This window comes from Ammospiza caudacuta, chromosome 5 (genome assembly GCF_027887145.1).
Source record: "Ammospiza caudacuta isolate bAmmCau1 chromosome 5, bAmmCau1.pri, whole genome shotgun sequence".
Taxonomy (NCBI): domain Eukaryota; kingdom Metazoa; phylum Chordata; class Aves; order Passeriformes; family Passerellidae; genus Ammospiza; species Ammospiza caudacuta.
Window position 1 is genome coordinate 54,013,485 of NC_080597.1, and position 144,179 is coordinate 54,157,663.

The following is a 144,179-nucleotide window of genomic DNA, read 5'->3' on the forward strand; positions in this document are numbered from 1 at the left end:
CCAGCTTAAGAGGTAAGAGGACCTCTACCTGACCCATATGCTAAGGTCATTCTTTTAAATTGATTTGAAGTAAGGCTTCCCACCATTGTTGAAATTACTTGGAATGATGAAGGGAACCCAGGTCCAACTGACTGCACAGGAAAGCTTGAGATAAAGACCAGTGTTAGAATTGTGGATAGAGTTCTATGCTTTTATTAAAAAAAAAAAAAAAAGAAGAAAATAAATCAGAATTCTTTGGGGTTGAATGAGACATTGAAAAACAAAATTAATTACAAAAAAAGTAGTTTCCAGTTAATTAAAATATTCAGAAAAAATTTGCGGGTTTGATTAGAAAATGTGATTGATAGGTCAGTGCAGAACTTTTTCTTTCAGAAGATCAGAATTGAGAGACTGAAAAAAGAACTGTTTCATTTTAAGCAACAACAGAAAAACAGTGACTTAAAGTGTTAGTTTTGACAGCTCTTTAGCTTCATTTTCTGAGGAGATTGTATTTAATATGATCATATGATCATGCTTTCTACTAAAAATTTCCACCCCTTTGTCCAGTGATATTAATCAAAAATCTAAATATAATTATTTTTTTAGAATCATAGAATCATTATGGTTGCAAAAGACCATCAAGATCTATAAAGTTGAATCTTTGAACAATCACCACCAATCAACTAAATCATCTTCTTCTCCTCTTCTTGAAAACCAGCAGTTGGGTTAAAAAACAAGCAAGCCCCAGCAGACCCCCAATGTATTGCTGTACCAAGGGAAGGGAAGGGAAGGGAAGGGAAGGGAAGGGAAGGGAAGGGAAGGGAAGGGAAGGGAAGGGAAGGGAAGGGAAGGGAAGGGAAGGGAAGGGAAGGGAAGGGAAGGGAAGGGAAGGGAAGGGAAGGGAAGGGAAGGGAAGGGAAGGGAAGGGAAGGGAAGGGAAGGGAAGGGAAGGGAAGGGAAGGGAAGGGAAGGGAAGGGAAGGGAAGGGAAGGGAAGGGAAGGGAAGGGAAGGGAAGGGAAGGGAAGGGAAGGGAAGGGAAGGGAAGGGAAGGCTCCTTTGGTGACTTCATGGCATGTAAAGCAAATCCATGCCCTACCTTTCTCTGCCTTGTTCCTTGCCATGGGTTTGTACCCTTACTCACCATGGCAAAGTGCTAAGTGAATTTTCCTCCTCCTAAGTTCATATCCCAGTGAAAATGCACCACTCTGGTGGAGCTTTCAGCTAGGTCAGAAGTCCTACACAGCTTTATGTGCAGTCTGGTGGCTTTGAAGCAGAATGGGAACATGTACCCAAAGGCAGGAGAGAGGTCAAGGTACAGCTCCCAGGGTAGAAATCACTTTAAGTTGCCATAAACATGGAAGCACCTTAACCAGCCAGTCTGTTCCCCATGTGTGACTTCAGACTGCTGGTTCTCACCTGGTTGAGTTACTCCTGCACAAGTGTGGAGGCCAGGGAACCAGCTCTGCTCTCATACTCATGCCTGGGATGGCACAGGGAGCCAGCTCTACTCACTATTCATCCCTGGGATGGCACAGGGAGCCAGCTCTACTCACTATTCATCCCTGGGATGGCACAGGGAGCCAGCTCTACTCACATACTCATCTCTGGGATGGCACAGGGAGCCAGCTCTACTCACTATTCATCCCTGGGATGGCACAGGGAGCCAGCTCTACTCACTATTCATCCCTGGGATGGCACAGGGAGCCAGCTCTACTCATCTTCCTGTTCTCATGCCTGGCCAACTCAGCCTCACTGTGCTTTCTTCAAAGTAAAGTCCAATAGATGTTGGATGTGGATACACCTAAAGGAAAGTGTTGTATCAAGTTTGCATTTCTGTAAAAGTGAAAGAAGTTCATTTAAATTAAATGCATAGATAATACTTAAGTTGGAGGTATTTCAGTCCCTAGAGAAGAACAGAAATATTACAGTTTATTCCTACTTACAGTAATGCTAATGACAAGTTTTACTTTCGTGTCAGCTGACTATGTTAAAGATTCCCTGGGAAGTTTAGGACTCTGAAATAAGCAAGGAAATATACCAGTGGAAATGTTGTGGATACATGAGAGGAAAATGACAATAAATATGTAAAACAAAACCAAGAGTTCAGGAGTTTTTGACTGAGGGATGTGTGAATGTGAAAGCATCTGATTTATTTGCAAAATTATTGGATCCCAGAGCAGAGTGGGGAAGTCATCACTCCATGGATTTTGATGAACTATAGCTGGTACTTAAGAAAGTAGGCAAAGAAATATTCTAAGTTTAGAGAAGAAGTGTTCAAAATTAGGGAAAGTTCGTGGAATTTTTCATGTAAGAAAAATTACATAATCAGTGATGATTGATGGGATGTCTTTATTAGTCCCAAATTCGCTACCTGTGTGCAAATCAGCTCTTATGGTAATAGCCACAGGGAGATACTGTTATGAAGAATACTTCATTACCAATTGACATTTTAACTAGTTTGGACTTGATCCACTAATGGTTTCAAATTACTAACATACCTCACTTTCTAATGTTAATTAAAAAAAAAAAAAGTCTAATCCTCTGCTCAGTTTCTGCTTTATTCACTTGTGCCAGAGATCCAAAGGCTAGAAAGGGGAAGAGCCTGTGGCAGGCTAGTGTGTACTGTTTAGAAGAATGGGTTTCCAGTCTGACTCGTTGGTCTCAAAGGTCTTCTCCAACAAAGTTGATTCTCTGATTCTGTCTTTAAATTAACATTTCACCATTTTTTAGTGAAGTGAAAAAATTTGGTAGATCTAGGTGATCTGCATGTCAGGGCCTACCCAAAGAACTTCTCTCAGAGGCCAATGGAGCATGTGGGATCCCAGCCTTGCCCCGGCTGGCGCAGAGGGGGAATCTGAATCCTGGTTCGTGTTCCTACTTAAGCTCCCTGAACTCTGGAGGGGCTGGGGGCTGGCGGGAGGTGCCTGTCAGGTGCGCAGCACCGAACACCCGCAGAAGCTGATCCCGCCTTCCCCCGGCTGCCGCGGTGCGGGTGCGGTGTGGGCGCGGTGCGGGTGCAGTGCAAGGTGCATTGGGGTGCGCAGTTCAGTGCAGGGTGAATCGGGGTGCGCGGTGCCGTGCGGGGTGCGGTGCAGTGCCCAGTTCAGTGTAGTGTGCATTGCCGTGCGGGATGCGGTGCGCGGTGCAGTAGGGGGTGCGGTGCAGTAGGGAGTGCGGTGCAGTAGGGGGTGCGGTGCGGTGCAGTAGGGGGTGCAGTGCGGTGCGGGATGCGATGCAGTGCTCATTTCAGTGTAGCGTGCATTGCGGTGCGGGATGCGGTGCGCGGTGCAGTAGGGGGTGCGGGGTTCGGTGCAGTAGGGGGTGCGGTGCAGCAGGGGGTGCATTGCGGTGCGGGATGCGGTGCAGCAGGGGGTGCATTGCGGTGCGGGATGCGGCGCGGGATGCGGTGCGCGGTGCAGTAGGGGCTGCACTGGGGTGCGCGGTGCGGTGCGGGATGCGCTGGCGCCCCGGGCCCGGCTCCACTAGGTGGCAGGATGCCGAAGGGCTCCGCGCTGTTGTCCTGGAGCCTGGGCGGATTTAGCCCTGCCTCTACGTATTGTCTGAGGACATGATAAAATGCGGACAGTTTCCTGGAGTCCTGCCTGCCCGCGTTTCTTACTGGTTTTGTCATTAATAAAGCAGAATCGGGAAGGATTCGAGGGAGGTCTGAGACTCAAAGGAGCCCGGTGCGGTGACAGGGTAAGAGGGCACTTATTGGCTCGGCGATCTACGAGGAAGAAATGTCAAGGCAAAGCGAAATTCTTTAGAAGAGCGCAGCGGCGTGTAGCGAGAAACTTTGAAATAAAAAGTGTCTGCAAGTTTGCAAAGAGTAACAGCTGGTTAAATTGTAGCGCAAGCTATAAGTCCGGGGAAAAGTACGTTCGCTTCTTTAAAGAGCCAGTTTAGAGGGCAGCGTCTGCATTATTAAGAAAGCATGGTCTTTTCCATTAGTATTTTTTTAAGTTACAGAAATGAAAGGACACTGGAGTGTGTAAATATCAAAACAAAGCAGCAAATAAAATAAAATCCTGTACAGAATTAAATCACATATTCTTTTTTCTTGCTTCTTGTCATCTTTGTCTCTCTCAAGTATGCTTTCTGTTGTGAGCCATTAAAGCAGTGATTTTGCTTGTATGTCACACATATAAAGCTTCAGAAACAGCCTTAGTTTAGATCTGGGCGTTTGATTACTTACTTACTAAAGATATAACTTAATAAAGATATAACACTACAGATGTAACTTTAGTTCCAATCGTCTCGGTTCAGGTACGGGCCTGACAGAGAACTTGAAAAACTGAAGCAAGTGTACTTTAAAGCGTGCATGATCGCGCTTACCCCGCACCCTTCCCCGTGCCGACCGCCCTCCCTCTGCCTTCAGCCCGTGTGCCGCCACGCTCGCCCTCGGGGCCACACAGGCGTGGGGCGGCGGACGGGGGCTCCTGGCCACGGGTGCCCACCGAGGCCAACGCCGCTTCGGCCCCCCGGGTCTCGGTGGGCTGCAAAAGGCGCCCGGTGTACCGGGACGGGCTCCGCGGCGAGGAGCTGCGCGCTCGGCAGGGCGAGGGGGTGTCCACGCCCCGCCGGGGCTGTCCTCGCTGCGCTGTCCCCGCTGCCCCGGACAGAGGGCAGAAGGCCCATCGGGAGGGGTGCTTTCCCCACCTCGGCACTTGGTCAGAAGAGGGGATTCTTGCTTGAGAGAGGCTGGGGACCGGGGTGGGGTGGCTCGGGAAGCTGAGTCGGCAGGTGGAGGTAACGGGCTGGGCGGGAGCCCTCGGGGAGCCGGGGAGGAGAGGGTGCGGGGGGAGAGCGGGGCGCGCCCGGTGCGCGGTGCCGGGCGCGGCGGGGAGGCGGGGGAGGAGCGGCGGCGGCAGAGCACGGGCTGGGGCCCCAGCCCGCCCGCCTTTGAACCGGGGCAAAGCAGAGGCGGGGAGAGGGGCCGGGGCAGGAGGCGGACGGTGACATCAGAGCGGCCGGGCGGATAAGGTGGGAGAGCCGCAGGAGCGGAGTGGGCGAGCGAGGCGTCAGCGATTAGCGGCTGCCTCCGGTTCCCCGCTCACCGCATCTCACCGCGCCTCACCTCACCATGCAGAGGTCTCCCCTGGAGAAGGCGAACATCTTCTCCAAACTTTTCTTCAGGTGGGAGCCCCGGTGCGGCGGGACGCGTGCGGGCGCGGGCAGCGGGCCGGGCTGGGCAGCGGCTGGCGGGGAGCTCAGGGGGCTCCGCGCCCCCCGCCCAGCCCTGCCCAGCCCAGCCCAGAGGGGAACCGGGCACCGGGAGCCCGTGAGCTCTGGAATGGTCTGCGGGGAAAGCGGTGGGAGTCTCGCCGGTTGATGAGATCACTCTTTTTTGTTGTTGTTGCTGGGGTTTTAGCACCGGGAATGGGCTCCGTCAGGTGTCATAAACCTGTGCTGGACTCGAACAGATGAATTTATGACATAATTTGAGCAACCTTTGGTAGTTGCTCAACTAGTTAATCTGTTATTTCATGTAAACTTTGAGAACACGGTGGGGTAGTAGGGAGCAGAGGGGAAATTCTCTCAGAACAAGGATTCCTTCTGTTTGGCTCTTTGATTGTTTAGCATTTGCTCAACGTGCAAGTGCAATATATGATCTTACTGGAAACAATTCCTTGCAAGCCTTGAAAATGTTCTCTTACAAACTAACTCCCTAGTGCCTTTTCTTTCTAAAAACTTCAAATAAAAGGAGAAGGAGCCAATACCGGTGCCTGGGCAGAATGTACTTTGTAAGACAATATGGAAGCTGAATACGTCTTATGTGACATCGCTAGAAATGACACTGTGAACTGGAAAGAACAAATAATCTTTTTGGCATTGGCCCACACAGCTCTGGTTTTGCCAGAGTACTGGTTCCCCCTTTTGTTACTGGAGGGTCTCTTGCATGGCAAGGAAGGGTGGGAGGAAATCATGTGTAAGATGTGAACATGATGACTAAAGTGAGAGCACATGGTGTAAAACTATAACATTGTCATGAGGTCTCTGCCTGAAAAACTGAGGGCTTTTAGCTCACTTTTAAATGCTTTTGGGATAGCTTTCAGCAGGTTGGTCTGTATGTTTTTAAAAGTTTCTTAATGGGACTCTGTATGAGTCACTGTTTGCCTGTCTCTCCCCCTTTGGCTCATTTTAGCCAGATATGATAGAGAGGAATAATCCCAAATATAATCTGTTCCTAAAGTTTTACAAACATCCAGGTAAACGTAGTGATCCTACACATTTTCTCTAAAGGTGCTGCAGTGGGAAAGAAGCCTTGCTTGCTGCCAAATACTGTTAGAACCAGAGATATGCATGGCCGGGATGTAAGCCATTATCAATTCTCCATAAATGATGCTTCAGTCAGTGCTGCTGTGAAGTGTAAGACAGAAATCTGTAGAAAATAAGTATGTATCTTAATTTAGTAGCTTGAGGGGGCCATTTGCTGTATTTATTTTTTTTTTTTATTTATAAACTTCTATAACTTTATCACCCTAGAATCTAGGTTGTTAAAGGTGTGAAGGAAAAAACTCAATAAGATAAAGCGAAAGACATGTCTAATTTCTACCATAGTGAAAGTTTCCATGTTTGAAACCAGTTGCAGTTCATGCTTATTAAGTACATAATTAACCATGCTGAGGCCTGAACTCATCGTTTAAATAACAGTCTTTAAGTCAATTGAATGTTGGTTTAATCATGTTTAGGATGCATGATGCATTATACTGTACCAGCTTTTGGTCAGGTGACTGTAACCAAAGTGATAATAATAAAATATGTGAAGTTAAGGAGTAAATGATGAATATAAACTAGAGCAAAGAAATGGAAAAAAGATGTATGGAGAGAGAGTGCTTTTTTCAATGATAATGAGATAGATGCTGTCAAGTACAACACAGTACATGTTTCAGTGAAGTAACTTTTAGCAGAGTCTACAATGCATGTATGTGTGAAGTACCAATCTGAATATAATGTGATAAGTTGAAGATCATGTTAGCACATGTGATGTTAAAATATTAGCTATGATTATTCAGGGAATCTTGCTGATAAATATATTACTATTTAATATTGTACAAGCTGTTATCAGCTATAGGCGTGTAAACATATTGGCAAGGTTTTATTGCTTCATAATCTATCCTGTTTGGGTAGGAGGGACAGGTTTAACATGTGTTAAGTCAGAATAAATTCAGCTCATAACTGAATAGTTTATACATATTTTAGTATTGATTGGACCTTTTTTCTTGATTCTTAATGCAAAAAAGTGAGAAGAAAATGTCTTGCTATACAAAGAGTAGTATCTTAAAGAAAGTGTTATCTTTTTGTTGTATTAGTGATAGTGATACTACTGGGGCAAAAAAAATTTGCTAGAAGGGGTCATGATAGTAAGTATTTAAAATCAGAAATTGACTTTCACCCTAAATTTTAAATAGTTTTGGTTTAAAAACTGAGCTCTAGTGATTAAGAAACAAATGTGAAAACAAGTGGTTTGAGATCTTCCATTAGGGGGACACTTAGAAAACAGAGAACACTAGATACTGAGAGTTTGGGGTTTCAGGGATTCTTTTGTGTTTTGTTGCATTTTCCTTATGATGTTTTCAGAGCTGATCTCTTTTGTTCCCTACCTCATGCAAAACATTCTTTTTGTTTGTTTGCAACTTTTGACCTTGCTTAAAGAAAACAGAGTTTTATGCAGAAGTAGCCAGATCATCATATGCTTAGCTTCAAATTCACTGTGAAGGCTCACTTTTGTCTTTATAGCCATTACTTATTTTCTTCTGGAGTTTTGGGGTTATTCAGGGTCAAGGCCATACCTTTTGTCACAAATAATATCAGACTACTTTACAATCACCTAGTTTTTATTGAAAATTAACTGAGATCAGGAAGTCTTGTTAATTAATCAATTTTTATCTGAGAACTGGCGCACAGAGTTATTGCTGGAGTTTCAGAAATGGCTGCAACTGTGAGACAACTCTGATTTTATTACTGTTCTTTTACAAACAACTTTAGACGTAAAAATACAAGTTCTCAAAAAGTAATCCTTGTGCTTGTATCCAACTCTTTAAACACATACTTTTGCTTTGGTACCTATCAAACATGACAACACTTGGCAAGACCTAGTACTTTAGTACCTGATTCATTATTAAATCCAAATGAGAAATACAGACTAACCCAGCTTTTGTGTCAAGTCTTCTCATGGATTCAGTCAATAAGATCTGCTCTGGTTGCTTTTTGCATCTGTACATTTACACAGCTGTCCAGGGATTCCTAGAACAATTTAGCCAGTATGGGATAAACGTTGGATTCATTCTTCTGCCCTGTGTGTGTTGTGAGGGCTAGGAAAAGGAATTCAATTCCCTACCTCACCTCTTCTAGGAGGCGTTAGCATTGTTTGGCAGTGAAGATGTTTTAGTTATCTATCTCTGGCTCAGCTACTTTTTAGAGCATAAATCAAGAATTGCTGTGTACTCTTCTGAATATAAAACTTCTTTTCAGGTCCTAATTCCTGGTGTGAGCTTCTTATAAAGTCTGCTAATAATCTTTAGGGTGGATACGAAAATTCAGGACTCAAGTTTTGGAAGTACTTAGCCTGTATGCTACAGTAATGTTATTCTGTCAGTCTTGTAGCTTAATTCAGTCATAATTTCAAGTTTAAGTGTGCCTTGTACAAGATAGTTTCTGGCATTTTCATGAGGATTAAATTGATTCCCTTCAGAAAAAGGAGCGAAAGCAGCCCTTTCTTGGGCAGTCCCTGCTCTATCCTTGAACAGTATATCTTAGAATACAGTGACAAGTTACTAATGATTTTCATTTTGAATTGAAAAATCTTGTGTTTTCCTTGCAAAGTTTGGCATTTAGTGTGTAAATTTTAAGTCAAAATTTGTCCTGACACTGTTTTGAATTCCCAAATGTTCCAGATTTGTATAGGAAATTTAAATGTATAGGAAGCTTAAATACCAAACTCATGTCTATAAATTTCACTCTGGAGGGCAGGTGTTTGCAAATTGTCATAACCAATATATATTTGGACTCTCCCTTATCAATACCTGGCTATAGCACTTTGGTCATCTTTCCTCTTTGAATAAGGAGCCTCTGTGTGCAGTAGCAGGTGAAGGGCACAGTGTCATGCCTCAGTTTCTGGGGCAGCCAGCTGAGACACTGATACAGGGCAATGTTTCTGTAGTGTGTCCTTGGGGCCCTGTGTGTCACCAGCCCTGGTGAGCTGCCTTGCACTGACCCCAGGCATTGTAAATCCTGGCTGTTTGTGGTAACCAAGCACAGATGCAGCTGCAGCCCAGGTTATGGCCCTGTGAGGCTGCCTGATCATTTGTCTGCTGCCACAAGTGGTCCTTGGAGACCTGCTGGTCTGCCAGTCCTTCAGAGCTGTCTAAAACAGGAGAGTGTCAGCTTCTGCAAGTCAGGTGGCTCAAAGAAGTGCATGCAAGTTTTGGACTCCTTCTGAAAATCTGACTTCTATTGCTGCTTCCCAAGTAAAATATGAAACTTGAAGTGAACTGGAGAAAGGATGCAGAGTATCCTACACTTCAAGTAATTTCAGTCAGAGGAATACCTTTAACAATAAGGCCAAATTGTGTCCTTGGCTCAGCCTGGTACTGTGTCCTTGGTCTAATGACCAAAAAGGCAAACCTTGTGTAGCACGGGGATCTTCTCTGGCTGCTTTGTAACTCTACAGCACAGATGCCAAGATCAAGTTGCATCTGACTTCTGAAATGTGTTTAAAGTCTGTTTTCTTCCTGCAGGAAGAAGACTTACTATCTTGATACTCCAAATAAATTAGCAAGCATTTGAAATATTTGCTGACCTGTCTGTACCTTGTTATTTTCTATATTTTGATTTTATTTTGGTGAGATAGAAATAATCCATCCAAACCCTTGATTTTTGTTTTAATACTGTAGGCAATTACATGGTTAGTAGATTTATTATCTGTATTATAGAGGCTTCTAAATGCACTGACAGAAATTTGAAGTCCTCTGTACTAAGCAAAATATTTGATAAGGAAGTATGTTTTGAAGATCTTGAAGTCTAAGCAGACAGCACAAAGGATGTTAAAAAGAAGTTTCCTTACTAATACTTTAGAGAAAAAATGGGATATACAAGGATGATGGTTTGTCCTAGAAGCATGTGGTGGAGTGAGTGCAATCTGCCTGAAATCTCCTGTCCAGAATTTGATTGCACAAGGGTATTTCTGGTGTGACAAAGTTATTTCAGAATATTTCCGCAGTGAACAATTATCACCTCTTTCATCCTGAAGAATCTGAGTCTCTCAGTGTCTACATTTTTGAATATTCTAAATTGCAAAGTGGTGAGAATAGTGTGATTTATTGGAAGAGGTTTCTACCTGTTGCTGTTGTCTCGGTTTATGTTTCTTCTCTTCACCTGCCCCCCAGCTGTGCAGCATACATGTGTAGGTATACTTGTGGAGGCAGGATGGTGCCAACTTGACATCCAGGTAATAACCTGTCCTCTGAAAACATTATGTCCTCTGAAATAAGTAAATTGAAGGTGAAAATTAACTAGTATACAAGGAGACATTGAAACACTGCCAAATTTTGCCATGTGAATTTGTAGATGCAGTTCAACTGCCTTCCACAAGAGTGGGGATGTGCCTGGGTGAGACAAGCAGGAACTCAGAGGCTGTTTATGCATCAGCCCCTCTCTCAGAAGCACAAGGATCTGCATGAGCTCTTTCAGTCAGCAAGTAGCTAATCCAAGGCTGTACTGTCATGAAATTCCCCAAATTAGAAGAGAATAAGTAGGCGTTTGAGACATATTTTGAAACAGCATTGTTTTTCAAAAGCCTAAACCAGAAGCTTTTCAGTTTAAACCGGGAAGAGAAAATCCAAAGTGACAGCTGGTAAAGGTACTTGGTTTTAGGTACATTCCCATATTTTAATGTTGATATTTATCCTCTATTTTTGCCCCCAACTTTTAAAATAAGGTTATGAACCTTTGTTGTATTGGAGTCATTCAAATATCTCACTTTAACTTTCACCTTAACCAATTTTAAAGTTAGCCTGTTAGTTCTGGAATGCTTTTATTTCTCTATAGGTAATAAATACAAAAAACCAAAACCACAAAGGTCCCCCAGGGTTGCTTTGCTCAAAGCCCAAGACTGTTTTGGAAATCAAAGGATAAGAGGCATTTTCCCATTAATTTGCCAGGATCATGCTAAGGAGTAGCATCAACAAATACCAGGATACAGAGAAAATGGCAAAGAGCAAGTAGTAAGAGAAGCAGCACCTAATTCAGGGTTGATTCCATATTACTGTAATGGTAATTTACATTTTGACTCTTGGTATTAAAATTAAATAAAATGTGACCCTGTTCACTTGTTTGTTTATACCTGACCACATATCAGTCATTGGGGTGGGAACAAATCATAGTTTTGGAAAGGGCCATGGCACCTGATGCGCAACTCTGTTATTTTTTTAGGAAACGTATCTTTAAAATCTGTGGCTAACACGGTGAAGTGCTAAATTGGGTGAAATATGTTGCTGTCACTTGACACATCTGGAAGATGTTAAAATTCAATTAAATCATGAATAGCACTGCTCTTCAACAGTTTTGGTGCAAACTTTCTGTTATGTTCCTTGTTCTTACAAAGGACTAGGAGAAAAGAAATATTTCTTTTATTCTTGCTGAGGGATATATAATTGAGAAAAAGAGTGAAGATGGATGAATATCTTCACCCAGTCAGTCTAACTGTAGGTGTAGGCTGAAAGAGCCTTGCAAACCTTGTTCATAACACATCATCACCACTGCTTTTTTGTTTGCTTTCTTAAAGAAATATTTGAAGCATATCTTACACTTGACTTTGGTACCTAAACAATTGACAGATTGCAATACAATTAATGTATTCTGTCCTTCCATCTTGCACAACCTATCTCCTGATGTGCTTTGTTTTCTCTCAAATATCTCCCAGTACTTCTGTAAACTGAAATATTTTGACTACCTTACTAATTGTAAATATTTAAATATTAAATATTAAAAAGTATTTCATTTCTGTTTAAGAAAGCATTTAGCTATTAGATAATAGTTTGAATAAGTGTCACTTCACAAAAACTGGGCATAAAAGACAAGACTTCCCCAAGAATTGCTGTGGTATAATCCTAATTAAGATTTGCTATTGAAATCCTGGGGTTTCAGCAGAGCATTGATTATTCTTAAAATGGTGCTGCTCACAGCTAGTGGCAGAGTCAATAATATTGCAGCTAAATACTTTCCACAACAAATAACCCCTCATGGGGAAGAATTGTTTATTAGTGAAGAAACTAAAATCTTAATTTTTGTGATCTGGGGGAAAACAACTGCAACAAAAATCCAGAAATCAGTAGGGTCTGCATTTACCTTTGTTGTTGAGACCCTGCAATAATTATATTTAAATATTAAACTATATTGCATTTTTTGCTGTTGTTTACAAAGGCGGACATGCTAAAGTTAATATAATTGTCAGAATACATAACATGCTATTTCAGTAGGTTACTATTCAAACAAAATATCTGCAACCCTACTCTATTGAGGGTAATCAAGGGGCAGGAATAAGGCTGTTGTGCTCCATGGGCATGCTGGCTTGTCCCATCTGTTAGCAAGGATCACAAAAAGCTGGGGTCACCTTTTGCAGCTGCACTACAGGATGCTCAGAGAGGAGAGCTGGAGGTGCAGACACTACTGGAGAAGCAGTACTGGGTGTAGTGGAGCCACTTCCAGTATAAAATAAGCAACAACTTACAATTTGCTGCTGCTGGAGTGATGGGTATCTTTTGTGGGAGGATGGGAGTGCAGAGCCTCTGACATAATCTGGGCAGAGGGACTCTTTGGGAATGTCTGAGATCTACATGGTACCTCAGCCTTTTCTTGCAGTTGGTAAGAATTCATGGCTCTACAAATATCTCATAAAACTTGGGCTCTAAAGCATCATAATTATAGCTTGATGATGTTCCTTCTTCTCTGGCCTCTCCTCACCTCACCCTTAATTGTTAGGAAGAAGGATAAGTTAAAACCAGAGGCATTCTTCTTGCTCTCTCCATGGAATTTTAGGTGCAGTTCCCTAGAAGTTGCAGTCACTATGCTTAACTATATTTTGCACAGGTATTAATGCTCTGTAGAGGGGAGTGAAACCCTGGTGACCTCTGCACTGCTCAGTAGATGTTGCTGTGTTGTGCGCAGAGCACCTGTTGAAATGGCACCAGTCTGATCAGTGACCCTTGTAGGAAAGCTGCTCTCTTTTGCTGCTCTTGGGTAACCCAGCACCAAGACCACTGTTCCGTTAGTGTCTCAGCAAACTGTGCTTCTTGGTCTGAGGAGCCCAATGGAGCTAGGGTATTCCTGTGCTCAGGAAGAAGATCTGGGCACTTGGCTTAGCAACACAGATGCTCCTGTCTTCAGTGACATGTAAAGCAGCCTTAAGAGAGAGTCAAATCCTATTGACAAATTGTCTGTGTTAATACTCTCTGGAAAGCCAGACATCTGTCCTATTGATACAATTTGAGTGGGATGGGTCTGAACATGCAGTAGAAAGCAATAGCTGTAATAAGAAATCTGTTGCATATTGCTTAAGTAAATGACAAAGAAATGGTCATTAAAAATCTACCAAACAGTATGTTCTATACATGATACTTACATATCAATTTGATCATGTATGTTTTACTACAGGCAGTAGATAATAGAACTGGAACTTGCCTTCTTTTCTTCTTTCCTACTGTACATCCTTGAAACTTGTTCCCTGCTGGATTTCACACGTGTGTACCCATAATAACATTCCTAGTTAGTGGCAAAGCTCCCCCAGCACTACAGGTTTCTCTGTGAAAGGGTTCATTAAATGCCAGCAAGTAATCCGATGGCATTTGCTAACATAATGCTGTAAAGCCAATCTGTTTCCTTCCTTCTTGCTCTCTTCCTTTCAGAATAAATTTCTCAACAACCTCAGGAAAAACCTCAGCATTAACGCTGACAAATATTTTCCAATAAGCCAAAAAAATAGAAGAGCCATATTCATTGACAAACTCTGAGCTATGTCACCTAGTGTTATGGAAACATGGATAACTACAGATTATATTGCCAGTTAAAGAAATTCATAGTCATTTTGCATTTCAAATCTTTGCAAAGAATCTAGAACATAATGGCTATAGGAGTCTGGCAAAAAAATTGATTTTCATGAGATATTTTTCTATTTTAGGTCTTATATACTCCTTTCAATAAAACACAAACTATCTCCCACAGTTCTTGACTGCACAACTCAGAGAGCTGTTGAAAATCCACCTTGAAACAAACATCACACTCAGGCCAACTCCTCCCGTGATTACCACTCCAACCTGAAGCCGCTTGGCACAGCGCACAATTTGGCCAGATCTAGTTAGGGTGGGATTTCCAAGCAAGGCCAGGGCAGTTGGGAGATGAACCTCTCTGTGCAAGCCCTGGCAGCAGCTTGCAGAGGGAACCTGGCTGCAGACCAGGAGGGACCCAGGGCAGGAGTCAGCACTGCTCCTTTAGCTGGCTGGAGGAGTTTGTCTAGCACAGTTGCAGCTACTGTGATGAGCAATGAGATGAAGATGAGGACTGCATAAGGGTGTATCAAACTCTGAGTTTGGAGGGGAGGGTACTTTAGGGGCCATATAATTTTGATGACAGTGATAAATGCATCTGGTTAACACAGAGTTAAGCACAGAGTAAAACAAGAGACATTTCTAGAGATACAGCAGATCTGCTAAGTGTGCTACCTTCCCCAAATGATAATACAGCCACTTAGCTCTCTTTCTAACTGCAGTCACAGTTTGTTAGTTCAGGCTGTGGCAAAATGCCAGGGTAGGTGCTAACCAAAACTATAAATAAAATCAAATATGTGGAGGGAAACAGTGCAATAAAAAATGTTTTCTCAAAACATACAAAGTGAAACTGTAAAGCACTTATCTTTTGTCAGGTTGGGAATTGTTTATTGCAGTCTCAAAGCATTATTAAGGGGCTTAGGAAGGTTATTACTTAGCTACAGTGTTGTGAATTAAAGAAGTTGCCTAGGAAGTACTGTTACTTCCTTGCATTAGCTGCAGTAGTGGGTTTGTGTCCCATAACTTGTATTCATTCTGTCATTACTGAAATATCTACGTACATGGGACATCAGAGAAGCTGAGAACAGAAGTTAATGAGAGCTTCTGTTCCTCAATGACAAGGATTAGCCAGCTCTCCACAAGATGTGCACAAAGCTAATAGCAACTGGTCCTTTCTCTCTTCAGGAGCTGGTAAAATAAAAATCAATACCTTATATACCACTTGGAGTAATCATGAAGGACTTTCATGTAAGTGTTTCATGAAACTCAAAGGTTTTCTTCTCATCCATTTTATCTCTGAAAAATATTGGCTCCGGTTTCCAGTAGTTGTAAAGTTTATGGATGTTTTATCATCTCCAAATGGTAAAAGAAGAGTCCAATGCCTCTCCAAAGCAGACTCTCCTAACTCCCTTCCTATAATGTACCATCAATCACTTGTTATTTATCAGCCACAGTGGTGTGAAAGACTGAGCTAGAAGTCATATGATTAATCTGAAATCATACTATAATTAAAAAAATGAAGGATACTCCTTCAATTTCTTGGAGCACATTCTCTTTGCCGTGGGTGTGATATAGCCATGCACTTGGGAAATACCTTGGTACTTTACTGAATTATGGGGATTATAGACTGGTTTCTCATGTAATTCATAACTTCACTAAAGTAAATATCAGTGTGCATGTGTGTGCACACAGTTGCACACAAATAATTTTCATCCATTGTGTTAAAGCCCTTTTGCGCTTTTGTAGTGTTCAATGATGTTCTTTTACCTTTGTATCATCTTCTTTGCACCTTCAGAGGCTGTAATTGAGGATGTGAATTACTTTGTGTGTATGACATATGTTCTTATAGGCATACAGGTCAGCATGTCCAATAGGATGTTTGCATTCTCTGAGGGACTGTGGAAAATGTTATTGCAAATATTTTGTGGTTTTTTAGGTGTTGTATACAAAAACAGTTTAAAACAAAAATTTTGAAATGATTGAGGATTTGCTGAATTTTGTCATAATCATGAACCATGTTGGGTTTTTTACAAACATTGGTTTACATATGGAAGTATGATAGCAATCAACCACAAGCTACTTAACTTGCAAGCACTTCATTTTTTTAAAGGAAATATTTTTTATTGATGACAGTAAAGCAGAAATTCAAGTAGTTTCAAAAGACACCATTAGTATTAGTATACACCACTAGTTCAAAACAGTTTTAATGTTTTAATCTAGTCCTTTGCTTTCAAAAAGATTTCTGAACAGAATCTGGTGAAAAATTTTGTATAAGTTGGTCCTTGGGGATTCATAGGCCTTTTTGGGGTGGAATTGTTTGATAAAATTAGTCATTACTTATAAAGGTTTTCTCTACAGAGTAGCCATTTGGAGTAGCCTTTTCCTGCTTTGTTTTGTCTCAGCATGCCCCATAAATTGGTATTAAAATTTTAAACATGACATTTGAAAAAACAAATGCAAAATATGCGTATATAATGGACACAATGAAGATCTTAAGAGGAGTTCTGTGCAAGATTTGTATTGCAGTGCACATTGCAGTGTAAGATGTCATAGTATCAAGGAATGACTTGTGTTGGAAGGGACCTTAAAGATTGCCAGGTTCTAAGCCCCCTACCATGGGCAGGGACATTTTCCAATAGACCAGGTTTCTCCAAGCCTCATCCAGCCTGGCTTTGATCACTGCCAGGGATGGGGCATTCCCAGCTTCTCTAGGCAACCTGTTCCAGTGTCTGGCTACCCTCCCAGTAAGAAATTTCTTCCTAATACCTGATCTAAACTTGCTCTCTTTCAGTTTAAAGCCATTCCCCCTTGTTCTGTCATTACACGGCCTTGTAAAAAGTTCCTCTCCAGCTCTCCTGGAGGCCCGCTTTGGGTACTGGAAGGCTGCTCTAAGACTTCCCTGGAGCCATCTCTTCTCCAGGTTGACCAATTTCAGTTCTCCAAACCTTTCTTCATAGGGAGAGGTGCTCCATCCTTCTAATCCTCTTCGTGGCCTCCTCTGGACTGGTTCCAGCAGGTTCCTGTCCTTCTTGTGCTGAGTACTCCAGGAGGGGTCTCCCCAGAGCAGAGCAGATAGCAATGAAACTTACATGTCCACTTTACTGTAGTTCTGATTTATTATTCATCTATATGGACATAGCACATAGCATATTTGGAAATACAGTACAGAGGTTTCAATCTTCTGTTCATTTGTCTCTTGCTGACTCAGTAGGAAGTCTGGAGCATGATCTGACCCCAAAACTTACAAAATGCAGGTGTTTCAAAATTATTCTTTTTATCTTATATTTATCAATATAATTTTGTAAATGTAAGGCAGGGCTGCACTACATTGTGTCTTATATGTGTGTGTATGTGAATGCATGTGCACTTAAACATATTTGGATGCTGTGGAGAAAATATTCAGGGTGAGACAAAGCAACTCCAGAATTAATGCTAGAGTATTTTTAATTCTTTTTTTTTTTTTTCAATATTTGCTTAGATGGACAAACCCAATTTTGAAAAAGGGTTACAGACGACGGTTGGAGCTCTCAGATATTTATCAAATCCCTTCTGCAGACTCTGCTGATAATCTTTCTGAAAAACTGGAAAGGTAAGAAAGGTTAATTAAATAAATTTGTTTCAGGAATAACAATGCAATTTTCATTACAAAGCTTTTGGATGAAATGTTTAAATAGTGTCGGGTACAAGCTGATTGCATACAGTTGTACTTTGGACATGACTGTGATCTCTGGTCCAGATGTACAACCTAGATGGTCTAAATGTACAGGTACCTGTGATATCTGCCATTGATCACAGAATCACAGAATATGCTGAGTTAGAATCTTGTGCTGTGACCACTTCTCTGGGGAACCTGTTCCATTGACCAACCATCCTCTGGGTGAAGAACCTTTTCCTAATATCCAACCTAAATCTCCCCTGACAGAACTTCAGGCCATTCCCTCTGGTCCTGTCACTGGTCACCACAGGGAAGAGATCAGTGCCTGCCCCTCCTCTTCCCCTCATGAGGAAGCTGTAACTGCAATGAGGTCTCCCCTAAGTCTCCTCCAGGCTGAACAGACCAAGGGACCTCAGCCTCTCCTCACACGGCTTCCCCTCAAGGCCCTTCACCATCTTCATTGCCCTCCTTTATATCTTTCTTATATTGTAGCACCCCAAACTGCCCACAATATTCCAAGTGAGGCTGCAGGAGTGCAGAGCAGGACAATCCCCTCCTTTGCCCAGTTGATGATGCTGTGCCTGATGCACCCCAGGACAGAGTTGGCCCTCCTGGCTGGATAGGCCAGGGCACTGCTGACTCAGTTAAACTTGCCATTGACCAGGACCCCCAGGCCCCTTTCTGTGGTGTTGTTTTCCAGTATCCCATTCCCCAGTCTGTCTGTACATCCAGAGCTGCCCCATCCCAGGTGCAGAATCTGGCACTTTCCAGTGTTGAACTTCATATGGTTGTTGATTGCCCTGCTCTCTGTGTTGTCAGGGCCTCTCTGCAGGGCCTCCCTACCCTTGAAGGAGTCAACAGCTCCTCCCAGTTTTGTATTGTCTGTGAGCTTGCTCAGTACCCTCTCCTGTACAATGTCCAAGTCATGTGAGGATGTTGAAGGGCACAGGGCCAACCAAGGATGGAGCCCTGTGGAGCCCCACTAGTGACAGGTCACCAGTCTGATGTCACCCCATCATTCACTGTAACCCTTTGTGCTGACTCATGAGCCAGTTGCTCACCCATCACATAAAGTGTTTATCCAGCTGAGTGCTGGACATTTTGAACAGAAGGATCCTGTGACAGACAGTATCAAATCTGTGCTGAAATCCAAAGGGATTACATCAATTGGCTTCCCTTGGTCAGCTGGGTGGGGTTACCTTGTCATGAAAGGAAATCAGGTTTCCACTCCTGAAGCTATGCTAGCTGTAACCAGTCTTTCAGGTGTTTTTCAATACTTCCCAGAATAATCTTCTCCATAACTTTGTTGGGCACTGAAGTGAGACTGACAGGCCTGTATTTTCTGGGGTCCTCCTTCTTGCTTTTCTTGAAAACAGGGCCAGTGTTTTCTGGTCAGCTAGGACTGCTCCAGATTCCAAGACTGCTAAAAAATTGAGAGAGATTTTGCTGACATCAGCCAGGTCTTTGAGGATTCTTGAATGAATCCCATTAGGCACCATAGATTTGTAGGGATCCAGCAGGAGCAACAGATCCTGCACAATTTCAGCAAGGCTAGACTCAGAGTATCAATGTTGGTTCACTGAAAAAGGAGACAGCAGAAATACTGTTCTTTCTTCCCAAAATAGCCTTGTAAAACCTTGGTTTATTTTTTCTTCAATGAAATAACATTCTTAATTTCCTTTGATACCACTCTTGACAGACTAATTGTTTCTGCAGAAATCATACTCTGACTTACCTCATTTAGGTTTCCATTCTTGTTTACCCAATTTCAGTGGGTCCTAATTTAGAAATTGTGCTGCACTTGTGACTAACTCTTACAACAGAGGTGCTTAAGCCCATTCCTTCTTGTCCAACTGACGTTGTAGCTTTCACTATGTTCCAGGGCAGCTTACATCTGCACTGTTGTCCCAATCCAATCAATTTTAATTGCAGTGTGGTGTAAGTATTCCAACCTATGGGAGATAAAATAGAGGGTAAAATGGAACTGATAAAGCAGCCTGATATCTTAGGCCTGATCAAGCAGAAACCATGGGAGAGACAGACAGAGATAACTGCTCCCTGGGGTAGAAGTGACCAAGAGACATGTTATGAAACTTTGTCATGATTACCAGGTAACTGATGTCCTGAAGAGTATGTAACCAATGGGAAATTGTTACCAAAAATAGAATCCTATATAAGTACCCTACTATAAAACCATTTATAAATGCTTTGTATTCTCAACAAAAATCAGCTTCTGATCCAGTTCAGTTGTCCCTGTCTCTCCATGACCAATATCAACCAGTGGAATTTATAGAGAATGTTGGTATGCTAAATGTGTTCTGATAGTTTATAAATGAAATATTCTGTTTATCAAATATTCTGTTGAAAATTTGATAATATAATTAGTTGAGGATATTCTCTGGAGTGTTTTAATCTGTGAATTGAATTTTGACAAAACAAATGTTCTCTGCATACAGCATTGCTTCTGGTCTACAATTTATTATTGAAAAGAAAGCTACTGTCCCAGCAGCAAGGTTTAAAATAGTGCTGTGCAATAGAAAAGTCACATTTTTGATGCTTTGTTGGTGTGTTTTTGCAGATTGGAAAAGCTCCAAAATGTTTATTTGCCTATTATTGTACTCTGGTTTTAAGTACAGCAGGTTTCTTTAAAACATACAATGCGACCTTTTCATGAAGTAATTCCCTGCAGGGTGATGTATGACCGAGTATTTAAAACTACCAAATATGTGGCTGAACTGGGTTTGAACTTGTATTGATTTATCAAGTCCATGAAGGCCATATTCTTGGAGTTTCTGCAAAGCTTTCTTTGCTTAGCCACCTTAGCTAAATCTCCTTGGATATATTTGAATGAATTGAAGTATGTCACAGCCATAGACTCAGGTATTTGCTCATGCAACTTAATAGTTCTGGTTTTGGTTTCTTTTCAGAGAATGGGACAGAGAGTTAGCAACTTCAGAGAAGAAACCCAAACTCCTCAATGCTCTGCGACGATGCTTTTTCTGGAAATTTACGTTCTATGGAATAATTTTATATTTAGCGGTAAGAATTGTTCTCCACTTCAGTAAGCTTTTAGTGTTCCTTACATAGATCCAAGTTTTAGGGACTGCTAAATTAATAGAGTATTGTGAATAGCTACATAGTTTTCTTCTGTGAATTGCTTACAAAGGTGATAAATACAGAGATGTATTTTCATTTAAAAAGGAATTTTCTGATAATATCTTAATATAATAAAAAGATACATAATAGTTTTAAAATGTCTCTAGTGTTTCTAGTGCTGTTAGTGCTCCCAAGTGTGTGATCAGGAGCTTGATGTGAAAGCCTGAACTGATTATGTTTATCACCTTTCCAACATGTTAGGTAGGATTACCTTGACTTACCAAATGCCACCTCTTTGTTTGACAATCCTATCACTGGGGTTAAGAACTGTGAAAATAATTTATTACTAATGGTATTTCACTAGGTATGTGTAGCCAGACTGTAAATCTGAAAATTGCTGTTAAGCAATATGCAGGTTAAATATGCGTTGCGGACAAATTTCTGTGACTTAGTAGTAAAAAAGAGAGTGTATCACCTCTGTAAGGAGGGGCAAGCAATCTGTGACTAAAAGGATTTTTGAATCATATTCTTTGGTTCATATTTTTAAAATTTCTTTAAGAAATCACAGATATGTGCAATTAAACATGTCATAAATGAACCTGCACCTTCCACAATGAACATGGAAAGATTAAATCTTAGTTTAAATTCTTGATTGCATTACCATTAGTGTTCATTTTATTTAAAGCAACTTCATTTTATTGAAAGAGGAATTGTAAAAAAACCAAATTGCTCCTAAAGCTGCTGGTGTTCTTTGCAGGCCTTGCTCAAGGAAATTAATGGGAGCTTTGCCATAAATTTGAAAGGGGACAGGATGTTGTGCCGTACTGGCATAGGTGTAACCAAGTTGTGTGTTCTTTTGAACTTCATTTTCCTTTCAGCTCTTTGCTTGTCTAATCTCTGAGCCACTTTCATGGCATCTTTCTTGGACTGAAGTTTAAAGTGTGCTGACATCCCTGCTGTTTGTGGAGTTGTCCTTTCAGCTGGCATCACAGCTTTGCTCTCATTAAGTCTAGCCTTTTTTCCAGATCTCCCTTGTCCCTGATGCACTGTAGGTAATGATGTTATTGCAGGGTGGACACTTGTGCTCTGGCCCCCTAGAGTAATACATCTCCCCCTCATAAATAGTGTTATGTTAGGCATGTTGGGTTACTTCACTTAATGTATCTGCTCTCCTGCTGTTTGAGATGGTTTCCGTCCTTCACCCTGTTCAGAATATGAGTCTTACAATATAAAGAAAAGGTGTTATGGTGGTGAAACAAAAATCTTGCTTTTTAGCTTGATAGCAATTAGCCAACTAGGTACTTTGCTGTGAGGATCAATTTGATTCTGTTTGTATTTTGGTCTTATATATATTGTAATGAAATTTATATTTCTACTCAGGCACAACAGCTGCTAACATTAACTTAGAAGTGGTTTTAGTATCATATCCCAAGGGACCTTAATGAGGATTTCCTGAAGTTCTTGCATATGGGTCACGGGTGTGAGTGAGGAGGCAGGGAGGGAAGTGCTTCTTGGCCATGTGCCAAAGAAGAGATGGGCATTATTGTCTTCAAATGCAGAGTGTTTCAACATATGGGGGATACACCTAACATAAAACTTGCTGTTGCATAAGAATAATCATACCAGGTCAGATTAGCACAATGTGCTGTGTCATAATCTCATTTCTCTTCATAATCTTTACTCTTTTAGTTAAGATTATTGTGAGGGGGACACTTACGGGTTTCTTGGTGGCCTATGATGAATGCAGAGAGGAGAATAAGGACAGGCAAAGGCAAAATATGAATCTTGAAAATGGAATTTTCTCTTAGGTGTACAAATTCCATTCTTTTTTTTAGGCAGGTTGTTTTAATCAGTTTCATATTTATATCAGTGGGTAATTTTGAATTTACAAAAGGAGAAATGAAAACCAGGCAGTTGTGCTTTGATTTGTATGTAGACTAGATAATTGGTAAGCAAGCTGATAAATCTCTGTTGTAAACCAGTGGACTTTTATACCCCATGAAATAGTGTATGACTTGGCTTGTTGCCAGCCACTATTCTAGTCTGTAAATCTTCTTTTTTCCCAGCAAGCTTGAAATGTATGCAATACATTTATAGTCACAACAAACACAGCAGCAGAACATGTAATTTTCACTGGAATAAAAGTAAACACACAAAAAAAAAATGTCACTATTTTAAGCTGATATAGAAAAGCTTATCTTGGAATCTCCAAGAATATGAAAACACTATATTGTCCTTGAGAGGTGACTGTTTTGTATTTTATGAGTTTTGGGGAGTCTTGGTTCAATGCTTTGGGATGCATATGGTCTAAGCACAGCTGTCTTGGGTCATGTGTTTTTTAATAAACACTCCTCCCTTTGCCCACTAATAACACTGAAGTCTTTGTCAAAGCTGGCTCCAGATACACAGCAGGGTGGGTAATTTGGGTAATGTAGCACATGGTACAGGTATGCTGTTAAAGATGTAAAATTCTGCCTCTTCTGTGGAAAAAGTGAGTAATGAAATCAGCTCCACCAATAGTAACATTCAAAAGGGATTACAGTCCTGGTTATAGAAGTACCTGTGATTGCTTTTGTATAAGAGAACCCAAAGGAGAAGGGAAAAAAACCCAAAAACTAAAGGTGTTTTCCCCAATCTATTTATCACAGTAGAGCTTCAATTACAGCTGAACTTCACCAGTTCCCTTCTGAATCTCTATGGTGGTCTGTGTGGTTTTCATCTGGAAGGCAGTACTGGCAACTTTTGGGCAGAATTTAACACAGCTCTGTACAGAAGAATTTAGTAATTTCTTGTTACTTTGGAAGTATCAGGTGCTGTCTGCTGCAACACTACAGAAAGAAGAATAAGGAGTTCATAGCACTATGTATTTTTAAACTGAGCATAACAGTGAAGCCAGGGGGCACATACTTCTTCATGTCCCTCTGAAGCTCATGCAGTAGATGAAGCAAAAGGTTAACCACAGCACACAGGTGATATTTGCAGTTCTTGGAGAAAGACTGGGTAAGGAAAGGCAAGAGGCAGAGATGGAAAAAATGAGGTTAGAGGAGTGAAAGTATGAGAATGATGAGGCAGGGAGGGAAATGGAAGGCAAAGGTGAGGTAACACTGATGGGGTTTATTACAATTGAAAAGGAGTCTGAGGACAAATGTAATAGCAGACTAAAGTAAAGTCAGGGCTTTAGAAAGTCATTTGGATACCTTGCAGTTTAGTGGTTTGACCTTATCTCTTTCTCCTCTCCTACCCTGGTTTTCTATCCTGTTGCTCATCCCTGGATGGGAAGTACTGGGGCCTCCAATGCTTTCTCTCTGGGACCTTTATTAAACTTGCTTCCCCTACCATTTACTTCTTCTCCTCCTGCTTTTGTTACAAAACTGGATACAGTGTCTAGAACTGTTTAGTAGATGATCCAATTATTTATACTTTTATTCTGTTCCAATTTCCATTTATTTTTGGTTTTAGCTATATTCTCACTGTCTTGTGAGAATGGTAGGGTTAATTTTGGTAGTTCTGAGGCTTCCCTTGTCCTGTAAGTCCAGTAAAGTGCAGTGACAATTGCTCCCTAGGGCCAAAACAGAGCTCCAGCCTGATAAACTAGATTCAGTCATATGATATGGCTAATCCATTACAACTCTGTAAAGTAAATGTGGAAGCTAATCTCAGTTGTCACTTTTGTAGAAAATGATTAAACAAAATTTACAAGCCAGATTTGCTTTGGTGCAATTGCAGAAGCATCACAGACTTAGATAGCAGTGAGTTGTCTGTTCTCCTGTGCAGCTACTGCAACTTTCTGTGGTTTGCAGAGCAAACAGGCCTGACTTCCTCATTTAAGACATAAGACTTCAAATCTTGTTTGGTGGGACTTTGAATTGAAATGTTAACCATTTTGGAAAAAATGAACCAACTGCTGACCAAAATTACTTTTCTTGTTTTTCTCTACAGGAAGTCACCAAAGCTGTGCAGCCCCTTCTGCTGGGGAGAATAATAGCTTCCTATGACCCAGACAACTCTGACGAAAGATCCATAGCCTACTACCTGGGCATTGGCTTGTGCCTCCTCTTTGTTGTGAGGACACTGCTTATCCACCCTGCTATATTCGGTCTTCATCACATTGGAATGCAAATGAGGATAGCTATGTTTAGCTTGATTTATAAGAAGGTAATTGTTTCATGTACACCCAAAGCCAAGCCTCTGTCTGTATTCTATGTAACTTTTAGACTAGTTGGTTGAAAGATTGATAGTTTTGTTAAGGTACACAAAGTACACGGAAGGATAATGTGGCTAACAGTTTCTGACAGCTCTCAGTTTCCCAGTCCAAAGAATTAAATACCTGTCTACAGCTGGTTGGACTGAAATCAGCCTCTGTGAGTTCAGACATGCTGCATATGTGGTGAGATGCTTTTATTGTTTTACCACTGTGCTCCTGTTAAAAATGCGTACTGCAGAGGAAGAACAACATGCTGGTGGCCAAAGAATATCTTCAAAAGAGAATTAAAGGTGAAAACTTAAACAAAAAATGTGTCATTGAAGGGATTAAATTTGACTGATACTGTGTAACATCATTATAGCATGAAAAGTCAACAGATAATGACCCATCACATGCTCAAAAATACAAAGATTTAAAGTTTCTTTTTTTAAGAAATGCCCAAAGAAGATAATTTAAACAAACATGTTAGTTATTCTAGTGTAAAGCTCACTGTGAAAGCATCTTTCAAAAATATTTTTCAAGAGAGGCAACAGTAGGAGATTTTTAAGGATGCACAGCAGCACACAGCATGTGTGCTTAATTAAAACTTGCATTAGCATATACATCTATATCTATAAAATATTCAACAGAAAAGAAGGACTAGGTCAATACATCAATATTTTTAAAGCAATTTAATGGTTATATTGAATTCAAGTGACATAAATAACAAGTTTAATGAGACTTTCTTTACAGCACAAACAAATAAGTGGATTATTACTTACACTGCTGCATAATTGCTTATTATTTTTATCTTTATTTATTGTGTTTTATGGAAATAACTTATGATGACAATTTTCTATGGTTTGGTTTTCTTTTACAGATCCTAAAACTGTCAAGCAGAGTTCTAGATAAAATAAGTACTGGACAATTGGTCAGTCTTCTCTCCAACAACCTGAACAAGTTTGATGAGGTGCGTCATAGGTTATTTAATTCACTTGATGATCCATCAAATACCAATGTCAAGCTGTTCATGACAGATATTGAGGAAGAAAGGAGCAGAAATGGAGAACTGCCCTGAGTGCTCATTGTAGACAAAATACTCATTCATTACCTTAAGGAAATATGTTAGCACATAGCCATAGAAATGCTCATTCTCATACTTTATCTCCTATGCTGATTAGAAGAGGAAACCAAAAAAGCAGTTGCCTTATAAAAACATGTTTGTTCTTCAGTCCAGTGAGACTAACTGTTGTTAAACAGCTTCATAGAACTTGCTGGTTCAACCCTTACATCCTACTTCCTGATGACTGTATCTTTTTACTAAGGTGATTCAGTCCATTTCTGTCATTGAACAAGCAATGAGGTTTAACCTCCTGCTCCTATTATTACCCAGTCCACTAAAAAGGGATTGTTCATGTAAGACTGTTAGGAAGTCAGACATCTGCCTTAGAGAGACTCCTGTAAAACTTCTTTTTGTTAGAGACTACAGCAAATCCCTGCTAATGCCTTTAGAAACTTGAAACTCCATGAACTTCTGTTCTTCAAGTGTGCTTAATTGGCCCTTTGGTAGGATATGATTTGCCTCCCTTGAAAGACACAAGATCAGAGAGACTGTAGACACATGGCTGGAGCTGCAGGGTGCATTTATGAAGCACTGCATGACTGTACAGAGTAGAGTCAGCTGGTGCTGCACAAGTTAGGACAAGTGCTCTGTCATTGCAGCAGTGCAGCTGCAGTAACACACACCCTGTGCCCCTGATCACAGGGTTCACTCCAAAATCTCCTGAATGGGAACTGCATTGAACTAGTTGTGTTCATACAACACTCATCTCTTCACCAAAGTAATACTTGCCTTCTATATCAGATTAAAACACTCAGAAGATTCTTACAAGTATTTTTTTCATCTCCCAGTGGTTGAAAAAGCCAGCATTGATGCCAAATTCCATTTACTTTTACAAAGCTGTGACTTTTCCTCATGCATATACATAACAAATAGGCAGCTGCAGATGGAACTTTGCCTTAGAAAAATCAAAGCTTAGGCATGAAATGTATATGTATTGCTGCACTGTCGTCATAATTAACACCCAGAATGCTATGTACTCAGGATCACCAATCTTCCTTTATAAACTTGTTTTTCTACTGGAAATATTTGTACCACTCTTCAATGTATTTTTCAAAGTGTCACTTTATTGACTACTTCCTTTTCATGCAGTTTTCAGAGCGCACCTCTAATTTTCATCATTTTTATTCTATTGTGGCCTTCCATAGGGTCTTGCCCTGGCTCATTTTGTATGGATTGCACCATTACAAGTGGCACTGCTGATGGGATTGCTCTGGGATATGTTAGAAGCTTCTGCATTTTCTGGACTTGCTTTTCTAATAGTCATGGTCTTATTCCAAGCCTGGCTGGGACAAATGATGATGAAATACAGGTGACAAGAATGTTTTAAAATATTTCAATATATTTTCCTGAAACACATTGGTTTTAAGAAGTTTCTACCACTTGATTAAAGGACTCTGGTTAGGACATTACGTAGGATGAGTGTTTTCTGTGTAGGGAAAGTTACAGACAAAATTTCTGTAGAAGCAAGTGTCTAAACTTAAAAATATTGAAAATCTAGCATGGAGCAAATAGTGTTAGATTTAGCATTAAATCTAGAATTTTTAGAATTAAAACTTCTTGTTTGTTACTTGATCCATTCTTTTTAGAGTTTGTATTTTCTCCTTTTGAAACAATTATTGGATTTCTAATAATTTCTTCTATATTTCCATAATAATTCTGTTAAAATAAACATTTTAAGCAGAGGCATATATAGAAGCTCTTTTCATATGATATAATGGGATAAAAGCTGCCTATACAGGATGAAAAAGATGAAGATTGACCTACTGTCTTTTTACTTTGTAGGAATAAGAGAGCAGGAAAGATCAATGAGAGACTTGTCATCACCTCAGAAATAATTGAAAATATACAGTCAGTTAAAGCCTACTGTTGGGAAGATGCAATGGAAAAAATGATTGAAAACATCCGTGAGTAAGTGTACTCATTTCTTACACAAATTTTTTATGTGCTCAGAAAAAAAAATTAGGTGTCTATGAACATCATCTGTGGTCATGTTAGTTAAGAAGTAAAGCAACAACTATTAATCCTCAATAAACTAACCATGCATTCCCACACTGCAGCTTGGGGTTTTTCCCAATTTTTTTTTTAAGTTTACTATGGAGGTGAGATTTAAAAAAAATTTTTTTTTGTTTACTTCCTCATTTGTATTAACGATGTTTCAGTGGTTATTTTGCGCAGGTAAAACAATTGTGGGATCTGTGTTTGTTTCTGGCCAGCCCTGTCCTCATCTTAAAATAAAAAGCCCTTTTGTGCCGGTTACTTAAGGCTTAACAGACGTCCCTATTCTGTGGTGGAGGAAACAATGCAAATCCTGTGCAGCCATTTTCTGAGAAATGCAATAAACCTGGCTATAAAATTTACATACAATCTGTGGAAGGAGTAAATTAGATCCATGTACTTATCCTGCACATTTACATTAACATTTATTGTCTGTAGATGGCCTTGTAGAAAGCTTATCTTCTCAATTAATATAAGGATTGAACTGTAACTACCAGACCTGAAGGGGAAAGGAGGTAAAAGTTAGCTGAGACCTGTGAGAAGGAAGTCTTTGTTATGGGCAAGGAGTTCAGGGGAGAGGGAGGAGAAGTGACACATTTATTGATGGGTGACGCTGCATGAAAACTCTCCCATGTGTCCTCTGTGTTTGTTTAGTCTTTTACAGAGAAATAAAATTCTGTGCCAGGTGTGTGATTGGGAAAATAAAAGAAATATAAGTGTCATATTATCATGTAAATAACAGACATAAAATTATATTGTCCCACAAACACCTTCTTGTTCAGCTGCTTTCTGAAAGACAATCCAGGGAAAGTGAAGTGTTCTTTACCATTAAAATTTGTAATTATTTACTATAAACAATCAGAGAAACTCAGTCTGAATCCAGGTCATGAGTGCTAGCTCAAGGATAGAACTAGTTTATTATTCCCCTGATGTCACTTAGTCACATGTATTGCTTTTAGGAAATTTGAGAGCACATCATGCTAGCAAATCCTCTAGAAATTAATTAAATAAATTGTAGTTCACAAACTGGACACAGAAACCTGGAAATTGGACTGTTATTTTATTAGCTATATTTTCTATAATGATTTACAGTAAATTTTGTAATGCTGGAGTTACTGTATGAAACATGGATTTTTAAAAGACAAGAATGCAAGCAATATTTCAAGATCAGAGTACTTCTTCTATGAAGGGAGGCTGAGATAATTGGGATTATTCAGCCTGGAGAAGAGAAGGCACTGGGTAAACCTTATTATGGTGTTTCAGTATCTGAAGGGAGTCTACAAGCAATTAGTAGAGGGATGTTTTGCAAGGGTACATAGTGATAGGACAAAGGGGAATGGCTTTGAACTGAGGTAGGGTGGATTTAGATTAGATATTAGGAAGCAATTCTTCCCTATGTGGGTGTTGAGGCACTGGCAGAGGTTGCCAAGTAAAGCTGTGGATGCCCCATCCCTGGCAGTGTTCAAGGTCACGCTGGATGTGGCTTGGAGCAGCCCGTTCTGATGGAAAGTGTCCCTGGTTATGGCTGGAGGGTTGGAACTGGATGATCTTTAAGGTCCCTTCCAACCCAAACCATCATATAATTCTATGATTCTTCCATAAGTTTTTTTAAGTCATCCAGCAGGTCACTCAGTGAAGACATCACCAGAGCAAGTCAACCCAGGAATATCAGAGTTTCAATTGAATTTGGCTTGTGGAAGCAGCTCTGCAGGCCCTCCCAGTCTTTTGGCTTGCTAAGCTGCTAGCAAACAAGACCTTGTGTTTGAAGCCATGTCTGTGTTTTAGCCAGTGTGTTACAACTCAGTCATCACAAAACGATTTTGGCATGCTGGCATTTTCTGATACAAGCCAGTTTAATCTGCTTCAAAGACACCAAATGCAGACTGTCTGCTCTGGGCCCTCTTAAGTCTGCACTGAAAATAATTGTTCATAACAGGTGCCTGAATAAACATACCTGCACTCTTATGGGCTATGCAATCTATTCAGAGAAGAAAAAAACCACCCCACCAAACTGTTCCTGTGAACCATAGCATAGCCCAGGAGGAGGTGAAGGTTGGAAGTGTCTGTAGTTTGCCAGCAGAGACACATCATTACACTAAGCAAAAGATCTCAAGCTTATGTATTAGTACTGGTTCCTGCAGCACCACTTGAAAACCAGGCCTACACTGGTCTACACTCTGTATATGCACAAGGCTCGTAGGGTAGCTTACATCTCTTTTCAAAGACCCCATGTTGCATCAGCAAGACCTGTCCCAAGTAAGTATGTTGTCTACAGAGCTTTCAAGTCTGTATTACAGACAGGACCACCTCTGGGAAACTTTTGCTTGTGGCTGCATCAGTCTGTCATTCATGCTTGGGATACTGAAAAAGCTGCTAGTGCTTTCATTCTCCCTCTTTGAGTAGGGCTGTGTTCTTCAGAACTGAGGGTTTTTTTTGATAGCTTCTAGCCAGACATTTATGTGTGAATGGATGAACACCAAGTCCCACAATCTTTTTTATCCTTATTTTGTGCTGCCACTGGCAGTTTCATGCAAGCTCTGGAGGGACTTACAAGGCCCTTTCTCCCAGGCAGTAACTCTATCATGGTGATGACTTGCACATCTGGCTACTTTATTCATGCTCCTCTTGTGAAATACAGACTTAACAAGAAATACAGACACTGGGTCAATATGAGAAGACACATAAAGGTTGTGGTGCTCAGCCTTGCAACACCAGATATTGCCATCAGCAATGTGACTGCAAACTTCTGCACTGTACTCCAGTGGTCAGCACTCACCCAGTGAATGGGCATCTTGGGGCTTGTACCTTTTCTAGCCCCAGTTAATTGCTCTTGCAGGAGAGCAACTGCTCTGTCACAGCAGCAGAGGTTCTTCTGTCCAGGTAAAACTGAGCTGCAGGGCATCTGGGGGATGTGAACTGAACAGGATCAAAATGAGAGCAGTCAACAGAAATCTGCAGCACTGTGAGTTAGAGCTATCAACTCAGAAAATCACTTATATCCCCTGGATTATTTATCTTCTTATTTAATAGCTTGCTATAAGATGTATGGACCTTGTGGAAACAGCTAGAAGTAATCACTGATTGCATTCCTGACTGCACAGGAGTCAGTAAGCCTCTCTGTAGAGTGAGCTGACATGGAGAAAAGAGTGTGGAGAGCAGACTCCCTGCCTTCCACCTCTTCAAACTGAGGTTAAGTGGCATCCTAATTCACAGCCATTAGTAGCTTGCCATGCAAAAGAAGATGACCTTATAATCAGATTGTCTATTGTAAGGTTTTTCTAAGATAACATTTAGCAAATCTTGCATTTCAAAGTATCTTTTTTCTATAGGAGTTATGCATCTAAATGAGTATGGGATGATTCTTCTGGGAATACATCACATACCACAGTGTTAGATGCTTGAGGTTTGTTGTGCCAGGAATTGTAGAGGCTTGTGGTTTATTCAGTATGTAAATCATGACAGATTATTGTTACTTTGTCTGACATCTCTGAACATTGATGTCAAAATTTGACTCTAATGATATTTTAGGCCCAGAAATAGTTTGGAGTCTTACTTTTTAGTTGCAATTCTAGAAAAGAAGAAGGATGAGTAAACCTCTGAGTTAATTGTTATGCCAACACTTCCATCCAAAATATTTGTAAGTTGTAAACTGTGAAATCCTACACTAATTATTTGTACTTTTTATTTTTTTTTTTTAACAGAACTGAACTGAAGCTTACTCGAAAAGCTGCTTATGTGAGATATTTCAACAGCTCAGCCTTCTTCTTCTCAGGCTTTTTTGTGGTGTTCTTGGCTGTGCTTCCGTATGCTGTGATTAAAGGAATTACTCTCCGAAAAATATTCACCACCATTTCCTTCTGCATTGTTCTTCGAATGACAGTGACCAGGCAGTTTCCCGGCTCTGTGCAGACCTGGTATGACTCTATTGGAGCAATAAACAAAATACAGGTACAGTGCATAGACTAAAATCTTCCCAAGTACGTAAGCTAATTCTTCATATCGTGTTATCTTGTCAGGTGATCAGCAAAAGCACACAGCCTCCATGCAGACTTTTTGAATATATGTTGCTTTGATTAAACACCGTGAAGTGTCATTATAAATCTTGATATTGTTCCCCAGGCAGCATAACCACACAGATCTCATGCTACCAGCTTGCTGCTTTTTTTTTTCTTTAAATCATGACATTTAGTTAGTTATTCTCATTGCAGAGCAAGAAACTTCATAAAATCATGACTCGTGGTGCTTAAGAGGTGTTTTTCCTTCAGAAAAGGAAGTTCAAAATTAGTACATGTTTTATATAGCATGGCTTCCAGGAGCTGCAGTCACAGATCTTCTTTTTCTGGACATTTGTGACAACAGCAGCAGGAAACTGTGCATTTTATGCAAATGTGCATCTCATTCATTATGAGTAGCAAGCATAATTAAGGTACCAGTCAAATAATTATTATCCACCTTACCTACTGAGATCAATTGCTCATGCACCAGCATGAGAGGCTTATCTGCAGAGTAAAATCAGGGTGGATTCTGATTAATCCTATATTTTTTACCTGCTGTTCTGAAATTACTCCCTAGAAGAGAATTCTTACACTATTTGGGGTGAAATCTTAGACATTTTTCATTGCATATTTATAGATGTGGGGTTTTTTGTAGAACATAGATTTTGTCATTTTTAGTGGGATAAAAATAACTAATACAGAACATAAAGTTCTTAATCAGATTTCTGAACCTCAGTCTAGAATAAGAAGTAGGTGTGGGATTTTTATGATTTCAACTGGGCAGAAAATTCAAGAAATCTAGCTACAAACCTTTCCATTTGACATTCAGAAGGCTGCTTTGTTAGATTCCATCATAGGCTTTCCTTGTGCTCTCAAATTCCTTAAGCATCAGTGGAAGTATCCTGTCTCTCCTGTTTCCTGGAAGAGAAGGTCCAGTGCCCTGGACACAGTCACAGGACTGGCAAGCTCAGTTGTCAAATCATTGCCCTCACTTCACTGAATGCTTGCTTGTCTTTGGAGATATTAGCAAATGGGTGCTCCAGAACCCATAAATAATCATCTCTTTGTGGCAGGTTCAGTATAGTCCCCATAGACAGACAGGACAGAGGCCCAAAACACCAAAGTCCTTTACTAGTCTTACTAGTCTTGAGAAACATAAACAAGAATAATAAGCCACTCACACACCTCTCTGATTTAATTTCCACATCAGTTTAGAGAGTTGACCAGGCCAGGTGTATCCCCTGGGTTATTGTATTTTCACATGTTTTTTAGACCATGACATTTCAGAATCATTTCAGAATCTGACTATCACTGCTACAGGAGCTCCACTGGATGACCCCTTTGTTATGAAAGCACAGCTTTTTTTTTTTTCATAAATCATGTGTGTCATACCTTCCAGTTTTTCAGTTCCTGCCCTTTCAATCAGCTGCCTAATTGTTATGCCAACAGAGCCCCCCTTCTTGTTCTACTTGGGAAATTTGCAGGTGTACTGCTGGGAACTGATTTCTCCATGAGGTTTAAGTTTTCCATTGTATTACCCATGTAGATCTATTTGCTTAGAAATAATTTTTAAAAAAGTAGAATTTGGAGGAGACAATATCTACAGACTATATAACCTTAATAAAATAATGGAATAGAGAGGCTGCCTTTCCTACATTATCACAGCCTTACTTTTATTTCCTAATGCTATCCCAGAAGGCAACATGAGCACTGGGTTGCTAACGTGTCATTTGAAATTACACTGCATCAGTGCTGCACTTGCCAGGATCATTATCTGCCTTTTATTTTTGTTGGTGAAAAGATCATTCCAACTCTTTTAAACTCTTGCAGTTTTGGCAAAGGGAGATACCAGCATGTAGCTGCTTTGTTTCACTGTTTACCCGAGTGCAACCTTCTACATCTTACTCCAAACCCAAAGCTTCATTTTCAAAGGGTTAAACTCAGAGGGATGATCTTGCCAGATACAAGTCCTGAAAGTGAAACAAGTGCCAAGTTTTGATATTGTTTCTAAATCAGAACCAAGTACCTTTATGGCTATGTTTTCACTAGCAATGAAAGAATTGGTAGTTTCAAAAACATTTCCTTCTGCATCCAAAAATGTTGTATAATTTATATTTATGCCTCTTGCTGAAAGCACTGTGATGCAAAAGTGTCACCAGAAATATTAGTGCTCTGTGTAGGCAAATATAGACTGCTTTGTGCAATATGACCTTGTCCCTTACTGTTTCATCTGCTTTCATGGTGTTTCTAGGATTTCTTGCTGAAAAAAGAATATAAAGCTCTGGAGTATAATCTAACAACCACTGGGGTTGAGCTGGACAAAGTAACAGCTTTTTGGGATGAGGTTGGTACTTTTACCCAAACTATATTAAAACACAGAGTGTATATATATATATATATATTTTTTTTTTTTTTAATATTTGCTATGACACTCTCTAAAAAGAGCAGCCTACACTCTTTCTTTTTAACTAGCTTCAGCTTTCAGCAGGTAAGGAATACTTAGCAAGTAAGTAATGCATGATATCAAATTGTACACATTGAGAAACTTGGGAAGAAACCTTTTAATAAGTGTTAAGGCCTGTAATAAGTAGTTATTACTGACTTCGGCCAGCCTAAAAACAGGATCAGGCTATGTCATGTATAAACATTAGAAAACAGTTCTATAATAAGCAAATTTTGTTTGTGTGCACAAATTTTGGCATAAATCCAATATATACATTAAAAATATATATTCAATAATATAATCAGTATTTTATTGATAGGAAAAGTAACATGAGAAAAGTAAGTTCATATGTTTCCTAAATACGTAGTATGATATACATGATGTGTATCTGTACATGTATACTCTGTATATGCATGCTTTATTTATTTTTTATGTACATCAAATATATATCATTGCAGGGAATTGGAGAGCTATTTGTAAAAGCAAACCAGGAAAACAACAATAGCAAAGCTCCTAGCACTGACAGAAATCTCTTCTTCAATAATTTTCCCCTTCATGCCTCTCCTGTTCTTCAGGACATAAATTTCAAGATTGAGAAGGGGCAGCTATTGGCTGTTTCTGGATCTACTGGAGCAGGCAAGGTATTTCTGTTTCTGCTGGTTCAATTAGAGTCCTAATAACTGTAAGGACTAATACTGTGTTGTTACCTGTATTGTTACCTCTATTTTTACTGCATTCTTGCTATCCTGTGCTTGCTACAGAAATGATGGCTGCAGGAAAAATTATGGATAATCTGCAAGTTTCACTGAAATAGTTGCTTGAAGTTTTATACTGCGGCCACTCTGAGATAGAGTTTGCAGGATATTTTTTTGTAATAGAAGGTTACAGAATTATAAGGAAATAGCAATTTAATGAAAAAATGTTTTCCCCATTGGAAGTAAAAGGAAATTTTACAGGAGTAATGCAAACTGAAACCTAAAGTTAAGGCTCATGGTGAGAATCTCCTGGCCTTTAAAAAAATGAAAAATATAGAATAGATATACTGATGGCTTAGTGTGCTAGAAAGGATTTTTTTCCCTGCCTTTTTAATATTTTAAGGAAAAAACTGAACACAAGATGGTTTGTAACCCGACAGTGCTGACAGGAATACAGCCAGGTGTGTGTGCCCTGGACTTGCGGTGTCCCTGATGACTCAGCTCCGGTCCCTAGAGTGCCTCACTTGGGCTTCCTGAGACCCACGTGAAAGCCTGGGGAGATGCGGCTGAAACTGCTGGTGTCCTGTGAAAAATTGTGGTTTAGATTATTCATCATTTTACTACCCCAAAATGTTATCAATGCATTTAGTTTGCAGATGACACATCCAATTAACATCATTAATATAAAATGAGTTGAACTGTGATACTCTTGTTCTCTTTGAACAGCTAGTAATTAGATGAGTCTTGATGAGACTTTCATCTCCACTGCGTTTTTTGAGGAAATGTGAAAGTTAAAACAAATGTTCATTATGCTTCTCCTGTTTAATAAATTATAGGTGAAAATTTCTTTTACTTGCATGGGGTAAAATCTTTGGTCTGTTGGAGTCAATGACAAAGGACCCATCAATTTCAGTATGATCAAGGCTTCTTATTTTTCATTAATGATCCCCACAAGAGAGAGCAAGGGACCCAGAGCATGAGATTGTCCACAAGATGATGTGTTAAGGTGCATTTTAGTGTGATACTTTTGAATTAGCAGAATAGTTTATTGTTATTGCTAACGCTGGCAATTGTAATGTAGAAATGTGAACTAGAAAATGTTGAAGGACGTATCTATATCTCCTTTCATCTGCTACATAGGAAATTGAGGAAAATTCCGATTACACTGAACAGTCTATGTGAGTACATGCTTACAAAAAATTTGCACTTTCCAAAGCAATAAAAACAAAAGCCTTATAATATTAAATCAAAAAGTTAATATTATAAAAGTCAAAAAATAAGGTTCACCTCCCACCCATCACCCCCCAAAGAATGCTGCCCTTCCTTTACACATTCTTAATGTGAGTATTCCTTCATGGTGCTTGAGGCTGTAACTCAATTGTCAGGCCCATGAAACAGACTGCACAATTTTATCTATATTAACTATTTAATCTGTAACAGATATGAAGCCTGACATCAGCTGTTTAATATTGCTTCAGTATTAGATAGAGTTTGTTTCAGTTTTGTTTTGTTTTTTTGTTTGTGTTATATGGCACAAGATGCAGTGGTTTAACATCCAGTGTACAAAACATACCAAACAGCTGTCCTTTGCAAGGCTGGGAACTTCTTACTCAGCATTTTGGAAAAGTCACATTCTGGTACGAGGGAAGGAATCTCATGAGACTCCCCCACTATATTGTATAACTTACAAAAGGATCTCTGGGCTTGACAGCATGAATCTGTGACTCAGACAGATTTTTTAGATCTTTGGCTGTTACGTCCCAACTTTGCTGACTGTTTATCAGTGGTAAGAACACCACTGCAATGGCTCTGTAACAAATTTTTCCGTGTATTTCTCAATTCTATTCTTTGATCTAGTAGCCAATGATGTGTGACAAGGTTACTACAAGCTACTGATTAACTTTGGAATTATAACATGTCAGTACTGAAATTGCAATAAATCCTTTTATGAAGGGAAATAGTAAATATACTTAGGTCATGCATTCACGTAAATGAGTTAACAGTTACAGAGGAAAATTCAGACCATACTGAGCAATTGTATATACTTACATAGAGGAATTGCATTTTTCAAGGCAATACAGATAAAATACTTTTAAGCGCTAGCAAAATTATAAACATTAATTATGTTGTACAAAGAGCAAACAAAATAGTCACTGATAGTGTGAAAATCAAATAGAATTCTCTATAAATACCAGTACCTTATATCTGTATATGTTTCACAGATAGATTTTTACCTTGTGAGGTTATTGATAGCTTCATTAAAATGACATACTTTTGCAGCAGCATGCCTTTTTTTACAAGATATCTTACACAATTTTTATAATTTTAAAAATTAAGTTTATCTTATATTAGAGGTCTTTCAGAATCAGACATATCAAGGAAATCTCCACTAACTGCAGTTTGCCCTAAATGTCACTTACAGGGACACTCTTGATGAGACAAATGCCATTTAAGTGACTTAGCAGAGTGACTCTCACTATGTGCAACATTTCTTTTTGTTGTACAGATCTCTGATGTATTAATCAAGTGTTCATGTTTTTTCAGACTTCTCTTCTGATGTTGATAATGGGAGAATTGGAGCCTTCACAGGGTAAGATTAAGCACAGTGGAAGGATATCCTTTTCACCTCAAGTCTCATGGATCATGCCTGGAACAATAAAGGAGAACATAATTTTTGGTGTATCCTATGATGAATACCGGTACAGGAGTGTCATCAAAGCCTGCCAGCTAGAGGAGGTTAGTCATCTAGGGCTTTTAAGACCTAACCCAAGTGAAAAACCTCAAAGAAAAGGTATGGCAATGGGGCTTAAAGCAAGTGAGAAATTTCTGATATTTAAGGAACTCAGTTTGACCTCCCAATTTTGTGGAATTGCAAGTCACCTTGTTGCCAGCTGCCTGGGAGATACACTGACAGTTCTGGCAGTTTACACAACAGAAGCTGGGTAAGCTGGCTCAGATATTTTATTGTGTCTGCCTTCTCAGCCTTCCTTGCTAGTTAAAAACCTGAGTAAACATACTGATGCTGAAGGAATTATGTACAAAAATGTCATTCCTAAATTTTCTTGTCATATTTCTTCCACATAAAGAAGTTTTCCTTACAGTTTTGGAAATGAATCTGTTTTACTCCTTTCTTTTGCATTTCAAAAATGGCTGCAAGGATAACTGGAATGTTGTGGTAGAAATCTGAATTATTTAGTAGAAAATCTTGACTAAATTTGGGGTTTTTTTTATGTATACACTAAAAGTTTTTAGACTGGAAATAATTGCAGGGTTGATCCCTATGTGACATATAGCCCACAATGAGTAGAGTCACATTAAAATGTTCTTATACGTGTTTGATGTTGACAGAGAGTAGTATAGCAAAATATATTTTACACATGGCAAGATACAAAAGGAGCCAGCATTTGAGATCTTTGCAAAATCTGCTATGGCTTAAGATTTTGTCTGTAATATGTAAATAAAAACAGTAAATATTTAACTGTGCTGAACAGGATTTTTCTTTTGGCCACATAGTGAAATATATTTTTCCTTAGCACCAGTTAAGCAAGGAACTGTAGACAGTCTGTTTAAAAATAAGGTTACTACTGCATTTTAGCTCATTAAAGCAATAAAGTAATATTTCCCTGTGTGTTTCTGGCCATTTCAGGTTATGTTTGGATTTTTGATTTGGTTTGTTGGCAATCTCTTGGGAAGCTCCTGAAGACAGGAGAATTAATAACTTCTGTGTCAAGCTTTCTGCAGAGCTGTCCTTAACCTCAGTTGTGAAAGTTATAGTTAATGCCAAAGCTCCAAGAAACAGCTGGCTTCAGCAGTTCAGACCTGCCCTTGCTCCAGGAGGCTTCCCAAGGCAGGCCCTTCCTGGAGCAGCAGGTGGCTGCTGGTGTCTCAGTGCTGGTGGCACTCTTGGTGTCCCCGTGCTCGGGGCATGGCTCAGTGTCTCAGCAGGCTGCAGCTCCTTTTCTCTCCAGGCAGGCTCAATCAAGCCAGCTTTGATCTGTGCTGGTGCAGCTCTGTGCAGAGTGACATGCTCCACCTCCTAGCAGGGCTTATTATTTGAGATCAGGTCTGATACTTATGCATTTTTTTTCCTCCTGGACTAAATAAATTGGGCTGCGCTGAAGAGAAGGCAGAACAGTCTGGAAGGAAGCCAAATGCATTGCCTTATTGCTATTATTATGCTTTCTTGTCTTGTTAACTTTCATGCATTAGTTACCAAACAAGACTCAGTATGGCAGATTGAAGCATGGGTTTCAAATATTAATTCCCTGTTTATTCCCAAGTGTGACCTTTTAGGAATTTATTATATTAGTGCTTTGCATTGGAGTTCGTGTGCGGGTGTTTGTTCTCATTCTTCAGAAAGGAAAAACCAGGGGAGTTTTGCCTAACTGAATTCACTCTGCCCCTTTCTCTGAAACCTTCCTAGATAGTTATATATTCCACCTGAAAACAGGCCTGCTGAGTCCAGTTCTTATGTGAAGTCCTCAAGAAACCAAGGATTAGTGATAAAAGAGGGTTTATTTCCTTACTGTGCATATGCTGCAAATCAGTTAATATACAGCTCTTTACAATGGCTAAGTCACATTTATTTCCAAGCTCTATCCTCACCAAAATGCTTTTGGAATACAAAGACATCTTCTTTGACCCAGTGGGCAAATAGGTGTGTTAGTAGGGTAGAAAGTAATATACCTGTGAGGTGCCCTTTTAACTTTGCCATTTCCACCATCAACCTATAGAGAAAGCAAGCTGAAGATCTAGTCCAGCTCATAAATTTGATGTCTTTTCCCCTCCTTCTTTATTAGTGCCAATGAAATACTGCAGGTCACTCTTGTGGGACACATCAAAATCCATTTATGTGGGTTTGAGGCTCCCAGGCACACAGGGAAGCCTGTTCTTGCCACACACAGTCTGTTCTTGTCTGCTGCAGGACAGGATGCTGAAGCCAGGTGATGTCACACAAGGGGTCTCCACTTTGTTTTAGGTCTATAGAGATATGGAAATGGTATTAGAGAAGTGTAACTTATATAATTTGGGGTGCATGAGAATTTTCACAAAATTCAGGGCTACATTCTTCTGCCTGACTTTTTTGATTTGGTATGTAGTTAATTTACTAAGGAGGTATCACTTAGAGACTCTTTAGAGTTGCTAAGTACACAAAGTAAATTTATCTCTAAGCAACTATGAAAGATGGAAAGTGCAAGTAAATATTTCCCAGAGATTTTTAGGTGTCCAAGAATAGAATTTTCCCTGTATGGGAAATCAGATCTTTATTCGGAAGTTAGAATGTGTCATATGTTAGATTCTGTAAAGTTGTAGAGAATGGCAAACGTGGTTTATGCTAGCCAATATCTAAACAGCAGGTTTGCTTTGGTAGGTTTGTCTGGAAGGGAAGAATGTTTTATGTTGCTCTAAAAGATGTTCTCACAACTTTGCATTTTGTTCTATTTGTGTATGGAACCATCAAAAGGAAGGTTAAAAAGATGATTTATTCTCCAGGCAATTTTGATTAATCACAAAATATATTACTAAAAAGCAGGGAAACTACGAGCAACAAAAGGATTTTCTATTTCTTTTCTAAGCTTACATAAGTTTATAGGAATTTAGAGCACTGAAATGGGGCATTTTTTTGTCCAAGTAGTTCAGGTAGCCACATTTGTACTTCTTTAACTCTCTTAAGAGATTTCTCCCTTCAGCTTCTTCATCTTTTTGTCTTGATGCAATTCACCTATCCCCCAGCTGTGCCATTATACCTGTTCATGATGTACTGTGAAACAGAAGATAGATGAAGATTAAGAAGAAAATTGTTGTGCTGTATTGGAGATGTGCACACCTCAGATATTGCTATGCCAAGTTTGACAAAGTGTGTTTGTGCAGGGCACAATGCACTAGGATGTCAGTCTGTGCCTGAGATCACAAGCTTAATTACAAGTGTGTACATGTCTCTCAAGCACCTTTTTTCTGGTGCACAGCGTGGCTGTTGTCCCACCCAGTGCCCCTGACACGGCTGTGTGACTGATGGGCAGGCAATTCTCCTACAGTGGGTACAGTTTTGTGAGTCCACGTGTGGGAAGGATGGGTTTTAGTGTGGCCCCACTGGATGACACATGTGACAGCAGGGCAGTGTCACAGGTTTCATTTGTGGTCCCTGGTCCTCACTGCTCTTCTCTGTGGTGCTCTCTGGCACATGGGGAGAGCAAGGGCAAGGGACACCACAGTGCAAACCAGCCTGAGTGCATGAGATCTGAGCTGCTGAAATGATCCATAGTGGAATACAGTCACATGCTGAAGGCTCAGAGAGGGAAGTTCATCAGATCTAAGCACCACTGCTCCTCATCATTTCAGGATGTCACTGTACAGTACATAATACTGAAGAATCATGAGAAGGGTTCTCAATTGCATCTCTGTGAATCAGTGAAATTATGCCTAGGATGCTTTTTAAACTTTTTTTAATGTGTATGGCAGTGTAGCCTGTTTTATATGTAAAATGTAGCCTGTAAAATTATTAAGAACTTGATTACAATTACATTTCCTGATTAGATTTTTCCTTTAAGAGTAATCAAGGCACCAGAAGAGTTAAAATCATGTTTACAATGTTCTCATTACTGCAGTTTCTAAATGGGAAGAGGTTAAGAGGAAAGCAGTAAAAGGTGAAAGAACAAAAATGAATGCTTTGGAGTTGAGATAAAGGGACTGTAATTAAGAGTTTCATTAGTGTTCTTGATAGCCAAAAGAAACAGCCTTACTAGCAAAAATTTCTTTTTGAACACCTGGCATACACTGAATGTGACTGTAATGAGATGTAAGTTGTGTGTAGACATTGCCCAGATTTTTGTGTGATGCTGAACTCAAGGGAATGCCAATGCATTTAAATTACACAACACACTCTGCAAAACACCTCAGTAAAAAGTTTTCAAGATGCATAGGAAAATGGCTACCTGTTCCTTCTCTACTACCTTCTTGCTCTCTTTTCCTTTTTCTTGAGAAACAGTGATTATTTTAGCAAGCAAGAAAGCAGGGTGCATGCCTAATTTAATAGGCTCTCTGAAATTAAGGTCCCAGTAAGCAAATAAGAAGGTGAAGGTTTTAACCTCCCAGGTTAAACCATTCCAGCATGGATCAGTAGTCCTTACAATTTGTTCTTTATTTAGGAGCTTTTTTGAAATGAATTGTTTTAATAAGAGTACTTTTGAGTTTGCAGGTGTTACCTCATATCTATTACCTCTGAAGTCTTATATTGGAATGCTATAATAGAGTAGGCAAGATGTAATTAGTATGGATTCTGAGCACATTTTCTAAAGGCAGTCCCCACAGCCAGGTTTAAAGGAACTCAAAAAGTAAGATGAAATGAATTGGTGCTGCCTCAGCAGCACTTTTGACAAAGTGGTTAACCCTTTTTTTCAAGTACCTTTCATCACATTCATAATAAAAGTTGTAGCAAGAGAGACTGAACTTTTGCTAAACACATGAAGGTAAGGATCAAGTATACTGTAAAAGTATACTTGAGAGATGTGAACTTCCAGAGAGATGGAAATTCTTCCACTGAGAGATGTGAACTTCCAGAGTTTTTATGTCTGTGGAAACTTGTCACTAAATTTGAAGTAATTATAAAAATGTTACTTCCCTAAGGAAGATTGTATTAACTGGAGGTTGTATTAATGTAATGGTAGGGATAATATGAATATAAATTGAAATTTGTAGGATTTAATTTGTAGTTGGTATGTGGGTTTGCAAAATACCTTTTATTCATGTTACAAAATATAGGAAAAGAATGTGATATTTAGATTGAAAAACCAGCATTATTAGTCCAGTATATGCAGGGTATGGGATTTTTGTTTGATTTTATCACAGTAAGTGGTAAATTAAGTAATAACTTGAAAAGTTAAGAAGGTAAAACCTCTGGATAGTTGAAACAGGAATTTTCATGTTTAAATGCTTTAACATTGAACAAACTCATCCTAAGAGAAGGCATTCCTCCAGTCAAGACTACAGAAGCAAGCCTATTACAGTTATTAGTGTTTAAAAATTAACAAGCATCCTATCACATTTGAGTGGGTCCAGTAGTTCATGAGTTTTGAAGTCATACTTCCACAACTTTCAATTTTACCTTCTTGTTATGTAAGATAGATATTTTTCCACCTTGTTAATTCATGTGATCCTTCAATAGTTACTTAAGAGTCCATAAACACATAATGGCAAGCTACCTTTGAGAGATTACCACTCTCTAAGTAAACACATGCTCTGATTTGAGAGACACCAGCTGCTCATGAATGTAATGTTTAACATGGCATGCAAATAGAGGAAGTGTTTCCATGTGAAATTAAATTATATAATAGTGTGAAAGAAGTTTGTGGTCAGATTCTGTAGGGTTTTGAGCTAGGTTTACTGGGAGTGCAGGAGATTAATTTTCATCTAATAACTAGATTGTGGAGAGATTAACTATAGAAAGAGACACTCAATAGGCCAAGCCCAGGTTTGTGTTCCCATGAATTCAACATCTCCTTGCAAAGGATGGAATCCACCCTGGAGGGAGAAGTTCACTGCAGTGCTAAGAATGCTCCAAAACAGAAACACATCCTTGCATCCCATGTACTGCTCCAGCTCTTTTTATCTGTGCTGATTTTGGATTGGTTTTTGTTTGGTTGGTTAGGTCATGTTTTGGTTTTTTGGGTGTTTTTGGTTTTGGTCACATGACTCAATCAGTAGGTGTTGAGAAGTTCTGTTAGCGAGTGAAATACTTTGTGCCCTGATTTCAAGCCTTGTTTTCACAAGGGAAGTGGGCAGATTACAAATTGTGTGGAAGAGAGGAACAATAAAGGGTTCAGCTGTGGAACAGAGTGCTTTGTGGTATGTAATTCTCTACAAGAGGATATTAAATGGCAGCTTGGTTATCTTATCAGGTACATGTCTATGGTGTAAATTGTGTGAGAACAAGTGACTTAACTTGTCTTCACAGCTGGGGAGAGCCACTGGCAGGTCAAGGTGAAGTTTATCCCATCCTAATACAAACAGCTAAAGAGTATAAATGCCTTTTTCAGGCAGAAAGTCCACATAATATATCACAGATTCAGAGAATATCCTGAACTGGAAGGGACCCACAATGACCATCAAGCCAACTCCTAAGGCCATCAGGGCGCTGATCCCACAACCTGGGTGTTATCAGCAACATGTCCAACCTCCCACTACCAGCCCTGCACCCTAGACACGAGGCCCCCAAAACTGGCAGCCTTTGCTTTTTCCATCCCTCACTGGTGTGATCTACTGGCCTACACAGACTCCTCCAACTGATATTCTTATCTGGCCCAAAATCATGGGCGCATCAGCTGTGAAGCTGCAGACAGTGAGTTTTCTGGGTGAACTGGAAGTCAAGAGGCTAGCACAGTTTCTTTAAAGCAGGGGAACACCTTGATTAGAGACAAACTCCCAAATGCACTGACTTAATGAAGTTTATCAGTGATCAGATAAATATGTATAACAGAACCCTCCCTGCAATGTTCTCTTTTGATATCATTTAGTTGAAAACACTAGTAACATAGGTCTCCCCATCCCTTTCCTTGTTTTAGGTACAGGGCTCTGGACTGATCACCTTGGATGTTGCCCTGTCTTGTGTGTCTTTTCTGGAATCATGTTTAATTCTCTTACCCTGTATTTAACCTACCCACATGCAGTGCACCGACTACTTCACATTTCAAAAATCTGTTCCACAGAAATATTTTGCCATGGAGAAAGCAAGTTTTGCCAGCATTTCTCTGAGTTTTGGGTGAGCCTGACATTCTGTTTGAGGTCACAAACTGCTGCAAAATCAAAGCTTATGCTTTTGGATCACAAATCGTTCATAAATGGTTCAGCTAAAGTGTAATAAAAGCTTTGGCTTACAAAATCATGGGGAGAGAAAAGAGAGTTACCTTAATAAAATTAAATATTTTTAAAATCTTATTTGAAATACTTCAATAAATCTGGTTTTCTGGCTTATTCCCAGGAAAATGAGGATTCAAGTATGTTCAGGCTATTTATCTAAAAGCCAAGATACAAAAAATTATTGAAAATTCTTCATATTTTATAAATTCCTAGAAGTGTTCTGTAGTAGGTATGAGTCTGAAACACAAGTCTTGATTTCAAAACTTTAAAAGTTCAAAAGATGATGATGATGAAAAAAGAAGAACTTCAGTAGCAATAAGAAGAGGGAGATTTTCTGGGAACTGTGAAAAAAAAGCATAGGAAATGTTAATGTTAATAAAGAAAAGGAAGGGGATAAAGATTACTGTAGAGGTGACTATAATAAAAACAGAGGGTAAATAGAGAACTGAAATAGAACCAAGATGAGATGCAGAGACTCAAGACTGCTACTCTGTTCCATCAGTTTCATGATTGTTTTGTCTTTTATGAGAGAAGGCAGAAGTGAGATGGTCAAACTCCACACAATTAAGGACAAATTTAAGGAAGAAAAAGAAGTCACATAAGTAAAATACTTAGGTTCTATCATTAGAACTGCTTGAATAGTTTGAGTAACTTTGGACATATTAAGCAACTCTTGGTTCTTAGAGACTGTTTTCTGTCATGCTTTATTATCTTCATTGTTGCTAATGATTTATCAAATGATTCTGATAACAATTAACCTCTACAGAAAAGACTTGGAGTGTGAAGTCCATTCAGAGGTTTCCTTTTTTAATAACAAGATCATATTTCCTGTTCACCCTGAACCTATCCTGGCTGTATTCTTCCTTACTAAGCCCAAAGATATTATGAGGGCCATCCCTTTGCTGCTGAGGTAGATGAAGATGGCAGTTTCACGGCAAAAAAAGCAAATAGCTATTAAAAAGGATGCCTTCTCCTTGGGTGTGCAACTTTTTAGCTCCTGATATTAGGAAGCATCCATTAAAGTAATCAATGTCTGTGGGAACTGTAGGGTTTTTCATATATGAACTGTTACCAACCTGTTTCTCAATTTAAGCATTTAGAAATAGCTATGTTAAGGAAAATCCAGTGGCTGGCTCATATTTCATTAATATGCTGAGTCTTGTGCCGTTCAGCATTATTACATTAGGTTTGTCCCTGGCTTGATTTCACTTCCTGCACAAAATGACAGCAAGGATGTGTTGGGCCCAGCCCTATGTACTTTTTTACAATAGGTCATGAGTGTTCCAACAAATAGCATTGTGTGTCTATTGGACTTCATTGCTTTGTTTACGCCTTTGAAAGAAATTACTAAACATTTTTTAATTAGGATAATTACAGCCTGAAAAGTTCTTTGTCTGCTCCATGCCATATATTATTTTGAGGTGAAGGGCAGAGGAGAGCAGAAGGGGAACTCATTAAAAGTCTGATTAAAATTCCATGTTGACACACCTGCAAAGAAATATATCTGATGAAATCCTACAACCTTTAAAGCAATGGGAACCCTGGAATGAATTTCAGTAGAGCTGGAATTTTACCCTGTTTGCAGGAGAAGACATGCTGGGCCCAGTTCTACACCTGGGTTTTTTGGGAAGGAGTAGAATTGGGAAACAGCAAGGGCACCAGCACCATTATTGGCTGCAGTACTGGTAGAAATGGGAAACAGCTTAAATCAACTTGGAGATCTGGATATTTAATCATGCAAACCCCTCTGTTAAGGCCAAATTTACAGATGGTCAACATGACTCCTGCATACAGAATGAGACCACAAGTGATCTGACTGGGTTGTCTAAAAGAAATGCCAAAAAACTTTTTATGCCAGAATTTCACATGTTCTCTCAAAATACTTCAAGACTTATAGGAAAGTGATTTTGTCACAGTTAGAAAATTTTTCTCTAAAACTGTTGCTGGCACTGTTTTTCACATTCGTCCTCTTTCTGCAAATACTTGAGCTGATATTTTAATACCAGGGATTTGCTTTTATGACTCTATTTATGAGAAGGAAAGAACTAGTTAATGTGAGAATAATTTAAAAATCACCTGCAATAGATTTTCCATACATAAGAGCATCTTGATTTTAAGGTCAGAATCCTCTTAGTCAGGAAGTAAATGCTATTATCAAATTAAAGAGTTGTAAGAATCTCCCATTTCCTGACACAGCAGGCAGTCAAGTTCGAGCTCGTGAGTGGCTGGACCCTTCATCTGTCACTGTTCCAAGTCTGAACAGCATTGTTCACTCTGTTCCTGAGGTCAGGGAAATTTGCAGGGGAGGAAGAAGGAAACATTTTTTGGAAGGATTTTAATTAATGAATTTATTTATTTATTTATTTATTTATTTATTTATTTATTTTGCAAAACCTCAAAGGCCTGGAACGGCAATAGGTTGCCCAACAGAGAGTGATAAACCATCAAAATCACAGCAGGTGCCATCAAAATTGGATTATATGTGTCTTTGTATGAAAAATGAGCTTACAGAGAGCAGGTCAACTTAGAATCCCAGACAGTATTGCCCTGATAGTGCTTCATGTGCCCTCCAGTGTGGAAGCTGTAGGGTTTCTGTGGGTGCAGAGACATGCAGACATCTGAGTTCCTGCCTGCCCCTTGGCTGCCTGTAGGATGAGACCCCAAACCAGGATACCCCTTCCAGATCACAGCCTAAAGATCCCTCTCAGAAGCTCAGGTTCTGAGAGATCATGCATCTTTTTTTCCCTAAGAAGCTGCACTGAAAGGAAAATGAAAGGTGCATGAGAAGAGTGGAGCTGATTTTGTCTGGCACTGGATGCCTCAGTCAGCTTCCTTGGCTGCAGGGGATCCCTGCCTCGGGAGCAGGAAGGTGTGCACAGGCAGGATGGTGCTGCTGGGCAGGGAGCACAGGCACTTGGAGCTCATGGCACAGTCAGGGATCCCCACTCACTGCATGGCAAACTGCCCTGAGATTGTATCCCCTGGGTGCCACGAGGCACAGAAGCTCATCCTGCCTGTGTTTTGGGGAACAGTCTGCTGAAAGCACACCCACCACAGTGGTAGTGCTGTCAATGTATTGGCTCACAGATGTAGGTCAGGTAAGGTTTGAAGGCAGAATTAATATTTTTTGTTAGAGCAACTCTAAAAGTAGAAAAACTAGAAAACCTTCAGGCACATGAGCCATTCTCCTTGTCTCCACTTCCATGAATTTCTGTGGTTTACATGGATCATCAATTTCAGTGCTAAATACTGCTCTCAAGAAAATTTCTGCCTGCCAGTGGGACATGAGTCTCCTTTTCTCCTTTCTGTGTCTCATATGAGAGTGAAATGGTATTTTCTGCTTTTATCCCTGGCTAAAGATTCATTTTTAACTTAGTAATGAGTTCTAAATAACTTACAGCTCAAGCAGTGGAACTTGGTTCCCAAACCTTTTGCAAACCATGAGCATTCCTGGCTAGGAATGCTTGTCAAGCCTTTTTTAATGAACCTGCCTAAAGTATATATTTCTCTGGGCTTTGAAGAGCTCAGAAACAGAGTTTGCTTTTTGCTTTCCCTAACTTCAGCAGCAAGTGCATTTATCATTACTTGAGAGAACCCTTGAGCAGTTAGTGTCTTGGACTGACATTGTGTGAAGGTACATTCCTTGCTTTTATGGAGATTAACTATTCAGACAAATATTGGTTCTTGAGATCTTGCAGCTTGTGACTGCTTTCTGGAATAAAATGATATGTTTTCTCTTATCATCATTTCTGATTACATAAACAAATGACATAAAAAAACTTCTGTGGGATTTTTGTTTTTTTTACAACTGCTGTCCAACCTGTCTGTAGACAATTGTACACTATGTTTCCATCAAATCTGCAGCTTGAGTTTCTTGGATATTGAAAATACTGATTCTTAAAAAAAATTGTTAACAGGATATTTCCAAGTTCCCAGAAAAAGATTATACTGTGCTCGGTGAAGGTGGAATCATTCTGAGTGGAGGTCAACGAGCACGGATCTCGCTGGCAAGGTGAGTATTTTGCTCTTCAAGCAGTGTACTGTTTCACAGATATGGAATGTATTATGACTAAGCATTTAAATACACGTGGACTATGTCCTGCTAAATAAATATCTTCCGGATATACCAAGAATGTGACTTTACTATCAGAAATCTGAGTTCTGCTATGCAATTTTGTTTATGATACACCTGCATATTAATTTACTGAATTTTAAAAGTTTGATGTCAAACAAATGCTATGGCTTAGCTTAAGATTAATCTTTCCCTCCCTGATGCAAGATTTGGAAATTCTGACCTCTAAGTGTAGCTTTTTATGTACTGCGGAAACCCAAAGAAAGATAAAAATAAATATTCCAGACCTTTCCCTGCTATGACATTTCTTCAAAGTGTTTTATATGTTGATCAATGGCATACTGCCTGTCTGCAGGTAAATGGAGGGAAAAAAGAAAGCAGCCATGTTCCAAAACATTTTGTGCCAATACTCTGGGCTTCTCTCTGTCATAAGAAAAAGAAAAAAGTAGAAAGCAGTGACTAGTTAGTATGTATGAATAACTGCCTTGTCTGTTTGACCTTCCAATGTTAGTAAGTAATTCTGAAGGTCTACGGAACAATAACGTAGGTGTTTGTCTTATAAATTAGCTATGTGTTTCAGCAGAATCACTTAGCTATTGTGAGAAATCCAGTAATGACAGCTCAGATGTGTAAATGGCCCCATTTATTTCTGTGCCAAGTGCAAATTGTGTTGATTCCCATGCCCAGAAACACTGCGAAGAAGTAAAATCACATTATAGCGATCAGTACTGGCATCCCATGAAAGATGTGCACATCTGAGCGAGGCTAAAAGATGAGATCATTAAAATGGAGAATCTTTCAGAGTGGGTGAGACTGAAGAGGCATATGGGTGGTTCTGGTTTATGCAGTAAGGGGAACGACAAGGGGAAGATCAGGCAAAGCTTTCAAAGCATGTAATCTCACTAAGATTTTAATTTAAAATTTAACATATACTCGGACTGTTTCCTAGATGTTATGGATAATCATGTCTGTCACTTTTTGGATGGTCACAGCTTGTTTCCTGGAGGCTCACAGAACTTAGGTATTTATTGTCAGCTGTGGAACAGTAATTTTTAAAACAATTACATGTGACTATCATAGATTTTGTTTGGGCTCCAGTCCAAGTTCAGTGTGCTACAAGGTGTGTGTGTATTGCAGACAAAGCTCTGAGAAGTTAGGGGTGTAAATTTAGGTTTACAGCCCTGGGTTGTACCTAGGTAATAAACTGGTGATAAACTGGACATTATGTTCTTGGACTGGCTGCATAAACCTATCTGGTGTAGTCTGTGCAAGGCCAAGTGAAATTAGAATCTGAGACAGAAGTGACATCAACCAGCCATCGTGAGAAGGTGGAGATTGCATGAGCCTGTCTTTCTTATAGAGCACTGCCAATGCCTGCACCTGCAAACGGGGGAAAGAAAGGACCAAGGGGAAAACACAGTGCATGTCCTGGGCTAGAGTCTGCTTGCTGGCCTGGTACCCTAAAGCCAGCAGCTTTGTAGCTACTAAGTGCAACACAAAAATTATATCAATAAAACCCTGCAAAGCACAAACAGCAGTGTGAATTTTTGTTGCTGTGCAGCCACTACATCATAAAAATGTAAAATATGAAGTCCATCGTGTTGGAGGATTTTTCAATAAAGTTGCTGGTTTTATTAATATAATGAGCTAATACTGAGGGCTTTTTCTCTTGGTGGTTAAATATTTTCACACTGAATAACATGCTTTAAAAAATACATAAATGCAGCTGGCTGGATTTCTTTATTAATTATACTCTGATTGATATCACATAATGATTTTCATTCTCACAGAGGAAGGCAGGGGGTCTTTTTGAACTTCTATTCAAATTTTTTTTAAAGAACCCTCTTAACCAGAGCTTTAGGTCTCAGTGAGCCAAGTCCAGGTACATACAGCTTAAGGTCCTATTTGATGTCTTCAACCCAAAAATTGTACAGTCCCTTTGCAAATGATGTTTGCAAGACCATACCTAATTAATACACTTTTATTTGCTCACTTTGTTCTAAGTACCTTTGAAATTAAGTGCTGAGACATAAGTATTTTCACATGTTTATTCACACATATGCAATATTCCCTCAGGCACCAGTAGATGTTACAGTAGACCTTAAATTCCCATTGAAATGGTCAATGTGCACCAATGAGGACTGTCAGATTCAGGCCATAAACAGATTTCTTTTTACACAGAGTAACCTGTGTAAAAGACAGCTTTGTTTCATTGCACCAAAACTAATGCATAACTGAGTTAGTTTGCAATGTGGTCTGCAGCAAGAAAAGACTTAATTAAAAAATGTCTTATAAATATATTTAATGTTAAACTTCAGTTCTATATGGATGCTGTAGAAAGTCTATCAAGTAAAAGATTTGAGGAATTCTTCTTAAGTTATATTTAATTCATAAGAGATATGAAAGTTAATGTCATTTACATTTTTTTCTGTTCAGGGCAGTGTACAAAGATGCTGATTTGTATCTCCTGGATTCTCCCTTTGGACACTTAGACATTTTTACAGAAAAAGAGATATTTGAAAGGTATTGTATGTTTTGATACACTGTATTTCAGAATCTCACCAATCAATACAAAGTAAAATGAAGGGGTTTTATTAGCAGTACAAAAATACTGAAGTGATCCAAATTATGCCTGTTGGGATGTTAATTTTTACGGTTTCTCATAGAATTATGTTTTAGTATTATGTACATATTTTGAGTATTTTTTGTTAGTAGTAGGACAATGCACTGTGTGGGGAACAAGCCTGGGCCAGGTGTGAGCATTACTGCTCCCTCTTCCACCTTAACATATTGAGCCTGCTGTAATCTCGTGCTCCCAGTGCATGTGGCTTTATATGTGACATGCCTTTGTATCAGAAAGGCTTTCACTTTAAAACAATTACCTGCCTTGTAAGTATAATTTTTTACAAAAAGCTATATTTTGACCTGTTTTTCCAATCACTGAACGTTGAATCACCTGAAACTGCCTGCTGATGGTTGGCACAGGTTGGCCCAAGTCAGAGACTGTTTGCTTGTCCTTTTGATGAAATCAGTAAGGACACACACCGTCATCCACTAGCTTTTCAGCCTCTGTAATTTTGAAGTTTTGAAATTGGAGCAATACTCCTAAGTCTCAGATCAGCGGATCTGAGTAACCCTAAGATGAAAAGAAATACTTCATGATGAAGTGTGCCTTTTGGGTTGACCCGAACACGATAAAATTTTACCTCTTTTTTGGTTCCTGCAATAAAGTACTCACCCTTTAAACATCTCAGCTTTACCACTTCCTTCGTAGTTTGAGGTAGCACCCAAGACTGCTCACACTGGGAGAAGGGCAGGTAAAAGCAAATTGAAAGGGATAAAATCATCATTTATTCATGAGAACAAAAAAGTCTAAATGTTCACACTTCCATCTTTTACAGCTGTGTATGCAAGTTGATGGCGAATAAAACAAGGATCTTGGTTACTTCAAAATTGGAACACTTAAAGATTGCTGACAAAATATTAATCTTACATGAAGGGAGCTGCTATTTCTATGGAACATTTTCTGAACTTCAGGGTCAACGGCCAGACTTCAGCTCAGAGCTGATGGGATTTGACTCTTTTGATCAGTTCAGCGCAGAGAGAAGAAATTCAATCCTTACTGAGACTCTCCGACGATTTTCCATTGAAGGAGAAGGCGTGGGATCGCGCAATGAAATAAAGAAGCAATCTTTTAAACAAAAATCAGATTTGAACGACAAGAGGAGGAACTCTGTGATTATTAACCCCCTTAATGCAAATAGGAAGTTCTCAGTGGTGCAGAAGAACGGGGTGCAGGTCAATGGGATAGAGGACGGGCACAGTGACCCGCTGGACAGGAGGCTCTCGCTGGTGCCCGACGTGGAGCAGGGCGACATGGCTCTGCTGAGGAGTGGGATGCTCAAGCCTGACCATCTGCTGCAGGGGCACAGGAGGCAGTCGGTGCTCAACCTCATGACGAGCACCTCTGTCAGCTACGGACCAAACTTCCCCAAGAAGGGAAGTACAACCTTTCGGAAAATGTCCATGGTGCCTCAGACAAACCTGTCTGCCGAGATGGATATCTACACCAGGCGGGTGTCGCGAGACAGCGTCCTGGACATAACTGATGAAATCAATGAAGAGGATCTGAAGGTGTGCGTTGATTTGAATTCACCTTGGCTTCGGTTATGGTGATGGTTTAGTGTATTATACTCCTCATCTATTTCTCTACTGGACTATTTCCTTCCTAATGCAGCATTTCTCTGCAGAATATGTGTTTTGAATACCTGTGAAAATTTTTAAAATTAAGTATCATCTCAAAATACTTGAAATCCTCAAAAATTGTATTGTCTTATTTTTTCATTCATTTTTCAGTGCTAAGTGTAGGGAATTTCAATACAGAATTTACATCTCTTGCACTTTACCTTTCAGATTACTTAGGATAAAATAAAATTTGAAACCATAACTTGAAAAAACATTGTTTTAAAGCATTTAGGTAAAATTCACCTTTGAAACATTAAGGCTCATGGAAAAAATAAAATACATTTGAAGTACTAGCACAGTTTTTAAACCTGGAATTTGATCAAATTTGATAAATTTGTCAGACTGCTTAGTTCTTGTGTCCTGATGCAAATAGTGAATGGAGGAGGAAGTCTGATTTTACTCTGGTTTTATGGATGTGCAAAAAAACCCAGAAGGTTGAGTTTTATACCAAAAACTGGACCAAAATTCATTTTTTTCTGATTGCTTCAATTGGTCATGATGGATGACTTTCATTTTCAAAACAGACAGCTGATTTTCTCAGGATAGGAAAATTTTCTGGGGAAGTTTCCTAGGTGGAAACAGATGTCCAAGGAAAATTTAAATTCAATATTTGCTGAAGCACTGCCCATTTTTTCTTTTGAGCTCAACAGAAAAAAAGAAAAGCTCAAAGTGCTTACAAATTTACTCTAAAATCACAATAATAATTCTCCATTAAAAGAAAATAGCTATTGATTAATAGTTTCTGATTCTGGTAGTGCTAGACAAATCTCAGCTTCTGTCATTGTTGTCTGAAAATTTCAAATAATCTTTTTATATCAGAGGTGACTCAACCGGTCAGTACCTTCCTCTTTGCCATTATCAGCCAATTTAATGCTTCAGCTCAATTATTTGCAGTGAATTAGCAGAAAGAACAATAGCATTCTTGTGTCAGAAATTCTCATACAGAGATATTATTAGCATTCTTACTATTACTTTACTGTTTTTTTACAGGAGTGCTTCAGTGATGATGCTGAAAGCATGGGTACTGTCACTACATGGAATACCTACTTCAGATATGTTACTATCCACAAAAACTTGATTTTTGTTCTGATTTTGTGTGTGATTGTCTTCTTAGCTGAGGTAAGAAAATCTGTGCTTGGTGTCATGTTGCAACAAATTATGTTTGTTCAAATTGGTCTTTGTGAAAATGGATAAAGCATCAAGACATAAGCTCTTGTATGTATCACTTATTGAAAACTGCTGCTAAATTAAATTGTAGTGACTTTTCTACTGCTTAGATGAACACTTCTTCATCAAAGTTAGTGGTTAGTGCACAGCAGCAGAAGACCCATCTTCTCAAATTACCCAGGTTATTTTCTCTATGTGATACCACAAATAAGAATTATTACCTTATGCAAGTCTTTTGTTCACAGGTGAATAATCTTCCATTTTTCATTAAAATTACCTTTGAATAGCCTTAGGCAGTTAAGAACAATAATTGCCATAATTTTTTTTTATCAGCACATACATAAATTCTGGAAAATTGCTTTGAAAAATGAGTTACTAGCTTTGCTCCTAGTGAAAGAAGAGTGGTGAGTAAGGCAGAGTGTTGAATGTCTGTGGGGGCAGTGGAAGATGGAAGGGGTGGTCCTGCAGCATGCAGAGAAGACTTTTTCCAAGGATGGTGTAAAACACCAGAACAAGTACTGAAGAACATCTGGCTCATTTGACTGTTTTTCATATATCAGAAATTGACTGCTTTTTGTCTTGTCTCTCCATTTAGAAAAACTTTAGGCATATAGAACCTCTTAATGTTCTCTTCTATAGTAAATATCCTAAATCAAGTAGTTTTTAAAGTGAAGGAAGATGTTTCATAGGGAGAAATCAATGAGACTGTATTCACATGTCAACTTACAAAATACTGTGCCAATTTCTCTTGGCATTTTTCAACATGAACTGAATGAAGAGAAGAATCCATTAGGAATATAGGATTATTTTCTGACTGATTATCAGCAAAGGGTTTTTAGCAATTCTGTGGTGAGATTCAAACTTCTAGTATCATCATAGCTGGAGAAAGATGTGACTGATCTGATCTGTATTCTGAATTTACACCAATGATATATTGCAGGTGATTTAAGTTACTTCTCTTGGACCAGGAATAAATCCTGGAGCTTAAATCTAGTTTAACATCTTAACTTTTAAACCAACTCCATCAGCGAGGCTGTACTTAGAGGTATAGCTCCTCTTGTAAATTTTGTTTTCATGGTTGTGGAAAATGGCTGTGTAAAGAACAGCAAAGCTGAAAGTGAGCTTTAGAGGCAAAGGAAAATGAAATTTTAAGATACATCAGATTTATTCCTGTACATTCAGCATATATTTCTAAATGCTTATTACACATTTTTGCTTTTATTTTAGACTAAATAATTTTAAATGGTTTTGAAAACCTTATCTTCTAACTGAAAAAAATAATCTTATGACAAAGAATGTTTCCATACAATTTAAAGTTTCCAGTGTGACTATCATTGGTAAATGAATGGGCTGGAAAATAGCTGCAGCGCAGTCTTGAGCAAACCTCTGTGTGTGAGCTGAAATACCATTCCAAGTGTTTGTGTGTCCTCTGCTATCATTTGTACCCTTCCAACTTGAGATAACAAAGACAGGCTAGTGATGAACATCCAAGTAAATGGAAAGTGGTGGTTCAGATCTGGGTGGGAGTACTTTGAAAATTCTAGAGATCATACTTTAGATTTGAAAGGATTGCTTTGGAATGGATTGCTTTTGAATGGATTGTTGCAGATTCCAAGGTGAGTTCACATGGTCACCCTAAATAGGACATCAACTGTACTTATTTCCTAGGTTTGTGTGGTGTGTGTTGTGTAGCCCACTTAAGCAGCTCAAAACTGTGTCTCATGGATGTAATACCCAGAGACTAGGGGTGCTGAACTGCAAGAAGAGCACTTTTGTAAGGAAACACAGAGAAAGGCTTTGTGAAACTATTCTGTGACATTATTACCTACCATCATCTTCCCAGCTGAAAAAACTCCTCTGTTGTGAGGAGTCAAGATGAGAACAGAATTCTGTTGGGAGATGTAAAAATATTATTGTGAAAGAAGCCTGATTCTTACAAATACCTAAATTCAGGACCATCATGGTCAATCTTGAGTAAGACCTGCAGAAGTTGGTGGCTCCCATAGAGAAGACTTCAGTTATGTGTATCAGTTGGGGTATTGCCACAATATATTTCTGTACCAGTGACATAAAAATGTATGGGAAGAAAATGTAAGAACTGTTTCAACCCTTAGAAAAATTATCATAGTCAGGAACAGAGCAAACTAAAATCTAATAGACTAGATTAAGATCTCCATTGTCTTGGTAGACAGACAAGAATATATCACAGACTAAATTCTTGTTGAGCACTGAACCATGTAACAATAAAAAAGGTTTAATTCTTCATTTTAAAAATATTACAATAGCTTATGTGGAAAATTATGTAAAACCTAAAGCAGCAAAGCAATATCAGTCAAATGAATATACCAAATGTAGATATCAGCTAGCAAGAACAACAATGCAAAAATAATAAAGGTATGACATTCATATGTGAATAGATGCCTTTGAAGATACTGAGAGACTTACTCTTCCAGGGCCATAAGCAATATTAATCTTTAAAACTTAAAGGGCATGCAGTTATCAGTAGGAAGACATTAGCAAGCCTTTGTTAATATTATGGTAAAAAAGAACACAAGAGCTTCTAGAATTCAAGAATCTCTGGGGCACTTGAGAGCCTGATTGTAATACAAGTCTAAATGTAGCTTCCCTGGTGGGATGCACTAAATTGTTTCCGTGGAGAGAGAAGCAGATATTACAAGGTTTTTGCTTTAAGTAGGTTTGACTTCCACCCATTTGTAATGTTCCCTCTAAAAACAGGTATAAAGTCAATGAAAAAATATATGAGAGAAAGATTACATAAAGTGATAAACCAAAATCTGACTCTGTTTTCTTTGGTCACAGGTAGCTGCTTCTCTTGCTGGGGTATGGTTTCTTCAAAAGTAAGTAGTGGAGATAATTTTTTGAGAAACTGGGGTAACCATTATTTTATTTTTTTTCTTTAGAGAATGAATAAATTCTGCCAGAATTCTATGTGGATAGTCACTATCTTATAGTCAGCAAAATGGTTCATAGATGGATGATTTAAATGCATTGTGTAGGTGGTATCTGGTACTTCTTTAAGTGCTAACAGTTGAATGGTTTATGCCTTGTTATGGAGTACACAACACTGTATGCAAGATTTTCCTGGGTCAGCTCACTCTGGGGATGCAGGGACCTGATTATCTTCAGTATACCTTCATGATTCAGAGGTCTGGTAAGACTTGCTTAGGAACATTTCCAGGAAGCAGTTTCTGTAAGACCCCCATTTGTGAAATTTCTACAGCTCATCTATGAAGAATTCCCAGAAGTTATAGGATCAGCAGTTGTAGGTTAAAAGGTACTGAGCAGCAGAAAAGCCAGTGGCTTTTCCTGGGTTAATGCTTTTAAGCCCTGTTTTTGTCCTGCAGCAATGACTGTGTGTGAGTATAGAAGCATATGGTGACATAGCTCTCACTGGAGGTGGAGTGATTTATGTTGAGTCCAATTTCCATTGTCACCAAGGGCTTTGATTTTTATGGCATACCTAAAGAATTTTACTTCTGTAGTAATTCAGTTTTTTCAAGACTTAAACTAATTTTTCTGTTTAAAAGAACTGGGTGTATTTCCTAGATTAAGTTAGGTTTGTCAGTGATTAAATAGGCAGCAAATTTGCAAGAGACTACCAGAGCAATTAATAATTTATATTTCATATGTTTATGACAATATTTTAAAAATGATTGGAAATATCTATAGCCATTAGCATAGTTTTAAAACAAATGGACACTGGAGTACTGTTTGGTTTTGTTTAGTAAATAAAAGAGAAAGAGCACACAATTCCCAGTAATGCATGTATTTGTCATTTCCATCACACAGGACAGCTCAGAAGGCAAATTCAACCCCGTCAGAAAACAGCACCTCTGACAAACCTCCTGTGATTGTCACTGTCACTAGCAGCTACTACATCGTTTACATCTATGTGGGTGTGGCAGATACTCTGCTTGCCATGGGAATCTTCAGAGGTTTGCCCCTTGTGCACACACTTATAACAGTATCTAAAACTCTTCATCAGAAGATGGTGCATGCAGTTCTTCATGCACCTATGTCAACCTTCAACTCTTGGAAAGCAGGTAACTGAAATGGGAGGTGATTGACTCACTTATGCATTTAATTTCAATTTAATGGTTTTCATTCTGTTAAAGGACAATGTTACCTTCCATTTACATTTTCAGTCAAGTGGAATGTTAGAAGTTTGCCACATAAGGTAATTTGTGAATCTTTTAATGAAGCTTGATTGCACTTAAGTGTGACATATTTCAGTTGTCAATTCTGATTCTGAAATATCACCCTGTAAGAAAGAAATTTGGAGAAAATAAATCATTAACTGTTCTAGGCAATAAAAGTAGAATAACTTCTAAAGAATAGACTTTGTCAAAAAATGCAATAGAAAACATATTGTCAGCTATGTCATGAGTGACAAGGAATCAGATGTGGATGATAAATAGTGCCTTTTTTATGAATAGTCCTACTAAAATGGCATAAAACATCAGCTAGTGTGAATGATGGTATGCATATTCAATTTGGGAGTTGATATAAAGCTCATTATATAACTGGTGCAACAAGTTCCATCTCCCATTCTCCCATTTAACATGAAATTCCTATATCATGTGTTTCTTACTGATAAGTACTAGATCACAGGATACACTGCCAAATGATGACACAACAATGAGCTTCTCTTTAATTTTCCCTTGTATTCTTAACTTTGTTGTTACATAATCTTTAATACAGTAATTCTACTCAAAAATTAAGAAATACGTTACAAACCCAGGTAAATGCTGATGTGCAAATTACGTGTGCATCATCAGGGCCTGCTGAATAAGGGGTACCTTATGCTTTGTGCCTCCATTTCTGCCCTTTTTAGTTGTTTCTTTTTTTAAATTACATTTTCCTGGGTTTTTTTACCAAGAGCTGAAACAGAGGTTGTGCAGCCGAATTCCTCCAGGGAGACAGAAGATGTAGCTCCACTAAACTGTCATGAAATTGCTTATACTTAAAAAAAAATCCTGTATTTAATATTTCGCATTCAGAAAAAGTTGTAACTTTTGTTAAAGTAGTAAATGTGGGATTTGGCGGGGGGGGTATTAAAATGTGTGACTTTTTTTTTCCTTAATCCATAGGTGGTATGCTTAACAGATTCTCAAAAGATACGGCCATACTGGATGACATACTTCCACTTACAGTATTTGACTTCATTCAGGTTTGTAGAATTAAAGTTGTAACTTTTGCTGTCTTATGAGATATATCAGCAATATATCTTGCAAAGGAAATCATATGATTTTTTTTTCAATCTATGTATCTATGTAACTGCTTATCCTGCAGTTCAACTGTATTGCATAATTTTGAGTGCTTGCCTCTGTGTGTAATTACCTCCACTGTTTATGCAAACCACTCTTACTACTTGGGCTCAGAAACATTTTTGCCCTGCAGACCCCTACAGGACAAGTATCCCTGCTGCCCAGATTCAACTGTAAGTCATAAAGGGCATTCCTGAGTTTTTTCTATCTTGAGTCAAGTTAACTGTTTTTTTAATGCTATTCTTTTATTGTATTCAGTCACTTTCATAACTTCCCCTCCTTAAGCTCTTCTGCTCCCAGTTTGCTAGCATCACTCTTAGTTTACTTCTCTTCTCTTGAATATATTCTTGACTTTTCTGTTCCTTTGTCTTCTATGGAAATGTCAGCTTTTCCTTAGAGAGAACTTGTTCCCAAAACATTTTAAAAACAGAAGCAAATCTTTCCTGGTGCTCCTGTTCCTCTCAACATTATTAAGGTGATATACAGGTCCAACTTAATCAACCTGAACACTCTGCTGTACAGATTGCCTGTCTCCATCTCTCCATCTGTGAATTTGCCTGCTTTATAGTCCCTACCAACATGACTATCTGATAAAGACAGAATTTCTTTCCCTATATCTTTGTAAGGAATTGATAACTTTGACTCATGACTTCAGAGGGGCCAGTGCAGCTTGACATGAAGAGGTTCAAATATATTACAGCTTTACTTCATGTCCTGCTGAGGTCATGAGGACTTGCTGAATGAGCAAACATGGACATTGGGACTCTCTGAATCACCAGTATAATCTTCAGTGTGAACAGCAGTCACTACTGTCTTTTCTGATACGACTGTTTTGTTTCAGATATTTTGGATCTACCATGGGGGTGTCATTCCAGAAGCATGTTAATTGGTCTGTGTCTACATTTCAAACTTTCTACAAGAAACTGCCTAGTTTTTCATGTTTTCAAGAATAAGGAAAATCTCAGTATTTTCTATTCTGATGCCTTGCAGAGGTTTAGCTATACCCTATTGTCCCACAGATTCACCTCTCTCTCCTCAGTCTCAGCTGCAGAGGCTTCTAGACATGCATGATAAGCTGCCCTGTCTTTCCAGGTTCCTCTGCTGAATATCATTGAACCTACCCATTGTCTTGAATAATTTTTACAGTTATTCCTTCACAACCAATATCTTCTGGTCCTCCATAGGTTCAGACTTCCATGGACTCTGCTAAGGAGCAAGGATTCCTCTGAAAGATACAGAGAAGTTATAGATAGGACTTTTCCCTTCTGATGATTGTTGAAGAGCCAGAGAGCGTGGAAGGGATATGTGGACCTAGAACCTGGAACCCCTCCAACCCCTCTGTTCAAAGCAGGTTCAGCTAGAGAAGGTTGCTCAAGGCCAAGCTGAGTTTTGGATAACTCTGAGTAACACATTCCAGTATTTGACGTTCCCCATGCTAAAAGTGCTTTTTCTTATGTTTAAATGGAATTTTGTGCATTTCAGCTGGTGCCCATTGCCTCTTATCTTCCCACTGTGTGCCATTTAAAAGAATTTGGTTCAAGCACATATGGTCCACAAGAAATACCTACTATTATTTATATAAATAGAATATATTTTAATTATATAAATAATAACAAACTGTATATATGGAGCCATTTATAACTTATATAAGTATAATGAATACCAGTATATAGTCATACAAAGTGATGAGATCCCCCTAAGCCTTGTCTTAAGGTTAAACCCAGTTCTATCAGCCAGTCCTCATTTCTTGAAGATCCTTCCTGTGAGATGCTGCTAGCACATATGCTTGTCCCTAAGGTTTAATATAGTCTCACCCAAAAGTTCATAGTGAACTCACTGAACATTCATGCCTGTGATCAGGACTGGTTTCCCCTAAATGATAAACTCCTGCTGGTCAATCAAACTGGCTGTTGCAATTATTGCCACCCTGAACATTTGCTGAGTTGCTTTGTCTACTACCATCTGCATTTTGCAAACTGGGAAACAGTGGGACATGTATCCCCATCTGACCTCTGTCTCTGGGCTGAAAGCTCAGCATCTGAGGCACTGAACTGTGCTGCATGAGCCCTCTGCTGCCATTCCTCAACTATATGCCAATACAGTTGTCTTGTGGTTTAGATTTTTGCTTCTGCCTTTTTAGAGAAAATATCATCTTCTGTCTGACTTTAGGCTTACTTTGGAGTTTATGAGATAACACAGATTTTCATATTCAGCTTTTTAGTGAAATGACTGTGGGAGCAGCAGTTAGAACAGTATGACATCATGGTGACCTTTACAAAATTCGAGTAAATGACAGAAATGGGAATTTTAACAGTCACTGAGTGACTGTAATCTCAAGTAATGTGAGAACTGTATAACTTGGCTCAATATCACTTGAATAGCTCATTTGCTTCCTAACAATTAGAGAGAGATACAAATGTTACTAATTTCTGCAGTCTGAAGTAATGAGTAAACACAAATCCATTCTTGTATTGCTGCAGACCAGTGCTAAACAGCCTGTACAAGTGTAACCCACACATATCACCATTCCTTTAAGAGGAATGAGGAGAATTGTGAAAGAGCTCACAGGATCATAAAATTGTTTGGGCTGGAAGGGACATTAAAGATCATCTAGTTCCAAACTCTCTTCAAAGGCAAAGACACTTTGTATGAGATCAGATTTCTCAGAGCCCCTTTCAACCTGGCCTTGAACACTTCCAGGGGTGGGGCATCCACACCTTCTCTGGGCAACTTGTTCCAATGCCTCACCACCCTTATAGTAAAGAATTTCTTCCTAATATCTAATCTAAACCTGCTCTATTTCAGTTCAAAGCCATTCCTCCTTTAGCTAGTTCAGCTGTAATGTATTTTTTTCATATAATGTGATGCTGCTATTGCATTGCTCAGATTTCTGATGAAATAAAATATTATAGGAAACTTAGAACATGCTTACCTGCTCATGAATGACCTCTGTCTTGGAATACTGGGAATTTAAATTCTACCTTGAATTTATGTGGATGTAGTAGGAAAAGCACCCACTGCAGGTTTCTTCCTAATGTGAAATTAGTTTTGTTTCCATCTGTTTCTTTGTTGACTGGTCATTTGCAGTGATGTTTCAATGCAATGTTCATAATTTTGCCCCAAATTGTCCATTTGCAGTTGGTTTATGCTGGTAAGATTGCAGCTTGAAGTAATTGTTTTGTGTTAGATGTAACACCCTGATACAAAGCAGAACTTTGCTATTCTATGTACACTGGTATACTTGATTAGATTTAGACTCTAGAAAAAAGCAGTCTACGTGCTTAAGACTCTTCTAGAGTCAAGATCAAGACCAGATTTAGCTAAATCTGGCAGGAACTACTGAGAATGAGATCTTAAAATGGTAGTAGTATCTAGTAGGTTAAAATAGATTAACTCTGAAACAATTTTGTTCCATTTATCATCCTTTAAACACCTTTTTATTTCTCCTGAAACTGCTAATTTGTCATACCACAGAATCTTGTACAATTTATTTCCTGTCTTCTGATCAGGACAAGCAGTAGTGTTAATTTCATGCATGAGTTACAGTCCCTTGACCAAAGAAGTGCAACTTCCCACTTTTTCTGATCCTCAGCAAGACTGCTTTGCCCAGAACCTGCAGGAGGCTGTCACTCAGCTCCTGACAGTCTTGCACACCTAGTCCAGACAAGGACAGCCCTGTAGGTTTGGTTAGTGGCTGCAGATATTGCAAGTGTCATTCTTATATTTTAAGTGGAGAGTGAGTGCCATTGCTTTTGTGGGGCTTCATATTTTAGAAGCCTGCAATACAGACTGCTATAGAAAATACTTTCTCCATCTATTAGAAAAACTAGCAGCTTATTGCAACAGGTTATGGATCAGGTCCAAGTTATTCATTACCTTTTCATGGAGGTTTGTTCTCAGCTGCAAATCTTCTTAGGTTAGCACTTTATGTTTGTTGAAACTATACGTAGTTGCCATAGGAAGGAGATTCATCACCAATCTCTAGTCTATAAAATGACAAGTTTACTTTATCAATAGTATTTTTCTTTCATTCTACAGTTAATACTGATTGTGATTGGCGCTATAACAGTAGTCTCAATATTAGAACCCTACATCTTCCTGGCATCAGTGCCTGTGATAGCAGCCTTTATTCTGTTAAGGGCATACTTCCTCCACACTTCTCAGCAGCTGAAACAACTGGAATCTGAAGGTAGGAGCAGCAAAGTTGGTAGACTTTTAAATCCACAACAAATCAATTGAGAAGTGATTTACTCTTTCTCCTCTTTTTTGCATCTTCTCTTGCAAGATGACATTGTCTTTGGGAGCAGAATACATATCTCTTAAAGCCAGGGCTGTTACTGATCCAGTCAATACTGAGTGCTCTGCTGCCAAAGAGCAATAAAAAAGGCCTTTTAAAAGATGGGCTTTATCATCACTGCAGCTGAAAACAAATAAAGTCCTGACATGACATACAGTTTTCTTGAGAGTAAATTTAACTTGCAAAATGGTGGTCAGACTTGGTATGCACCCTTTGAGTTTGTTTCTTTGTAAGAAAAAATTTCAATGGATGTAGCTTAATCAGAAAGAGCTCTGATTTCTCAGTAAGTTATTTGATTAAATTTCCTTCCTCTCGCCCCATTAAGAGATTAAAATGTTCCAAATAAAATTGAAAACCTCATTTGGAAGTGTGAATTTGCAGACCATGCCCTGTTGCCTGGCTTTCCAGCAAACGGGCAGATCCTCGGCAAATCAGTCCCAAATTCTCAACAGTGGTGATCGTCTTCCCTTTTACTTAAGTGTAATTCTGGAGTTCTTCAGATCTAAATTTAAATTTCTTTGATGTTCACAGGGATCCAGCACTGGCTCACCACTTTTTATGTAATGCGAGATTTGCTTAAAATTACCATGTCAGTACAGTTGAATCTGGAGCATTAAAGTACTCTGTCGATGCTAAGAAAGCTTCATATATTGGAGTTATCAAAACTGCAGGAATTAATTTTGGCTGGGGAGGAGCAGCCTTTCTCTTGTGGCATCCTACAGAAGTCCAGGAGCATTTCCAAGTAGATATGAGACAAATAGTTATGTGTTAAATATGAAGAGTTACTGTGATCCCTTCCTGTCAATACACTGAATGCAATTTCAACCCACTCTTGCAAGGACTGTTGCTGTGTATCCTTTGTTAGGATTATTTCAGTCATGTAGTCTGACAGCACATGTAAATTGCACACTGGCAGTGGTTACGCTGATGTGAGGTAGAGCATGGTGGGGTGTTTGCATTATGTCAAAGGCATTTCCTCATGCATGTTGATGTTATTCTGATTTAAACACTTTGCAGCTCGGAGTCCAATTTTCACCCATCTTGTTACAAGCTTAAAAGGGCTGTGGACACTGCGAGCTTTTGGGCGGCAGCCGTATTTTGAGACCTTATTTCACAAAGCTCTGAACCTACACACGGCAAACTGGTTCCTCTACCTGTCAACACTGCGCTGGTTCCAGATGAGGATAGAAATCATTTTTGTTGTCTTTTTTGTTGCTGTGGCATTTATCTCTATCATAACTACAGGTATGGTAACTTCACCCGAAAACTGAAATGGAACTCTGCTGCTTCTTTTTAATGGCTCAGCTTTAGAAAATTCTGAGAGAAATAAGCTGTTGTGGAATTTAGCATACACTGGAGTCATTGATTTAAGTATGTCAGAGTAGTAAACACAATTTAATTAAAATAGAAATAACACCATTATTGCCTGCAGTCTGATATTGTAGAGGACTCATTAAAGGGATTAATCTGAAAATAATAACTGAAGGAACAAAACTTTTATTTTGTTGATAGTAATGGCTGTAAAATAATCTCATAATGTGAGTTTGAACCCACATTACTGTTCCATCAATGGATGTTGATCACACCTGTATAGCTCAAAGATTTTTAGTAAATAGAAGTTAATGTTCCTCTAACTTGCAAATGGCTAAGACATGAAAATGTTAATAATCTTTTAAAGCCCATAAAGTTAGGAGAAATCGTCATCCAGTTTTTTAATTCCCAGCCCATTTTCCTATGTGAAGTTTTGCAAATTTTATTCAAAATCCCCTGAAAAACAACTCGCGACTCCTAGTAAACACAGTATATGGATGAGAATCACACTATACCTTACTAATACTTGAAGTGGTGTCCATGATTTGCCAGGTGTAGCCAGCCTCAAACAAGAAAAAATTAGGAGTATGATGTCTCAAAAAAATGTTAATAATTCATTTATGTGGAAAAATTCAGCTAGAAATAACTTCAAATTCAGTTTTTAATTCACTTTGCTTTTGTTATGTTTGGACATGGTTCTACCTCTCCAAGTTTTACACTGAACTTTGTGTGCAGGACCTTTATGCAGTTTCAGTACTATGGTTGCTGATGAACAAAAGTTTGATGATTTTATGGAGGAGGTTTTTAAATCTAACAATATTCAAATTTCTTTCAGCCATACTTCAGTGTTGAAAAGGAGTTATATAAGAGCTTGCAATTTATCAAATATTGTACAGTTTATGAAATGCTATCTTCTTGTAGAAGGAGCTCTAGCTCTCCTTACAAATGGAGACACCACACAAATACTTCCCTATGAAAACAGGCACTTACAGTTCTTTTGTTACTAAGGAGAATTCTAGTTCCCTTACCATCCATGGGAAACGATGCTCCCTGTTGTCCTTCTCATTTCTCACTCTGTGTTCTTAGTAGTTTGGGGTTTTTAGAAAAATAATTTCTTGCGTTAATTGTCCTGTATGTTTTACTTGAGAAAAGGAGTTAAAACACTTTTTAAAAATATTAAAATTTGTCATCTTGGCACCATTATAACCTTTACTGTTATAAATAATAGGCCCTTGGAGCAACACTAAATTCCTTATCTTAATCTATCAGCTTTCATGAGGAATATTTTGCTTTTATTGCTTACTTTTATATTTACTTATGTAATGAGACATCTATAAGAAAACAGGAGGTTTATTGAAGAAAACTATATAAGGAATGGAGAAATTATAGAAAGGCATTTGGCTTAAATTCTCAATTCCATTCACACATAGTGAGGTGAAAAATCAACAGTGTGGTAGATTAAATGCTTATATTGTATTGGATGAAGCCATAAAGGAAAATCCCTGGAAAATCCCATGCTTGAAACAGCCAACAATTGGAGCTATAAAATTTACATCTGCATCTTTGTGAAACACTAAGAAGAACATCCTCATCCTCTATTTGTGAAAGAAGGGAAAATGTAAGCTGTTTTGAATTTTAGAGTTGCTAGCAGTGTGTGGGGTCTTGGTTAGATAAGATTAATTTCACAGATTCATGTGTGTTGAAAAAAGGAAAGTCAAATCAAGATTGCAGGACCTTACCAAGATTCTTCTGCCAAGCAAGATTGGGGTTTATAGTGAATTCAGCACCAAAGCCAGGTGTTAAACTATGATTAAGCTCTTAGTCCTTTTTATGATTAACAAATCCATGTTTTCTCCATGAAGTAAAAGAGGCAAGAGTATGAATATGCATCTTAAGATATACATGCTAATTTTCTGTTTTCTAATGGCTTTTTATTTGCACAGAAAAATTGAATGCGTTTTTCTCTCCACAGGTGAAGGACCAGGTACAGCTGGAATTATTCTTACTTTAGCTATGAACATCATGGGAACCTTGCAGTGGGCAGTAAACTCAAGCATAGATGTTGATAGTTTGGTAAGCAAAAAATGCACAGTGCTGTGCTGTCTTTTGAGGAATTGCCTTATTTTGTTGGTTATGGTTGTGCAGTAAATTCTCTTCAGAGTTGAATATTATGCAGATATGTCAGAAAAGTTTCTCTCCTACCTTTGATAGCAAACTACTGGCTTTGGGATGGCACAAACAAAGTTTTTTCACGATCAGAAGTTTTTCTGGCCTGGAATAGGCAACAGCAAATACTTGCACTTGAGGATTCAGATTGCAGATGCAGCAGTGATAGGAGAACCTCAAAAAGGCTTGGGGCTGTTTTGTTATATTTCCTGTATTTATAATATAAAATACATCTTCCTTGGTCTACTTAACAGCTTTGCATAGCAGATTACAAAGGATGTTTTTGAGATTCTTTCACCTGTTATCAATAGTGGTTTTAAAATCTGTCCTTGACTTCCCTGGCAGTCTTTTTCTGGTTTTATGTAAAATGCCCTCTGACATAAGACTTTGCAGTCATGTTTCATAGGTAGGACTGGCTCTAAAAGAGAGCATTTCACAAGGTTAGCTTCTCATCCCCTATTTATTGAGACATATGAAGCAGACAAGAAGCTCATAGAAGAGTATGTTTGTTCTTACACATTTTGTCATACATTAGTTCAAATGTATGAATGTTTTGGCTTTTATTTTAAATAATAGTTTCTGATCTCTTTCCACTTCATTCATGCTAGGATTTATTTTAGACAGAATTTGTGTAACAAAGTACTGTAGTCTTACAAGCAAAAAAAAAATTCTGAGAAAAAAGGTCTCCCACATCCTGTTTTACCCACTCTAAACCCTAAATCAGCTTCTCAAGCCCAACCATTTCAGTATTGGAAAACAGAATTTTACAGCAGATTTCAGAGTCCCTTAAATCCTGATTAATTGAAATTAATTGCCATATTAAAAATACGTAATTGGGGCAGATGGTGACAGTGAAGCAATATTCGCAAGTCTAATGCTATTTTTTTTTAATAATTATTCAACTAGATTCACCCTGAGGGAAATCATTAAGAGCCTCAGAACAAGGAATTAACCACTTACAGCATCTAAGATCTTGTTTGCACATGTGACTGCTGATAGTTGAGAAAACTGATGGCCATTCAGTAGTGATTCCCACCCACCAAACATTTTATGCTAGCTCCTTCTTTGCTTTGTTATGAAGGGCAAGCACTTTGTGAGAGGGCTTCATTGCTGTAACTGCAAGACTTGCTGAATAGTAGTTACATGACTAAAAGTGAAATAAAATGCAATGTTGGTAAATCACAGAATTTTTAGGGTTGGGAGGGACCTCTGGAGATCCTCTTGTCCAACTCTCCTGACAAGGCAGGGTCACCTAGAGCAGGTGACACAGGAACTGTCCACAGGTGGGCTTTGAATGTCTCCAGAGAGACTCTACAACCTCTCTGGGCAGCCTGCTCTGTTGCAGTCAGAATTGTTGCTAGCATAGTCCAGGGTAAAGAAGCAAAAAGGACCTTTGCACAACATCCACAGAAGTTTTATTCAGCCATGTGGTGAGATGTTCAAGTCCCAGCACCCATACCCAGAGAATCTAACTTTGTCTCTCTACAGGGCCCTGGGGGCTGATCTGGTCTCAGGGCAGTACAAAGATGAGGGCCAATCACGGAATAGGGAAAGTGTGGCTCAGGAACATAGAAACAGGCATAGGAACAGGGGAAGGAGCCAGGAAGGAAAGAAGCTTTTTGAGGGAAGCTTCTTGTGTCTCCCTAGACCAGGGAATGCCTCCTCCCCCAGGGTCTCCATGCTGCTCCAGTGCTCTGTCATCCTCAAAGTGAGAAAGTTCTTCCTTACATTGAGGTGAAACGTTTTGTGTTTTAGTTTATAGCTGTTGCTCGTCATTCTGTCACTGGGCACCACTGAGAAGAGTCTGACAGGAGCCAGCTGACAGCCGCCTTTGAGATATTTATGCATTAATGTGATCCCCTCTCAGCGGTCTCTAGACTAAACAGGCCCAGCTGCTGCAGTCTCTCCTCATAAAAGAGATGCTCCAGACCCCAGATGATCTTTGTGGCCCTCACTGGGCCCTCTCCAGCTGCTCTTTGTCTCTCCTGTGCTGAGGAGCCCAGAATCCAGCCCAGCGCTCCAGATGTGCCTCACTAGGGCCGAGCAGAGGGGCAGGACCACCTGCTGCCCATACTGCTCCCGATGCACCCCAGGTTACCACTGGCGCTCTTGGCCTCAAGGGCACACTGCCAGCTCACAAATTGTCATCCACCAAGACTCCAAGGTCCTTCTCTGCTATGCGGCTCTCTAGTAGGTCAGCCCCCCCAAAACAACCACAACAGCAACAACCATGTTAATTCACTTGGCTCTCATCTGTAGATTCCATCCCCTGTAAGGCAGAATGGGATCACTTCAAGTATAAAAATCTGTATACAAATAATGTGTGTGTATTGCATGGCTTAATACAAACTGAAGGTGTTTCACAGGAGCAACAGGAAGTCCTACTGTAGTATGCAAGGGGTGCTGGTCACAATAGTGTTTCAATAAAGAAGAACTTCCCCAGAGGGTGCTGGACACAATAGTAATTCAATAAAGAAGAACTTCTAGAACTTTTCCTTTTTAGAAGTACAGTTGTGTTAAAATGTCACCTATTAGCAGCAATAAGAAAGTGACTCCCTTTCCTTGGAAAGGGAGTCCCAGGTTGCACTAGACACTTCTGAGTACTTTGCTCTGATTGAGACAAAGGACTGTGCTGGAGCACTGGTTTTTCTATGTGTTACATTGTATTACTGATAGCCTTCTAAGATCCATCAGGTTGTAGAGTGGATCCTCTGGACGTCGTTTGCCAGTGGATAACTGCTCACCCTCATGACATGAACTTTTAGGTATGCCAGAGGAGAAACTAATAGATATTGCTGGCAGGATGGTTTTTTTGACATTCAAAAGCTGTTGCTGTGCACAAGCAGATATAAATAGCTTAATGGTGTCAAGATAATAAAACTGCTCACAGGGTGATACAGATGTATTATTTCTAACTCTGTAGTTTCTGCATTTAGCACTTCCCTCATCAAAGTATTTTACAATTATTTGGCTAAAGATGTTCTGCAGAGGGTTGCCCTAGTAGCTTACTTAGTTATACTCCATTTTTCTCTCTAGAGGTAGTTTGAAGCTCCTCTCAGGACCAGATTGACTAGAACTGACACATCCCCAGATGTCTCCAGTTACAGATATGCACACACCACTCTAGTTGACATCACTCTTGCCCTTCCTTGAGCAGCTATGATGTCTGTGTTTACAAGCCTGCAGACAAGCATGCCTGAGTGAATAGCACATTTGTAGGTAGCAGTCTTTGGCTGTCATATAAGCTGGGGTTTTCTGCAAGTGGTTGACAGCCAAAGGAGTAGCCGGCCAAACAGATGGGTAGGTGGCAAATTTGAATTTATTCCACACAATCTCCATCTTGAGCTTTCCATGACACTGGCACACAGATTGAAGAAATCTGAGTTCCTTGGTTGGTTTTTATTTCTACATACACAGACACTGTCTTTGAAGCAATTTTTGTTGTACATGTTTGGCTTCAAATTAAAAATCCCTATTGTCTCCTAATACTCCATAATGGTTTAATGGTTTTGGTATTTCGTTCTCTACAGCCCTGATACCTTGTCTGCTCTGCCTTTATTTAAAAATAAACACTGCATACCCCCCTTCCTCCCCTCCAAACATACATAGTCACTCTGACAGCTATCCGTTGCTTCATTTAATGCTACAAATTAGGCTAGATTTATTGTTTCACTTTTTAAATTTCTGCTAATATCCCTTTAGTTTGTTTACAGTCCTTCTCTTCCTATCCTTCTAGGCAGTCTTGTAGTGTTTTGAATTTTTTTTCCTTCATAAGGAAATAGAAAATATTTTTTTCTTCGGTAAGTGCTGCTTTCATAGATAAGCATTAGCTAGTCCCAGTGGGCTATTTTAATGCTTTCTAACCTCTTCTTTCACTGATGTATATCCTGCAGCAGCAGTGCTTCAACTGTGAAGGAAAGTTCCTTTTATTAGGGAAAGAGAAAATGTCATGCTTTTACTGTTGCCAAGATTACTTATATAAGGAGATACAAAAAGAATCTCCCAAGGAGACATTAAAACTTTCTAAACGTCACTGTGCCTCACCCTCTACATCAGGGATGCTGAAGAATTAAAGTAATACAGAGTAAAGAAAAGGACCAAATTTAAAAGTACAGCTGTGAAAAAGAATGGTGCTCTTACAGATTATTTTTATTGACTTTTTTTTAATCTATGACATGATCTTAATATGGTTTATACTACTGTAGGCAGAAGATCTGAGAACACTTAAACACAAGTTTAAGTAGAATAAAATTGCGTCAGAATGGTAGTCCTCAAAGTGAGGTGTTGGTCTTCTGGAAAGCAACATAATGAAAAAAAATCCTTTAGAACATTCTTTTTTCTGCCTTCCTGCACAGCAGTGTGAAAAAGAGAAAAAAAAAATCAGTAAAAGTTTTAAATGAGCTAGGTATTTCACTTTTGCAGTTCAGAAGAGAAGCACACATCCTATAAGTGCACCCAATATGTAATAGCAGATGATGTGGAACCTCAGTAAAACCATATGTTCTGCCTACAGAAGCAGTTTTGGCAGTGACTTAATGCACAAGATTTTTTTCCAACATGAACCATTTGGACCAATCTCTCACAGATCCCCCAGTTGCACAGTGCACCTTCCAAGCATTGTTTGTGAGGAGGTGATGTCTGGCAACTGAGCCATTGAATACCATGTGTGTCTGGTCTGAAAAGGGTGACTGCTCTCTTTTTAGTGCAAGATAACACAGAGCCTGATTAAATTAATTCTATTAGCTTACTTGTAAAATAATTGCTTCCACCTTCTGGAAATATGAACTATATAATTATGAATTCTCCTTCAAAGTTAAGAAGAGTTTAAGTTATATTAATGAGGAAATAAATAAAAGAATTTGCAGTGCTATTAAAATCTCAGTAAAATACAATTAGGCAAGGCTAAAAATAGTGTACTATGCTTAGGGATGAAAATAGTAAATATACCCCTTTATTCAAAAGTACTAGTTAAAGAACATGAAGATAGCTGGCACAGTACTGATGGGAATAATGGATAAGAAGCTTGCTGTCTCCTATCCTATACCTGTCATTATGAATGACAGAACATTTCTACCCGTGAAAGGAAGAATGGATATTTTTGTCAAATGTTCCTGACATGCTACATTCTGCCCAGATTTAAATCACAGTTCAAGCTATAGAACAAGGAATTCAGAATTGATTTAAAATTGTTAAACTGTCTAAAATACATAACTGATAAGTCTGTCAGAGCTAGGACATTGGGATGAAAATTTCTTTTGTAGAGAATGGCTTTTCACCCAGCTGGCTTCCCAGCAGACATTAGACAGTGTGTAGTGGTATGGCCCCTTGGGCAGTTATGGGGAATCTCTGCCCATAAAAATATTCACAGCTCTTGATGAAGCCAAGAAAGACCTGCATTTCTAATGACTGCATTTGACTATATGACTGTATTTCTATAAAGCTAAGATTTCTGCAGACAAAGGTACCATCAAACACCAATTAAAATAACTGCATGGTCATTGTGGGATTTACTCTTTTCAGTCAGACAGGGAGAAAATTGTCAGCCTGATTCAAGCCTGATTGAAAATTGTCAGCCTGATTCTTCCTGTTTGTATCACCAAAAAGAGCTGGCATATATATATAAACATGAACATGATGATGACCATGCTTTTCCATCTTGCACAGGGGTTGAGATGGAAATAAGAATTGATAGGCTTGTGTGTTAGCATGCTTTTTAGAACTTCTGTCACAACTGTTTTTCAAGATGCTGAGATATAAACTATGATCCAAGTATTCCCTTGCATTTGCTCCCACATAGAAAATCTGCCTAACAGCACTTCAATTGGGATTGAAGAGCAAAAAGGAATTGTAACTTATACGTCAAGGAGAAGCACTTTTCAGAAAGAATATAAAAGCAGTAAAACAAAGATGTACAAAGGGTTTTACATGATACCACTAAACAGAAATCTATTTCTGAGAATACAGATTAGAGAACAAATGTTGTTTACAGGAGAAATCTTTTGTTAAACAAGGAATCTAATTAATTCATTAGTTGGACTGGGGCACTTAGGTAACTGAATGTAAAGGGAAGTCACATCTTCTTCAAGTAAGGATCTGAAACTTTTTTCCTGAACAGGAAAAAAATAGGACATTTTGAAGACTCAAGGACTGCCAGCATGAACAACATTCTCTGACAGTATGTTAGGAATTACAGCCTCTAAAGAATGGACTTTAATGCTAACCCAAACAAGCTGTGTATTAGAGGCCAAGAAGCAGATAGAGAAGAGAAACTTGACAAAATCAGAGTTAGGCTTGCAAATGGCTCAAAAGCTGGCTGAATGCTTGATCTTAATTTTCACTAAAAAGGCAGTGTTTAATCTGTGGACTTAAAAGTGGAACAGGAAGTAGAAATAGGATTTATTATATCTGAGGTAGAAATTACATGCAAACCATCTAGAATCCTGGTTTCCCTAAACTGTACTCTTTGTGGAGGGACACACACCACCTGTGAGTCAGTCCATCTAAAATCAGAATCTTCAGCTAGGGGAGATTTGGTTCTGCAGCTGGTTGTTTCCCTGAAACGTTGTGCAACCAGACTGGAACAATGCCATCCATACCAGGTAGAGCAGACCTCACATCCAAGTGTTGAGGAAGAACTGGCCGAGAAGCTGGAAATCTTATAATAGTCACCTCAAATAAATAAACAAGCATGCAGTGGTGGTGGCATGTGATAAAATAACAACTGTCAATTTTTTGTTCAGAAGGAGAAATGAGAAGTCATTGATACCACCATCAGTTTGTTAGAGTGATAGCAACAGTCTTTAGAAACTATTTTTAAGAATTAGTTGAAAATGTGATACTTATAGATTAGAATTTCTTAGGTTTGCTGACATTAGGGTTGCATCGCACTACCCTCATAACTGTGAGTGCTGATTTATTTTCCAGACAGAAGTAATGTAATAGATCTCATTTGCCTTGAGGACAGCATTGATTATGGCTCTCTTTCAGGAATTATATAAATGAAGGATATCAGGATTATTACAAGAACTGTAAACTAGTTAATGAGTTGGTCAGAAAGGAAATGTCATTAAGCTGTGAGTATTAACCTGTAGGGAGGCTACTCAACAAAGATTAGATTGTTGACTGAGCTCATTTTAATCTTTTTTAAATGCTCTCAACAAAGTAAAAGAGTGTTGAAGAAATCCACCAATGACACAAAGCTGAAAGGCAGTGTTGGTACAAAGGATTCTGGGACTTTAAATATATTAGGTGACCTCAAATGGCAGATATTAAATAGATTTCAGTAACAAAAGTGCAAAGGCTTGGATTTAGGGACTGCTAAGAATAACCTCAGCTATAAGTGAGGATCTTGTTTAGAAATGGCTAAAATGGAGAAAAGCTTGGCTGACCACCCCTCACTCAAAGGTTGACTGTAAGATGTGACTGTGAAGAAAATAGTGTATGATCCTAGCATGTGTTAATGCAAATATTCTTAGTATAGATAGGGAAGCAACAATGCATTTGTATAATGTCCTGGTAAAACACCTGTGCTTGTTTGTAAAACACAAAATGCTGTGTGCATTCTGGTAAGACAGGAAAGCTTTATTTGAACTGGGGAGTTTGGAGAACATATATTAAGAAGCTTAAATCCAGATTTTCTTTAGTCCTGGAGAACAAAGGGTGATAGGATCTAAGGTGTCCCTCCATAAACAAATGGGGAAAGCAGCTAACAAAAGGAGCTCTTTAGATTTTAAAATTAAAAAAGTTATAACAGCAAACTTGTCCATAAAGTAAAAAATATGTTTTCTGACCACCTGAGCAGGGCAGTTGTAAAGGAGATTGATTGCTCATTGACCCTTGACCCATTTAATAAAAAGATCAAGAGGATTTTTTCTAGTGCCATGTTCCTTTGAAAATGCTTCAAGACTGCTACTAGCAACTTCAGTCTAAAGTTCATGAACTACAAGACTTTATTATTTCACCTAATATATATAATTACTGATAAAAAATTCATTATCATGGAACTTCCTAGAATTTGTTTAGACTATAATTACTCATAAGTATTCAAATGTTACTGTTTAATGATCATTCCTTTTTTATTTAATGCTGCTGCTTTGCAGTCTACCGATCTTTGGAGATCAGTCATTATTCAAAGAACTTCAGGTTTTGGGCAACCCCAAACCTTCCTGTAGGAAAGAGTTTAAGTGACCCATGTTGTTTTCATTATTATACTTTGTTTTCTTAGATACAAGTCCTCACTTTTCAAAATACAATTTTTAAGGTAGAGAGAGCTACTATGTCCATTTAAAAAGGAAGCAAGAGGAATCACATATTAGACCAAAGTCAGTTGTACAAGTGCAATGGAATCTAGAGCTCTAGATGAGAAGCAGCCTATCTTTGAAGATTACATCATGGTACAATAAAATTTTGGGTTACTCATAATAGTAGCTTACACAGAAAAAAAGATTCACTGTTCTGGCTAGGAATTAGGAGCAATTTAATTTCATTTGTTTTGATAGTTTAGTATGAATTACAATTAAAATACCGTTTGTTTTGATTTGCAGATGCGGTCTGTCGGACGAATATTTAAATTCATTGACATGCCAACAGAAGAGACAGAAAGCATTAAGCCACAGAAGAATAATCAGTTTTCAGATGCCCTTTTAATTGAAAACAGGCATGTGAAGGAAGAGAAGAACTGGCCGTCTGGGGGCCAAATGACTGTGAAAGACCTTACAGCCAAATATGGTGAAGGTGGACCTGCTGTACTAGAAAATATTTCTTTTTCAATAAGTTCAGGGCAGAGGGTAAGACACTGTTTTATTGTGGTTTCTTCTGACTTCTATTAAGCTTAAGTATAAAATTGTCATAAACCTATTTGATGACTAAAAAGGATTTTGAGTCCCGTAACATTTTCTAAATGAAATTGTTGCAAAATAAAATATCTTCTAAACTAACTGAAGAACAGAAATGACTTAGGATAAAATACATGTGCAACATTTTCCCAAGCTGTATTCCTGTGCCTGAAATCCTGCTGCTGTGGAGAGGGGAGCTTGCTGGTGAATGCAGGTGCTGGGGACAGGCTGACCCGACGGGGCAGGGCACAGAAGAATACAGGGTGCCGTGCCAAGGGTAACGCACCGCTGGCTGCGGCCGCTGGAGGGTGGAGGTGCCGTCTCACCCATGCCATGAGGGCTCTGTGCCACCCTCAATTATTGTGCAACATAAACAGCTCTATCCTTACAGGACTATCAACCTCTCTAATCCTCACGTGTGTTTGGGGCTGTGTTTAAGAAAGGGCTTTAGCTTCAGGACAGCATTTAGGTAGAAGTTTAACACTTGGCTTCAAGTTCATGCTAAAAACCTATCCTTAGTGGAATGGAAAGAAAGGTTTGTGATTTCCTGAGCTGAAGGCAAACAGAGGAAGAGGAGATTTTAACTGTCCCACGTAAATGAGAAAACAGGTTCAGTGACAGCTCCCTGGCCTTGACATGAGGCACATATTCACTCCTAATTTGGATAGCACCAGTCTTTGCCAGTTTTTTTAGCTTTGTCTGGGTTTACACAAACTGAATGTTTCATCTACTAAGTTTGAGGGCACAAAAATTTTGAACCCAGAGTTCCAACTTCCTGTAGCACCATCCTGAAGGCACTCTGCATTTGAAAGAGAGATACCTGTGACTCCTGGAAGATTTTCTGGTAGATTTTCTTCCTGGAAGATCCCTTGAAGCAGTAGAGTAAGGAAAATAAAAGACACTTTTGTACTGTACAGAGAGGGGGAGAGAGCAGTAAAAACAAAAATCCTTTTCTCGAGGGCTGTGATTCAAGTTTTGTGATCAACCCTGGACTCAGATGCTCCTTAAACTGGAAAGAATTTGTCTCTACTGCATAGGTAGTGCACCAAGAAGGAAAGAGGAGTTCTCCTCTGCTGAGGGATGGAATGGAATGGAGCACTCATCTAGTCCCACTACCTTACCACTTAATAGCTGTCCAGAAGTTAAAGCGTATTATCAAGGGCCTTTAAGACTTACAGGCTTGGGGCATCAATCACCTCTCTAGGAAGCCTGTTCCAGTGTTTGACCACCATGTTAGTAAAGAAATGCTTCCTAATGTCCAGTCTGACCCTCCCCAGTGCAGCTTTAAATTCTTTCCACATGTTCTCTCACTGGATCCCAGGGATAAGCGATCAGTTGCCCCTCAGCCTCCTCTCCAAACTAGACAAGCCCATCTTCCTGTTCACTCATCACAGGACATTCCTTTCAGCCCTTTCACCAGCTTTGTTGCCCTCCTCTGGACTCATTCACCTCCACATCCTTCTTAAACTGCAGAGCCCAGCACTGCACACAGCACCTGCAGTGAGGCTGCTCCAAAGCTGAATAGTGTGGGATAATTGCACCTTTTGCCCAGCTGGTGCTGATGCTGTGTTTGATCAGCCCAGGATGGGCTTTGCCCTCTTGGCTGCCTGGGCACACAGAACTGACTCTCATTGATCCCCCCCCTCAGATCCCTCTCTGCAGGGCTGCTCTGCAGCCACTCCTCTCCCAGTTTATACTTGTGCCTGGCATTGCTCCATCCCAGGTGCAGAATCTGACATTTGGATTGTTCAATTGCAATTAAATACTGCTCAGTGTTCCAAACGATCAGATTTCTCTGCAAGGCCTCGAGTCCTCAAGAGAGTCAACAGCATTTCCCAGTTTGGTGTCATCAGCAGCTTTGCTCATGGTGCATTTGACTTCTGCATCCAGATCATTGCTGAATACATGGAAGAGAACTGTCCCTAGGATTGAGCCCTCAGGAGTAGGGCTGATGGCAGTCACCAGCAGAGGTAGCCCCATTCACTACAAGACTTCAGCCACTCTTCAGTATGGTCACACTAAAAAAGCAGCCCACACTCAGACAGGACAATGTTAGCTGTGTAAACCCAGATGTTGGGAAAGCAGCATCTCGGAGTTTGTTGGTGGTTACTGTAGATATTTTCTTTTTCTGGCAATAGGTTGTCTCCCCTACAAGGGAAGCACAACTTTTAAAAAACCTCAAAACCTATATTACTGTGTTTCTTCACACCTTAGAGATAAGAAAAATCAGCATCAACTGGGCAGGTAGAGGACTTGCGCAGATGCTTAGAGGTGTCCAATGGGATGATGTCTGCTGTAACCACTGCCTCTGCCCCAAGCTATCCCACTAATCAGAGTTAGGCCCTTTATTTTCAATCATATGAGAAGTAACTTACAAGGGTGATCCAAATGAACTCCCTACTTATTTTTCGGTTTCTGGATATGATTTTGCTGATGAGGGCTTCATGGCAAAGTGAAGGGAAAAGGCACAAAGAGCTGGGCTGATCAATGCAAGATAATAGACAAGCAAATTTCTGTCCTTCAGCTAAGGGTAGGCTAAAATATTTTTCATCTAGTTAATTCTAAAAAAAGAAAGAATAGTCACCCCAGTGTTTGATTCTGCCCTTGCTGTAGGCTTTTATCATTCCCACATAAATGATGTTTGCTATCCTGTTGAGATCCATCTGGACTGTTCTTCACTTCTGAGACCTCTAAGGCTTTTGCCTTAGTCTGTGATGTGAAGAGTATTAAATGTTTGCTTGTATGATTTGCATTGCAGGTCGGCCTTTTAGGAAGAACAGGTTCAGGAAAAAGCACTTTACTTTTTGCATTTTTAAGACTGCTGAATACAGAAGGGGATATCCAGATTGATGGAGTCTCCTGGAACACAGTCAGCGTGCAGCAATGGAGAAAAGCATTTGGAGTGATTCCTCAGGTAATAAGATTATTGAATATTTTTTGTGCCTTTATTTTCATTGGTTCTATATCTGTATGTACATGTATGCTTTTAAGATGTTTGTTATTGTATGCTGAGAAAAAAAACAAACCATGGATTTTGTGAAAAGGGGAGTGGCATGGACAGGTGGAAGGATGCAAACTTTGAATTTTTAGGGTTTCTCTGCCTCTCCCACAAGAACTCTTCTAGAAATGGGAAGGTACAGCAGGCTCAAACAGAAGTATTTCCAGCCTGCTAATCCCTGCCTCTCTGAGACAGTTTGCATTTTGATTCAGGATAAGATAGTGCCACCTCAAGAAAAAAAATACAATCAGTGTTCTCAGCTACTGTTTTCTGAAGCTCTACATCACATATTATGGTTAACATGTGGACACTGCACATTGTGTGCTTTCCCTGGCAGACTGGTAGCAAACATATAAACCTAGGGCTTCTGAGTCTCTTGCCAATTTTCCTGCCACTGCACAGCATCTTGTATCAGTTACATCTGTGGAGTAACACTGATACGTGAGTCACACATATTGACCATCTCTTCTTTGACAGTTATACATCAGATAGTTCTTCAGTTTCCAGACATGCACAATGTCCTCCATAACAGTATTCATTCCTTTGGAAATCCTGTGACTGTGGCAGACTAATTCAAGTAACACTTGATGGCAATCTCACCAATGAGTTGCTCGTTGTGTCAGGCAGCAGTGGGAGATCGACTGCAGATCAGCCTGCCTCGCTGGGAGGGGCCAGGCAGCCTGTCCTGCCTTTATCCATCCATCCATCCTTGAGGGTGGCTACTAGCCCCAGAGACTGAAAAATATGGTTTGATCCCCAGTCACCTTGGATGACCTGCTCTTTGACACACCCACAAAGGAGTGGGCCAACCAAGGTGCCCAAGCAGCCCTTTTTAGCTGTTAGCTGTCAAACCCTAATTGTGCAACTCCCTATCCTGCCCCCACAGTAAAGCTGTTTCCATCTTGTTGCTGTAAAGATTTGATTTGGTCCCTGATAGTTTCCCATCTGAGAAATGTGGTTTTTGTCTTAGAAATCTGGTGATTGTATGTGTAGTATAAAGCTGTTGTTGCAGTGACTACATGACGCACTTTAAAATAGTAGGAGAGACTCTGGGACAGACAGACTGTTAAAAATAAAAATGCCCTAAGTTTTACAGCCTGGGTCACTGTTAAAAGACACTGAAATATTCATGCTGGAAGAAAAATGGCCTCGATTTTGCAAACACAAGGAGGACTAAGAATTCAATTTTTCAATGGGATGATCAGGTTTGATAGCTTTCCTCTTCCCTTTCAAATATGTTATTCCATGGTAGCCCAAGTGCCATTTATTTAGGGTAGGCATACAAAGCAGGCACAACTTTCTTTTCTTTGTGCATTTCATGCTCTGAAATTTTCTAGAGGCAGCAATTTTTTAGCACTTTGACCTTGTCAGAACAGACCCTTTCCTCCCTGCCACGTTACACCCTTAACAAACCAAGCCTAACAGAGCAGTGTTGAGTCCACGTGTTGCATTAATTTTTTACCTGAGCTCTGCCTGTCACACACTGCCTGCAGAGCTGAGGCTTGCTTGGCAAGCTGCCATTTGATAACTGACCTCTTGTCACCACTTCTGTCGTCTCTTCAACATTTTCATATCTATCTATTCCTTTAAACTCTTATTTCTTTATTGCAGCTGGTTCAGTTCTGCAGAGTAATTGTTGCTTGCGACTACGACAAAAATGTCCCCCATTCAGATCAAGGCAGCTGTGCAGTGAATTGCATGTGCAGCTGCTTGTATTTAGTTTAGAGGACAGGTATGTTGTACAGCTGTCTTCTGAAGCATGGCTGTACAGGATGAAGGATGCTTTTACCAGTAAGGTATGTCTGCACTGGAAAATTTTCCTATAGAGCCAAGTATACATTTCTGTATTGGAAGGGGCTTCCTTATCTCTCTCATAGTCATCTTTTTCTTCTCAGCCTTTTGCCCTTTGGGATGTGGTTGCCCACCAGAATTTCTGTGTTCCATCTCCAGCTGTCCTTCGGAATGCAGGGACTGAGAAGTAATTTGAATGCTTGGTAACAAGCAGTCTCATTGTCTCAGTGAAAATATGAGGGATAATTCTCGTAGCTGAGCACTCACTATAGAGTCACTAATGGTATAGAAAATATCATTCTGCAACCATCAGCAAAATGCAAGAGACATTTATTACATGAGCATATAACTTGCCCTTCTGCTAGTGAGGTGCATTGTTAGTTCATTGTTAAAATTACACATTTAGTTCACATTTGGAAGTCCCTGATACATGGATCAATGCCAAATAATCCCAGCCCTCCATTCTCTCTAAGGTCATGAGAGTTGCCAGCCTGTTTGCATGCTTCAACTCACAGCACTTGTCCCAAAGCCTTGGCAAAGAACTGCACATTATGCCTCAAAAGTTCCCACATTCAGAACAAAATGAAGTTTTCAGCAGCACTTTCCCAGCAGGAAGGAGAAATTGCATATGCCACCCTGCCTTTCCCAGCAGAACAAAGGGAGCCTTTTGTTCTTTGCAATTCACCTAAAGCTTCAGAATGGAAAAAAAGTTGCCTTTCCTTTCCTGGGAGGCTGTCCTACAGCAAAACCTGGATATTCACTGTCTCCAGGAGAGGCTTCGCCAACAAAAGGAGAACGGAGTTCCACCTGAGGCATGCTTCCTCCTGAAAATTTTCCAACACTCTCCTTCAATTCCTTAACCCCAAGTTTCCCAATTTAGTAGAAAATAAGTGCTTTTCCAGTGTGGGAACTTCACTAAAGCACCACCACATGGCACACACAGAGTCCTAAGACTCTGCTCTCTGCTCCATGCAGGCTGTGCTGGAATGACCTGCAGGGTGCTCAGGGATCACACTGAGCAGAAGCAAAGGTAAACCCCTTGTTTCTTTCAGTATCTCAAATCTGGCTGCCATGCCTTGTAGAGGTGTGAAGGGTTAAATGATATAAAACATATTTCCTGAAGCACTCACAAGGAAGTTCCTTGCTGTAGCTTCACACCTGGCTGTGCTGCTGAAGCCCAGCCTGCCCAACACTGCTCCTACAGGCTGTTTGTCATTCTCCCAGAAACAATTACTGCACTCACACCAGGCTGTACTTTTGCACCCATTATCTTTTCTTCCTGGACAGGCTTTTCTGATGATTCTCCTGCCAATATTTGCTCACCACATTTCCAGAGGGAGGATTTTCAGCATTTGGTTTCAACACAGTAAGGCTTTAAAGCCTGGGCCATCATGCAGATTGCATCCTGAAATATTTAATGGAGTCAGATTGAGGACATGCCTTCAGAAATTTGTGTTTGAGGGGAGAACAGGAGACCTGCAGTTGATTTTCAGTTAAAACAAGTGATGAGAGACCTGAGACCCATGAGGTGCTGCTAGCTCTGAGGAAGGGCATGACTTCTGATGTTTTGTTTAGTGTTATTCCATGCATCCTGCTGGATCTCACAGTTTTCTATATGTAAACACTCCATATAGAGTTAAAATCAAGCTCAACATGGAGAAAAACCTTTCTAGAGTTTGCAGGACTGCCAGCTGACAAAAAAAATTGCTTTGCTCCTTTATTTTACTGAAGAAGTGAAATTTTGCAACTTTTATCTTTGTAGTTCCAGTTTTTCAGCAGCTGTCACATTCTGTTCATTGTATAGGTCTGTCTGTCTGTCCGTCTGTCCGTCTGTCTGTCTGTCTGTCTCCAGCACTATTTCTCATACCCTTCAGGCCTGCTTACTTTTGGAGGTCATAGCTGCTTTGTGGTGTGCCAGCACACTCCTGTCTGGTGCAGCTGCTCAGCAGGGGCACTTCCCGCAGAGGGACCTGCAGGGCACTGGGGTGAGGCAGCATCACCATGGTGGGGAGTGCCTGCTGCATCAGAGCCGTGCACAGAGGAGCTGGGGGTGTTAATTAACAACCCCTCATGCTCATGCTCGTTCTGGGCAGTATATAGGTTGAACCCATACATCATAGGTTCAGTGTTGCCAGGGGCACAGCACTTGTATTTACCAGAAAGCTCTGTGGGAGGCAGATGTTTTGTCCCTAAAGGACGCTTATGAAAACAAATCCTCTAACTTTGCATCTGGTGCTAAAGCATTCACACAGTAACTTGATTTTACTTCGTGTTGATATTGCTGTTATAACACAGGCACATTTGTCCTCCAGCCCTGGGGCATGTGGGAGTAAGAGTCCATGGGTCTTGCTGAGGACCTGCACACAGGTTGCAGCAGCAGCTTCTCACAGCCAGGATACTCTTCCTCCTTAGCAGCCTCTTGTCAGCTGATCCTTAACTCTTCTGTGAGCCTTTCCTTAGGTACTCTGGGGTCTTGATTCTCCACATACCACATAAATTGCTTAGGAAGCTTATTGCCCCCACACACCAATACACAGAGGCTGTAGCCACTAATGGGGATTAATGCCCTTCAGAAGGGTTGATTTGCAATATTTGGGGTGGTCAGAACATAAACATGACCATATTTATGTTGCTGAATGTTTTGCTTGTGGGTGGATGTCAGGTCTAAGAAACTGTTTGTTGTATAATCACACCTACTGTCATCCTGTGGGAATTTTAACAAGTGACCAAGAAGGAAATTATTCCAGATTTGCTGCCAGTCTACCCAGCCATCAATTCACTCTTCCAATGCTCTCCTTATTTCTGCTTCTTCCATATTTATGAACAATGTAAGTCCTTCATATTCACTTTTGGGTGTTTTTGTTTCACTTTAGACTTCAACTTTTTAAGAATGTGAAGAGATTTGTTTCTGCTTCTCTTCAAGCAGACCATTAACTGTGCAGGTCACTCATGTGGTATTTACTTAAGTGAACCCTATATGGTTTCTAATGAGCTGGGAGGAAGGAGGTGTTGAAACGGAGAGAGAAGTACCAGAATTCAGGACAATGAAATATTTACTTTGTGGGGATGAAAATCCAACCCTGCTTTTGGGAATAGCTTGCTTTTAGTGCCCTGCTTCTTGAAAGCAGAGTTATTAGAAATAGCAGCAACTTCAGAGGAAAGTTGTACCCCTTATTGGTCTGCCTGGTGCACTTCATCAGGAATGTTTTTCAGCCCTATCTTCTTTAGAACTGGTTTGTTCAGTTAACTATTCTTTAGCACTGAGAAATGAAAACATGCATTCCATTAGTTAAATGTATGGGGCTCAGAGTGTGAGCAAACCCACGTCTGACACTGTTTCCACAGCACTGCTATTTCCACCACACCCACTCCTTGGAAGAACCTAATCCTGCTGCAAATATGTCACCCCACTCATGCCACCTAACCGGTGCCGGGCATGGGAAAAGGACTGTGCTATACTTCACTGAAGCTTTCACTGTTATTAACAATAACAATTATAAGGGACTCTTTCCCCTTTGTCCCTACAAAAATTACTTCAGTGATTAATTTTTAGCTGAGTGTGGTTCTGCAGCTCTGTCAGTGTATTGTTTGCCATGTGTTGAAGGTATCATTGCACTTAAATCCACCCCATTGAGCGCACAGCACCACAGTGCAGCTGCTTTTCTCCTCTGGTTTCTTGAATTAGTTATTTCCTTCTCTTTTAAACCAAATACATTGGCAATAGCATGCATATCTTAATCTAGCAAATTAATTAATGTAATTTATTTTCCTCTGTAATGTTTACACTTTTAATTAATAATAATTAAATGATTAATGTAAATGCGTGTATAAATCACTTTGAAATCTGATGAAAGAATGCCAAGTTTCCAGGTTGGGTCAGATGGAAATCATGACAGACAGGCCAAACTCTGGGAGAGCACTTGCAAGTGTATTCTCTCTCATTTTCTGTTGGTACAGCTAGTCCTCCTCTGCTTTTGGTAGTGTTTGACTACCAAGACTCCAGGAACTTACGTGGCTATGAATCACTGGCATTTCAACATATTTTCTCTAAATAAATACTTTGTTTAGAAAGACGGGAGAAAATAATTGTCTCAATTTTTTCCCCTTGGTATTTGTTGCGTACGTACACAGAAAGAGCAAGCAAATGGTGGTATTTCTCAATAAGGCACTTAAATTCTTTGAGAGCATGTTCTCCGTGCTACAAGCAGTGGGTGTACCTTACAGCATAGAAAAAACCAGTTTCTTAAATGTCCTACAGCCTCAGTGTCCCTTGAAGAACCTAATTTCTCTCAGAATACACCCCATGTAAAAAGAGATTCAACAAATATTTAATTTTGTCTGAGTCACTGCTTCTTGAGCTATAAAATATGTATCTAAGGTATGATGGCCAAAATCTGCTTGCCTGAACTGATGGGGGAAGCAGAATGGTGTAGCAAACTTCAGCTGGAGAAGGGCGTGTTCTCTCTCAGTGCCAGGAAATGTGCATCCTCTTCCTCTCCTGCACTGGAACAGGGGCAGAGCAGGAGCCAGCACAGCCCGCGGTGTCCAGCAGGGAAAGCTCACCCAGCGGGCTGGGGCTGCTGCAGCCGTGTGACCGAGGGACACAGGGATGGGGACATGGTGAAATGCCAGGGAGCAGAATGATGCTGAGATGTGCGTTTGGCTACAATTTATTAGAAAATGAAATTCATTGATGAAAAACAGCTTAGGACAACGCCCCTGAATTTTGACAAATAATAAGCAATAATAAGTGTGCTGGTTTGACCAGGCTATGGTGCAAGAAGGACTCCTCTCCTCTTCATGAACTGAAGATTGAGTATTCTAAAGGGTGGTGCCGGACTGAGAGTTGGTGATTTTGGGGGAATGTATTGCATTGGGAAATTTGGTGGGGGAGGAGGAAGAAAGTGCTTTTGTAAGGTTTTTTTTTCATTTTTCCCTTATGTTTTTTTTTCTTTCTTCTTTTCTTGTAGTTTAGTTAATAAAGTTTTCTTTATTTCTAAGCTGGAGCCTGCTTTGCTTATTCCTGTTCGCATCTCACAGCAGACACCAGGGAGAGGGTATTCTCATGGGGGCACTGGCTCTGTGCCAGGCCTAAACCATGACATTAAGCAATAGTTTTTCCTCTCTAAGCAAAATTGTGGAAACACACACTTTAGGTCTATAATTTTCTTTTGGTACGTTTGAATGTGTTTCACATAGTCACGAATCAAAAATAGTTTTAAAATGTTTATTTCAAAATGAAAATGCAGGAAATGTTTTATTCTGAAAACTGCTGAAGTCTGAGGTTTGCTGGTTTTCAGGCAAGTTTGGCTAAGATTTTGTTAAAATAATTGCCAAAATCTTAATAAATAAGCATTTTCAAAATCACTTTTTTTGGAAAAGCATTTTAAAAAAATTAATAACCTGCAGTTAGCTCTATCTGGTAATTGCAGAAAGTAATTCTTTTGTCTGTATGCTTCACAATTTCCAATGTTTTATACAATGTTTCAGGTTATCTATCTACCTGTGTCTGTATGTCTTTTTTCTTGCAGAAAGTGTTCATATTTTCTGGAAGTTTTCGGATGAATTTGGATCCTTATGGGCAGTGGAATGATGAAGAAATATGGAAAGTTGCAGATGAGGTAAAGCTGTTCAGTGTCATTTGTCTCCCTCTGGTGATGTGGTTGCAGCAGGGTGCTGTGTGGGTCTAATGATTGCCATATTTTACATTTATGTAGAATCTTAAGAAATAAGGGCAGAGGATAGGTCATGCTGTGCTACAAACCATATCTATTATTCTTATGTAAATAGATAGTTCACTTCTCAGGCCAATGGGAAGCCAGCTGGGAGGAGCTCGCTGACAAGGCATTCAGGCTTTTGTTCTACTTGTGTCATGGAGCTTCCTGTGCCATGGAAAATAAGAGTCATGGAATGTTAGAATTCCGAACCTGAAGGTCGTCTTCTAATATTTTGTTGAGTTTTCCACAACATTTTTTTTTTCCAATTCCCAAGCTTAGGGGCCAGATTCTGTTTCCATGTTGCACTGGTGCCACACATTGCAGGTGTCAGGTGCCACTCTTGGCTCTGACAGTGCTGCATGGGTTGCAGAGGTGTCTGTAATGCCCAGGAAAAGTCAGGTGAGCATTACAGGAGGCAAAGGGCTGCAGCCCAGAAAGTGGGTACCTTTCCCCAAGGTACAGATGACCTAATTAATTCAGACCTAACCATACATTGGTGCCACTTTCCTTCACTACAAGTCTCAAGTATCAAAAAGTGCTTACAGGTGTGGGACTTAATCTGAAAGCTTCCTCCTTTCCCATCCAGGAGGTTAACTCTGCCTCTGCTTGCTTTCTTGGGTTTTTCTAATTTCTTCCCTATATTTGGAAAAGAGGAAAGCAGACACGTTCTGTAATTTACTGTCAAATGAAAATATCATGACTTTTTTGTTTAGATGGTGTGACAGCAGCTTTTCAGACAGCCCTAGTGGAGGCAACAGTGTGCTCATGCTGTTTCTCTGCTTCTCTAAGGCTCAGGAAAAAATTTAGTGTGGATCAATATCCTCTTTCTTGAAGAAGATAAGCTCTCCTGCTTTGGAGAATTGTTTTTAGTGTGTTTGAATTGAGCTTGGGATTTTAAAGAGCTAAACCTGATTTACAATGGCGTGAAAACAATTTTATTTTGAAGTGTTTATCATTAAGGAGTTGGGCAAATCTGTATTTGATACGGAGGTTTTCATTGCACGGGCAAGAATGCAAAGCAAATAAAAAAAGAAAGAGCTGTAATACTTTTTACTAGGAGTGATTGGATTGTTTACCAAGTTCATGCTCTTGAAGTCTGGCTCAGCAGTGAGTCAGTGTAACTTGGGGAGCATGGCACAGAAATGAGCTGTCAGCTTATTCCAGACCCATGTTGACTGTTGAGGATTTAGAGGATCCTCCTGAGATCAGCATCAGCTTTTTACACTCCTTGCAATCTGCTGCAGAGAACAAGGCCTTGTCTGATGTTGCAGTTTTATTGCTCCCATATTTCAGCACCTGAATCTGTCAGACTTGTTGACTTGTGAGCTTAAATCCTACTCCTGCAGTCAGCTGTCTGTCTGAACCTATGGGTACATGGAGAGACCTTGTGCAGTTTTAAGAAGAAAAGACCTTTTCCATCGATTGAATGCAGAATTTCATTAAGGACACAATGTGTGTTGAAAAGAGAACAAGGAACAAAACACTGGCATTAATTTGCATAAAAATCAAAGCACGAGCTCTTCAGAAACACAACACATATACTCATACACCACAGTTTAATTTTGTTTCCATGCAAAGGGAAACCCCTTTGTAGGAATTCTAATTTTTTGTTTTCCCTGAAATGCAAATTAGTTGCAGATCAGTGATATTTAAAAAATCCAGGGGAGGTGGCCTTTATAAATTTCTGGAGTTTCATTACATTTTTGTAGAGTTTTATAGAGACATGCAACTCACATATATTTCCTAGTTTTCATATTTTGTAAAAATGTCTCTTGAAACTCTGCTGATAAGGCCAAGGACCATAGTTGGTTTGGATCTGTGGAAGATGGAAAGCTTTGCTTGGAGGTGTAAATCTCACAAGGAGAGTAAACAGAAACACTGGAAGAAACAGTAAGAAAACATCTCCTGGGCTGGACTTTGATTTCTGGTTCAAAGGCAGCAGCTTTACTTGGCATGGGCACCTTTTTAAACACTTTGTCACCAGTGCCAGAGGGAAGCCCCTTGTGCCTTTAGTGGAACCAAACTGCACAAGACCTTTGGGGCAGCAAAAGGAGCACCTGGAAACACTGTCAGAGCTGTAGAGACAACAGCCATGGTGACTGAAGTTATTTTCTGTTGTTATAATGTAGCATATAAATTTTGGTCATTTATATTTTTAAACTCCTAGTAACCAAAGAGGCCTGTTTTCCTTTCAAAAATCACTCTCCATAGCATTTAGAATGATGTAAATGATTACCACAGTCAGCAGTAATTATGTCTTGCCAACTTTTTGTGTCCTTTTTTCTCTGGCAGGTTGGGCTGAAGTCTGTAATAGAGCAATTTCCAGGCAAGCTTGATTTTGTTCTTGTGGATGGAGGGTGTGTCCTCAGCCATGGCCACAAGCAGCTGATGTGCCTTGCCCGGTCAGTTCTCAGCAAAGCTAAAATCTTGCTGCTCGATGAACCAAGTGCTCACCTGGACCCTGTGTATGTTTTGTTCATTTGTTCTGTTTTTTTTCTGTTAATATGGAATAGGAAAACCCATGAGGCAGCACCATCTAAGGAGATCTTTTGTAACTTGTGTGGCCTATTACTAAGTCTGATTTCAGTAATGCATGTTGGTAATTCTGTGCAGGGGGCCAGGGAAGCCTGGCTACAGCCTTTACTCTATGGCAGATAGGTTCTTTGACAGCAGAGGTGCAGCTGAGGCACCACAGAGCTGTGTACCTGAGCAAAGCTCTACAACCCACAGCCAGGCTGTTAGACATGAGTGTTATAGGCCTGTGCAGTTATGGGCATGCACACTGCATTGTTTGTTTGCCTTTCAGAACTTCCCAAGTGATCAGGAAGACCCTGAAGCACGCGTTTGCCAACTGCACAGTGATACTGTCCGAGCACAGGCTGGAGGCGATGCTGGAATGCCAGAGGTTTTTGGTGAGCATTTCTCATGGGCTCACTTACTGCTCTCTCATCACATTTGATGAACATGCAAAACACACCAAGTGGAAATTATGTTTTTCTGCATTGATGGGGGTCATTCAGGGCAGTTAAGCAACCTACTCACTAGCAGAACTGCAGCAGGCTCCTGTTTGCTCCTTCACCTGATCTGTGACAGATGAGCTGGGTCTTGCTCTGGAGGAGCAAGAAGGAAAGTTTCAACCAGAAGGAAAGTTGTGTAGCTTATCCAGCTGCTGATCAGCAGCTGGCGCCTTATATTTTTGATTGGCTCAGGAGATTCAGAAAAATCTCAGCATCTCACAGTTTTACAATTGCAAATGCAGAATCAGCTACACTTGAGCAATAGGAGGCTGCCTGGGGAAGAGGAGTTTCCTAGTATGTAATGATCAGAATTGCTGACTTCTTTAAACAAGCCATGTAAATATTGCTTTCACATGTAATCAAGGGGACAAATTACTAGAGTCCTGGGGTATTCCCTTTGTTACATAAAAATGGTTAGTAAAGAAAAAGCAAGTTATGCAAATTTTTCTTAAAAATAAGGTTCTTCTCTCTTCCCAAGAGTATTTTTTTCACTCTTCTATGAGAGGGCATCTAAATTTTATTAGCAGAATGAAACATGGTTTTTGATGTGTATTTGATTGGATGCATTAGTACAGCAGGAGGAACAGTGCCTGGAGTTAAAGCAGGCTAGTCAGCAGGCAAGTTGTACATCCCTTAGGATGTGCTGCTCCTCGGTGTGTGCTGGACTCAGCCTCGCCCCCAGCAGGCAGGCAGCCTCACCTAAGAAAACGCTTCCCACCCTCCAGACCACATTTTAGCAACAGAGATGCTAAAAGTTCTCTCCTGTCAGATCTGTGCCCTTACCAGAGATGTGCTGACATTGCAGTGCCAGCGAAGGAGCCTGATTTTTCCTTGGCTCCTGCCTGACAGAGAGACTGGCACAACCCTACAGGGTAAACTTATTGTCTCCTTCAAATAGAGGTGAGCAGTGCTTCCTTGTTTAGTGAGAAGAGAGCAAAGAAAAGCTGGCACCTTGCTGGCAGCCTCCTCTCTCTGCTTGTGATAGAAAAATTAACACTTTCTTAGCTGGGCAGTCTAGCAGTGCCAGGGAAATGCCAAGGTACTGGGAGACTTCAATAAAGGGACTCAGAGGTAAAACCAAGTCTCAAGGAGAAACCAGCCAGTGCAGCAGCACTTTATAATTTGGGCACTAGACACCTTTTCCATGTGTTCAAATTTTAATGCATGTTTTTGTGGTTTTAATTAGAAACTGCAGACTAGAAATTAGAAATTGTTAGAAGATGTTTGCCATGTTTTCATGTCTCTTGCCTGATCCATTAGTTGCTTTAGCTGAATTCTGTCAGCACCACCACTGCTCATCTAACAGAGTGATGTTTCTCCAGGTGATTGAGGACAATAAGCTGAGGCAGTACGAATCCCTTCAGAAGCTGCTGAACGAGAAGAGCTCCTTCAGGCAGGCCATCAGTCACGCTGAGCGCCTTAAGCTCCTGCCAGCACACCACAGAAACTCCAGCAAACGTAAACCCCGACCCCAAATCACTGCCTTGCAGGAGGAGACAGAGGAAGAAGTGCAGGAGACAAGACTGTGAGAAGCTGTATAGAGACCTTTGTGGAGTGAATGGTCAGCAGTGCCCCACCGTGACAGGACCAGCACTTCTGAAGCTGCCTCAGCCATGCACAAATTCAGCCTTCCAGGAGGTGTTTACTGAAGCGACCACATGAGCATGTGGGAATTGCTTCCCTTCTGTGGTTAATCATGTGCAAGTTAGCACACTCTTTGAGGCTTTGCCACTTATAGTGGTAAAACCAGATTTCCTTTGGAAAGCTGCTCTCATTGGATACAAATGAGATGGCAAGCAGAAGTAACCTGCCTAGCCTGACACAATTGCTTCAGAAAACCTTTAGAAAGGTTCTTGCTGGGGTGAGAGGACTAGACAGCAGGAAGAATGTGAAAAAAAAAATCAAATCTGTGTGGAAAATAGAAAAATCAGTATGTAAAAAACTTCTGTGGATTCACTTCCTGCAACTGAATTAAGGGACAGTATCGGCAAGGCACACAGAAAACTTCCTCCTCTTTGTTTTCCATGCAGCAACTGTAATTTCAGCTTAGCAGGAAAGGCCAAATGCCACATGCATAGGTGAAAATGAAGGAAAAGAGGATATTGTCTTGGAAGCCAATCAACATCTGTCATATCTCCACAGTTAAGGGAGAATTGGTATTTCCTCTGAAAACCTAGGAGACTGTTAACCTGACCCTGCACACACTCACAATTGGATGAGTGCAGGCTGACATCAGTATCTAGCAAAAGGTAGGACTCCTGGCAGTGAACCTGTAATAGTCTGTATAGGTCTGGCATCTTTATATGCTTTTTACTTTGGCCTAATGAAAAAAAAAGGGGGGAAGAAACCTCTCAGAAGTAGACTTTAATAATGAAATTAATTTTTATACTCTTCTGGTTTGCAGTTTTATTATGGAACTGAATGTTCTCCAGGATATTTTATTTATTTTAATATTCTTTCAAACTTTTGCTAAGGAAATTATGTATTTTAAGAGTGATTACGTACTATAAAGAAAAATATATTTGTACAAAAAGTTTTATATTTGGATTGTTGCAGGGATATTTTGCTACTAGAATTTGATGTCTCATTATGCTAGAGCTGTTGAAAACGAGGGCAGCCCCAGAGTTTGGCCAGGTACTGTCCAATGCTGTCTTTGTGCACTAAAGTATTCTAGTGATATACAGGTGTTTTAGATTATTTCTTTTCTTTAAATAAATTTTTAAAAAGAGAAACCGCCTGTATGACACATTATAGCCCCTCCTGCTGCCATTTGTGAGGCAGGAACTGGGGACTGAATCTGCTACTTCCACTTCAGTCCTTGCCGCCTATCACAAACACGGCCATGATTTTTAGCAGCAGCTCTGTCCTTTGGGAAGGCGGCGGCTGGAAGCGCGGCCCGGGCGGCGCTAGGTGGTGCTGTGGGCCTCAGACGCTGCGGCGCGGCCTGCGCTAGGCCCGGCTCCCCTCAGAGCCCGAGCCCTGCAGCTGCGAAGGGCAGCACAGGCAGGGCTTGGACTGAACTCATTCAGGCTCGGGCTAAACTCATTCAGGCTTGGGCTGAACTCCTTCAGGCTTGGACAAAACTCCTTTAGGCGTCCAGGAGCAGCAGCTGGCCTGGGGGCGGCGCTGGGTGCGGTGGAGCCCGCAGGCACCGGGGCTCACTCCAGCTGCTCGCCCTTCGTCCCGCTGGTTTCCCTCTAGCTCTGTCCCCCTCTGCAGGCCTTCTGGCCTTCATTACACATTTCCTTTGCAAATATTGGCGGTTTTTTCCCTGCCCTGTCCCTCATACTGTACTTTTATGCTTGTCTATCTTTAGCACTTACCTGGGTCTCTTTCCTTTCTTTCTGTGAGGGACACCTTGTGCTGCCTGATTTTCTCCACAAAGCAGTGCCTCTTCCTCACAGAGTATTCTGCATACCCTTGGGTCTCAGTTTTGCCATGTCACTGTTTCTTTGCCACTAAGCTGTGCTTTATTCATAACAATGGAAAACCAACTGTATACTGAAGTATCATCACTTTCGAATCCCATCTCCACTCCCCTTATACCCTCAAACTGTTCACCTCACACTGTTTGTCCCTTTTCTGACACAGTCAGCTCTCCATTTGTACAAGTCCTTACAGAGTATATGGCCAAGGCTGGCTGGGAGGCCAGGGCTGCTGAAGTGTGGCCAAGTCTAAGGAGGCGTGCCAAGGGTCGCTCTTGTTCAGGATGTTACTCAGAGTTACAGCAGACACAGAGTGGGGGAGTTTATAATCTAAATAAACAAGATGATCAGCAGAAAAGAACGGCTGTCATTAGAAGTGGTGCATGCTTCAGAGCTTGCGAAACTGTTAATGTTTTGTGTCATTGTCAGAGTTAGAAGGTGGTAGGTAAGCTGAATTCAGCAGACGAGGATATATTTCAGGAAAGAAAACAATAAATACAGCAGGAGCATGTAGCAGATGGGACACATAGAAGTTGCTGATACAAACACTCAGAAGGAGGACTTTGAAGGAAAAAGGAAATCAGTTGACTGATGGGCTACAACACTCACTGAAACAGCTTCTGCCATCAGCGCCCAGCTCCCACCATCACACTGCCAGTCCCAAAGAGCCCGGGCAAGATGCTGCCCTCTCAGGGCAACTGAGAGGAGAGTGTGCTATTTCGTTCAGTCCCAAACCACTGCTTCAGCTCCTCTGGAGTTCAGGCTGGAAAAGGAGGTAAGTTAGTACCAGCCTCCATGAGAAGGATGACACAGCCTCTCCTTCCCAACACAGGTTGAGCAGAGCACGTTACCTTCTAGAGTAAGTGTTCTTGTACCTGTTGTCAGAGGGTGACAGCTCCCAGGGATGTTTGCCTGAAACTAATCTGGGAAGTTGCACATGCTGTTTGTGATGGAAAATGGAACACAAGAGAGAAGGGAGAAAATAAAAAAGAAGCAAATGAGGCCATAAACAGTGGAAGAAAAAACAATGACCTTCATAAACACAGGCTGAGCAGTACTTAAGGGAATTTTTCTTCTCATGTGCTTGGCTTTGCATGTATTTGACAAAACACATATAAAAAATATTCTTACCAGAGCACTTTTTCATTAAAACCACCTATACAGAAGTGTGGGTGAGTACAACATACAGCCAGAGAGAAGAGCATGCTGACTTTAATACTAGGCGTGAGATCTCATTTTGCAGCCTGCTAACAAAAAAAGTTGAAAAGAGATTCTGTAGCTGTCCTTAAGCACAATGTAGAAGGGTGTCCACACTGCTATTACAGCACTAAGAAGCTCTTGGGAGAGCAAAGGCTAAGCAAGGATAGCCTAAACAAACTTGAACTATGCACACTTATCCATTTTCATAAATCTTATATACAAAATAACTGCACAAAGTATCTTGATAATTGTCATTAGTGGGAACTGCTCAGTATCCTCACTGGAGTCAAACAAGCCTGCTATTCCAACAAACAACTTTGTTTTCACAGTTGCTTAACTAGTGTCTTACCAGCTGTGCTTTATTCATTAAATATCCATTTCCAAAGTCTTTCTAAAAATCCACCTCCTCCAGTTCTGCAGGACTCAAATCTCTCAGGCTGTTATTTCAGAGCTGCTAAACACCCGATAGCATTTACACTTTTTGAATTCTATCTACCCTGTTTAAGCAACATGCTTAAGTAAATTTTTAGCAACTTTAGGCCTTTTAAAGCATTTTCTGGTATTAACTGTTGTTAATTGCTGGAGGTAATTTCAGAACTACAAAATTTGTTTGATTTTATTTACCTAAAAAATGTTCTGGTGATTATTTTTTTCCTCATTTTTCCATTATAGATTTGGTATTTTTGGTTTATAATTACTTGGTTATGATTTAACATTTGGAAAAAAATCCACACAACTTTAGAACTGATGTACAATTGTTCATTAATGGACCATTAGTTGCTGTCCAAAAACATCTTGCAAATTAAGCAATACAGTAATTAGTTTCCTTTACAAACCCCTGTGTTTTCTAAAACCAATTTCCTGTTCCTAGGATAAACAATATTTATACTAAGTTCATTACCCAGGGCTCACTTCAACCTCAAAATACACCCCTTGTAAAATGCAGCCAGAGGTTTCTGAGTGATACTACAGCCCAGTACTACCATATCTTGTGCTCCCTTAAAGTCACTTCTTCAAGTTTCTTGAAGAATAGCTCACTTAGTAATTCTCATGTGTCTTACCTATGGTTTGAGCAACATAAACATCACTTTAGCCAGTTATGACCAAGAAAGTGATCCTTCATCCTTTCTTCAAGCATCTTGCACCACCAGAGGCTGTTTTGCTTCTCCAGTTCTACTGGAAAGCTGGAGGGTTTTGGATGTATATTGTAAATCACTTGAGCTGTATTACAGGAAGAGATGTGCCTCAGGCCTTCTGGTTGCTGATGAATGTTGCTGCCTTTGTTGCATGATGGAGAAGGTTTCTTCATGGTTTAATTTTGGAGTTCATACTCAGCAACCCAATAAAAAAAGGCAAATATTGTCTGACAGACTCAGACATTCACTTACGGAAGATAGTCCATGTTCTTGTCAAGAAATAAGAACCACTGGGGAGATGCTGAAAGCTTTTATTTTCAGGACTGGCTTGAAGAGATGAGCTGGCATGTTTAGTACTTACCAGAGCAGATGGATGAGAAGCATCTTTCATGTTTCTTTGGTTGAAGACATTGAGATGGGTATAAAGAATGTAGTGTAGTCAGATGAGGGCTAAATTTTAAGTCTTTCACTGCCCCAGTGGCCTGTCAAATGGATTCACCAGTAGAAGCTTCCCTATACCTTCTGAGATACTCCTCCATGGAGATGGGGCCTCTCTCTTCACTCACCTCTTTCAAAGTTATGGGGTAATAGCTGGGAGCAGATGCAGCATGGATGGGTGTGGCTCACCACAGCACACTCCAATCCTCTCTGCTCGAGACACAGGAAGCAAGGAAGAGAAAGGATTTTGCCCATTACAAACCTGAAGTGAGAGTAGCTGGTATGAGGATAAGTGTAGCATCACAGGAAGAACCTGAAGACACGAGTGAAACCCTGAGCTCATGAACAGAGGCTGGCCTTGCTTCAGCACGACCTCTTTGAGGGCAGGAACTGCTGTGGCCTAACAAGAGAGATTAGCACTTAGTGCAGAAGAGAACCACCAATTAGGAGATCTGCAAGATACTGTGAGATTAAAGCTGCATGGAGATCACACACTGTTGAACTGACAGACAAACAAAATGACAGCAGACAGAAGTCAAAAAGGGGAAGGACACAGATGGAGAGTTTAGGACAGCAGGCTGAAAAGGAAGGATAATGAGGGCATTGAAAAGCAATGCTAAATTTAGCAAGAGACCTAACTTTCATACCACGACCAAAGTTACTCTGTCCTCCACAGATTTTCACGCACAGTACAGTACTGATTAGTTTTTACTCTCACAGACAATATGCAGTTTTAAAATATACCTCAGAGCATACTTTAGGACACTGCCTGGTATCTTCCCACACAGAAGCACACTGTTAACACTTGATCTAAATGAGGTGTGACATTTCCAAGGTGTATTTTAAACACAGAACAAACCTGGCTTAGAAGCATGTCAGGATTTTTCTTTTCTTATAGCTCTTTAAAAAAATTGTTATTGCAAATTCTGATGTTGAAATTTATATGATCCTGACAAATAGTGTCTTCCACTCATATTTCCTCCTTGGCCAGGAAATCCATACTTGAGCTTCTCACACAAGCTACCACACTTCAGCTCACTGCTTCAGCACATCAGGGATCCTACTTGCTGCGACTCACTGCTCCAACCTGCAGTGCTTGGCAGCTGACTCATTCTGCTAAGAACCACCAGCAAAAGCAGCATACATTTTTCAGCACAAAAATGAATAAAAAATATATAAAGTAAAAATCAGTCTCTAGAGAAATGCTCTGTATTTGGTTACACATTCCTATCACACAGCAAATTGAAGTCTTAGTGAAACAGCAATTGCCTAAAACCAAGGTGCTTTCTAAATATATTGTGCAGGAAATTATTTCAGAAATAAGCTTCTAATATCAATATCTATAGAGCCAACACACACACACAAACTCAGAGAAAGCAAGCCAATATGCCATACAAAGATTTTATTGACATGAGTCTGGGATAACTGTTTTATATACAAAAGCAAAGTGTTAGGAAACAGTTAATCCTTTCCTCCTCCAGGCTTATTTTGAGAAAAATGCTCTTTTGGATATTAGAGGCATATTACTGTCCAAATTCTCCAAACCATCTCCCACTAACCCAGCAGAAGGCATCAAAATCTGATCTCCAGAAAAATCTGCACTTTCCCCTGCCTAACAGGTGAGCTATCTCGACAGCGCACATTTCCACACTCCTACAATTCACAAGGATGTAACTGCAACTATTGTAGAAAGAGGCTGGGGAAATATGCCCTGCATAGCAACTGTCCCTCATGGGAACATGATCTACCTCAGTGGCGGAGAGAAAAATGACAAAGAGTTAATTTTAACTGCAACTCAAGTATCATTTTATAGCAATTACATCTTAAATCCACAACAGAAATTGATAATTACATAGTAACTCATAGCTACTACATTATCTTGGATAATACTGTAGTTAAGCTTTTGCTCAAATTCCTTTTCAGTAAAATCTGTTTCTGTAAAACACTTTTATGTCTTGGATGCTTTTAAAACACTAATGAAGCATATAAAAGTTTTTACAGTATACAAGAAAAACTAAGTTAATAAATGATCACATTTTCTTCAATTCTATCAAAGAGTAAGAGTCTGAGAAAAATAACTTCTGTTGCATTTTAATTTCTCAATCTCTTTCCTTTTTTAAGAGATGAAATTTATAAAGGAATTTCAGTACATTTTAGATGAAGAGAAGCTTGAGATAAACAAAATCACAATTCAGCAGGCAGATGATGATGACAAAATCAAAGTATTTAATATGGCTTGTAGCTGAAAGTAATCGATCTGCAATTCCAAACATTTCAGTTATTGCCACATTCACTAATTTTTCATTAAGTGAAGATAAAACGTCTTTAAAATGCATGAACAATAGCTTTAAGCCATTGTTGTATATATTGTGCAACTCATCTGAATGCAGGTTAACATGTGAACTTAATAGAATATATTTATGTACAGTATATACACAAACAGAATCCTGTGGCAGGTACCCCTGAATATTATCATTTAAATAAGTAATTTTCATATTAAAAGAAGAAAAAAACCCAACCATCTATGGAGGAGGCAAAATGCCCATTTCTGAACTTTAAATCAATATAATTTCCAGCTGATGTACATAGAAATAAAACTGTGGTCCTGTACAAACTTTACATTACAGGGTAATAGTCTGTTTTTAAAAAATATTTACATATTTAAGTACTTGGTTCTTTGCAATAGAGATTGTATGAACACAAAAAATTGTAAGATAGGCAGGTTTATTTATTGGATTTTTCTATTTGTTCTTTTTTGTGCAAATTCCAAATTTCTCCTTTTGTGTTATTATCTGCCTCTATTTGCCTTGTATTACTGCTGCTGCTTTTTTTTAGTATTCTGAGAAGGCTGGGTGACTTTGCTTCTAGGAACAGGAAGAAAAGATTTAACTCTTGAAACACCCAACTCTGTCTTTGATTTACTGTTGCTGCTTTCTACAGTTCGACTGCTGCTGAGAGGACGCATTCCATCCTAGAAATAAAGGAAAAAAAAACATTTTGTGTATAAATAAGCATCACTGTTTGACATGGTTGGGTTGTGTTTCCTTCATTTTGGCCAAAATCTTCCCAGAAAAATATTATTTTTAATTCTGTATGAAAGCTTTTGACCAAGTTTTATACAAACCTCCCAAGTAGCTAAACTTGTCTATTGGAAGTCAATATAGTAATGCCTTCTGTTGTTAGCAGGAATTTTTAAAGAAAAAAATCACTAGGAGAAATGTACAGTAGGAACTGGTACACTGACTTATTGGTACTAACTTAGCAGATTATCCAGGCATCACTGCTGTGTGAAGCTCTGATTTGGGATGCCTGAATGTGTTTAGAGAAATATTCAAAAGGAGTGCACCTACTTGTGGATCTGCAGGGTTAAAATTATTTCTTTTACTGGAGACTGTTCTATGGATTTGAAGTAAAATTACAGGCAGTAGTCTAACTTTCTGAATATTTGGATATAAAGAAATATGATTGCAAGACTGTTAACTCATCTGACCCTGGGAGTGGCTCAGCTGGTCAGAGCATGGTGCTGATTACAGCAAGGTTGTGGGTTCAGCCCTCGCATGGGTCAATCACTCAAGACATGGACTCGAAAATCCTTGTGGTACCTTCATATTCAGAATGTTTGGTGATCTGTGAAAGTCAGCTCTCTTAATGCTAAGGTGTGCTAGTTAATCTAGTTTCAGGAATTTCACTGTATCAGCAGAAAATGGTCTCTCTAGAAAACAATTTACTGCAATCAGATAAAACATCAGGATTGGCCTCCAAAAGACCCATATCAAAGGAACACAGAAGGCCTGTAAGGGAACACAGATCACAGATTAAGCCCTGGCTAAGATTAATTGAGCTCAGAAGCTCTCTTGATGTTCACAAGTACAAAGAGCAAAAAAGAAAAGGGAACAAAATGTAGCAACAGAGAAAACATAATTTTCCAAAGAATGAAAATTAAGCAGGACATAATTTCATCTTTGTACTTAGTAGGGATGGCAGTGCCCATAAACAATAATAAAAATCTCTGAAAAGAAGATGATAATAGACTTACTATATCTTCCAATAATATTCATCTTATCTTCCCACTCTGAAATCACTGAAGTTTATTTACATATATAACATAGCAAGATGACTGTATATTTCAGCAAATAGTTAGGTCAAAAAAAGGAACTGAATACCTCTAAAAAAAAGCTATTCACAAAATTTGGTAATATCATGTCTTTTCAATATTTTTGCCCCTGAGAGCTCTGACATCAAAGCAACCAGATCTGATGAATTTTAAAAGAATTTTGAAAGTGATACTTTTGCAAACTTACTGAATGACATTAATAGAGAGGGAACAACAAACCCAGATTTTTTTTCTCTTCATATCTGATGGAAATAACTTGTAATGTCAATGTGATGTCAAAAATACTTGGCCTGGGGAGATGGCTTTATGTAGAAAGCCAAAACTGAAAGCAAGTACATCCATTGTTTTAATAAATCTTTAGCTTTTATTAAGACACATGAAAGAAACTTGGCATGGTAGTCTAGCAAGTTTCCTAAGAATAATGACAGTTTTTTCTTGTAATAAACAGGGCACTAATTCTTAGGATCCAGTCAGAAATTCAGATTTGGAAAAACTCAAGCCACCTTTCCTATCCTACTGTAAAACTCATTTCACCTACCTTTTGTGCTCTTGTTTTATTTGGGTTAGTACCACTTGCTGAAAAGACAGGAATGTTCTGGGACTTACTGAACATCAGTAACTCAACCTTAGAATCTGCAATCTAAAGAAAGATAAGAAAACAGTGATTTTTTTAGTAATTCACAGTGATTATGTTTAAATTTGCTGATTTTTGGAGGCTTGATTTTATTTTCATGGTTTCTGTACAATGCAATGCATAAATATCCAAAGAACAATTAAAATATCTCTTCTTTACTCTTGAGTGCATTTTTAGAAGATGGGAGATGGAGATTTCATATCAACTACAGAGGAAGATTAAGCATGCATTTCCAAATTAGCATTTCTCAGTGGAGCTTAAGGGCAGTATCCCATCAAATTTTAACCAGCCCCCAGGAACATCAGAGAAATGAATGATTCTTTTCTCTTTCTCCTGCCATGTTTCTTCCCTACTATTTTTCCTTCCATTTTTTTCTATTTTTCCTGACCAGAAAATAAAAGAGCCTGCTCAAAATGCTGTCCTCACTGAAAACTAGGTATTTTATCCTGGGGCAAGCTGATCCAATTCAATTCTGCAAACATATTCAATCCCAATCCAGTGAGGGCAACAGGAATATATTCGAGTGAAAGGGCAAATTAAAGAGCAGAAATACTTATTCTGTTGGCATCCTGAAACTACATCACACAAAGAAAGCATGCAACAGCACCCTTATTTCTGCAAGGCTCTACTAGGCATCTGGGGAATTAACAACAGAAATTCCAGCCAAGGATGGTTCCACCCATGGTGAGGAAACTGTACAAAAGACTTGACATCTATCTCCTTCCTTATCTAACCCGTATTTCCTTGAATTGTCATCAACAAGCAATTATACTTTGCATGTTATTAAACACAATTTTAAGTTGGTTGCCATTTCTTTAAGCACATCCCATTCTTTTAAGGATAGCTACAGTAAATCCGTGCTAACTGACTAGTGATTAGCTTGGTGCATGTGACTCATGCATGTACTGTAAATACTTTAGGAAAAACAACCCAAAACAAAACACTATAATAAAGGGTTCCAATAAACAGGTTGAAAAATCTTCCCAAACACAATATTTCTTTTCTTTAATAAAAACTTGGTTGTCTTCTAAGAATAAACAGAATACTTAAAAAAGCAAAACTAATGGAAGCGCTGTTCAGGGAAATCCTAGAGGATGTCATGCACAGCCTAACTGGACAATAGCCTAAGACTGACTCTATCCATGTTTCAAAAGATATGGAACAGCTGCTCCAGTGTGAACACAGCCTGCTGTCACAGCCACCCACATCAGCTGTGCTAGGAAGAAAGATGAAAAATAATAAATAGCTTGAGCCACAGGGAAAGCTGCATGGTATCGGTATAAAAGAAAAAATGAGAGAGATCCACAGCTCCACACTCAGCCTCAACATATCCCCCATAAACATCTAAAACATAGAATTCAGCCCAAAACTATGAGCCCTGCAAATATCCTTCACCCTCTTTTCCCACTGTTAAAGAACTAGGCCAATCCACCCTCTCTTGCTTGGGGCAGTAAACTGTATTTTGCCTATGGAGCAGAGGAGCTTTGAGCCAGTGCTGTGAAGGCTGATGGATTGTATCAAACCAAATGTTTAATGCATATTAGGGAAAACTTTCTATGTCTTTAAGACTACAGAACAGTTTCCCAATGGGAGCAATGAGACCATCAAAGATAACAAGGGAACAGTAATGCAGGGATGGCTGTTCTCAGGGAAGTGGTCACTGACAGTTCAAGAAGCTTTTGGACAATGCTCTTGGGCACATGGTATAACTCTCAGTGTGATCCTGTGAAGAGGCAGGTGTTGGATTCAATGATCCTAGTGTGTCCCTTCCAACTCAGGCTATTCTATGATTTTATAGAAATTTCATCCTTCACTGCAAAAATCTTTACAAGAAAAACTGGTGAAGGTGTAATTTAAAATAGTGTATGTTAAACCAGAACAATTACCCTCAAATGAATAATATATTAGTTGACTTTGGCTTATTCCCAAATAATTTAATAATTTTCTTCAGTTTAAGCAGGGCTTGTAAATCAAAAATTTATTTTAAACACATAAAAACCAACTGAATATGGTAATGGAGTAAATTATTTAAAAGCCTTGTGTTTACCTTGCTTATATCAGGCTCAGATTTGCTGGAACACATACTTTGAAGTTCCTGCACAAGATCTACTTCATCATCAGAACCAACAGACAGCCTTTGCTCCAGATTTAATGTTCTCAAATGATCCTTCTCTGAAGATCTGGTTAAAAAACCCAAACAAACAATCAGAGAGAACATTTAAATTAAGCTATTATACAGAATTTAAAAATAAATATTACAGACACCTCAAAAATAGTAGTTTTTTCCCAAATGACCTTTACTACTGCAAACAAAACCAAAATAACATCTGATGAACTGACAGCAGTAGTTGTCAATAATTATCTCATAATAGATCTTTCTATACATATTCTCTCTATTCTGAAACTCTAACAAGGGATTCCTCTTTCTAGTATTTTCAGACTCCTCTCTTTTTAAGATGCAGCAATTTCATTCCACTCTGCTTTTTGGAAATAATTCCAAACATTTAGAAAAACCTCTGGTGTACTGGAAGCATAAATATTCTATTTTCTCTGTGCCTGTGACTAAGGTAGAACTGAGGTTTCAGATTGAAGTCTCAAATGCAGTTCCCTCTAGCTAATTCATACACTTTCTCAAGGAAACTCTGTATCAGTGGGACTAAAGTGCATGTACTATTCCATCTTGAATTGCCATTCAGCAAGCTGAAATAGCCAGAGGAGATTTTAAAACATAATGCCAGCTGATAAAAGCATACAGTCAACTTTTCAAGGCAAAGTAAGTGTTACATAAGAGTCTTAAGTCATAGACTATTTTGTTACATAAAAAGACAGGTAGTGCTGCAAGGCTTCAAATAAAGAAATGGATTCTAAAATTATATCAAAGTATATAAATTTTATTTCCTCTCAGAAATGAAAAGTTAAGAGTATTTCCTTTCTTCAGATATGGAACTGAAACATTACCAAAAAACTACTGATCTATTACTTATGGTGCGCTGCTTTACAACAGAATGCTATCATCTTTATTTTTTGCCAAGTGTCACAAATACCAGAAATTAAAACTTACTTTGTGGTGGGAGAAGCTCTTTTCTTACAGTTTGGTTGTAACACAGTCTTAGATTTGATACCTGCACAAAAGAGAGATTGACTTGTTAGTGTGTTACCATGTGTGTTAATTTCTTTATTCTAAAATCTAAGACAAACAGGGAAAATGTGTTCCCATTTACTAACTAATTACATCAACAGGGTCTGTCAAAGATCAGAATACATCCCTTGAAAATGTTTAGGGTAGCATAAGGAACTGCTGAAATGGCAAATAGGGGATCAGTTGTCAAGCTTTTGTGAAAGAGAGGACATGAGGTTTCTGTGTTAGGCTTTTGAACAACCCTTACTGGTTCTTCCCAAGAGAAATTTCTTCGTAACTTAAAATTAAATAATTTACCTTTACTGGAAACAGCAACAGCATTTGATTCTGATAGTCCAAAATCGAAGAATACTAAACTTAATTGACTGCTCCATTTATAACTCATATTCACAGATATTAACAGGATTCCAAGAACATTCTCAGGTACAAAATACAACAACATGTTCATTATTTCTCTAATCCTCTCAGTAGGATTAGATAAATTCCCAATTCAAACAGAGAACTGGCAATCAGGACATTAGTTTCAGTCAGAAAAAGCAGACTTCTTTCTGAACAAGAAATGAATTGCTCATTTTAATGCTGCAAAGTAGCAAGCATCAAGTATTTTGGTTCTTTGTATATGAGGTAATTTAGGCTACAATCTTACTGTTCCTAAAATGTATGTGTGTGTGTGTATGTCTGTATAAGCCTTCTCTCTCTTCCTAAATCTTCCCTCTTAAGTAGTTACCTTTATTTTCAGAAAGCAAGTACTTTGGTTTTATTCCCCTTGAAGTTTTTCTGTTTCATATTGTATTTAGTTACAATAATACCAAGTTTTCCCTCTAGAAATATGTCTCCTTTGGAAGAATAATGTTGCTTCTGAATATATCGATATATCATTATATAGTATCTATCATTATTTCTAATAATGTGTGTCTCTAATAATCCATACATTATCTGTGTAATAAAACTGCTTATGATATGACTTATGATCTTGAGGTGAACAGAATTTTCAAAAGCATCAGCACTAATATACCTTCCACATTTATAAAGATGCACAGACTCAGTTATATAAAGCCCTCTTTATCAAACAACATACTGAAGATGATTGAAAACCTTACAGTATCTGTGACTACACACAATTATTTACATTTATTTTTTGCAATTGAAGTGAAAATCAATTCAAAATCTTCAATTTACACCTGAAGATCTTTCTTTCACTGCAGGGCTTCTAGATTATTCTACTCAATTTTTCTAGAAAGACTGAAAAAGGGATGCATCATCTGGGGAGCAATGTATTCATTTATTTCTAGCTGCATTCACTCAGTAGTATTAATCGTGTTGAAGTTATAAAGGAAGTGTAAGGAAACTCAAAGAAGTATGTATGCTGTAAATTTGGAGCAAATCTAAGGAATACCAACAAAGTAATGAAGCTTTCTCTCATCTGGTATTGGAGAAGAAACTGATTCAGTGTAATTCTATACACTGGATATACTCAGAGGTGGAACCACTGCTTATAATTGCACCATGTGAGCCAATGCCTGCCTCGTTATCGGACAGCAGAAAGGGCATTAGAACAACCAAACTTACTTAGGACACCTCACAGTCACAAAGAAGTAATTCTGGGGGGAAAAAAATAAACAGTGTCTTACTGGTGAACATAAATATAAGTGTCATTTAATTGAAAAATTTTAATTCATGTAGGAGAAACATTTGATTTGCATCTACACACAACTTTCAGAACTGAAAATGAAAAGCTTTATTTACCTTCAGTATTTGTCTCCTGCTTATTCCATGACTGGGAGGACAAATGGCCTGACTTTTTGCGAGGACTTGTGCTCACTTTTCTCCAAGAAGCATTCTCACCTTTTTTCTTACTGCAATTTTTGTAGCTTGAAGCCACAGATAAAGGAAAATTTCCTCCCTTAAAATCTGCTATATAATTATCTAGCTCTGAAACAAAAGTAAAACAGTGTTAAGAAGAACTGACTGTTGCAAATGGTTCTTCCTGGAATACATTATACAACTACTTAGTTTAATGACAGTAAATACTTTTAACCCCACCACCTCCCTTCAGAACCACAGCTATGTTTTGTGCAAATTTTAAAATTGGAAGGAAGCAGTAAAAAGCCCCAGTTAAGCAATGCACAACTACTTGGCTTTCAGACAGTTCACTCTTACCTGGTCTGGGTAGAGGACAGCCATGCAAAACAGCTTTATTTAGCAAGATACTGAGAGCAGCTTTAACAACAGCCTGTTGCCCTTGGCTAGGACTTTTTTTGCCTATTGCTTGTCCTGGTACAGATGGTCTTTTCACAGATGCTCTGGAGAGTATTGCTTCTTGTACTCTGGGAGCTATCACAGCATTCCATAGCTTGGACATCCACCTGTGGTACAAAAACCAATCCTTTAATTTCAAAAGCAATTATCAAAACCTGTGATTTTATACTTTGGTAACATATCAGATTTTGCATTTTAAAGAAGCATCCCATTTCAGAGAGGGGCTGATTTTATTTAAGGAAGAGTTTACTTATTGTTTTAGATTAAAATATTTGATCTAAATTTCTTTAGCTCGCCTTGACAAACTTACCACAGACTTAATGCTTTTCCTCATTCAGATAATATAAAACATCCTTTTCATTTAAAGGCTAAAAATATGTCCCAGAAAGATGCATGTTCATATATATACAAATTTTTTTTTAAAGTGCATGGAGAAATTTCCATGCTTGCAGGTGTTAATTCCTAGCCTATGTGCTGCCAGCATGGAAAAAAAGGAGGTATTCACTTATGGTGGTACCCCTTCCAGTGTTCTTCCATTTCCAAACTTGCCCAGTTTACAAGACATTTCTATTCAAACAGCTGCCTTGCTTTTACTCCTCTTTTGTTTATTTGATCTATGGTGAACTGTGTTTCCAGGATGCTGTGGATATTCCAGATTGTCTGGTTTAGAGACTGGGTCTGATTTTTTAATTCAAAATTTGATTAAAGGGTCTTCTGGGACTTTTGCTTTTCTAAGAGAGAAGCATTATGCTGTATTAACAAAGAAGTGAAAAATTTTTGTTAGGGAAAAATAAATGCTATTTCTCATAACTTAGGAGTTCTCTGGGGATAAAGGCTAGAAATTTCAGACTTAGGGCTCAGCTCACATCTACAACCAACACTGAGACAATCTTTTTAGATCAACTCCAACTCTTTATGTTTATTCTTATATCTTGTTACTGGAGGAAGATGCTAAGATTGAGTCAGATGGTTTATATTAAAGGTCTGTAAGAAATTATAGACTATCATGCTGTGTTCAGCTTTGCAGAAATCCATTCAGAAAACACAAAGGCTAAAATGTCTGTTTGACTTAAATGGATGATTTTGCTGGATATATTGATACACTGAAGTCATCCCATCACATAAAATATTATGATGACTTTTTGTTTTGTTTGGGGTTTTATTTTCCAATTTTTTTTAAGTTAGAATGCATGAGCGATTTGAAAGACATATTTATGACAGTTGTGAAGCATAAGATTGAGCTTTTATGATATATAAATGCTCAAAGTGCTTTTATAAGCTTGATAAAGTTACATTACTTAAAAAATAATTAGTACATTTGTTAAAATATGATGTAAAATGTGGATTGCAGATAGTCCTTGAAGGACCTTGAAGCTTCCTTAGCATAATGTTGTAGATATTATTCCATATAGTTACAGTCTGTTTCTGCTACCTAAGCTACCAAAATAAACAATTGCTTGTAATTTAGTCATAAAGAACTCTCTCTTTTCAATTTCTGCCTATGTAAGCTTTCAACATTTTACAATACTGCCAGTATAAATGGTCAGGAATGAACACTGCAAAGATAAAACTAATTGAGGCCATTCTAATCTAATTAACAATGGATGGGCATGCTCTCTAAATAAAATTCCAACCTTGTATTTAAATTCAATTTTAATTTTTGCTCATCTTGATCAAGTCCCCCATTCTTTGATATAGCTGACACTTAGGAAAGGTATAACACACCCCTGGCCCCTCAAAAAGGGCTGCAAAGTGAAAGTCATTCCTGTTGGAACATCATCTTCACTTCCCTAAACCCAAACCAAGAAAAATTGTAGTTAAAGTTTTCTTCATTTATTCACTCTTCTCACCAAAGTAGGTGAAGCTACATGACACACACAGCAGGGAACAATTTCCTGTCACACGCTCTCTCTGCCTGCCCTGCTGCTGCTCCTTCCTCCTGTCTCATGCTAACACTGAGCCCAGAGGGAACCCAATTTGTAGAAAGCTGTCTGCTGTCCTAATGAATTGGACTGACTCAGAGAAGCTTTACTAAATGCAAAAAGCAGCAGAATAGCAGAGTGGAGAGGAGGGGCAAGAGGAAAGGAGTGGTTAATTAGACTGAAATAACAGCAATCAATCAGTGAGCTGCTAATTGAAAGCTGTTTATTACATGACCACACTGTTAGCCATCATGCTGCTAAACTAAAAGTGTCCAGTAAGAGCTCACTGGAGCTGTGCTTTTTAATAGTTTATTAGTGGACAAAAACTACATTAAAATGAGAAGTCAGATGGCATATGAATACAATAAAGGGCATTTTAGGGTTGTACTCAAAATAAAGCATTGTGAAACCCAGTCACAGTTATGTTAAGAAGAAATCCAGACTCAGACATGTATAACTAACATATCTAAAGAATAGTTTTTCTGTCCTCTATTAATGCCACTGCAAGAAATAAATTATTAAAATATCTCAGAGGACATGACTGACAAGGAAGATGGGAAATAGATGCATGGTATGCTGTATTCTTTTTTTATTTCCCAGCACCCATACAATTCCAAGCCAATCTTATGTCCACATTTAGACTTTGATAATTACTCTGAAGATTAGTATCTAACCTGCACTTTTTGAGAATAAAAAGGAAAATAAACAAGCAAAATGTATCAAGATCTGCAGACAGAACATAAAATGAGACAGCCTCTGCACATGCTAAGCAATGCACCCTCCCTTGTGTGTTAAGCAGAGGCTCCTGGAAAAAGGGTCAGCAGAAAGTGGTACAAGAGAAACAGGTCAGATAAGGGGTGACCTGACTGGTGAGAAAAGTTATGTCACATATCCAGAAATCAATGTTATACTTCAGTTCTGAGTAAGTCTGAATCTTAATTAGAGGCTTATTACCTCTTTGACACAGCCAAACAACATCTTAGTGTGAAATTAATAAAATTTAAAATTCTGTAATTATTTCTTTTATAATTTGCTAGCATTTGGAGTTGGAATGTGATTAGATGTTTATGGAATTGTAGGCGATAAAAGCCAAAATTTCCATTATTTTTTAATATTTTTAATGTTACTGGCCCGCTAGCCATATGTGTGACTAAACTTATATACTAAAGTAACTAAACTTATTGACCAGCACTGAACCCACTGTATCACACTGCCCTACTTACTAAGATAATATATCTCTAAACTGTATGTATATGTATTAGAATTATACCATGTATTTAAAAGAGTGAGAAATCATTCTTGAAACTTCCTTTATATACAACTTCAAAAGGAGAGTCTACCAACTTTTCTTGAATCTTTTAACCTCTGTGTCAGAAAATAAATGGAAGATCACAAGAGGACTGACTTTGGTGCAGTATTAGACACCCATTTCCCACTTGTGCCCTTTAGAATTGCTCTTCTAGTAATTAAATAGCCAACAGAAGTTTAAACCTTTCAGCAATTTAAATTAAAATGCTTTTTTAAGGTTCCTGAGTCAGCAGGGTTTCGGGAGAAACACAACTACTACGTTTGTGATAAGTATCTAGTTGGCACTGAACAGCATCAAACAGGAAACAAAAATCTTACTTGACTGTTGCTTGGCTGTGCCCTGGAACCACAGGACAGGAGAAGAAATGCTTTGGCCCCATAAGTGCTTCAGGTGCTCCTAGACGTGATAAGCAAGAGTTCAGCTGGTGCCAAACAGCCAGAATCCAGTCTATGGTCTTGCACACAGGATCACATGGAGGAGGCACTTTGCCTCTGAACTGCAGGGAGAAAAGATATTTGACATGGCATAAGACCAGAACTGCAAAGACTTCCCTTGAAACTCCAGGAAGGCTTGGTGCTATTTTTATTGCATGTGTTGCTATTAAAAGATCAGGAACAGTCAAGAACAAATCAAACCTTTTTATAGAATATATTGACATCTTGCTGTATTAAAACTTATTTTCCCAACTACACTTCAACATATATATCCTAATCAATCAACTGACATGCCTTTACTTTCTTGTGGGAAATGAAGGCAGAAATTTTGGTAGCAGTGGTTTTCTACAGTGTTTAAGATTAGGATTACAAGAGATATGTATCATATACAATGCAATGTATATGATGCAAATAAGGCATTATTAAAAAATGCCCAATTGCACTGAACAGGAGTATCTGATCCAGACATATGCCCAGTATGGATTTCCATATTGATTTTATATCTAGTAGCAGTGAAAAAAAGATGTCTTCCTCTAAGACGTGTGTTTTTAGTCTGCCTTGTTAAGGGCAAATTATTTAGTGCCAGAAAAATCTCCTGCTTCCTCTGACCTCAAATTACAGTCTTCATCATCCTAATCCTAGCATTATCCTCTGTAACAGCTTAAATTAAAGGAAGCATTAAAAGATACACGAGGGATAGTAACTGACAGCACTGAAGCCAGAGCCTCTTGATAGAGTCTATAGTTGAACTTAAAGCAGAAACACATTAAAACTGTTCCCATACAACCTAATGGTTCAAACTAACAGAAAAAAAGACCTTTTCACCTGAACACATGAATTTTATAGCATAAACAAGGTATCATAGTACAGAGCAATGATCTTTGAAATAGTCCATGGTTCTAACAATACATGTTTCTACTTTGCTGTAGAGTTTTACAACAGATTAATCTTTCTTCTATTTTTGACTTTGCAATCCACTATTTTAAGTCCTGTACCAACTGGCATTTGAGTTTACATATGGCACATGTATGTATTTTAAAAAATGTGCTACCACACTGGGCATTTCAATATTTAATTAGGGAAGATCCAGGAAGACACATGGCTTTTTTCTCCAAATAGCCACCATCTGCATATAAGCTTGAGAGAAATTAAACATTATGAGATTAGTACCCAAATTCTGTTCAACTTCAGTCAGAGGTAGGAGTCTATTCATAGTCAAATTCTAACCTATTAGACTAAGGATTTCTTTCAAGCTCCCCAAAAAATAGCTTGAAAATGACATCTGTTATTTGATGCTGCAAGTTCTTCTAGCCAAACCAGTTTGGCAGAGTAAGTCTGATGCAGCCTTTCACTATGAACAAGGCATAACTTAAAAAATATAATCTAAGAAAAGTAGTCTATTAAGAGTTTCATAGATTTCCCATGGTTCTTTTTTTCCATTCTGTATTTTGGTTCTAAATTTCCTCATTATTCTGGCTGAAATGTTCAAATGCCACACATTTCCTCTGCAGGATCTCTTTGAATCAGTAAGCCTTTAGAGATGAGAATTGTGGCAAAGGGTACAGGAGATGACATCCCCAAGGATAACCAAGACACATCCAGCTGAACACTCAAAACTGACAGTAGGTCTGTTGTTCCATAACAGGACTCTTTATTACTGGCAGTTTTTTCTATTCGTAGAACAATCTCCCTTTTTAAGCCTGTTCAAAACTGCTGCCAAGATTATTTTCCTTTGCAGCTGTTTTGATTAAACTCCCTCTGCCAATGTCTAACAGTGCCTGACTGTTGGTAATAGCTGCTACCACACAAATGGTATTCCAAATAACTTCTGAAAGTCCACTATTCCTCTTTAACCTACATCTTTATTTTCATTTCTCATTTTTGTTTATTTATGAATTTAAAAGACTTCCCATCCTTATTTTATTTTGAACTTTTGTTCCAGCTTCAACAGATCTATTAGCTCAAAACAACTTTTCTAATAATATAATTTGCCCCTCTTTTGATCTGAGAATCATAGAAAATATTTTTCTGCTTAAAACTTAGACAAAACACATATCTGACTATCTTATTTTAGATATTGAGAATAAATTCTTTATAGAAGAGTCTATGTATGTTTGTTAAACTGATTTTTACTATAATTCTCAGAAGAATGAAAGATGTTGAAAAAAATTAATGAAGGCTGTTTCATGCAGCTGACAGGCAACCAACTGTTTATGCCAATTAACCATGACCATACACCTTTCTGTGAGACCAAGCACAACACTTCCACATACACAGCCTGCATCTTCCCAGAATTAAATGCTTCTTTTCCTGAAACAACTTATCTGCTCTGCTTTTGGCATTACCATCATCCATATTTCACAGACCTGGTGATGAACATAACTGCTGAAGCTGATTTGAGTTCTTACCTTGTTTATTACTTTTCTCCTTAAAATCCTCTGAAGCAAGCCTCGCATTGGCTCCCCATCCCACCGAAGCTGAACCCAGCGGAAATGCTGCTGCACCAGCAGGTCAGAGCCATGAAGATGGCACTTGGCAATGGTCCCCAGTAAAAAGCAGTTCTCATGAAAGTAAAAAGCACCAGAAACTCCATTTGCTAAAAAGGAACCATAAAACACTTAACTGAAATACTCAAAGCCTTGACATTATTTCATAGAGAAGCAAGAAGCAGTGACATAATTAGAAAGGAGAAATAACCCACAAAACACCATAAATTAGCTAAAAAATATGGTATCTTTGTTAAGGACAACTATTTACAATAAAATATAAAAACTGAACAAATTACATTTTTCTCCCATTCCCTTTCTGCCATATATTACAATAAAACTGTACTGTAGTAAAAACATCTCAGCAAACCAAATTCTTTAAATACCTCTTTGAATAGTGCAGGGATTTTCTGAACTCCGATTCTCAAGAGGTGCTAGAAAATCTCCAAGTAATTCAGATAAATAAGCTCTCTCCAGATTTTCTAAAATCACAATTGTTGTCTTGTTTACAGGAGGCTGTTTCACTGGGATCAGACAAGCTGAAATACAAAAATCCTATTAATGCATACTTAGGAAAATTTACTTCTATTTATATATACAGAATTTACTGCTACAAGTGCAATGAAAGATTTAAATTTTTTTTTCCTTTTTAACTTATTTACAGGCCAGACAGACAAAGTTTAAAATTGAAAGCATAAAATCAAACAATAGAAAGAATATTATACTGTATATTAAGGAAAAAAACTGAAAACTATGATTAAAATAAATTCCTGAAATATCTGTAATAGGATCTTCATAGATAGGAAAAATTTCAGTACACTGAATATAAATACAACAGAAAAGATACCAAAGACATCTTCAAACATTTGTATCATTTGCTGTACTACAGCGTAAACTTTTAACATGAACTCTTTATATCATGTAGTGATAAAAGATTTAAGAATAGTCCACGTTTGTAAGAGACTTTATCATTCTATGAGATAGTAGAATAGTTTTCTCTTCAAACTTCCTTCAATATCTTTAAGAATCACTCAAATAATCAGAGCTAGTATGAGGCAAACCTAGTATCAGCTGAACCTAATAGGCATTAAAATGACATCTCTGTATTTTTTAACATTTTAAATATTTTCCTTTAATTTTCCTGATTTTAACATCTTATTGCTTAAAAAATACACAGCTTTGCAAGTGTTCTTGCAACACTAAATCCCAGGTGAATGCTTCTGTAACATGGACATAAATATAAACACTTATCTTGAATATATTGTGCCCTGCATTGTTTCACAACCTTTTGAAGGTGGTACTAACAAAGGTCATTGAAGAAATTGACTTAGTAATTAAGGCAAAACTTACAGCAACTGATTGTATCTGATCACTGCTATTTAGTTGGGGTTTCCTGACTATTACTGCCCTCTTTTATTAAGAGGCTACAGCTTGAAAGGAGGGAGGACAGGTACCCTCTCTGTGTCTAATGGATTAATTTAGAGGAGAAATGCTCTCTTAGGAAAGGAGATGTAGCAGAACAGTAGGGAAAGAAGCTGGCAGAAAAATGAGAGACACAATCAGAAGCAACATGCTGAACTGCAAAATCAGACTATTAAAAAGAGTGTGTTGCTGACACAGAATAAAGCATCCAAAAGAAGCAGCTTTCCTAAGAGACAGTGGCCAGTAAACAAACCAAACTACGAGTGACATTCCTGCCTCCAGGCCGAGCACCAAGGCCTGGCTGACTTCTGACTAAATGGTCTCTTCTTTCCCACCAATGCCATGGCACTTTAAGTGACATGTGGGACTGGCACAAGCTATCCTGGGAACTGTGACCAGGATTTCCTTGGAGGAAAAAACTGCTGCAGACTGCAGTTACACCAGGCAGTAGAGGAACAAACAGAACAGAGCACTGCATAGCATTGTACAGCCTGACAGGATGGCTCTGCTTCTGTTCGTGAGCACACACAGTAGACCTTCAGTTCTGATTCAGTAGATCTGAACCAGAGCCATCAACTTTTAAAGGATCATAAACAAAGGGAAAAAAGAATGAGACAGAAATTAATATTTATAATTACTCGTTTTATTTAAATGGCATGAACTTTTGAAAAGCTCCTTATTAGGAGCTCTGTTGTGCTCAGCTCTCCCTCAGTTTAGACTCAGACAACTGGCCCCAAGCACCTGAAAAACTGGGTTCCATTAAAACATGCCATCCATTATGCAAAATGGTTTTACGTATTTCTTTACTTTGCATCATTAAAAATTTTCCTACAAATCACCAAAACTAGTCTTTCTGAAATAACCTTACCATTACTGATGAACAGTTCTGCAAGTTGCTCCTTGGAGAAACCAGCATCCACTTCCACTTTAACAATCTCACAAGTAGATCCTGCAGCCTCTTGCTTTTGCTGTGTTGAAAATTTATATATTTGGTGAAATAGTGAAAACTCTGGTTTATGGACTAATTCACTTGATATGTTTGTGCAAATACCTTCATGCAGGCCGCTATCTGATATGCTATATAATCTTGCAAACTTCCTTCTGGACCATGGAAAATGACATTACGGTATTGTTCAACCTACAGATGGATAAATTTAAATATTTATTTCATAAATAAATTATTCTTGGAATTCAGACTTGGATTTTTTTTAACCTAGATGACACAATCAGCACCTAGAAGACAAAACTGTTTGATTTGCACTACTGGAGTTGGTAATCCTTACTATACTAGTTTCAAAGTAGACATTATTTGCATACAACATCTTCAAAATATATTGATAAATTTATATCCTAATTTGTAAAACTACATAGCAAGGTATTTTGTTACAACAGACTTTAAAACTTAAAACAGTCATCTGGAAGAATAAATTTAGTAATCACAAATATTTTCTTGATCTTGAATTAAAATATATACATCAGAAAGATGTCAAAATAATCAGTTTAGTCACTACTAAGTTAAGGATTGAGACTGAGGACTTCATTTGCAGTAGAAATGGGTTCATGTAAGGGAATATACTCATATCTCTGCAATCTCTCAGAAATATGATTTAATACAGCAGAAACCTGTGGCACATTCTCCTGACAACATATTATTTTTACTATCCAAGGACACAGCAGAAAGCTGCACAAAGCAGGTTCTAAATTAGTTCTGATTTGATGCAATGTTAAAAGAAATTATCTATGAAAGTTATCTCATATTATTCAATTATTCTTACATTTTGTGGTATTAAATAAGGTGTGTTACTGGAGATTTCTACCTAAGCTAGTAATAAAATTCACATCTCAAATAATTGCTTATGTGAATGTTATTCTAATTTACTTTCCCTTCCAAAAGTGGAATAAAATAAATTTGGAAAGCAATTAAGACATCAGAGAGCTTTTAATATATTTTTTAAGCAATTCAGTTAATCAGATAGCAGCTATTTAATGAAGAAAGTTAATGCCCTCACAAGACTAAAGTTAAGGGTAAATTTAGGGGGAACTTTATTTTAAAATAGCTTTCATCCAATTAAATATTTTGGAAGGCTTGATGTTCTTTCACAGAGCAAAAATATCCCAATTTTAGTCAACACTATTACAGAAGTATTTCAACAAAAAAAATAGCATGCAGAGAGAAGCAAGCTTATTACTGACCAGGCGGAGATAATTCTCAAGTGTCTGAAGATGGATCATGGATGCATAAGTCACACTGTTTAAACAGCCTTCTTGAGGTCCTTAAAATGAGACATAAAATGACTTTGGTGACTTTCTCATGTTTACATGCATGTCTGACTGAGACATATGATTTTCATGCAGTATTCTACAGTTAACTTTTATAATTAGAGGCTATGCAAATTGAAATGCTGAGTAAATGAAAGACATTTATCTAGCACCACAGATTCATGGGTATCTATGACATAAGCAATGTATATACTACTATATGGCTGAAAAAGGCAGAAAGACTTTTATGTGCAGCATATTTTCTGCCCCAGAAATACCAGAAAATGTTGTAGACACTTTAAAATCTAGTTGAACAGCTAAACAGATATGATGTCTCTGAGAATCAAGCAACAATGAACATCAAAACCAGTAGCAAATGACTCTCAAATGATGTATTTCATATGGAGTATCTTAATATTCAAAACTGAAAAATTATGACTTGAAAATTACCAAACAAAAACACTGTGATATGCTCAGCTCTACTGTTCTTCAAAAAGTCCCATGGTGGCTGGGAAAAAATCTGACCTGTTGACCATGTAATGTTTCCTGTTAAAAAAAAAATAAGAGAGATATTCCTTGTATGTATATAAAGTGTCCTATACTCAAGCATATTCATTTGCTTACAAAGATTATGTGCATACACTGACAAATTTGACCAACAAACCAGTCCTGTGAGATGTACTAAATCATGCTATCATTTGATATACAACTGAAGTCACTAGTATCTTCTGCCAGTTGAGATACAAGTTAAACAGTTAGCCTTTTAATCTTTACATGTAAAACAGAATAATTTGCCCAGTCTAATGTGACCAGGGTTCAGTTTTGCTGATGGGAAGGTGAAGGAAGGAAGGAGATTTAAGATGAAGTACATGGATTTTCAGAAACCTATACAACTGTTACTAAGACCATCACATTTTGGCCAATTTTGCATAATTTTAAAGATTTCTCTTTTGTACCTTTCTAAGTGAAGTTATGTAAAACAGTAGTTCTGTTTACCTATGTTGGTGATTTACAGTCTGTATTTACTGTATATTCTGGATGCACTGTAAAGAAACAATGCAGGCTTTGAACTGCTTTGTAGGACCACAGAATATCCTGAGTTGAAAGGGACTCACAAGGATCATAAAAGTCAAACTCCTGGCTCTGCACAGGACATCCCAAGAGTCACATGTACCTGAGAGCATTGTTCAAATGCTTCTTGAACTCTGGCTGGTGCTGTGACCACTGCCCTGGGGAGCCTGTTCCAGTGCCCAAACACCCTCTGGGTGAGGAACCTCTTTCTAATATCCAACCTAAACCTCCCTGACAGAGCTTCAGGCCATTTCCTCAAGTCCTGTCACTGGTCATTACAGAGAAGAAATCAGTATCTGCCCTTCCTCTTCCCCTCATGAGGAAGCTGTAACTGCAATGAGGTCTCTCCTCAGTCTCCTCCAGGCTGAACAGACCAAGTGACCTCAGCCACTCCTCTCACGGCTTCCCCTCAAGGCCCTTCACCATCCTCATGTCTCCTTTGGACACTTCCTAATTGCTTTGTCTTATACTGTGGCATCCAAAACTGCACACAGCACTCAGGGTGAGAACTTAGTTTCACCTGACATATGGATTTCTCCTCTGGAGTACCAGAAGTACTAAAAGACTAATTAACATAGGGCCTCGTGATCTCCAAGATTATATTAAAGCACATAATTAATTGTTCCATAGACACAGCTAAAAGTAAGGAATGCTTTCATGACAGCACTGTTCCAAGTTTCATATCTTATATTAGTTTTTCTTAGTCTACGCTTTAAAAGATGCAGTAATTCAAAGATATTTTTATCTTAGGAGATTTCACAAATTCAAGAACAGCCCCAAGTTTTGCTTTATCATGAACACCAATATTGATACCTAGTTTGACAGAAAGTATACTGCTTGCACTGAGGCCAATGTTGGATTCTGCAGCACTATTAAATGACAGATCTTCCAGGCTCCTCCATCCATCAGAAGCGATTGCTTGGAAATGGTTTGTCACTGCCTGACTCACTGCTTTTGAAAAATCATCCCATGACGTCTGCTTGCGGATATTTAAAGCACATATTGTATCAAATTCCTCTGCACCACAATGGACTGCTTCAATGCCACTGACTGAAATCCTTACAGGTACATTAAGAGCATCTGTTGAAAAACAAAACACCAACTATGAGAAAAACTGTAAAACTCAAAATAATCCCATTATTATCAACCAATAACATCCATTATTACAAAGGAAAGCTACAAAATAACTCCTGCTACAAAGAAACAAATGGTAAAGAATGGCACAGATCGCCATCACAAAATCAGAGCAGTGAAATGAAAATGAAATGAAAATACCAAGGTATCTATAATTTTTTACAAAAAACAGTTCAGTATTATTATGCTTAAATAACAGGAAACAAGAAAAAAATTACTTAATCTTATATTTCCTCTTTATAGACTAATTACTTATAAATTAAGACAGATGGTAGGCAATATCTCAATTTTTCAGTTCATTGTGTTTATGCACATTTTTTTCTTATCAATGTAGGAAATAATTTTCTGGCACTAGTGCACGAGTGGAAAACACAGCTGAGCCAAACATATTTAAATAAAAAGCTAAGAGCTAAGACAGAAAATGCACTTGAAAGGGTATATTTGATTTGCTACAGAGCAAATTGACAAAATGTTAAAAAAGGAAATTTATAGGCACATTCCAGAAACTATTAAGTATTTTACATCGTGCTCTTTGTAATACAACTCAACAGAAGCAACAGCCTCTGAGGATCATTTAGATGACTAAAAATGAAAACTATCTTCTAATTTTCATGCTGAACAATATATTTCAGAAGTTGTTAAATTAAAATTAAAATAATATTTTTAAAAGTACACCATAAAACACAACCAATGTAAGATTATTATGAAGTCTTGCAACATGATCTATTTTTCCCTTTTGTGTCAAGAAGACAGATCTTCAGCTGATACAAACCAATGAAATTTTCCTGATGTCAGAAAAGCTCTGATTTAAACCCACTAGCCTACCAATGGGAAAAGATTACTCAGAGGCATCTTTCAGATGTGGAATTGTGAGAAATGCATCAAAGGCTTGCCCTTCTGATGGCAGGACCTCAGGGAAATGAGCTGTGAGGAGTACAGAGGGCTCTCCACAAGGAAACAGGCCCCTAGGACAGAGGTACAGAATATGCCTCAACTTCAATGCATGTGACCTGCAAGGCATAGGGGGCAATCCTGGCCCCAGGGTTTCACATCTGTCAGAGCACAGATCCTCCTGTCCTAAGTGGGAACCTTCCTGGAGTGTGAGGAAAGTAGAGAATGGTACCCAGGCACCTTACTCAAAAAAGCAGTCTTGGCTTAAGGAATAAAGAAGAAGAGAAGGGGAGGCCAAAGGTTCTGACCTGATAAAAGCTGTTGGATTAATGACAAGCATGACCAGAGACACAGGGTACTAAGACTGATGGAAATAATAGAAGCATTAATTTAACAGGCTGCAGATTTAGCCATCAGAAATTTGTTTCAGTCTGATAAAGATGACTACGGACGAGTTTCTATTAGAAAGTGAGCTGTATTCCCCTCTGAACCTGCAGTAAAATGGTAAGAGAACTGGGATTTAAAATATCTGAAGAGGAAAATCAGAAGCAGCAGACATAAAACTTCCTCAATTTGTTGATAACCAGTGAACTTAACCACCCACATCCCTATATTCCAGAAGACAAACACAAAAAAGGAGTGAAAAAATAGAGAGCATACAAATCTACAAATGCCATAATTTTAACCATGCAGAGAAATTTAGATATCCTTCTCTGTATCTGTAGATACAGATATATATATAGATTTATACAATGATATAAAAACCACAAAACTAGTGAGAGGATGAATTAAGTTCTGTCTCAAAAAACGCACAGATGAGCCTGCTCTAATGAGTTTTGAGAAAACTTACAGAGAAGGAAGAAGATGACAGGTTTCAACGGAAGAGCAATCTTACAGAAGTTACTGATGCTGTAAAAAGGAAGTTCTTTGATGTTATCTCTAAGACACATTTGAAGAATCAAACAAATAATCCCCTCACCAATAAGCGACAAAATAAACTATGCTCAAAAAGGAGATTCAGATATGACCGGATGATCATCTTAACCTGAGGGAATTTGACAGCTACCCACCACTAAGTGACTGCAAGAATTTGAAGAAAAGATAAGAGGAGGGCAACAGCTTTTGAAAAAGTAATTACTAATATTAAATTCAGAAATTATAAGAGAATATGGACATTTGCAAATGTACAGTATGTATCATCTTTTAAAATGGTTTAGAAACAAAGACATGAGGAATTTAATAACCTCCAACAAAATTTTATCATATGCTTTTGCAAAATATGGAGACTAGAAACTTGCTAGATCAAAGTAATTTAATATTGTGGTGCCAAAAGAGTGACAACCACCTTTTTCATATTTCTCATTCTTGCCCCACAAGTTCTTTACTAAAAACATTTTTATGTAGTGCTGATAGCATTTACTTACTTAAGTTTTCTAGGAGATGTTTGCAATCATCAGTAGCAACATCATGCACTGTTCGATTACACTTATCTTTTCTCTCAGCCTCTAGTCCACCATGGCTACAAAGGATTTCTAGACAGTTCTGCAAAGGTAGGAACTGTATTATTTACTTGTCCATTTGCTGCACTAAAGCATTCTACCAACATTGAGTTAGGTTCCTAATTAAAATTCTTACACATGCATTTCCAAAGACAATCAGCTACAGAATTTCTAAAGATAAAATGATGTTTCTCAGAGTTGAAAGCCAGGAGCAAAAATATTTTATAGCAGACTTTAAAGTCTCAAATAATGACTATAAGAAAGCAGAACACAGAGAGCCAGGGTTCTACAGTCTCTAAGCATCAAGTTTGATTAGCTGAATTAGGAAATTCTTACATCTGGCCACAAGTTTAGGTAATGATAAGGAGACAGAAACCCAGCTATTATCCTGGTTTGAACATCTTGGTCTCAATATTCAAACAACACTAAATAAGCAATTCTAAAGCTTAATACAGACTATTAAATGAATCTATTTAGGTAACAATCCATAAAATCAGTTTCCACTTTATAATTCACCAAGCAGGAGTTTCCATCATGACTGACACCTGAGTGGAACACAAAAAAAGGAATAATTTTAAATCACTTTGCAAGCCTCTTCTTTGGCAGAAGTTCTGCAAGCAGAAACCTGAAATTCTGCAAGCATCATAAGAATGCAGTGATATAAAAATGTATTTTTATTAAGTCAGAGCACGGACATCTTGTGGATGACAACATGATGCCCTCTAAAAATGTCATATGCTCAACAAAAGGGAAAATCATTGAAATTAGAAACAAGCTATTAGCATATAAATTTGGATTGGTAGAATCATTCTGTAACATGAAAAAATATTCAATATAAAGATCCTCCCAAGTATGTGTGAGATAAAAGAATTCTCATAAAACCATATCCAAATTGATTGATCAACAATCAGAAAAAGGATCAAGTCCTTGTTTCTAATGACCATCATTCTGCAATAACACAGGCAGCCACCATGAAAACTTTTTCATCTCAGATATGCTTTTAAAGACACATCCATATTGTAAAAAAAAGAAACTAATGGAAATTATACTAGCTAATACTGTATTGATAATGTTTGGGGTTAAAATAGCAGAGAAACCAAAGCTTAAAAACACAGAGAAGCAGCTATTGAGTATTTTGATGTGGAATAGTGGCTAGTTGCAGGTTGACTACTTTGTAGCTATTCTACAGAAACTTTTGTCAGCGTATCTGACACTCTCAGACCTTTCATAAATATAGTGCTCATTCAAGGTATATCTGCCTGTAAGGTGAAATTTTACCAGGCTGTAGTTATAGCACCTAGAAGTACTTTAAAAATTGTTTAGCTCACTAAGCTTGACAGAAGGATACAAAGCCAAAAACAAGCACATATTTTCTTGACAGGTTAGTTTGTTAACAATATCTCTCAAATAGAAGCAATGAATAGCAAAACAGCAGAAGGCTGAGGACTAAACTATGAGGCTGAAAATGGGAAGCAAAGCAGGAAGAAGCGGGGACAGAACAAAGAAATAAAGCTTATTTTCTTAGTAAAATGAGGATTTTTGTTGTCTCTGCTGCCTATGAAATAACAGCTAAGATGTCCTAGCAGAATTAATCTGTAAAGAATGGCCCCCACCTATCTCAAAACAAGAGGATGCAAGTGCCAGCACTGCTTAAATGCAGTTATCATGCACTGGAATGAATGACATGCAGTGTACATAATGGATTAGAGCACAAAGTCGAAGTGTTAACAGCACTTGGACATGGCTATTAAGCTTTTTTAGCTTTTAAATATCCCAAACATATCTCAAATCAATCAATGCATCAAATCAAATACAATTTTATAGTCTCTGCAACATCAAAACTAGGAATCTGATTGCCAGCTGTGTATCATCTTCATCACCAAGAGACTCCCCTCAACCCCAAATGGAGATCTTATTAAGCAGTTGACTTAGAATGTGCTTAGAAACTCAAACCCTGGAGTTATTAATGAAAGACATACGTGAAGACTTCCAGTGTCAGACCTTTCAGAGAGATCACTAGTCAAAGTAGTTTTAGACAGAAAATGAAACCTAAATTCAAAGTTCCTGAGGATTATATTATTGCAGAAAGAGCCAACGTAGTGCACATTATTTAGGTATTTGCAGATTACAGCAAGTATCTTAAACTCCATCTAAATTCGTATGAGTGGAAACTGGAATGAGAATCTGCATCTGCCTAACAGACACTGGTAATGGAACACTGACCCTTTGTAATGCAAATGCTAAGTAAGCAGTGGCTGTCCCTAAAAAACCTCATAACCTTCACTGAATCTTAAATCTGGGTCTATTTTGAGCATATCTATTTTGAATGTAAGTTTATCAGGAATAAAAGCAAACATAATGAAGGCATTGAACTAGGCATGAAAACGTCAGCTGATTTTTGAAGTCTTGGATTGTATTTTCTTAAAATTCACTCTTCTGTGTTTAGCACCCTCTATTTTCTTCCTGGGTAAAAAATTTCCCAGTGAGATCTGACTGACAGCTACCATATTAAAAAAAAAAGTCATTTGAATGGTCCATGTTAGAAGTGTACAGCTTCTGATGTCAAGAAGTAATATTAAATTTCCAGAATTCCTCCTGTTTGTTATCAGTAGGACCTGTTAGGTCATCCTGCATGTCATCAGTTATCCAAACTTCACAAAAATGTTTCATTGCCCGCTAAAAAGGCTGCTGAAAATAACAAATTAAACAATGTATGTCTGCACAAATCTGGTTCTCAAATTTCTTCTTCTCCACCCCTTCACAGAGGAAAAATTGTTCCTAGTGAAATGATGTCCATCTAATATCTATAAGCACATGACATTCAATGAATTGGCATTCAGGGTGGGATTCATCTCACCTTAACTTTGAAAATCTCAAGTAATGATGTTTCCTCTTTTTACTCATGTCCCATAAGAGGTAGACATTTAAATACAATAATTCACTCCATCTGACACCTAGATTCTGGGACAAATTGTCCTCTGGAGGTCTATCTCTGTCACTGTTAAATCAAGTTGGCCTATAAACCACATAATAGACTTAAACTTGACATCTAAGTTGTAATTCTTCAAAGATAAAAGTATTTATTTTGCCTAAATTCTAGTTTCTGTAACTTGTTCACACAGACTAACCTTAAAGCCTTTTGATGCTGCTATATGGGCAGCAGTCCAACCCTCTTTGTCAGCATGGTTGATGAGATCTGCAGAAACAACAGGCTTTACTCTACTGCTATAGTCATCTTCTCTCTTCTCCAAATCACAGTAGTCTGAATTAGGCTCTGCATCCATCAAACAGTTCCCATTGTTTTGCTCTCCATAGTACATAAGGAGCTTGAGACTTTCAACGTTACCAGAATCCACTGCTGCGTGAATTGGTGACCAGCCATCCTAAAAAAGAAGCCACAATAAAAAAGCACACTGCCACCAAACACACAGAAAATTGTTTGCAGACTTATATCAGCAAAGAATCTGAATGGAAGGCTCTGTCTGGAAATTAAGAAGACAATCAAGAGTGACATAATAATCCTTTGGGAAAACAGAGTTGATGGTATGTGTTTTGGATGGAAGAAAGGGAAAAAAACACAGAAGAAATAAAATTTTACGCCTTTTTCCAAGGACAGTCCAACAGATAAAATCTTCAAAATTTTAAAAGAGTCTAACAGGGCTTACATACTGTTAGTAAACCGCTTCCTTCCTGTGCATCAAACAAAAATGATTCCAACTACCAATATTGCTTCATGCTGCATTAATCCATTTATGAGTCAGTTTCACAGTGTTGACATCACAACTTTCATTCCAAGTCAAATATATTTACTTTCCAGTTGCAAAATAAATGAATGATAAAAGATTTAGTGTAATATTTACAGAAGGAGGAGAATGTTCTGTGAAGCTACTACTCTGTGCTGTATTTTGGAACAGTCTATAACCCACATTTATTGTCATAAGAACCTACTGACATCACAATCATAAAAAAACTTTAGGAAAGCACTTGAAAAAGGCAATTATGTAGGCAATTTTGAGACAGTCGTCCTTCCCTTCTCCTCTAGATTTGACATTTTTTTGGCCGTATTCTGTCATTTGTGATATATAAGACTGTCTACAATACTGGCAAAAAAGTTTTGGGGTGTTGTTTCTTCAAGGACACCAATAAAGCATGGTAACATAAAAAGTGGAAGCATTTTACAAATCCAGTGCTGGAGAAATGAGCAGCAAATTGCCAATGGAATCTGAAATGTGTAAAATTGTATGAAAGTCACATCATTTAGGAGATTTTAGACAATCTACAGTTAAAAAGACCCAGAAACTATTATGAAAATAACAAAATACTAATTTCAAATTATATGGTTTATTTCAGATTTAAAGAAAAGTTTACATAAATATTTTAATGTCTATATTCAGTACTATACAAGGTACTGTTTTAACTTACACTGGTTTTTATTGTTCGATCCGCTCCACCTTCCAACAACATTTTAATACAATCGTTATTTCCATTTTTACAGGCCAGGTACAAAGGTGTCTGTCCTCTTTCAGCAGCATGGTTAATATCAGCCTGATACATAATTAATAATTCTGCACATCTACAGCAAACAATAAAGCAATAAAAGTGTCTCATGTTAGACATGCAACGCCTCTTTATAACTTAAGACATTTAAATATTTTAAATAAATTATTAATTTTACAGATACAGATCTACCTGTGAGCAACCCATATACACAAGTATAAAGGATAATTTTGTACATAGGTATAAAAACAGACTACTTCAAACATGTAAATCTTAAACTTCTGTAGCTGCATTTAAAAATTGTGAATGTAAACCACTCAATTTCACAAGACTGCTAAAAACTTGATGACAGCTGCTTAAAAAAACCATTCAGCTGAGCAAAAAAAGAAACACATTTCTGACTACTGGTATTTAAAATAGAATTGAAAAGGGAAAAAATGAAATGAAGGACTAGGATTAGCTATACCAAAATGGACACTCATCTAGGGAAGTAATCTGGTGGGGCAGCAAAACAGCTTGGCAGTACCTACCATTCAGTAGGTACCTGAAGAGAGGCTACTCTGCAAGGATGGCTTGGGTGTTTTGCTAGCAGCTGGGTTATGGAGGAGGGAAGATTAGATAGAGTGCTGAAGAGCAATTCACTTGCAGTTGGCATTCAGATCCAAATTCCTCTCCTTCCTCACAGCCCTGTAGCAGTAGGTCCATTTTTTTCCCAGTTCTTGTGCCAGAATTGGTTACCTTTCCCTTCCCCAGCCTAGATTTTCAACAGCACTTAAGACCTTGCAAAAATCTTAATGCCAGTCAACTCACTCTGCAGTTCAAACTACTCTGCACTGTTAGCAAAGATAAGGTCCCAGCTTTCCAGCTCAATATTTATCAGTCCGTAAAAATAGAGAGCATATCAACAATAAAGCCTCAAAGCAATTAGTGCAATGCCAAATAACTACTGATTAAGAGACCACACTGTAACAAAATATACTATGACAAAATATTTAAACCAATGTAAGGGATATATATAAGAATATAAGTAACTATATACTAAAAAATCACAAGTATTTAAGAAAATAGGTTTTGATATGTTTTTATCCAGTCAGAAAATCAGTTAAGTTCAAGGTAAAATGCACAATTTTAGAGAAGAGTAAAACAGATAGCATTGATATGAATTACTTATCTATGTTTTCCAAAAATGTTCAACTGAACAAAAAAAATAAAAAAAAAAAAACAAATAAAAACAATGGTCTTGCCTTAACAAACGTTAGGCATACATCCTAACCATACAGTCACAAAGTCATCTTAAAAAAGGCTCACAACAAGACACTTCCACACAGCAATTCAAGATCTGAGTTTTAAGTCTGCTAGGTTAGAAATATCTGGTTTGATACTCTACATTATATTTGGTGAATCTTGAAACTCTACATCGAATTTCCACCTCAAGTTCAGGGTCATCTTGGCCTGGATCACATGGGAAATGATTCTGGAAGTTTCTCCTAAAATTAGTTACTGGACCAGCCCCAAAAAACTCGATTTTTTTTCTGACTACATAACTAGGGTTAGAATAACAGTATTGTCTTGGCTCAGGATCAAGGTTAAGGAAGTTGTCACAGGGGACTGGTCATCAAGCCTATGACAGACACCTACTGTGCAACTGAGAGCTGTTTAGTGCTGTCACTAACCCCACATTAGGAGACAGACAATACTGTTGCCCCAAATTCCACCTACTACAGATTTTCTTCTGTGCCTGAACTTTGAGGAGACCAACAAATCAGACAGCCTGAAGCATTAGTAGTCTTTCTGACATTTCTGGCTAGCCCTGTCATTCCATGCTCAATTTTACAATTCAACTCATGTTCAGTATCTGAAAAAGTAAAATCAAAAAATGTGTTTAGGGATATCATATTACATAAGTAAGTCTAAGATAAAAAGAATATGAAGTCTGCAATACCACAACACAGCTGATGATACATAGCAAAGTGTTGTGAGGGTAAGTCAGGGAAATAAACAACTTCCTATTTAAATGAAGTGTTAAGATATTTATTTTAGTGAGAGAATATGAATACAAAAAATTAAAGTTTTAAAAAACTTTGTTTTGTTGTGCAAGGTATTTGATTATACATTACTCAGTAGAAACCTCAGATGTTCATTTGCCTCTGAATATGGTAGTTTTCTATGCCTGAAAAAATCAGTGCAAAACTAATTTCCTTCTTTCTTTGTTAACCCTATGCTATGGCTGGTGACTCAAAGAAAATTAAGAAATTCAGTGGTATGATGCCCAGTACCACATTGTAATTGCTAAGAATACATTTTTAGCAACCTTAAGAGCTGAAATTAGAAAGAAAACAAATAGAAAATATTAAAATCAGAATGGCATAAGAATATGAATTTAAGTAGATGCTTTTAATAAATTATAGTTGAGTACATTTTTACATAAGAATGCAACAATAATGTAAAGATAATAAAAAATTGAGTAACAGCTGACACGCAAAATCTTAAAGGCTTCACTTACTTGACATGTCCCTGAGCAACTGCTGAACACAAGGGTGTAAAGCCATTTTTATCAGCAGCGTCAACTTGTGCTTCTGCAGCCAGCAGCAATCTCACACAATCTATAAATGGAGCAGAACCATGGAATGAGTCAACAAGATCAGTCTTAAAACTGTGAGAGGCTAAAGTCTGCTCAAGGGGCAACAATCAGCCAGTCTTTTGGACTGCACATCACACCTTAGGGGACTGAAATAAAAGCTCAAGTAGAAGTTTGCAGGAGAGAGATGAGAATGGCCTCCCATGGGCATCACCACCCTTCCGCAAAAAGGGCTTGGCTTGGGTTCTGCTGGGATTCAAATACATGCCCACCGCAGGCATCTCCCACAGTATTGGCTATTTTACCTCCCAAGTGGGGAATCTGACTTATCCAGAAGTCCCTAAGGGCATCACTGCCTACTGGCAGTAGTGACAAATATGACAGCCACAGGGGAGATGTTCACAAGCCACACAGACCTCAAGCAACACACTGACCAGTCTTATTTTACGGCACTGACTTGTGATTGCAATGACAAATAAAATAAGCTGAAAAACTCAAACCTCCCAAAACCATTCCCATTCATATATTTCCAAAACCACATGCTAAAAATAGTACCAGCCTGATTCCATCATCCCTACAGCTAATTTAAGATAATTAATTACATAGTAATTAGACTGCTTTTCATCCACAAATTGGAATATCATTTGATGCAATTAACTTTGAAGAAAACAGTTGATCTGTTCCTCATTCTTGAAATTGGCTCCAGACCAAAATAAAACAAGTCTTTTGTAATTGAAACTACTACTTGGAAAATAAGCTCAGCTACAACACCAATTACAAACTCCTGACCTGATTTCTGAGCAAGCTTAATGCATGCTGTTCTGGCACTCAGTAAAATCCTGAAGCCAAGCTTTGTTAGTGAAGTTTAACTCTAGATACCAGAACCAAACACACATTAAGAATAACTTGGATATCAGAAAAATATATTAAGAACTACTTATAAATCTGACTTGTCTACACCATTTTTCAATGTATTTATTCCTGCTACAATTTTTTCAAATACTAATACAGATGGTGTGGATTTGATTGAATAAATAATTTAAAATTAAGAAACAAGATTCTAAAACACTCTAAGTAATTATTTTGTAAAAGAGGATTCTTTAATTTTGAAGTAAGTAATCAGATGTGATATTATTTTTTGGTGTAAAGTTGGTAAGTTACCAGGACTTGATCTGTAATTTTTTTTTAAGTCATAAAGAAGCTCTCTGTTAACTAACTTATCAAGTCCTTCCAATTATAAGATAGCATCACTTAAAATAAAATTATATTTTCATTCACTTTTTAAAAGAAGAATACTCTGCTAAGAATGACCTTTTTTTTTCTTCTTTCCATTGTCAATCCTGGTCCTATATTAAATGATTAACTTGAAAGTACAGATTCCTGCTTGACCTCCTAAGATACTTCTAAAGTTTATGAGGGATGTTGAAAAAATTTTCATCTAGAAATTTCAAGTATTTCAAGTATCTAGAATACTCGGCTGTTTATTCATAAAGCATATGTTAGCCATGCAAAAGCCATGAACACACACAACAAGACTACCTGTCTAGAAAGGCATGGTTAATTCACACTTATTGACTGGTAGATCATTCAGGTGGTAGGTTATGTCTGTATAAACGCTGTTTCTGATGAAGCTTATCTCTGTGAAAATACCGCTTCTGAAAATAGCTTTTCATTCTTAGGGATAAGTGTGACCATGAGGAAACAGAGCTACTTGCATAAGGCAGAACATGTGAGCTGGTAAGCTCCACATGACCTGTTCTGGTGGCATATAAAGTAAAAGAGCAATTATCTCCAAGATGCCTGGGTCTTCTGGGTGGATTTTTTACTGGGATTTGGAGAAGGGTAATTTGGGTCAGACCAGGTTCATTCATCTGGTTCACTCTGGTCTGCCATAAAAGTAATAAGCAGTGGGGAGAACTCGATGGAAGGCCAGGCACTAAACAGACATTGGTGTCACTAAGTTATAAGTTTTGGTCATAGCAAAAGCAAAACATGGAAGCAAATTAAGACAAACACCTGGAGACTTTACTGCTCTCCACCACAGCTGGGTAGTTAGTTCTTCCAGAGTGATGGCAAACATCATGCAGATACATCCGTGGCTTGACAAAGCTGACTCCATGTAGCTGTATGTCTCTGCACCTCACTCCTTTCTACTTCCCACACCATTCCAGTTTTTTTCTATCAATCAGGGTGCCACAGCCTCCAAATACTCAGGATAGAAGAGAATCAATTATACTGTAAATGCACATGATTAGCACATAGCTGAGTCCAAAGGATATTATTTTCTCCCCATCTCTCAGGTTCAGGAACTCTTACTGTTTCATTCTGTCCTTCTCCACCTCTTTGTGGTGGAGAATGGTCACAATTCGCAACACCATACAGCTATGCAGATCTATTAGCTAAGAGAACTACTGCTATTAAGTGCACAGTAGACCTGAGGTGGTTCCTTCTTTGCTAATGGTAAAACCAAGGCAGTCTGACAAGACAACCTGTTCAGCTATCCCAGTCTAGTGGTTAAATCATGAAATTGACAGTTTCCTCATGTCCATTCAAATACAAAGAAACTGTGTATTTTTAGGGTGAATTTCTCTCTCTCAGACCTACAGAATTAGGGACACTGTGTGCTGGAAACAAAGCATCTGCTATTAACTTCATGTGCTGCAAAAACCCTCTGCTGCAGCTCTCAAAAGGCAACTGTTTCCAAACAGGAAAGCTACACATTTTGCAATTAGGATAGATTAGGACAGAATATTTCAGTGCTCTTTTTTTGTGTAACTCAATTTTTTCTACAGAATGGGCTGAAATCATTTAACAGCTGCTGCCACCATGCTGGTTACAATGTGCTCTACCACGCTCTAGTTATCTACACATCTCAAATACTGCATTTCTGCACTCAAAATGTGTAGGGAACATTCAGTTTCCACTCTTCTCAGAATCTCTGAAACATGGCTTTTCTGAAGGGAGGTACTCATGCTTGCTTTGTCAGTTCTAAAGTTACTCTTTTCTCCTCGTGAAATCTTCTCCAGGAGAAATAGGAACATCTGGTTAGTTGACTTAGAAATCTCAAAATCCATTTAGTCAATAAATCCACTTTAAAAATATTCTCAATAAATTAAATCATGGTGTGATCACCCACCAGTGTAGGCTTGTGTTAAGTTTTATGGTTAGACTGAACTGTTTTAAGGGTTTTTCCAATCTAAGTGACTGTAAGATTCTATGGGGAAAAAAACCAAAACAACAGAAACTTACCATTGACAACACAACTCAATACATTGAAAAATTTGAACAATAAATTATTTTATCCTTAAATTCACAGCAGTATCATTTCTTTCCACCTGGCTAGTTAAGGAGAGGTATTAGAAAGGACTTTAAAAAGATTTATTTCTATACATACATTCTTAAGCCTACATAAATTAGGTAAACTTAAAAGTCTCCACTTTGAATTGCTACATATATCCATTCATTTGAGAACAAACTACAAGTAATGAAAAAGGACTATATATATACATATATAAAAATATATTATTATATAATAAAGTTAAATGCAAAAATCTTTCTCCAAAATTTTTATAGATCTATACCTTTCAACTTTCATATAATTTATTAAGGAGACATCAACACTGCTGTTGTGTGATTCTCTCATTCAGAGTTCATACACTCCATTTAGTGGCTGAATTGTGATTTGTACAACCAAGTATTTTTCACATCCTGTCAAGTATAAATAGAAGAGCAACACTATAACCTCTGTAATACAGTTTTTATCTCAAAAAATAAAACATACTAAACAATTACAGGGTGCATATGCATATGTTTCTTTTTATTATTGTGTTTCAATTATTGTGCACAATTCTATCAAGTGTCTTTCTCATTTGAAATTTTGACAATAAAAAAAGGAACCAAATTGCCCTTGCTGTCAGTAGGAGCTGTTCAGTAGCCAAAAATCATTTGCTTTGATGCAATTTTAGAATAGAAGATGAATAAAGAAGAATTGGGTCAATTATGATCTCCCACAAATATTAGCAAAGATAACTGCATGTAAGCCTGGAAGAATAGACCAAACATCCATTTAGTGAGGGGAGAATAATAATTCCACACAATATAATTAACTTGGATTCTTAATACTGCAGATAAGTTGAAAAAAGGAAAAAAATCACCAAAGGGAAAAAAAGGTACTCTTTCACAATTTTAAAAGTTTTGGCAACAGGAAAGAAACTCAGGTGAAAAGTCCCAGATGTTTCTACAAAAAAATTTAAAAAAACCCCATAGCAGCTAGGAGGCAAAGACAAAATAAATCATTTGGAACAAGATAAAAATTCTTGAACATGTGAGAAAAATGTACACTAGCTGCAGATTTTGTATCCTAACTTTAGTGTTATTTTTAAAATATTTCAAAAGAATTATGAAATAGCCTATGTACTATCTGGAACACTTGATCAGGGGTTTGTAATTGTGTCACTAATAAATATTTCATTAAATAAAATCACAAAATACTCTTGAAAGCAGTGGCTTTACTGGGACTTTGGTCCATGTTCTACTCTGAAATAAAATTCTGACTTTACTAAAAATTAATGGTATATTTGCCATTGGTATTACTGGACTTCATCTTTAGTGTCCAAAACAGCATAATGATACCACTTGCATTATAAGAATCTGGAGGTTTTTATGCAGGTAGAAAAAGCTATAGTAATGTACACTGGACTTTTAAAACAAACTGCTGTTTGAGAGCCTTTTGGTAAAGGTCTGAAAATTATTTCTAGGAGTTTGTATCCATGAAGTTCATATCTGTTGGTAACACACCTGCTGCATTTCATAGATACATTCATAAAATATGAAGACAGATGGTTGAAAGGCTCAGAAATGCTTCTTCCTTAATACAGAGGAGGGTTGGGGTCATGAGGAAAGAAAAAAAAATATCTTTTAACTTTCTCAGGAGAGCCTAGGTAACAAATGAAGGCCATTTCATTTAGTTCAAAAATAAAAACCAGTTCATCTTATTTCCCAAGTAACCACACTATTCTGACACTATCTTCCATCATTTTCACTGCTGCTGCAGAAGATCAAAACCCTGATGACAACCTATTCTTTGCTGCTTACTCCCTGTAGAGGAAAGTTCTTTCTATTAAGCTCCTATTGTCACAAAAGATCTTTAGTGTTTCACAGAATATGGGGTGATAATATCTGGTACCTTTTTATATTAAGGGTTTGGAGAATTAGAATGGCTGTTCCTGCAGAATGCTACCAATTTTTTGTGTTTCAAATGCTTTCTGAGTTCCAAAGTTCTTCTCCAAGAAGCATTGCTTATATATATACTACAGCATGATTTTGGTCATATAATCTATATATCCCACTTTCAATTTCACATTTTTAAGAAGAATGCATTTGACTTAATTGAATATTACAAATTTATGAAGTAAGCTTTCACTAGTTTACATGGATGCCACACAAGATCTTGGTATCATTTACCTGTATGTCCATTCGTAGCAGCAGAATACAAGGCAGAATAGCCATCTTCACAAGAGTAATTAATGTCCAGTCCTTCTTCATTAAGCAGCATTGATAATAAAGTGACATTTCCCTGGGCAGCAGCTTGGTGAAGAAGGGTGGGCCTGCCACCCAGGGGGACAGGACCACCACTTGTTAACAAAGGGGTTAGGGAGGAAGACCAGCCTGTGAGTTAAAGCAACAGAAGTTAGAGACACATAAATAAGCCCTGCATTTTCTGTGTTCTTTTAAGTACTAAAAAGTATCTTCAAAATGACTGCATTTGTTAGTCTAGTGAAAGTTTTGTGATGGTGCTTTGTCTACACATTAGAAGGTATTCTGAAGAATAAAAACTGCATTGAGGGGTGACACTTGTTAATACAAATGAACAGGACCTCACGACAAAAGGTCAATGTGAAACTTGTGAATGGTAGTAGCATGTGGATGTCTCAAAAAATTTATATTATCAAGGCTAACAGAAGTTTTAGACAAGTTTTAATTCATTTGCAATATGCCAGGAAGATTTTTTAAGTATCTATAGAAAAGTTTTCTTAATGAAGTACTTATTTTCGTATGTAATTTTATCCTCCTTAGTGCAAACTTTAGTATTTATATATTTGGTATTTATATAACTCACATGTAGTTATAAAGATTAATTGCACTTATTGACTTCAGGTGCCTTTAAATAAGTTTGAAAAAACATGTAGAAATAATGTACACAAATAATACAGAAAAAAATATTTATTACTGAACTCTCCATTAAGGTAACGTTCCTTTTACTTTGTGATACTTAAACATTATAAAATGCTCCAGTGGGAATGAATAACAGGTTATACAAAATTTATGTATGAAAGCTTTCACTCCATTAACAAAGAGTATTCAATCCAAAACTCTGAAAACTTAGGCATTGTGGTTAAATTTCTTGTGACTACTTATCAGCTTTAGCAGGCACTTTGTTAAGAATATGAAGTTTGCTGCATAAGGCATGGAATATTTTATGCATCCTTCCTTGAGCAAAGACTGCAAGAGAAAATAGGAGAAAGGCTGTTTTTTTTTAATATATATTTTCATTATTACCTTTAGAAAATACACATGAGGCTGAAATTTGATACAAAGCAAGCAATTTGATACATTTTTCAATGCCTGAGACTGAAGAAGAGTTGCAGGCCATTAGCTTCAGTTCCATTCAAGCTGGTGCTATCCAACATCTCCAACTAGAAAAAGTATGTGGTAGTAGCAGTGCCATGCTGGGATGGTCTGCTCCACATTTTGGAAAACAAAATGAAATACAGAAATTCCCAAGAGAATTCTACAGAAACAATGGATTGGGTACCTTGTAAGATCTCAATACATTTTAATTAACATCAAGACTTACACAAGAATTCATCATCTCAGTAATACCAATGAAGAATACATCATTTGATCCCAGTTAAAAAAAAAAAAAAAAAACCAAAAAAATGCTTGGAGTATTTTTACATTTGTTTCTAAAGTAAGCTAAATTTGTCAATTTAAATTAAGTTTACTAGTGAAGTATCTAAACATATGAACATATTTTTAGTATTTTCTCAATATTATTAGCTTATTATTAAACTTATTTTTTATATTAACTGTAAGAAGCCATCACTGCAGCTATGAAATTACCTTATAAATCCAAATTTAAACAAAAAATAAATTGTAAAATTAACTTCATACATCTTCGTATAACTTCAATTCTGAAGCTGCCTTCTGACTATTAATACTCTTAGTAATACCTATTTCTCCAATACTTTTAATCAGAGGGGTTTGAGGGTTTCTGAAGTTTATAAAAAAAACCCCAAAAAGCAATATATACAGTAAACTGTATGCTTTAAGTGGCAAAAAATATATTATCTTCAACTTCCACCATTTGAGAACAGTTAACTCTTACAAAATTCCCAAAGGTCCAAAGAAAAACTTGTAGTATTCCTTTCCATTGTGAAAGTGGTTTTATTTTTCCAGCCTTTTGTTATTCTTTGAAACTAACTATGCTGCAGCTGTTGCTATACATATATTTATGTTTTTAAAATAGTACTTCCTTAGATTTTACTGTCTTCTTGTGGTAGTTAACTGATAGTGGATATTGTTAAGGTGGCACTACCATTACTGAAATTGTTTATCCAAGTAACACTGGAATTTTGGTAATATGAATAGTATTTTGAGTTTCCTTTCCTTTTAAAAAAAATGCAATTTTGGATGTAGTTTATTTGCTTGTTTATTTGCTTGTTCTTGGGGCATCCTTAAGAGAAATGCCAAAATGAACGGAACTTTTTAATGTCACATCTTAATTTTCATTTCAGCTCCTTGAAAAGAAAAATATGTTGTTGTAATTCAGTGATGAAATTAATTATACTAGGTTAGTATTAAATGAAAACCTTCTACTGATAAAGATACAAAAATAAGTAATAAATCTAACTTTACATTCTATTATCAGAGTGAAGCAGTATAATAAAATTCAATTCATCCAGTAAAAATGCACCAACATTAAAAGATAACAATAAATAAGGGACACCATTACAAAAAGTTAGGAAATGTGAAGCATCTGTGAAAGCTTGTAGGGCATGCAGTGATGAAGGGCAGAGGGACAGACAAAAACAGCTTCTGGCATCAGCTTCAGAATGTGAGATGGTTAATTTCAGAGCCTAGCTCAGTCCTTCACCCCCCCGCCACACACACTTTTATCTTCAAAGCCAATTGTAAAGAGAGAATAAATCAATCATTATAGAAATGAGCAAAATAAAAAGATATATATTTCATTCAAGAGTGACACAGAAAGCACAAAAGTAAGAAGAAAGTGAAAGCACAAATCCCAGGGATATGGTAATCCAAACGCCTACATTTGTTTCCATTTTGAAGTCTTACAGCCATTGAACTGCAGAAATCCAAACAGAGCAGAAGCATTCTGGCACTGATTCAAAGGCTGCTGAAGTTAATGAAAACACTGCCACAGATTTTGAATCAGGCCATAAATGTTCATTGTAACGTCTCTATGTGCAGTCTGCTTAACATTAATGATGAAGGCCCATGTCTTTTCCTAGCAGGGATGAAAAGAGCAACATGTGGTACAACAGCCACCTCTGAAAGAAGATACAGTCACATTGCTTTAGCAGAATGCCTTAGTGACAGGGATCAGAGCTCCCATTTAGAGTTTGCTCTGAATAGTTCCTCTTCTTAGAACCAAGACACTTCCTTACTGAAAATCAGGCTGTTGATATGTTCCTATATCAATCTGAGCTCATTAGGAAACTCTATTAAAATTAATAAATATAATACTTTAGTGATTACATTATTATCAATTCTTCTGACTCCACAGTAAGAAGAAAGAAGCATGAATTTACTGACCTACAAAAAAGTATAAAAATGAAGGATTCTGTCAATGTCCTTTAATATGGTAAAATTTTTGTTGTTAAAAATATTAAAGAATTCTGATTGAAGCTCACTACTTACTATACAATAAAATTAACAGGACTTAACCATGTTCTTATTTAACTGAATGCAAAACTGAAATCCTAAACATTTTCTGAAAAAAAGCAAATAAAGCATATTAAAATCAACCAGATCATTAATAAAACTAACTGATTCTGTGCCTAGAGGATATACAAAGGCAGATATGGGAAGGAGGTTTCAGCAGTACTTGTAGTTTGTTAGATGTTTCTCACCTCAAAGAAAGTCAAAAAGGAGGCTGAAAAAGGGAATGAGTGGCATGAATTCAGGTACTACTGACCACATTATCTTAACAAAACCAGTGTTATTAAATTTGGTTTATCCTTTTATTTCCATATATATTTATAAAATCTATTTTTTTCTTAGCATGTAATTTTGAAAGAAGTGTTTTCTGTACTTGCATAATATCCATTGCTCTAAATTTAGTTAGTTCTGCAGTTTGCTAGAACACAACCTGGCCAAAACAGATTAAATTGCCTTAAAAACATAAAGAAAATGAGATTGAAGAATAAATGCAATAAAATATAAGCATTGTTTTGGGTAGAAGACAAACTCCTGAATATTTATGCGAATACTGCAGATCAAGTTATTAAGGTTCTTTGAGCCTGTATGTAGCCAGTAAAGGAGATAATAAAATAACATCTCTATATAAATAAAATAAAATTTTTTAAAATAGCATACAGCTAAGCAGAGTTTAAGCAATCTTTCTCAGAGAACTTTGGATCATGTTTCCCATCTGCAATTGCAAATATTTGTGAAAAACAGTGTCATTTACAAAGTACTAAGATGAAATGTTCAGAGCAAGGATTATAATGGAATTAAATCAACAAATATTTCCATGCCTCCTCAAAATAAGTGAAGGGAGTTAGAAAAAGCAAGAAACCTTAAAAATGAAAAAAAAATCTAACAATTTTTGACAAAAAGTCCTCTCTGTGAGAATTTTCTCTGAGAATGGTCACACATTTCATAAGAAACACAAATTAAGTATTTGGGGGCAGAGTCTGATAGAAAAGAATTACTGTTCTCCTAAGAAAAATGTTAATACCTCAAAGCATGAACTAAAGCAAAAAAAAATAGATGAAATTATGAAGAAAAGCACTGGTAATTTCATTTTTAAGGTATGGGATTTATTCTTCTAAAGAATAATCAATAACTACCTTAAGTGATTATCAAATATCAGATAAATAATATAATACTAACTGTTACATGCACCTAATTAATGCTGATAGGATTTGTGGAATACAATCTCTTGCTTACAAAAACTATTCACTTGGAAGCTGACTTTCCAGTAATTTGTTCTATGTTCATAAGAACTTAATTATTTTTTTAAAGAACTTGAAAATTCTGTTATGGAGCCTAATAGCACTTGAGGGCAAATTAAGTTCGGAAAATATCTGAAATACTGGAAGACTAATAATCTATCTGACATGGCAATCAGACTCATCTTGGGATATGAATTTAACATGAAAATTCAGGACATCTATATGAAAAACAGCAAACTAATAGGCAGTCATCAAATCCCAATGTTGTTGACTGAGGAGCAGTAGACAAACAGAAGGATAAGATTTCTGAGCTCATACTTTTACGGCACAGTTCAGAAAGGAGAGACGATTCTGACAGTACGGTGTGACAACCAAATGTTAAAAGGATGCGTAGGTTACTCCTGATACATGTAGAAAGTCTTCAATGAAGTGGAATGAGAATAAAAATTGCTTAATAACAGGAAACTTGGAATCTTCTCACACAATTTTGCCACACACAGTTTTTGGAGTGGCTTCCCCAGGACTGGTGCTTGAGATCAACTCACTTATTAGCTAGTGGTGCAGCTACCAAGAGAAAGGGGTTGGTTATGTGTTGGAAGCAGATCAGCTGTGTAGGGCTTTTATGCCCTACAGAAGATGATGCAGGGACTAGAGCTATGAGGGACTCCAGTACCATAACTGAACTAGCTGTTGGAAGTTTGAGACAATTCCAACATTCTTCAATGCTGATGAAGGTCTAAAGTGTTCCATAACGGAGTGTTCTTTTTTTTTCACTACAGTGCAAGTCAAACTAAAGAGGAGCTTCTACCTAATGTTCTAGTGCTACTGATCCCAGCAGGGAAGTATGTTAATAAAAAGCTTTATAGGAGATCTACACACTGAAATGTAGATCAGTACTGTCTTTGTTCACTTTAATAACACCAGTAAGATTCCCTGAAGCTGGTAGCACATTAGACACACCAGTAAGTCCCCACCAAAACACAAGATGAGTAGCAGATAGACACACTGACTCCAGACTTAAGATTATCAACAGTTAGATTTTAACTTGCTAACAGCAAACTTGTGCCCAAATCTGTTGAAGTAAACCTGTGAGATGCCATGCATGAGTATTAACAAAGCCTACAACCAAAAAAAGAACTATAGAAAAACAGAAATAAAATGAAACATATTCTACAGGCATGCAGTGATACGTAGGAAAGTGCACTGTTATACAGGCAATTACATGTCTTAATGTGCAACCATCTACAGCTGTAGCAGAATACCACAGCCCCAGCTATCCCCTGTTCTTTAAAAGATTCACACAGAATAGAAATACATATTCCATAGAAGATCCCCTGAAGAGGCAATATTCAAAACATAATTTAAGACTGAGAAAGCATTTTGATGTCTAAAATACTAGCATTAACCAAAAAATAAATTTTAAAAAAATTAAAGGAATTTGTTTAATACGCTCTAATCTGCAGCTAACTTACTCTAAACATTAAGCCTCTTTAAAAAAAGCCTTCTATATGGAGACTTCCTTGAGGAAGGAAACTTATTTGTAACATTACTGAATCAGCGAAAGAATTCCCATATCCCTGGAATATGGAAAAAATACAAACGAAAAGTTTAGCTTTTGGAAAGTAAGAAAGATAAAGTTACAAGATAAATAAAGCAAATAAGACATATAAGAAAACCAAAACATTGTTTTTGAGGGAGACAGTTTGTAGCATATCAATCCCTTTACCTGATGCTGTTACCAGGAGGCTGTCTGAATCACATGGTCTACAGGATGAAGCACTAACAGGGTTTATGGAGGAGCTACAGGCAATGGTGGTGGGAATGACAAAGGAATTTTCTGAACATGCAGGTTGGTTCAGTCCAGGAAAGTGGGAAGGCCAGGCACCCACCTGAGATGAGGCTATGGCTGGTATGGCACAGCCTGCAGGTGCCACAGATAAATCTATAGCAGGTTTTGGTGGCAGCTGAGGTGAGGACTTAGAAATAATTTCCTCATTTATTACCCTGATTCCTTGTGGTGAACTTGAAAGAGGTGAGGTCGTGGTTTTGTTGTCAGTTTTTGCACTGGTATTTGGGGATCGATTACTATCCATTAAAACTTTAAGCTGTGGGTGTGGTGGTGAAGGAGCTTGTGAAAGCCCTGGTTTTTTAGGAGGAATAGGTGGAGGGTTTCCTCTGTCAATTCTTGATACACCTGGAGTCTTTAAAGTAATTTTACCAACCGGGGCGTAAGTGCCAACTTCCCCTGAATGTGATGTCCCTGGGCGCGATGGAGCACCGCTCTGAGGGCCTGTAAATCTGGAAAGAGCTTGGGTAACAGTGTTCCGAGCTGCCTGCTTGGCAACAAGGTTGTCACGACTAGTCGGGGATACATCCCTTGAGGGAGGGCTTTGGGTTGTGTTTCCATTTTGGTCTTGGTCATTATTATTTGCCTGAAATCTAAATCTAGCTGCTTGGACTCTTGGGTTTAGGCCTGGATGGCCAGCAGTGTTGGCAGATGGTGAATGCAGACTGTGTATAGATGAAGAGAGCGAGGAATTCTGAGCTGTGGCAGTTGGTGTGGTAGGGGTGCAAAGGGAATTACTATTTGAAAAAGGAGAAGTGCTACTTGATAAATCAGGGGGTAAGCCTGTATTTGGTCCATTTTCTTCAATTCTGTTTTGATTCTGTGCAAGAACAGGAGCTGTGGGAGGGACAAGTTCACTAGATGAAGATTGCCTATCAATGACAGGCTTCACAAATGCTGCATTGGTACACACATTCATTTTTGTATTGCCAGACACTAGTGGGCTCACTGTAGAAGGCTTTATAGAGACAGTCAAAGGCAACTTCTTAGTGTTTTCTACACTACTGTCCATCATTACAGTCTCTGTTTGACAAGCAACAGTTCTTGAGCTTGGCTCTTCTGTTTCAACTGAAATAGAAACAAGACTCCTATCGTTACTCTTCTGAGAAAGACTGGCTTTACTTTCATTCTCCTTTTTTAATTGCTCAATCATTTTGATCATTTTATCTCTTTCTTCTCTGAGGTCACTGGTGTGTGTTTCCTCTTTGTGAAGTTTGGCACGCAACTGCTCTCTCTCTGTGTCAAACTCAGACAGCTGCTTTTCCATTTGAGCTTCCATTTGTGTACTCCTTTGTTTCTCAGCTGCAAGAAACTCCTCCAATTCAGCAGCCTTTTTCTTTTCCTCTTCAAATTTTGACATCACTTCTTCCAGTTTCTGGGTTTCTTCTACAATTCTGCCAGACAACTGCTTACACTCTTTCACTAGCATCAATACTACATGCTTATTTTTTCCACGTTCTTCTTCAAGGCGAGCAGATAGTTTTTTGTGCTCCAGCTCAAGATTCTGTAACTGAAATTTTTCCATTTCCAACTGTAAGAAGACAGAAAATAATTCTCACTAACAATTCTAATTTCATAATAACCTAGTATTAACCTGACACTGATATTTTAATCTTTGAGAGTATGACTAAAATGAACCCAGGAAGGTGATTTGTGATATCTAACACAAGTGCATATAATCTTATACAAGCAAAAGAAAGAGAGCCGTATCAGAAGAGCAATTTAGAAACTAAGTAAACCCTTTTAATTTCCTCCATTGACAAGAGAGAGACTCTCCAAAGTCTTTAGTGCTTGTGACTCCTGAGTGATGGAACTACCTGTTCTCCAAAAAATTGACAGAAGACATAAAGCCATCTTCGTAAAGGAACCATACACAAGTAAGAGATGAGGTTTGCAAAAAATCTTTGAGGACAGAAATGACAGGTTTTATCTCTTCCTCCAACTGAAGGCGATTAAGTCCATCATAAACATAACTGGTATCCTGTATCTTGTTTTAACATTTATAAATAAGACAACTTTTTGGCACAGGCAGACAGAAATATTTTCCTATACTTAATAATAGTAAAAAGTCTCATTGACATCAGTGATGTATAAGCTGCTATTAATAAAATGCAGATAACAGATAAGAATAATTTTTCCCCTTATTCATATAACCATTGCCTCTAATTCATTTTGTCTACTGTTTATGCTTTTATTCACAGACCCTCTTCTAGAAAAGCAATGCAAAAATATGGCAATACACCATTTTATAAAACACCTATGAGGAAGAAATCATTGTGGGAAATGTTACCTACATTTTAAAGATCATCTTGGTTTCAAATACTTCAAAACCATTTTAGCAGCATAGGGGCTGCACTGGGGTTTTAGAGCTTAATCCCAGGTTGACACTCTGCACAATGCTCTTCACAAAACAACACCCACTCTTTCTTAAAAATGTTATCACAGACTTATAGAATGGTTTAGATTGGAAGGGGACCTTGAAGTTCCAACCACTCTGCCACAGGCAGGCACACCTTCCACTGGACCAGGCTGCTCAGAGCCCCAAAAATCAGTGCTAAACATGAAAAATGATGTATGGTATTATCAGTCTTTGCTAAACAAACTGTATCAGCAGTAATATCTCTTCAGTTCTGTTAATGGAAATACAGCTGCAAATTAAATTAAAAAATATTATAATGACACTGTATTTAGGAATGGTCCAAGCACAGCTTACAAATGAAAAAACCCTTATTTTTTCCTCAGTGATTTCACTGCATTTCAGTGGATCCAGCATTTGCATGGTTCACTTGAATTTCAAAACAAGGAGAGCATCCAACCATTTCTTTTCTTTGTTAAAACAGGTACAAAGATCATGAGAAATGTATACAATTTCTAAAGCTTGGAGATGTATAAATATTAATAGTGAAAATACTTTTTTCCAAACTTTCTATACTTTATTATTCTGCTATTTTATTTTCATATGAGCTTCTCATTCTATAAATTAAGTGTTGTGAAATTATATTACTTCCAAATAATTACAAACAGATTTTAATATTTAACTGCCGTGAAATCAGCTTACCATACTATAATAATACCTGACTTGTAAGAATTGCATCTAAAGGATGACTCCTTAATAAAAATGTAAATCCTCCATTTGATTTCAATATACAAAAGCAGCATTATTTTCTCATTTTACATTGTCTCCTATGTCACTCTCTCCCTCCCTCTTGTTCTTTTGGCTGCATCATCTCAAATAGGAAAAGCCTCTGAATATTTACCTGGTATTTTTCCCTTTAGATGACAGATTTGGAACTAGCTGCAATTATTTATGAGTTTACAAACTAAGTAGAACCTGATTTTTGCAAAATGTACTATATGCTTACACTATATCATATCAGTAATATAAACATCTGGAAATGAGTTCAAGAGGGATTTGAAAAGGGGTGAAAAAGGATACTGGGAAAAAATATAGTGTTCCACAAACAATTAACCAGCAAAGGCCCTTCAGAGGTGAGAGACAGCATACCTTGTAAGAAGATGTTGAGGAAGCTTGGCTTGGATAGTTTAGTGAAAAACAGACTGAGAGATACCCTAACAGCAACATCCTTTTGAAGGGCCCTTACAGTGATGACAAGAGTAAAATTCATCTTGGTAATGGCAGGTGGGGCTCCATAATAAAAAGTTACAGAAAAAAAAACTTGCCCTTTGAGAGGCTGTCTCAGAAAAAAGTTCTTCACAAGGACACCAGTGCAGAAAATATGCAGCATTGCCATTCCTGGGGGTTTTCATGACTAAGCAAGACAAATTTACAGATGACCAGATGTACTGATGATGATGATAATCTGCTTTAAGCACAAGGTTAGAATAAATTACACCAACAGGCCTTTTTCAACCCACACTTGCCTTTCTTTGAGCATGCATCCCAATACTAACTCCTCTGCAAACTCTCAACAAATCAAGAACTGTCATTTTGATGATCTATTTTGTGTTCCCAGGAAAACTCAAAATTAATTTTCACAGCAGCTCCAAGAAAAGCATTCGAAGAGATGGAAGAGGATGGAGACTTAACACAAAGCAGATGACATCTGAGAGTGAGAAGTTTGTATATGGTAAGCCTTACAGTCCTTTGCGCACCTCCTTAATTTTTCTACACTCTGGTATATTTTTATGCCTTGGTTTTTGTGATCAAATTAAAATTTTATTCATAGAGTTCTTTTGAGGTGATTATATTCACAGATATCAAGTCCCCCCCAGAATAAGACTTCACTCTGAGTCTGTTTGAAGTTCAGTAACACCCAGAGAAAATAAACACAGCTGTACACAGACTTCATTATTTAGATTGG

At 38.3% G+C, this 144,179-nt stretch overlaps 2 protein-coding genes across 3 annotated transcripts in view; one reads left to right on the top strand and one right to left on the bottom strand.

Moving 5' to 3' along the window:
- The first annotated feature begins 5,002 nt into the window (after positions 1-5,002).
- CFTR (CF transmembrane conductance regulator) lies at positions 5,003-91,507 on the top strand. The gene is made up of 27 exons (XM_058805750.1): positions 5,003-5,116; positions 17,501-17,611; positions 20,605-20,716; positions 24,713-24,928; positions 25,837-25,926; positions 27,225-27,388; positions 27,862-27,987; positions 31,776-32,022; positions 34,321-34,413; positions 34,971-35,153; positions 37,752-37,943; positions 48,977-49,071; positions 51,568-51,654; positions 52,533-53,265; positions 54,367-54,495; positions 57,364-57,401; positions 58,354-58,607; positions 59,655-59,734; positions 63,870-64,020; positions 65,146-65,373; positions 67,412-67,512; positions 76,149-76,391; positions 79,198-79,353; positions 86,760-86,849; positions 89,238-89,410; positions 89,752-89,857; positions 91,285-91,507. The coding sequence occupies exons 1-27, from the start codon at positions 5,064-5,066 to the stop codon at positions 91,489-91,491; spliced, it is 4,458 nt and encodes a 1,485-aa protein (XP_058661733.1). The 5' UTR covers positions 5,003-5,063; the 3' UTR covers positions 91,492-91,507.
- Positions 91,508-97,561: 6,054 nt separating this feature from the next.
- CTTNBP2 (cortactin binding protein 2) overlaps positions 97,562-144,179 on the bottom strand; it is a 77,895-nt gene continuing 31,277 nt past the window's right edge. The window contains exons 4-23 of one of the 2 annotated variants that reach the window (XM_058804953.1): positions 139,738-141,388; positions 133,273-133,476; positions 127,735-127,834; positions 125,157-125,307; positions 123,863-124,117; positions 120,660-120,777; positions 118,024-118,290; positions 116,590-116,685; positions 116,074-116,153; positions 114,932-115,018; positions 114,749-114,848; positions 112,845-112,997; positions 112,381-112,568; positions 109,856-110,034; positions 106,209-106,414; positions 105,795-105,980; positions 103,971-104,031; positions 102,957-103,089; positions 100,814-100,915; positions 97,562-99,132 (exon numbers count right to left, since the gene is read on the bottom strand). In XM_058804953.1, the coding sequence (XP_058660936.1) occupies positions 98,974-99,132; positions 100,814-100,915; positions 102,957-103,089; positions 103,971-104,031; positions 105,795-105,980; positions 106,209-106,414; positions 109,856-110,034; positions 112,381-112,568; positions 112,845-112,997; positions 114,749-114,848; positions 114,932-115,018; positions 116,074-116,153; positions 116,590-116,685; positions 118,024-118,290; positions 120,660-120,777; positions 123,863-124,117; positions 125,157-125,307; positions 127,735-127,834; positions 133,273-133,476; positions 139,738-141,388 (4,476 nt within the window). In that variant the 3' untranslated portion in view covers positions 97,562-98,973. Of the gene's footprint in view, positions 99,133-100,813; positions 100,916-102,956; positions 103,090-103,970; positions 104,032-105,794; positions 105,981-106,208; positions 106,415-109,855; positions 110,035-112,380; positions 112,569-112,844; positions 112,998-114,748; positions 114,849-114,931; positions 115,019-116,073; positions 116,154-116,589; positions 116,686-118,023; positions 118,291-120,659; positions 120,778-123,862; positions 124,118-125,156; positions 125,308-127,734; positions 127,835-133,272; positions 133,477-139,737; positions 141,389-144,179 lie in introns of those variants that run through there. The other variant, XM_058804954.1, reaches the window with a different exon arrangement.

Bases quoted from the DNA above. Each gene is read 5' to 3' on its own strand.
- CFTR (XM_058805750.1), top strand. From the start codon at position 5,064: ATGCAGAGGTCTCCCCTGGAGAAGGCGAACATCTTCTCCAAACTTTTC. The intron at 35,154-37,751 runs GTATTTCTGTTT...ATGTTTTTTCAG, and splicing joins GATCTACTGGAGCAGGCAAG to ACTTCTCTTCTGATGTTGAT. The intron at 89,858-91,284 runs GTGAGCATTTCT...ATGTTTCTCCAG, and splicing joins TGGAATGCCAGAGGTTTTTG to GTGATTGAGGACAATAAGCT.